Source organism: Lytechinus variegatus, chromosome 13, assembly GCF_018143015.1.
Source record: "Lytechinus variegatus isolate NC3 chromosome 13, Lvar_3.0, whole genome shotgun sequence".
Classification (NCBI taxonomy): domain Eukaryota; kingdom Metazoa; phylum Echinodermata; class Echinoidea; order Temnopleuroida; family Toxopneustidae; genus Lytechinus; species Lytechinus variegatus.
The window spans coordinates 19973843-20118021 of record NC_054752.1 but is presented as its reverse complement, the minus strand read 5'-3'; the positions used below and the strand labels follow the sequence as shown (position 1 = coordinate 20118021).

At 35.7% G+C, this 144179-nt stretch overlaps 4 protein-coding genes and 1 pseudogene across 4 annotated transcripts; 2 read left to right on the top strand and 3 right to left on the bottom strand.

Moving 5' to 3' along the window:
* Positions 1–13806: 13806 nt before the first annotated feature.
* On the bottom strand, positions 13807–49706 carry LOC121426352 (late secretory pathway protein AVL9 homolog). The gene is made up of 14 exons (XM_041622629.1): positions 49470–49706; positions 42203–42323; positions 40562–40647; positions 35991–36062; positions 29772–29861; positions 25114–25221; positions 24434–24542; positions 22584–23437; positions 21112–21246; positions 19418–19553; positions 18604–18684; positions 16273–16396; positions 15282–15335; positions 13807–14020 (listed from the first exon to the last, which is right to left on the bottom strand). The coding sequence occupies exons 1-14, from the start codon at positions 49581–49583 to the stop codon at positions 13825–13827; spliced, it is 2280 nt and encodes a 759-aa protein (XP_041478563.1). The 5' UTR covers positions 49584–49706; the 3' UTR covers positions 13807–13824.
* A 16430-nt stretch (positions 49707–66136) lies between these two features.
* On the top strand, positions 66137–74649 carry LOC121425953 (sodium-dependent noradrenaline transporter-like; the record flags this gene model as incomplete). The annotated part of the gene is made up of 4 exons (XM_041622081.1): positions 66137–66269; positions 68753–68884; positions 72689–72858; positions 74560–74649. Coding segments are annotated over exons 1-4 (525 nt in total), but the record flags the coding sequence as incomplete, so codon positions are not given.
* Position 74650: 1 nt separating this feature from the next.
* Positions 74651–109439, top strand: LOC121425952 (sodium- and chloride-dependent taurine transporter-like). Its single transcript, XM_041622080.1, has 11 exons — positions 74651–74723; positions 84863–85004; positions 90894–91046; positions 92497–92600; positions 94942–95072; positions 96829–96941; positions 97362–97499; positions 104101–104212; positions 106486–106586; positions 107382–107561; positions 109056–109439. Exons 2-11 carry the CDS (start codon positions 84957–84959, stop codon positions 109131–109133), a joined length of 1158 nt encoding a protein of 385 aa, XP_041478014.1. The 5' UTR covers positions 74651–74723; positions 84863–84956; the 3' UTR covers positions 109134–109439.
* A 10153-nt stretch (positions 109440–119592) lies between these two features.
* LOC121425915 lies at positions 119593–120787 on the bottom strand (annotated as a pseudogene).
* Positions 120788–122275: 1488 nt separating this feature from the next.
* LOC121426778 (beta-1,3-galactosyltransferase 5-like) lies at positions 122276–124277 on the bottom strand. The gene has a single exon (XM_041623176.1). The coding sequence runs from the start codon at positions 123566–123568 to the stop codon at positions 122528–122530; it is 1041 nt and encodes a 346-aa protein (XP_041479110.1). The 5' UTR covers positions 123569–124277; the 3' UTR covers positions 122276–122527.
* Positions 124278–144179: the final 19902 nt, after the last annotated feature.

Below are 144179 nucleotides of genomic sequence, written 5' to 3'. Positions count from 1 at the left end.
TTACTGCTCATTAAAGTATATGGACCATAAACTGCTTTAGTATTAAGGCTATATTTAAAGGCTTTCAAGTTGATTTGAACAAATTGAGGCAGTTGCCACATTTGGTGGAACACTGCCAATGATCTGTTTGTCTTTTTTAGTTCAAATAGTGGTGCAATTGCTGGTTTTTTGTTTTTGTTTGTTCTCCAATTCCTATATTGAACTTACCTTTTTCTGTTTCAAACAATCAATGGGAATCACCATTAACTTTTTTTTTTTAAAAGAACAGCCCACTTGAGTCACAACCTTTGTACCATTCTTATGAGTAGCACAATGAGCAACAAAGTTTGAGGGGGCAAGAAATTAGTGCATGGGGCAAAATTTCTAAAAGGCTGTGAGCAAGCAATCAAAAATGTTGACAAAATATACATGATCGATTTTAACATTATTATGGAGGAGGTGCTCGCCTGTGACTTCACAAAATCAAAGTGTTAAAAGTTCATAATCCTCGTTAGTTATTCTTTCATCAGATCTTCCCCTTTAAAGCAGATAGGAACTAGTGGCCATAGAGGCACCTCCTCAAGTCCTCAATGCCAGGTTCCCAACTTTTATTTAATGCAGCATTCCGAGGAGTGTAGTCTTGTAACATAGACCCACTGTTTTAACTACCCATAATGCCTTCATATCAATAGTTATGTACCACATAGCAAAACAAGGACTATATTCCTCGCCAAATATTTTAGTTTCACTTTTTATGCTATTTTAAGTCTTAGAAGGTATCTTTCAAGACTAGCCAATTATAACGCACAGTTGATGCAACAACAAATAGTATTGGTGAGTTTGCTCCACCTATAAACCTGGGGCCCATCTTACAAGGACTTGCGATTGATCTGATCAATTGCAACTATGGTAAGCCAGCAAAGTCAACGTATAAAATGCATGTTTGTTCCAAAAAAAAATCTAGATGCGAATGCATATATATTTATTGATTACTTGCCAAATTGGTGTGTTCTCTTTTGTTTACAACTTAGGACATTTTTTACAAATTTTTTGTAGAAAAAATTATGACACTGATGGATTTCCAGAGTTACGATTGATTTGATAAATCGTAACTCTTTGTAAGACAAGGCCCAGAATTGTGTGGGTTGCCTCACTGCATAATGCTCCTGGAACATGCGTGCCATTATAAAATGACGTGATGAAAATAGAATGGAATCGGTAATCTCCTTGATGAAGACACATTAGCGCGGTGTGACAATCATATTTTGTAATATTCTAAATGATGTGCGTGATGAGATTAGGCTGATGATAATTACTGTTATGCACCTGATGCCGGAGGCCTATTTTTATTCCTACATTAGTAGTACGTCTTTGGTTGTGCATAGGGAAGGAATTGAAAGTTCATTGCTCTCTTTCACAGTGTATTAAAGCCCCTTCCTTGTTATTTATTTGGTTATCTCTTCTATTAACATGCCAATATCCAATTGCCTCTCTCTCTCTCTCATATCTCTTTCCCTAAATTCCTTTCATTATCTTCTCTGATTATTTGCCTGTGCTTTTAAAACTGTAGCTGTTCTCCAGATCTTTGGATTATTTATGTATTCTTTCTCTTATCCCTCCAATCTATTCCTTTCTTTTCACCCCCCCCCCCCTCCCTCCTCCCCCATCTGATTTGTCCCCTCCCTCTTCCTCTTTTTCTCTTCTAAAGTTATCTTTGTTATCATACCTTTCATACCTTTTTTTTCTCTTTTTGTCTTAATGCAGTTCCTTGGCGACCCGAACCCGAACTCCTCCCTCTTTGAGACGGACGAGAGATTCAAACAGCTTGGCTTCGATATCGAGGACCTCGGATGCTGCAAATGTATACGTCACGCCATGTGGGGGACGAACATCTTTGTGGGGGCGATATTCACGGATGCCCCCAACAACTGCGATCTTGTCAAATCTATTCTGAAGCAGGGATCGAGTACCGACGTACCGCCAAAGACTAGTTAGCTAAAGTAGTTCTTAGTGTTTTAAAGGCCATGCACCTGACTTTGTTAATACTATTATCAGGGGAAAAAAGGTTTTATTTGTTTAAAGGACATTAACAGAAAAGTGTTTTTATTGAGTAGGGCATGGTACAGTGTGTATCAAAAGAATGGTAATCGGAACTCAGACGGCTAGTATGATCATTGAATGTTACAATTTACATTTACCAGAATGTGAAAAGAGCAGGCCTTCATCTTCTTTATTACCTTATTTATACAACTGACATGCAGAACTGAATGAATTAATTTGGAAGACAAGAGCTACATGTACAGATTCCATTTTTCCAAGTTTTAGGGAATCGCTGAAGAAAATGGAAATTGATCAGTCATTGAGGAACTTCAACCTTTTCAGCCTAGCATGATTCATTGGTGCATGTATATTATACAACAGGGCTATGCAGAGTGAAAACAAAAATCACTTAGCTGAGTGAGGCATTTAATCCCAGCCTAACTTAATACGAAAACTTGAAAAATAGCATTTGTGCTAGATGTCTTCAACGTCATTGAGTCATGAGTTGTGTAAGAGTTACAAATAGGGTAACCATAAAAAGATGAGTCGCTCTTTCATAATTTATTCTGGTATCAAATGAAATGTAATAGTCGATAATCTCTAAATATTAGCCTTCAAAAATTGGATTATTGGTACCTTTGTTATGTGCACTGTATATCAACATTCATTTGCGTACGTGTGGTATGCCTCCCTAGCTAGTATTTAATGCAATTTTACAGATTTTTATAATATGGCAAATTCTTGGGCAATTTGGGTATTAAATTCATGAATTTAGTTTATAAAATAATCGGTGATTATTTCATGAACTTGGCTATCATAAGTGTCTTACCCATACCTCATTATTTGCCCTTGGTTGTTTCACAATGACAATGTGACCTTGACCTGACAATGCTTTTCCAAAAGGAATTGGGCTTGAATTCACCTTCTTTTTTCTAAATTAGATTGATGATTTTTTTTTCTTCTAACAAACCCAAATTTAATGAATTACTAAGCTAATTGAAAGACCTTAACATTTTATTGTAATTTGAAACATAAAAAGTTGCTCAATTCAAGCATTGAACTAAATTCTGGCTGAGAAATTTTACAGGATACAAAGACTATGATTAAACAGGTGACATTTTTTTTTCACTCGTTATCAGAAAGGTTGTATAGATGTTTTCGTTGTTGCTCTCTCAGATCAATGCAATCCTCCCAAATATTGACAACTTTCTTCATTACTCCTGGCAGTATTATATGTTATTTCATACAATTTAGAGGAAATGGTGTGTACATTGAATTTACATATACATACAAAAGAAGCCAGAGTTATGAGTTGTATCTTTGAAATGAAAAATGTGACAGCCTTGGCAACGAAGGCTAAATGCTGCAAAGTTTTTTTTTAATTTGAAAGAATAAATCGTCAAAAGTGTCATCTATGTACCAAAAATTTCCCAGAACTCCTGGGGAAGATTTCCAAACATTGGCTTTTCTTGGTATTGCCTCTTTTTCTCAGAGATACGACAGAATTTCTGTTCTGATAGATGGGCCTACCTATTGGTGTGCTCAATCAGAACTAACGGTGATTTTGATTGGTTTGTCTGTGAAAATATGGGCGGGACTTAGAGAAATATGATAGAGAAAAGACCATCTTTAGAATACCGAGTTGTGACAATGATAGCAGTGTTGTATTTTGGAGAGAAATGGCAAAATTTCCGACAATAGAAATGACAGTTTTCCAGAATATCACCCCTGGGTTTACACACACGCTTGTCAACTTTATGAAGTTCATTTGTCCAAGGTAGAAAATAGTTTTTATTTTCAGGGGCTACTCATGATTTCGAATTGGGGAAATGGCAGAAATTTGGGGGCTACATGTATTTCTTTCATTTTAAGGGCTACTCTTTAGGGGTAACAAGCAATTATGCAGTCAAAGCAAATATTATTCTACCATATGGTACATGTAGTTAGAATATTGGGTTTTAGCTGTCGCTGTCATGAGGGCGAAATCACCCATTGCCCACATCGCTGCATTTGCCCAAAGAAATTGAAGAAAGTGGAGGCTGAGGGATTGCACATGTGATAACTAGTCCGGCATTGGTCAAAATGTTGCCTTCAATTATGTGGCAATCATACAGAACGACTGAGAATCTGACTTTTCAGCCAAGAAATGGATGCAAAGTTGTTTTGTAACTTTACAAATAGCTTCAATGAAACTTGTGTGATAATTTATCTGACAAGCCCTGTTTTATCCGACATTCACTATGGTGACAATGCTTCTTAGCCAATCAAAATCAAGGAAAGTCGTCGGATCTGGCAACTTGTCGGACGAAACTGTTGATGAAACGCGATCCCCCGGTAGATACAGTACGTTGTACACATGCTTTGCATAGATGTTTAAGTCATTAACCAATTTCATACAAGGTTAAGTAATTGGGGGAGAGATAAGTTGCAAAGCGCTTAAAGCATCTGGGGCCCTGTTTCATAAAAGGTTTACAACTGTTGTAACTTTGCCATTATGGCAACAGGGCTCAGCGGCCAATCAAAATCAAGGTTACCATGATGGTAGTTGCCATATTGGAAAAGTTACGACAGTTGGAACTCTTTGTGAAACGGGGCCCCAGCTCTTGCTTCTCCCTATTTTTGTATCATCAAATAATCTTGTTAGTGAGAGAGCTGAAAGTTCATACTCAAAGATAATGATATGGTTCAATCCAATTTACAGATGTGCCTATGATTGTTGCTTATCGCTGCTATATATCTTCAAATTTATTGAGCTATTAAGACAAATTACATTATAGTTTTGCCATAAGTGTTCTTCCAACACTAAATGGTTTCATAAAAGCATGAAACTCAAGACATGTTGAAGCTCAAATTGCTTTGAAAGATTGCATGTGTACAGTTTGTAGATGATTTTACGATGATCAATTTGACTTATCTGTAGGAAATACTGTAATGGTTCCATGACATTTGCTCTGGCGACAATTGCTCCAAGGAAAAATCTGCATTTCAAGCCAAACATAAAACCAAAACTAGGTTAACCCACATCCTAACCTTTTCAAATTACATTATTCATAAAGAATGGTTTTTCCCGTTATATTTCTTGGGCATGTATTATAATACTCTAGTCTTGCGCATGTATTCAGAATACCTTTTATTTTCTACTTGTCAACAAAAGCATTATATAGTGTAAACAGGTCCAAAACTGTGAAATCAACACCTTTTAAAACAAGTGTAAATTGGGTTTATAGGGTTTACAGACAATACACCTACATGCGCATGTCCTTATTTGTTCCCTACATGTAGCTTTCTTTTGTTTTATCAAAATGTTAATGGAAATTGATGACAACAATGTAAGGATCAGGTGGATGCTTCATAGAGCTGTTCTTGTTAAAGTTAAGAATGACTTTATGCACGACTGGTGATCCTTTCTTGTGCTAAACGATATATCCCTAATATGTAACTGACTTAGCACCAAAGAACATGTTCCAGTCGTGCGTAAAGTTGTAACTTTAAGAACAGCTTTATGAAACACCCACCAAGTTAACTCACCAACATCAGGAGAAAAAAAATGGGCAAGCATGCAGTGTAACACAGAAAATATTGTCTATTTCTATCATTTAAACAAGTTTGATGTCAGAGAAAACTTTACCTTTAGCATGGTTGTCAAACTTTTACAACATATCAAATCAAATTGAAACTTCAAATATATAGGAACTATATATTTGAAGTTTTAATTTGATTTGATATGCTTTTAAAATAATTTTTTGATTGAGATCAATAATATTTCATCATTTTATTAAAGAGGTTGGCAGGTATTCGGTTGTACATGTATATAAAGCTACAGTATTGATTTAAAGTGATGGGAGAAGAATATTTGAAGAAGCAGATCAAATAATTCCCATCGAAAGGTATTTATCATTACCTGTATGTCTTGAATTCCTTTACCTCATGTTTCAATAAAGGAAGATGCTGAAATAAATGTTATTTCCATTCTCATGAATTCAATTGTCTTTTTCTTTCTTGTGAGATCAGGGGCCCTGTCTTACAAAGAATTACGATTGATCCAATCAGTCATAACTCTATGGAAATCCATCAGTGTCATAATTTTTTCTACAGGAAATTTTGTAAATTTTCTCTGTAATCAAAGGAGAACACACCACTCAAGATTGTCAATGGATATACATGTACATTCATATGTAGAGTTTTTTTGAACAAACATGAATTTTATGTTGACTTTGCTGGCTTTCCATAGTTGTGATTGATCGGATCAATCGTAACTCTTTGTAATACGGGGCCCTGGACATACATGTACAAATCAGACTTCAGCCATATGACAACACCTTGAACCAGTTGAATAAAACTTTTGCCTCTAAAAAACTCTTGCAAACAAAATTATTCAATTGAAACTTGTACATTAAAAACTCTGGCCCAAAAAATTGCCATATTTTTTTTATGTGCAGAAGCAGAGACGACAGCCTTCAGGTTTTTCAGGTTTCAGGCTCTGAAAAATTCCAATTTCAGGGCCCCCATATTACAAAGAGTTGTGACTGATCTGATCAATCACAACTATGGAAGGCCAGCAATGCCCACATCTACATTGCATGTTTATTCAAATTTCTCTTTAAATATGATGTACATGTATATTCATACATTCATCGTTTTCTTGACAATTCAGCATGCTTTTCAAAGGACAATTTTCCTGTAAAAATAATTATGACACCGATGGATTTCCATAGAGTTACAATTGATTGGATCAATCGTAACTCTTTGTAAGATCGCATACCATCACATTCATACCAATTTGCTATTTGTTTGATTTTCTCTTTATATTCAAACTAACTTCTTCCTTTTTTTTTTGGGGGGGGGGGGGGGACTCATTTTAACGAATCAATACAACAGTCACAACTCTACATGGAAAGTAAAAGTCACCACGCTAAGTTTGTTGAAAACAATAACTATAACATAATTTATTGCACTTAATAAACTATAACTGAGAAGGAAGACAAACTAAATCACCTGTCTATAAAGTTGATGATACTTGTATATATATCATTTTTGGAAAGTAATTAAATCATCCTCAGCTAATCCACCTTTATCCACCAATGACAACATCGATTTATTCCATCAAGAATCAAGATATAAATCAATATTTTGAAGTTTCAAAATTGTGTTTGTAACTGATACAATAACAGATTAAGGAAACATGATTAAGCTCCTTGTCATATGCTGTAACTTGACAGGGTTGGGCAATAACATGCACTTTGTCAGGAAATCGGAAGTTGAAGTTTCCCACCATCCCAAAGAACACCACGACACCACGGCCTCCGTGACACAAAGATTTAATCGCTTATTCAAGTGCTGGGGCCCGTTTCTCAACACCGTCATAAGTCTAACTTCTTGACTAAATTGGAGATAGTGAGCTACTTGTCCGCTAACCGTTTCATGAAGCCCTCTTTACCAAGATCGGGTACAACAACCTCACTAAATATTTATGACACCTCGAACCTGTCCTTACTTCTTTCTTAATGACGTAGTGGCATCACGTGGGTAGACTATGATATGCAAAAGTGCTGAGAAATTTTAAATTTATAATCTTACGTAATCAATCATAGAGGTTGAAATCACATAAAAAAACAAGTGGGATAATGCATTCAATGTTAATTGTAATAAAAATAAACTATACTGTTGTTAAACGCCACAAAACCATTCATTTTGAAATAGTAAAATGATTTAATCGATAAAGGTTCTACCACGTCAGGCCATCCATAACTGAGCTCGTATTTGTTGTTTTCAGACCCCTATTAACAGTTGGATAAATTCTATCTCTAATTTATGCATATAATTTGTCAAATATTGTATGTTTCGGTATCAATAATTAAATAGGCTTCGTTAAACTATATTTTGATGATGTTTAGAATCATAAAAGACCGTATAATTATCATAATTTTACAAAGAAAACCATTATGGTTTACTTTCGTAAACTATTAAAATTGGATATCCCGGGGGTACCCATCTCAACGTCCACAAGTGATTTTTTAGTCATGAAATGAATTATTCATTATTTAATTTTCTCTGCAATTGAATGCTCCAGTCTTCATGGTCTAAGTGTGTATGATGCATAATTCACCTGTGCTATTATTTTAAAAAGATTTATTTCCTAATTTATCACAATATTTGCCATTTTGTCATAATTTTAAATTTTGAAAATTATGATATTTTGTGACTAAGGCTACGTCTCGTCTGCTCTTTTTACCGATAGTATCGATATCAAGGTTTTCTAGTTAGGAAGCATTTCGAGAAACAGGTTTAGTAAGATTGGAACTAACTCCGTGGTTTGTGGATAAAGATATGACTAACTTGTCCAGGTGTTGAGAAACGGGCCCCTGTTTGATTCCTAGTCAGTGTACAGGGCAAAATGTGCATGCAAGGATGATCTTGATAGGCCATTTCATTTTGCGATTAATCTCTAACCTTTGTGTTTACGGGCCCTGATGGATGTTTCACAGAACTGTTCAAAAGTTAAAAGCAACTTTGTGAATGACTGGCGACCTTTGTTCGAGGTAAATCAACACCAATTGGCCCAAATTCACAAAGGTGGTTTTGAAAACCCGCAGTTGAATCCATGGTTTATGCAGATTTCCTGTATAAATTACGCTTAATTTAGCGCGTATCGGGCACGTGTATAAAAAAATGTCCAATGCTGATTTGCACTTTTGTCAGTGCGCCAAAATGACGCCTGTTACCATGGATAGATATTCTATTTTATTCATGAGTCCACTGTTTCAAGAGTGGACTCATGAATAACAAGTGGAATGCCTCTGGCCGTCTCACCTGCACCACGCAGTTCAATATAGCAGCAGTGCTGACTTTGAATACTACTCTAACTCGCACAAGATGTTCAGTGATACATGGTTACTCTATTATGTCTACTTTTTATGAACTAGACCAATAAACTTACAGAGATATGATGGTTATTCAACAAAAAACCCCAACATGGCCAAAGTTCATTGACCTTACATGACCTGTGACCTTGATCATGTGACCTGAAACTCGCACAGGATGTTCAGTGATACTTGATTACTCTTATGTACAAGTTTCATGAATCAGATCCATAAACTTTCAAAGTTATGATGGTAATTCAACAGATACACCCAGTTCGGCCAAAGTTCATTGACCTTTGACCTTGGTCATGTGACCTGAAACGTGCACAGGATGTTCAGAGATACTTGATTACTATAATATCCAAGTTTAATGAACTAGACCAATAAACTTTCAAAGTTATGATGGTAATTCAACAGATACCCCCAATTCGGCCAAAGTTCATTGACCCTAAATTACCTTTGACCTTAATCATGAGACCTGAAACTTGCACAAAATGTTCAGTGATGCTTGATTACTATTATGTCCAAGTTTCATGAATCAGATCCATAAACTTTCAAAGTTATGATGGGAATTCAACAGATATCCACAATTCGGCCAAAGTTCATTGACCCTAAATGACCTTTGACCTTGGTCATGTGACGTGAAACTCGCGCAGGATGTTCAGTGATACTTGATTAACCTTATGTCCAAGTTTCATGAACTAGGTCCATATATTTTCTAAGTTATGATGACATTTCAAAAACTTAACCTCAGGTTAAGATTTTGATGTTGATCCCTCCAACATGGTCTAAGTTCATTGACCCTAAATGACCTTTGACCTTGGTCATGTGACATGAAACTCTAATAGGATGTTCAGTAATACTTGATTAACCTTATGGCCAAGTTTTATTAACTAGGTCCATATACTTTCTAAGTTATGACGTCATTTCAAAAACTTAACCTCAGGTTAAGATTTGATGTTGACGCCGCCGCCGCCGTCGGAAAAGCGGCGCCTATAGTCTCACTCTGCTTCGCAGGTGAGACAAAAACAGAGGACTCGTGAATAAATAGCAAGGATAACCATGGCAACAGGCGTCAATTTGGCGAACTGTGACAAAAGCACACATTAGCGTTGGACATTTTTTAAGATACTGTACGCGTTAAATCTGCATAAACCACGGACTCAACCGTGGGTTTTCAAAACCACCTTTGTGAATTCGGGCCATACGGATCAGGGACCCGCTTCATATAGAGTTGCAACTGTAAAGTAGCCATTATGGCAACTACATGTTAACCTTGATTTTGATTGGCTGCTGAGCCCTGTTGCCATGGTAGTTGCCACAATGGCAAAATTACAACAGTTGCAACTCTTAATGAAACAATTAAACAATAAAGCAATTTCTAATATTCCTGTTTCTGAGACATGGGTAAATTAATTGTGCTGGGGGAAAAATGGTGATGTTGCCAAACATGGTATTTGACACAACGGTGTTTGACAGAACTAAAATTCCAATTTTCAGTTAGCATATATATTCAGTTTTCATTCTCCAATGCTAAAATATTATAGATATTGAATATACATATCTCAGGTAAGCAGGGAGAAACTAAAAAACTTACAGGGTTATAGAAGTAATCAACTTGAAAAGAAAATATTAAAAAACAAATACATAAAACAGAGAAAAGCTACAATTGTGTGCCATGGATATCTATTACTTTGATCATTCTACATGTTGAAAGAACATGCATATGAAGTTGTTCATGTATGTATACAACAACATAGAAAATATGTTTACAAAAATATATGCATATGCAGTTGTATGAAAACATATCAACAGAAAATTGGGGAAAGGTTTTTTTTTGTTGTTTCCATACTTTTCCAAAAGAAATTACATGGTATAAAAGATGAAGTGTACTTGGTATATAGCAACATGGCTTTGAAACCGTTCAGAATCAGATACCATCACTTGCTTATCTATAAGGAAGATAAACTGGTAAGATGAAAACGTTTATTCCCTGAAGTTTCAATAAATAGTTTGTTGAGTGCAACAATTTATTTTAATACCAGGTTTCATATCATACATGTACAATCTAAATCAATAATAATGAGGCTCTTCATTCTTTTCTTGTTTATGGGTGCTTTGTTTGAAGTGGTAATGTGTGTAGACGTTATTCGGTGATAGGGTAAGTTCATCATGACAATAACTTTTGTTTCACTAAAAGCAGAACAAATTGGGAGAAAAAAATTTGGGTGATGGTCTGTTGAATATCCATGGAAGAATAAGTTTAATTTGATTTCATGGCCTCACATCAAACTTTGAATAACATAACTTTACTTCATGGATTTTCGACATTAAATGCAAAATGAGACTTGTTTTACAAAAAGTCTTGTAACGGATCATGTAGTGTACGCCTGCCATTAAAACAAACAGAATACACAAAAACTGGATTTGTTTACTATCTGAACTTAAATACCATAGGTCTGACAAATCAGTTTTGATATATACAATGTACATATCTAGTATTAATGTACATATTGTATACATAATTGGCAATATCCACAAATGAAAACATACATTGTACATGTATATTTTCCCTCCAAACTTAAGTGATAATAATGAAAATGAAATACACGTACCAAATATGAGCCATGATTCATACTACCCATCTATGAAATTATTGAGATACAAGAACCAAACATAGAAACAGAAACATTAACAATTATTTGACTTATCCAAATGTACCATTATAAAGAAACTATCACAGACACTGTATATGGATTTTAAGCATAAAAATTTACACTAAAAAAAAATTCAAACCCTCTTCTTTCTTTTTATGCAGCATAATTCTAAAGAACATAAGATATTTCAAATTTCTATGGTAAAACAAATAAAAAAAAATCATATGACTATTAGGATATATTTTTTGAAAATGAAAGACTAATTACTTAAATTTCTACTGCCATCACACTTCCAAATGCTGACAAAAAATATCAGTGACTTTTAATACAGAAATCAATTTGTCATTTACTATCAAACAGATAGTAGAATTACTGGTTCACTATACATACAAATCTTTACAAGAAATATCAAATTTAAAACATTTACACATATCATACATACATTGAAGTAACAGCTTATGGATTCAAAACAAATATACATTCATCTGTGTAAAAAATGGAGTACTATCTAGATTTTGAAGCAGCTATGATATTCAATTCTGTTTGTACAGTTTAATGCAATATGAGACGAAAATCCGAAATCACGAAATTCACAATATCTTCCACTTACAGAAAGTACCAGTAATATTTTTTGTCTACCATGAAAGAGGGGAAAATGATCTGAAGAGCCAAACAGACTGCTTCTCCACACATCAGGCATTTTCAAATTTGGTGTTAGTGATAGTTAATGCCTTATAGCACAATCATGCACCATATTATAGCCATTACTGCCAATAATTATCAATTGCAGACACGGCCGCAATGCCCTTTATGCAAAAATAGTCCATTTTTGGTAATGGAGGCAATGAGAGAAAAAACAAACTATTCCAGGGTCTGAAGCAAACTATGAAGTTGGCCACCATGCTTCAGATTATGATCTTTCGCTTCAATGTGATATGAATGGCACTCTCCAACAATTTTTCATGATTTTACACATTCCCGACAACAAATACTTTTCCAAAGCGGAAGCTCTAGGGAACACACACTGCTTAGGTGCAGATATAATAATAATGATAATAACAGCATATTTACCCAGGGTAGCCACTTCCGTTCTCCCAGCAGGCCCTGATATTATTATGACCTGGCTAAGCTAGGCTCCGGATTCAGGTGCACACAGCTTTTTGAGAAAATATTCCCTGCCGGTACCCATTTACCTCACCTGGGTTGAGTGCAGCAAAGTGTGGATAAATTACTTGCTGAAGGAAAACAAATTACGGCTAGGATTCAAACCCACGATCCTCTGTTTGAAGGTGAAAGTCAGAACCACTAGACCACGACATGCCCATATTATCACCGGGAAGATGGCATGACAAGGTTTACTTACCTGTATCGCTCCCCAATGAGATATGCAATCATGTAAATCAGTGCCCTCATTTTACTAAAATACCAAACATGCAAATAATTGTCTTAATGATTGTAATTCATATCACAAATAAGGGTTAATATTTTTTCTACATTTTAATGGATTGAAAATCATTGTAGGACTTGGAAGTTTTGATGAAGATTCAACCCATAGACCAGTACAGGACCAGAAGAGCCTCTGCTAAGATTCTTGCTTCACCACTAACCCTTTCACCTAAAAGTAAAATGCCGCTGCATATGACGTGGAATCAAGGCTACTTAAGTCTTGGTTCTTGCTCCCTTTCTGTTTCTACTTGAGGATCACCACAATCAGAAAAAAATATTCTCTTATTTTCATATCAAAAAGATATTTATGTTGTTGAAATGTGCTGTATGACACAGCATGGAGTTGCCCAGATACAAAATGAGCCAAGTGATTTATTTATCAAGTTAAGCCTTGGTTCTTGTTCCTTCTGGTACTACTTAGAATCCCCATCAACGAGAAATTATTCTTTATTTTTCAGGTCAAAATGGAGTTAAAATGTTGTCAAAATGTCCCATAAGACACAGCATGGAAATGCTTGGTGTGTTTCATGAAAGGACTTGTCAGAAGTTTTATCTGACAAGTGATTATATCCAACAATTTCCATGGTACGGTGCTTTCCAGCCATTGAAATCAGGAAAAGAGATCTGACAAATTCTCCGACAAATATGTTGATGAAAAGGTCCCCAGAATGAACCAAGTCATTCAATATTCAGCAATGAATCCAGTGACCGGGTAATAAAAATTGTGAAGCGCTTTGAGCAGTCGTAGATTGATATCACGCTACATGTACATTATATAAAAGCCAATTATTATTTATTTAATAATTGAAGAAGGGCATTGGCATTGAGATAGTGGTTGTTCTTCATTTCACCTCGGCATTCGTGTCGTCTTCCCCTTCCTCCTTCCATTCGCTGGCAAGCCCGTAAAGCCACGAAGACACGGCTGACTTGGCCGTGGTCAGCGCCTCTCCGACGACCTTCCCGGTCTGCATGACAGCCGTGCCTGTCCGGTTGAGGGCGCTGTTCAGTCTCTTCCCTCGGTCGGTCGTCTGCATCACGCTGGTGGATGTAGAGGAGCAAACAGAGAGATAGGGAGAGGAGAGGTTAAAAGAAGAAGATTTTATAGCAGGCACAGATCCAGGGGTGGGACAGCGATTATCCTGGGCTGACATGAAGTTTGCTCTATCTTGGCTTTATACATGTATCTCAGAGGGCATATTGTTAGAGTTAGGATTTTAATTAGAGTTTTGGGGTTTAGAATAATTCAAAGATAAGGATTAGGCTTCAATTGGTTTTGGAGGTTAGGTGTTGGGGAGGGGGATTAAAGTGCAGATTTTCCAACAGAGCAATCGTCGCTGCAGCAAATGTCATGAAAAAAGCCTTGTCCATCCCTACCTTTTCTTTCTTGTCAAAATGACTGAATTGGAAAATGCTCTCCTTGAGAAGAAAAGTGATATTCTTCTTCTTAATTTGGCTTATCAATTTTTTTTTTCTTTAAAAGTGCTCCCCCACCGTCCGGTCTTGTAAATCCAGGACCTGTCACTAGTTCATAGGGTAAGCCTCTATCAAGGCTTTGTGTAGCCTTCGCCAGAGTCTTTTGCCTTCCAATGTCATTTCAACAATAAAGCATTTAAAAAAAAATCATAATAATTATAATAATGTCGGTAATGTACCCAAGGCAGCCAATTCAGTTTTGAAAACTGTTCTCCCAGCTGGCCCTCTATTATTATAATAATAATTATAACTATATTTGCTTATATAGCACCTAATACTTACTTTGTCAGAAGTCTCTAAGCGCTCTACAGTATATGCAGCATAATTACCTTGGCTTTAGCAGTGCAGCTGTTACGCGAGCTGTGTTTCAAGGAATAAGTTCCTGCCAGGTACCCATTTACCTTACCTGGGTTGAGTGCAGCACATTATGGATCAATTTCTTGCTGAAGGAAATTAATACATAGTTGGTGTACATGTATTATTACCCTGGATTTAGCTCAGTTACCAGAGAGCTCCGACATTCAAGGAATTTCTTCCTACCGGGAACCCATTCACATCACCTGGGTTGAGTGCAACAAAATGTGGGTAAATTTCTTGCAGAAGGAAAGCATGCCATGGCTAGGAATTGAACCCACATCCCTTTAAATGAAAGACGATAGTCATAACTACTAGACCACAAAGCCCCCCCCCCCCCATGTGCAATCTCAGGTCAGGTGAAAGAGAGATAAAGTCCGAGCTAATTCTAAATAGATTGTGGTCTAGAATCTACATGTACCTAGTACCTTCCTTTCTAATTCTGAGTATAATGTTTGCTACGAATACTCACCTTGATAATCTAATCTTCATATCGCTGACACTGAGGTGACCATGGAAGGGATGCCTAAAACAAGCAAAAACATAAGAAAATTTAGGGGAAAGGAGAAAGAAGAATTATGGAGTAATGCAACACTCAAATAAAATATTAGTAACACACACAAAAAGAGTGTAAATGTCAATTGCAAAATCCACCTGGGGAAATTTGTCCCCTCTTTAAAAACAAAATACTGCAATAAACCAAAATTTTCAGGTGATTAAAAATTGCGTCACCCTCCAAAACAATTTCCAAACCAGCCAATGAGTAGAGAGAGACCACCTTCTAATTCCTACAGCTTTTGTACAGTGACCACGTGCTTCAAGTTGGAATTGCGTAAAATCAAATTTTTTTTTTAAGTACAGATAGTCGGCAGGTAATCCTTTCCTCAAAAAATGTCATGTCTGATATTATTTTCATCAGACACCTTTACCTCTCATATACTGTATTCTACATACTACCTAACACCATAAACTGGTGAAGGTTTAATGAGTGGGTTTTTTAAAATACGCAGAAAAATAGAGCAAACATTGGTGACGGTTTGATGAAAATCCATTAAAGAATATGAGTTATGAATTTCCGAAAGTTTTCAATATCTGACGTCATATGCAAGCAACTCCTTTATAAATTGTGTGATATAAATTTCATTTTCTCAAGAGTTGAGATTTTGTAGGGTGGATATGTCATCACACACATCACTCTTCACACATTTCTCTTTTTAGAGTAATATATAAGAAAAAATAAATTTACCCATCTTGTTCAATTAAAATGGGGGAACTGCTTGTCTGTGACGTCACAATATCAAAATATTGAGAGAAAAAAAAATAACTCTGCTGTTCCTCAGCAAATTTTCATCAAACCTTCAGCGATGTTTTTGTCTATTTTTCTGCGTTTATTAAACCGAATTATTGTCAGGATGAATTTTCCCTTTTATAGTGTATTTTTTAATAAGTAGAGAAGATCTTACCCAGTATGTATTTGATCGATGCCCGGATGAACCTTACTGTTCCACATTCGGAAGTTATGAGTTGTTTTCCAAGCTTGCACAAAACTCTCATTGAAGTCTACTATTTCGTTCACTGAATAGGTTCCTGAATAAACAATAAATAAGTTACATGCATATCAGAGAACTGAATCAAGTACACAATGAATGATATTTTTAAACTATTAGTTGATTAAAAAAAATCGAGAAAGTCAAACAATCATAATTGCACACATACACTATTTCTTCTATATTTTATGGCACGTATTCTGAAGTCAGGTTTAACTTAAACTCAGGTTTAAAGTTGTGGTTTAAGTATGGGATACCAAAAGTATCAAATACATGTATATTATTATTATGATGTATGTTTCTGATGTTTACTGTGCTCTTTCCTGATTCGTCGATGGTGGAGACAATCATCTATTTATATTTTCTAGACAATTATGAATGATTTGAGAGCCAAATGAGCTGAAGTATGATACCTCTACTGTTAGTGATTTACGTAACATTTGGCTATCCATACTTAACCCACAGCTTTAAACCTGAGTTTAACCCTAAAAAGACTGGGGGGGCTGATTCAGCCCCCCCTCGACATTTTTCGCAATAAATCCGCCGCGCAAAATTTTTGGACCGCGTCGCTCGCTGACTTTTTACTTTCAAGTCTCGCGCAACTTTTGAGACCAAAATTGTGACCCCCGGGTACGCGGTTCCGAAATTACGCAACATTTCGTAAGTGCATGCAGACCCAAAATTACTCAAAAACGTGAATTTGTGTACAAATCCAATGCAAATAGTGTACTTAGCCAAATTTCATAAATGTATCATTATTTTTCCTTTTACTGCTTAAAATCAATTAATCTTATCTTTTTTATGGTCAAAATAAAGTCCCCGACAATTTCCATTGAAAAAAACAATAAAAAACAAAAAGTCGAAAAACAAAGAAATACATAAGAAATTTAGAAAACAATAGAATACATAAGAAAATAAATGCGATTTTGAATTTTTTTTAAAATCAATTTGATCAGATGCTTATCTAGAGTACGTGAAACAAAAATTAGCATTTCTGGGGCATTATTTTATTAATTAGAGCAAACTTATGATTTTACGCATAAATTAGCATAATTAATGAGACATGAGATTTTTTGCAGAATTCGATGTTATAATTTTGTAGACAATGCCATGGGTAACACGTGTGCCAATTTTTGTCGCGATCGCGGGATCGACGGCCGAGATCATAAGGGGGGGCTGAATCAGCCCCCCCAGTCTTCTTAGGTGTCGAAATAGCCCAGTCTATTTAGGGTTAAGTTAAACAACAAAAAGGACATATTGGAGTTGGGTCAATGGATGAATTCACTGATTGATATTCATATATTTATTTCCTTTTAAATGTGGACAAATCACTGGCGTAAATTCAAGCGGTGAATCTATGGTTGTGGGGGGGAATTAACTATTGTTTCATCCCGCCCCCGCTTGAATGGTATGACATCATGTATTTACGCCCATGGAAAAATGTACACAGTAAAGATGAATAAAAAAAAAGAACAGTGAAAAGAGAACATACACTTCATTTGATGTTTAAGGGTTTGCTTGGTGGTATGAAAAATCAGGGAAGAGGCTTATGGTACACCATGTGTAAAATCCTGGAAAGAATGAGATAAGAAAATTAGATAGAAATGGAGATGAAATGGAAAGGCGAGAATGTGGAAATTTGAAGGTAGAGTATTCTTTTCGAACGAGAGTAGTCCTTGAAAGGACTGTAAACCAGAAGGGCCCGTATTCTGATAGCAGGTTTAACTTAAATTCAGGTTTAGAGTTGTGGTTTAAGTATGGATAGCCAATTCTTACATAAATCACCAACAGTAGAGATATCATACTTCAGCTTATTTGGCTCTCAAATCATTCATAATTGTCTAGAAAGTATAAATAGATGATTGTCTTCACCATCGATGAATCAGGAAAGAGCACAGTAAACATAAGAAACATACAACTTAATAAAAATTTTGATACTTTTGGCTTCCTATACTTAAACCACAACTTTAAACCCGAGTTTAAGTTAAACCTGCTATCAGAATACAGGTCAAGGAGTTTACAATCAGTTCGAAAAGAATCCTCTACCTTCAAATCTCCACTTTCTCGCCTTTCCATTTCACCTCCGTTTCTAACCACTTTTCTTATCTCAGTCCCTTCAGAACTTTACACATGGTGTACCAGAGTTGAATATGTTTCTTGTAAGATGATTAAATGCAATTTGCTCTTAAAAAGCGAATGTCAAATTTGTTACATTTCCATTGCTAGGTAAGGCAAAGACTTACTTACCAATACTTGTACATGTTGATACAAGAGAGAGTAGGTAGAGTTTGAACTGAGCTCTTATCCATTCATCACTTCCTTCCCATCCTAAAAATACAAGAGAAGAAAAAAAATGGATTGATGGAGACAAAAAATATAATATCAGTTTTAAGTTTTTGATTTGTGATGTTAGAAACAAGCAAAATACATAATTTTTTTTATGGTTCATGAAGACTGGTTTTTATTTTCTTTCGGGGGCAGATGTGACCTGATTTGTCTTTGATATATTGAAGGCAAAATGAAAACAATTTTCATAAAATTTTCATTTTTGAGAAAATTACATTTCACAATTTCACAAAAAGATATATAGGGGAGCTGCACTCATATGTTACAAATCAAAAATATAAAATTGTAATAATTTTCTCAATCTCTGATGGATTTTTCTCAAAACTTCAAAGATTTTCTACTATTTTTCTGCTATTTTTACAATAAGCTTTAAGTCAGGGTGAACTTTAAGGGCTACGAACTGAAGATTTCACAGATTTGTATAAATCCATAATAACAAAATCATAGACCCTACGACGATTTGGGATACGTATGAAAATCATACCAAGATCGTATTACCTGTGCCATCGAGATATACATCGCGGCAGTCAGTTACATTCTTGATCAAGAAGTCTGCAAACCTTATATCAGCTGTGCTTAAAGACACCTGCTTCTTCAGTTCATTGCCATAAAAAATCATTTACAAGTGGCTGCGAGTATTGTATATGGTTTGCAATACAGTCGCACCTAAAAATCATACAAGTGCTATATCTTTTATATGCCAAGATCGTATTACCTGTGCCATCTAGATATACATCGCGGCAGTCAGTTACATTCTTGATCAAGAAGTCTGCAAACCTCAGATCAGCTGTGCTTAGAGAGACCTGCTTCTTCAATTCATTGTCTAAGATAGTCACTTTACCTTCCTCAACCTGTAAAAGAATAGAAAAGAGAAATAGGATGAAAAATGACTTGGCAATTTGAGCGCCTTGAATGGCATTGCTAGAATACCCACAGGGAGCGAATATTATTCATTTACCTATCAATGCAGGAAAGGGTACTACCGATATGTAAAGTGTTTAGAGACTTTGTTCAGATGTGATAAACACTATACGGTATTAAAGTGGAATATTAGTCTTTATTGGATTTCCAGACTTTTTACACAAACAACATACAATTTGTATGACAATAAGTAAAATAATAATAATCAAACAGTGGTAATCATTTTGATGGAGCAGGACAATCATATAATTCTTTTGCTTTGGAACCCTTCCAATTTAAAGGTTTAGGTAAGTTAATCACCACTAAAGAAATTAATGCACCCTCAAAACACATGCAAAACCTGGGAATGTTTCACAAGATTTATGTGTGACTAAAACTTGCACTTCAAGCATTGATTGCATGCTGTATACAACGCATCACAGCACTGATTGCATCATGCTCAGAGGTGGAGCGCTACTGCTCATTCATCAATTAGATTGCCTGTTGAGTATCATACGTGTGTCAGCATTATGATTTTTTTGCTTTAAATCACACTTAATCTTTTTGAAACACCCCCTCCCAGGTAAGATGGTATAGCATGCTTGATTTTAGATTTGTATGATTGCAATTCTTTCTGTGACTGACCCCAACTCTTCTACCAACTCGTCCACTCATCAAATGGTGTACATGTACCTTCATTTAGTCTAATGCCATTTCGTCTAACAACCATTTGGTCCAATACCATTTGGTCCCATCATCACTTCGTCTAATCAGATCATCTGTGACCATTACGTCTCATATTCAGAGGAGTGTTGTATGAGAAAAGACTTGTCAGACGTTTTTATCGGACAGTGACCATTTGCTTCTCAGCCAATCAAGAATCAGGAAAGTTGCCAGATCTGACAACTTGTCAGACCAAAATATTGATGAAATGCTCCCATGTTGGTCTAATACCCATTTTATTTTCATTCATTTTGCCAAACTAAACCTTAGTCCAATAAGAGCAAATGGTATACAGACTATTGGTCTATTGGTCCAACTGGTTATTAGACAAAATGGTGAGTGGACAAAATGGCAATGAGACCATGTGGATAGTGGACGAACCGATGGTAAACCAAATGATAGTAGACGAGTAATAGTAACTGGACGAATTGGCATTAGACCCAGTGGCCCGTATTCTGAAGTCGGGTTTTAACTTAGACCATGGTCTAACTCTGTGCTAAAATTATGGGGAGCCAAAAGTGTCAACATTTTTATGAAGTTGTATGCTTCTTATGAATAGTGTGCTCTTTCCTGATTCATCGAAAGTGAAGATGATCCTGTATTTATACTTCCTACACTATTTTGAATGATTTGAGAGCCAAATGAGCTGAAATATGATATCTCTACTGTTAGTGATTATGTAACAATTGGCTCTCCATACTTAAACCACGACTTTAAACCTGAGTTTAAGTTAAACCCGACTTCAGAATAGGGGCCAGGGAAACCAACTGACCCAGTGAAACCAACCTCCACAATGACGTCCATGAGATGCTTGTGGTGTTTGAAGAGAGCGTTTGTTGCTCCGATGACGAATGACCTGACATTGACGTCCTGTAGCATGTCGTGCTGCTGGAGAGACATGTATGGATGGCACAAGGAACCCTGAAAAACATCATCAAACATGTCATGTAATCAACATGTACAGAGAGCAAGCATTTATACAATGCATCAAACATTTTCTGTATCAAATTCTTTAAAACTTTGAGCAGGGAGGGGGGGGTAGGTTTATTCTTTATTCTTTCAACCTTTTCACGAGTACTGAACATTACATATTTCAGCTTGAGATTGGTGTTTCATGTAGAAGAGAAGGAAGGTAGGTTCAAAGGAGGATGCAAACAATTTAGCAAATGGAGTGGAGGAGTAATGGTGATCACCGCAAGAGTGAAGTGAATCCAGTGTTTTCTGTTCAAAAGGGACATATGCAAAAAGTAAATCATTGAAGAACAGACTAATTGCCTTCACATAATTGTAACTGCAAATAACTTGTCAGAATAATTTTCCAAATGAATAGAGTCCTTGATACATAAATTCATTACCAAAGTGCAGAATGAAGAAAAGAAAAGAAAAGAAAAATACCCATCTGCATTTGCACTTCTCCATTCTGGAGGCCCGATCTCTTTAAATAAATTTGAGATACCCAGTGCAGAAAAAATACCTTTCAGTCCTTCACGTTTATAATTTCGTGGAGCTCAATAAATCGCTCTCCTTATTTTTTTGAGGAGCTCAATTGAGCTCCTCAGGATGGCTCTCCGTGAGGAACACAAATCAATTCATTACAATACATTTATGATCAATTTTAGATTTTTCTTAACATTGTATGCATGCAATAGCTGTGTTAGCTATAAATTAATCTGTGGTGAAACGAGGCCAGGGTCAATACGTTTACAAGATGTTGCACGCGCTCCTGCTTTTAAAAAAAAAATGGGAAAAAAAATTGCTAAAATTTCACATTTTACATCTTTGATTTCATTAAATGGCCTTCTTTTTTCCATAATTCCTTGAAATTACTTTGATTTAGTTGAATACCATCAGAATAATGAAGAATATTCAACTTTTCCCCGACTCTGATTTGAACTTAATTGGGTAAATATTGTAGTCCCACATGCAGACTTCCATGGTGTTGCCATGAAAATCTACATATGGGACTAGTTGGGACTGAAATATTTACTAAGTTTAAATTAAAATCAGAGTAGGGAAAGAGATGAATATTCTTCATTTTTCTGATAGTTTTCAACTAGATCAAAGTAATTTCAAGGAATTACGGAAAAAAGAAGCAAAATGTGAAATTTTAGCAGTTTTTTATAATTTTTTTTAGGAGTGTGATTTTTTGCTCTTCTAATTTTTTTTAGGAGAGCAGTAGGAGCGCCGGTGCGATCGAGTTCCTCAAAAATGAAGGTCTGACCTTTTTTTATCAATATGACACAATTTTCTTGTCTTACCTTTCCAAATATGGCAAGTGGAAAGCCAAAGCCATCCAGCTCCATAGGCTCTTGCTGTGGCATATTTGGAAGAACTACATAATCTTCAGCTCCGCTTAATCTCTCCATCTTCATCTCCCCTACACCCTCTTCAAATGCCTGTGATTGACCACTGCTGACCGTTGATGACCTTTGGCAGCTACCAATGCCACTGTCACCAGATTGAATACTAGCCGAGTGCTGGTGAAGCCGGTTCTGCGTCCGCAGTTCACCGTCTTCTTTGGTTTCGTCGGAGGCATTGCTCTCTTTCCTGGATTCCAAAGAGTCGCTGACTTTGTCCCTTTCCTCCGAGTTCAAATCTGACCTGCCCTCGCTGTTGCCTTTAGAGTTCTCAAAGAAGTCTCCATAGAGCTCCTGGTCAATCATATCTAGGAGCTCTTCTTCAGGTGAGACATCATCTTTAACCTTCTCCTTTGATTCATCACCACCCCTTGACCCCTGAGAAGGCGACCGACTGGCTTTCCTGCTTTCACTGTCCCGTCGAATCACAGGAATGTTTTCCTTATCAAATGAATTTGTCCTTGAGAGGTTGTCATTCATTTTTCCTTCAGACTTTGTTGTGCCTACACCTTCGTCCTCCATCGAGTTCGCGTTAGGGTCTCCCAGAGGTATCCTCAAGCACTTCTCACCGCTATCGCTGCTCTTTTCCGAACTGCTCTCTTGGCTCTTCTGGTGACTGTAATTGGGCACATGCGACATCTTCACATCCAGATACTCGTCCGTGTTGATACCATAATCTGTGAGCTCAATGGATGAGATGCGCGGGTTGTAGTGCTTGGGACAGGCTGACTTTTCGAGACCTCGTTCAATCATACCTTAGTAGTAAACAGAAATATGAGATGAGATAATGAGATGAACTTGAACCATTGCACATACATAACCCAAGAAGAGAAGCAATCTTTAGAAAGAGTAAAACAACAGGAACACTTCAAAACAAGTTTCATCAAAATCGGTTGTAAAATAAGCAAGTTACGGAAGTTTAAAAGTCTTGTACTTTCTATGGGGGTCCTCAAATTGGAAAACTTGCTTCAAAATGGCTGATTTTGTGGACAACTCTTCATTTGTTTTGTACACAAGTTTTCAGATTTTCCCCATTATCTTTGAAATTGCATATTGCCTCATTCTGAGCATAACATACATGTAGGTCACAGGAAAATATAATTCACACCACATATATCAAGGTCGGGAGGAAATGATGTGAAATGTAAAATAAAGGGGAAAATCTGAAAATTTCTTGGGTTTTGGGTTCTTTCAACCGAGCATTACAGAGCGCACCATCGATCCAAGCTACATAATAGAGAAATGGATGCAGAGGTTCCATCAATGATCACATCTTTCTGATGCTGACATTAAAGTTTGGTCCCGGATGTAAATAATCATATCTCAATGACACACATCAGTAAATTCTCAAATACGCAATATGTTCCATTTGAACAGAGACTTTTGGAGTTTATAAAATGCATCAATATTGTCAAAAGTTAAACTAGTATAAATGTATGCCTCAGCTGCAATGCCCATCTAAAGTAAGAAAGATATTGCAAAACAGAAATGTGACACAGTCTCAATCAATATTAATTGAAAAGAAGGAAATTGTTTAATTACATGAAGGAACAATTGACCTGGGCAGTGACTCACAATATATCTCCTGTCCTCATATGAAATATAATAATTTGCTGTACATTAAGAATGGTCCTTACGGAAAAAGTTTGTTTCATTTAATATAAAGCAAATAGGAAGTACAGCAATATTACACAACAACACAGGCAAAGGTTCAGAATATGAGTTAAATGAAATATCGAGGTGTGGTTTACCTGGGAACAATGAGACGATAGCAAGAAGTGCATTGCAGAGTTTATGAACGGGAGATGTGTAGAAGAGGATCCTTCTCTCAAGCATCATCAACTTGAACAATACCAAGATCTAAGGCAGGTGAAAGAGACAAGTTTGAACTGGATTTGATGCAACTACTGTACATTACATCAACCCCAACATTTTTTTTCCATGAGCAGTAATCACTTGTTAATTTAATAAAATTCCTATTAACATATCTCTTCCTGATTAGTTAAATAGTCATTTATTCCATTTTTTTGTATCACATGCATTTCATTAGGTTGTTTAATTTTGTTTATCTTTTCTTTTTTTTAGTAAAAAGTGTGATATGGGATATACTACTACTACTACTACTACCACTACTACATATATGTGTGTATATATGCTGGTTATCATTATTAGTGTCATCATCATCACAGTGTTAATAGGGAAGGCATATATATTATCAGATTTAAGCAGAAATTTACAGAATATGTCCAAAACTATTCTAGTGAAACTGGGTAGCATGAGTACTGCACTCAGACTCTTCCCGTTCTGAGCTATACATATATATTTACCCAAGCTCTGACGAATTAACCAATCACAGCTTGCCTACTGGGCACTCTTTCATGTGAATCAACCTCTTGTACCTTTAGCATAGGATGTGAATGTAGAGACTTACCTTGTGTTTGAAGGTTATGACCAAGTCCCTCAAGGACAGACCAAGAAACACTTGAGAATCGTCAGGTATCGTTCGCGGTATACAGTTGTTCAGATTCTCATAGAACTCCTGTTAAAGATAAAAACAACACATAAAATGAAGTGTAAATCAAGGGAAGTTTACAGTATGTACAGTGTATGTATTAAATGAGGGCTCGGCACGATTTCGCCTCCTAAAAAAAATCAAAAAGAGCCTTGGAAAATCCTTATTCATTGGAATGTTATAGCTTTAATATCCAATATTGCAGAATTACTCAGTAGGTTGTGAGAAATAGCCCTCAAATTGTCTTTTTAAAATTGATTGATCTGCAAATCCATCAATGTCATAATTTTTTCTTTAGGATATTTGCCCAATGTCCTTTGAAAACAGGGAAGCAAACTGAATGGTCAAGAAAAAAGTGAATATATGAATATACTTATATACATCGTTTCTAGAAAATATTTTGGACAAACATACATTTAGATGTTGACGTTGCTGGCTTTCCATAGTTTCGATCAATCGGATCGATCGTAACTCTTTGCACGATTGCCCCTGGTGTGAATGAAAGGCGAGTTCATTGCTGATTTTCAAATTTCAACAACTTGAATCATGATACAAAAATTGTTAATATACAAACACAGAACCAGAACACATACAAGATCAGCAGTGCACTGTACACAGTCACAAACTTAAAGGTGATCATATGTACACAGGGGCGGATTCAGGATTTTCCAAAGGGGGGGCACATTTTTCTGAGGAAAAGTTCGACAAGCAAAAAAAAAAGTTTTACAACCAAAAATTAAAATTTAGTCCCCCAAAAAACTTGGCAAGCAAAAAAAGGTCTTCTTTATCAAAGGGGGGGGGCACACTTCTGTTTCAATGGCATTTTTACAATTACAAATTTAATTTTGCTTCTTAAAGGGTGGGGGCACGGGCCGGCTGTGCCCCCCCCCCCCGCCGGATCCGCCAGTGCATGTACATGTAATTGATCATCTGTAAACTTACATAAGCGCAGCTGTGCAATTTTACCCATCAAAAGAAAGGTGTACCTTGAGCCACACTTTTTCCACATAATGTGTGTACGGTATTACAGCTTCTACTGCATGAACAACTAAAAACGTGTTTGCATTTCCTTTCATCCCCTCACAGCAGTTGTAGGGTACATATGCAATCCACTAGTAATCTACATACGGTGCACTCATCACAAGCCATGCTTTCTGAGTTGCTACCTCCTCTGTTTTGGTCATGTTCATGAAATGTATTCATGCTTTAATCATTGGAAATAAATGTACTTCATTCATTCATTCAAATGAATTGGAATAGCAACAAACGCATTTGGGGAATGTACCAAGCTACATGTACATGTACCTGTCCTGCATGTACATGTATAAGGCAGGCTTTAAGTTGATCTATGAAATCTGTACATGTATCTTGTCAAAACTACAATAATTCATTCGTAATTCATCATATCTTGTACAACTTATGATGATGATGACCATGTGACCATATCTATCTCCTGGCAAAGTCATGAGGACCTCTTGATACCATCTTATAATCAGTATCACTTTCAGTGTAAACAGCTTCCCAAGTTGTATAGGCCTGCTCTTGAACGTACTTCTCTCAATTACAGTCATAAAAGTATCGTAAAACACAGAGGCATCATGCTTCTGGAAGTGTCATTTTTCAACCAACAATCTTAAAGTCCAAATACTAAATAGCAAAGTTTCCAAGTAACGATGCTAGTTGAGACTTCTCTATGGATTGTCTAATATCAGTTTGACCTACATGTAATTGCTAGTATACCCAAACATCACTCAGTCTAGATAACTGTCATTTAGTATAATGCACAAACAGTCTAATTTCCACTTGTTCTACTTTATTATTTTGCACTTTAGGGTTCAATGAAAATATTTTGAAAGAGTGTTTATGGACATTATGAGATATAATATTGTCGCACGCATCACAAACCGTCCTCTCTGCGCAGATACAGTGCGCTATCGCGCCTCGCGATTTCCCCATGAACCATCCTCTCTGTTACGATGCCCACTGTGGCGTAAATAATTCACTTCAAGAAAATGTAAAGATAAGGGATGAAACTTTGGAACCTGAACTTTCGAACAAAGACACGGTGAATAATTTCCTCTCCTTGTAGGTGCAATTATTGCTGGTTTTAAAAACCCTTTTTCTTAATGCGTTCTCTGCAAAACTAACTTTCGCATCGAAGTGCGCAGAGAGGACGGTTCGTGGTGCGTGCAACAATATGTTTACCTTCTTCAAAATTCACATTTCCACAAAGAAAACATTTATTTCACTGCCAGGTGTGAGAAGCAACCAGGCTCAAGTATGTTTGAATGAGATCCTATCATGAGTTTCTTGTAAATATTCTTTCTTTCCTTTTCTCCTAACCCCCTGCTTTTTGGGGGAGGGGGTCTGTTTGTTTGTTTTTTTCCACCCCCTCCCCCCCCTCTTCTTGCATGAAAATCCAGAGATACATATAGGCCTACAAGTACACTGTATTGTAGCTTCCTCACTTCAATTTTGATACCGAATTCTTCCTGCTGAAAATATGTATATTCTTCTGACCTGACCTGACCTTTCTCTTCTTATTCCCCCCCCCCCCCCCTCAGTTCCCTTCATTCTCCTCTCTCTTCCCCCTCTTTCCCAACTAGCTCCCCTCTTCCTCAACAACCTCCTTTTTATTAATTTTTCTTGGTTAGCACATGTATATGTAGAGGTTTATTTCCAATTATTCATCCTATTAAACACATCTACATGTACTATCATTTTGTCTACCATTAGTTCGTCCACTGTCCACATGGTCTCATTGTCATTTCATCCACTTACATGTACCATTTTGTCTATAAATAACCGGTCATTTTATAGTCCATATACGCTTTTGGTCTAACTGGAGAAAATGTTAAATGGGCGAAATGAATGAAATGAAAATGGGTATTAAAGTGTCATAGACAAATCGGTGATTAGTGAAGTGATGATTGGGTCTAATTGCTATTAGAGGAAATGTTGGTTGGAATGGTATGAGACTAAATAAGGTACATATAAACCATGTCATGAGTGGATGAGTTCACTTGGCCATAGATGAATCGGCAGGTTACCCATGTAGATAGCATCCACTCTGTACAAATTGATTACTCTCCATTTTGGGTCAGATAAAAACAAACAACTACCAGAGAGTCCCAAGACATCTCCGTGCAACCTCTTCATAAAACGGGGCATGCTGCCAAGTCAGTCACATCACAATAAAAGCCACGTCTGGATTTGGCTCACCTATTCTTCTGGGAATATTCCCAAGACAATACCAGCGGATCGTGTTACATGAAAAGTTTTGTCCGATATTATCACTGACTAATTGCTCTGAGCCAATCAGATGCAAGGATTTCGGTAGCTTATAACAAAAGTCTGTGAAAATCGCTCACTGTTTCATGAAAAGCTTCCTAAGATTTACTAATGAAGAATAGGTGAGCAAGCAGAGAGGAAGTGCCTGAATTTGAAATCAACTGATCTTGAAATGCCGAGCGCATAAAAGCTGCTTGAGCTACAGCCAGGGTAACAATATCCAAGTCCTTTGGAAGCACATAGAGATGTTATTCATAATGTGTAATGCGCTATGCAAGAACTATATTATTATTATTATTTTAATACTGCATCATGAAAACAGACCAGTCCACAATACAGTCGATTCAGACCAACTCGAAATTCAAGAATACCAGGCAATCTCTGCTCGGGAAATTTACAGTCCGCTCTGCCCAGATCAAAAAAACTCCAGGGGCCCCGTCTTACAAAGAGATCGATCCGATCAATCGCAACTACGGAAAGCCAGCCACGTCAACATCTAAAATACAGGTTTGTTTGGAAAAAAATTTACAAACGTCCGTAATTCATATATATTCACCTTTTCCTTGACAATTCAGTATGCTTCTCTTTCTTTTCAAAGGACAATGAGCAAATTTCCTAGAGAAAAAATTGTGACACTGATGGATTTCCAGACTTGAGATTAACTGGATCAATTGTAACTCTTCGTGAGACAGGGCCCAGGTATATTTGGCAATGTAAAAGCAAACTACCTATATAATAGTCCTAGAAATAGTACCTGCTATTAGTAGGTACTTGTCAAAATCATGCAAAGGTTGGCAGGTATTTCTCTACATGTATGTCGCAGGTATTCTGATCAACAATGTGCTGATCCACAATGTGCTGCACTCAACTCAGGTGAGGTAAATGGGTACCGGTAGGAAATAATTCCTTAAAAATCTGTGTGCGCTATGAACGCCTAGCTTAGCCAGGTAATATAGGAGCGCCTTGAGCACCTACATGTAACAAGGTAGATATGAGCGCAATATAAATACCCTATATTATTATTATTATTATTCTTGAAGTCCTAATTTTCATCACACTAGTCGGAAAGGCTCACATGATGAAAAATGTTATTACTATGTGTATAAGAATATTGCATACGATTCAGTTTTCCAATGATTCAACATCCAAGACTTCCCTTCAACCACTGCTGTAATAAAATTCTCTAGATATAATTCCATAAGGGATATTTGTGTCTGGGCTATCAACCTTGGTGCTGTAATCTGTCTGGATTAATGATACCTGGAGATTTAATTCTCATTCCATACCTGAAGTATTTTTGTCTTGGAGAAATCCCGCTCACAGAAGTATGCATGAGTGATGAGCTCTAACTTGGCCTGGATCAATCCATATAACGGCTGAAATTTGAAGAAAACAAAGGGGGAAAAGGGGAAAAGCGGGTTTAATATAAAAATGGAATTTTGGTTGAAAAGTAATAAGCTGTTGTACAACCTGAAAATTAAGTAATATCAATCCTTCTCAAGATAAAGAATATTGAATTATTTTTTTTCTGTTGAATTAATGTGAACATACAATACTTCACTTCAGGTCTATTCAAATGTACATGTACCAGTGTTCAAACTTGTGAGATTTCTCTTGTAAATGTCATATCAACAAATAAAGTTGAAAAGTGGAACATAATGAAAGAAAAAAACAATATACATTGCTTGCAAACTGCAAATTTTGCTTTTGAAAGAATAATCATCAACAACAACAACAACAAAACTTTAATACAAAAATAAAATCGAGCACACATGCAGTACATGTATTGTATTTATACATGTTTAGGGCCAGCCTCCGACAAGGAAATTATGGAATACAACTTAGTATCAACATATTGTCAATATTGCCGATCACTTCAATTACAGTTTATTAAAGTTTTTTATGACTGATCTTATTTTCTCCTTGAATTTCATTTCTTTTTTCATTTTCCCCATGTATACCTGAGCATCTCATTCAATGATTTAGTGGGTTTTTCTTTGGGGCACTGCATTCATACATAGTTCTCAACTGCTACATGCATTCAAGAATTATACCCCTTTCATATACCCAATTATGCGGCTAATGCTGCATAATTTGGTTGTAAAATCGGAGGAGGACCAGAGTTATCCGCATTATTTTTGATGCTGCAATTATCCGCATAATAGCAGCATCGGGACCAGATTTTGACTTTATGAACGCATTTCGAAGGTAATGCGGATAATTGCCACGGTGCGGTCACAAGTTCACCCTTTTCCAACGCAACTGCATCGGAGGGGGTGTGTGCGGTTGCCATGACGATTATCCGCCTTTTTCAGGACGGGCGCTCGTAAAAATTGTGCGGATTATTTTCGGAGTTTGTGAACGCAATTTTTATTGAATTATCCGCATTACTCTTAGGCGGCTAATTGGGGGATGGGTTTATGAAAGGGGTATTAGATGAAACAATTGTGATATAGGAAAAACATTTCAACAAGGTCGAGGGGGAAGAGGAGGATCTTATATTTGGTACCCAGCCGTCACTTTAATTCGTCCTTCTGGAATCAAATATCTTGTCATATCTGCTTTCTTGGCAGACTCCTGGATATTAATTGGGTGTGTTTTTCCTAGATTAATCAGTCCCTTGGGTATTTGCCAATCCTTTATAGAAAGATCACCTTTCAAGATATAGCCTTCATTCATAGTACACTGTACATTCCATGTATGTAGGTATTAAAATCTACCTACAGTGTGCACAATATGCCAACCTCTTGCAGTATTCTAAGGGATGAAAAAAAAAATTTGGGTACAAAAATTGTATATTCCTTTCAATTCTCTGCAATAAACATTGTGTATAATACAGTTTGGGGAAGGAATCAGGCCCCCCCCAAAAAAAAAAAAAAATTAATTAATAAAGTTTTTTGGGGAAAAAATCGGGAGTAGTTTTCATAACATACTGCCTGTTACAAATCTGCAACATTTATAAGGTTTTAAAATTGAAATGAATATCGCCCCCCCCCCCTCCCCTAGCCCCCATGTATTTTTTCCCCCTGAAAGGAAATACATGTACATGTATAAAACCTATAAAACAGGTGGAATTTCTGTACACTGCAATATCAATATAAATTTTTCCATAAAAGAGAATTTGACAGATTTTCGCCAAATCTTCACTTTTTATATTTCCTTTGGATTTTTGCTTTATCGAAACAAATCTAACATCAGGAAGAACTTCCCCTTTAAATAGAACTCAGGAAATAAAAACAAAACAATTCAAGTGAAAATTATTCAGGCATTTAAAAAAAGGAATTGAAATATTAAAGTGTTTTCAAAAGCTGAGCCTGATTGGCACAAATAACAAAAGGACATTTTCAATAAACTTGGACAGTTTGAAGGCTTACAAATAAAAGCTAATGTCTGTGTAAAGGTACTTTATAGAATCCTTTGTATGCATTTCAAATCCTTTGTATGCATTTCAAATGATATGAAGGGTATGTACCACTGAATTTGCCAAATGATAGTGAATTATTGGTTTCCAGGGGCGGTATTCTGAAAACGTTCTTATCTTAATTTTGTTCTTATCTACGTCACTTTCTTAAATTGGTATTCTGAAAACGTTCTTATCTTTTTCTTATCTTTTGTTCTTATCTTTGTTCTTATCTTGCTTTCCATCCAATGCAGAGCGCGCAAATTTACCACTCGCGCATATAATACCAAAGCTCGCTAAAAGATAAGAACAGAATGAAGATAAGCGGTATTCTGAAAACATTCTTATCTTTTTTCTTTCTTATCTTTCACGATATTTAAGATATTTAAGATAGCTAGAAGGTTATCACATCTCACGATGTCCGCGTTTTTTTCTTGCTCAAAATCGATGGCCTCTAGTAGTAACAAATACCCACAAGTATTCCTCCCACCATTTCCTTCATTTGCCCTTTATTTTGCCCGTCTCTTTTTTCTATCCCTTCTTTCTTTTCCTTTTTTTTCCTTTCTATCTGTCTGTCTTTCTTCCTTTTTATCTGTCTGTCTTTCTTCCTTTCTCTCTGTCTGTCTTTCTTCTTTTCTTTCATTCTTCATTCATATCTTTTCTTTTGTTCTGTTTGAATCTTTTTAATTTCTTTTTTCTTTTGCTTTGTTTCATTTATACTTCACCTTTCTTCCTTTTTTATTTTCCCTTTTTGTTTTATCCCTTTCTTTTTCTTTACTGAGTATTTTGTCTACTTTTCCCCCGTTTCTCTTCCTTTTCTTTCTTTTTCCTTTTTCTTTCTTTCTTCCTTCACTTGTTTGTAATCTTTATTTTTCTTCCTTATTTTTCTTCCTTATTTTTCTTCCATTCTTTCATTTTTATACATGCTTTACCTTTTTTAATGAATCATTTTATTTTTCCCCTCTTTCTTCCTTCCCTTTAATAATTCTTACTTTTTCTTTCCTATCTTTTTTATTTCTGCTTTTTGACACTTGTGTCTTTTACTTTCTTTCTTTTTTTCTTCATTTTGCTCATTCTTTTTTTCGTTCGTTCTTAGTTTACTCTTTTTCTTTAATTTTTTTCTTCCATCTGTCTTTCTTCTATTAACTTTTTCTTTATTTTTTCCATTGATTTTTTTTTTTCGTTTTCTTTTCCCAACTTCATATTTTCCCTTTTTGTTTTCTTTTTCTTTCTTTCTTTCTTTCCTTCTTTCTTTTTTTTTTTTTCTTTCTTTCTTGGAATTTACCTTTCTTTCCTTTATCTTTTTGTAGTCTTCGTATTTTCTCTCATCTTTATTTCTTTGTTTAATTTTCTTCTTTTTTTTTCTCTTCCTTCACTTTTTACATTTTTATTCCCTTTTTTCTCTTTTTTTTCTTTCTAACTTTCTTTCATTCGTTTTTTCAGACTTTTTTTTCTCTTTCGGTTCCTTGTTACTTTATTTTATCTTATTAGTTTGACCTTTTTTCTATTTTTGTGTGCATTCATTTTAGTTAATTTCTTTCTTTTTTTCATTTTTGTTCCTTCACTTTATCATTGATGATTGTTCTATTTCTTTCTTTTTTAATTCTTAAGTTCTTTTTGCTTGCTTTCTTTCGTTTACTCTTTATTTTTTCATTAGGTATTTTCTGCTTTGTCCCTTTCATCTTTTTTTTCTGCCTCTTTCTGACCCTTTTCTGTCTTCTTACTGTCATACCTACTTACTTTCTTTCTTCATATTTTGTTCTTTATTCGTACCTGCTTTATTTACTTTTCTTTCTTTTTTTTTGCACGTGGACGTCTCGAAATAATAAAATCAGTCATTGCGTATAAAATGCCTATTTGGCGCAATGCGCCAGAAACATTGAACGCGCAGCGCCCATGATATTCTCTTCACATAAGAAACGCTCTTATTGGTTAAACTGCCAATATAAAGCACATTTTGATTGGTAAAATCTTAAAAATGGGCGTGTTGGAGATAAGAAGGGGGCAGTCCTTGCAGAGATAAGAACGCGTTAAGAAGATTTTCAGAATACCGATTTGCAATGATTTTAGAGTCTTCTTATCTCAGTAAGATAAGATAAAAGATAAGAACAAAGATAAGAACGTTTTCAGAATACCACCCCAGTTTCCAAACAATCAAATATTCAATGTCATTTAATAGACGGACAGGAGAGATACATGTACAGTACATGGATTTATTGACCTTGACATAATCTTTTGACAATTCTACATGTACATGTATCTACCGGTAGCGCAATTCTTGACACAACAGAACTTAATAAACACTACTCTGAACACACATTCATGGATCAACAGATTGATTGCTCCCATGTTTCACTCAAAAATTTCAATCTAAATTCAAATCTTCGCCAGAGACTCAAACAGCTATTTATGGATGGATATTGTGATGCAAAGGTAAATATGAGAGAGAGGATTGACTTAAAATTGTTTTGGCTTATTTTTACTTTGTATATTGCCTAATTTCATAGGGGCAATTTCTTCCAAGATAGGTGCATCTACTCTATTAATTCTATGCTACATTTTTCAAATGATTTGCTCATCTATAAACAAAACGCATCTTTTCCTTGGTCAAGTCCACCCAAGAAAAATATGATTTGAATTAGAGAAAAATCAAACTAGCATAATGCTAAAAATTTCATCGAATTCGGATGTAAAATAAGAAAGTTACATGTATGACATTTTACAGTTTCGCTTATTTTCCACAAAACAATTATATGCACAACTCAGTGACATGCAAATGAGACAGTCGATGATGACCCTCACTCACTACAATTGTTTTTGTTTAAATTATACAATATTTCATTTTTTACAGTAAGGGCGAACTTGACTGAACCATATAGTACTAGAATAATGCTAATTCCAGGTGTTTAGGGAAGAATTAATCTTTTTTTCTCTTGACAATGAGAAATTTAGAATATTTCACATTTCATCTCATAAAATACAAAAGCAATAGTGAGTGGATGATGTCATAGTCTCCTCAATTTCATACTGACCAGGATGTGCATACTGTTTTGTAAATTTAAGTGAAACTTTAAAAGGTTAAACTTTCTTTAATACTTTACATGTGATTTTGATGAAGTTTTCAGTGTTTTGCTCATTAGATTTTTCTCTTTATTCAAATAAACTTTTTGTTGGGGTGGACTTGTCCTTTAAATACATGGAACTATTAAAAAAGGAATCTAAAAAAATGATATTTTGTGGTGTAGCGAATCTTTCATTGAAGAGAATGTCAGTTTCATATTCGTATCTAAAGCCTAGATCTTAATTTCCTTGTTTTTATATCCCTTTATTGTCTTGGTTTCTATTATCATACTTCTTGCTCATAAACTAATAATCCTAATCAATATATGCAATTCTGATTCATGACTGTGCCATAAAAAAAACATGTCATGAGTTAAAATTGTACATGAAATCATCTACATAAAAACACATCCATCTGTGGCAAATTCATAACAATGTTAACATTGAAAGAAAGAAGTGCTGTTAACAGTTGGGTGCCTCATAAAGCTATTCGGAAGTTAAGAGCGACTTCAAGAAAGACGGGAGAACTTTCTTGCTAAATAATCACTGATGAGCATTAATGGTGAACATCATTTACTACAAGAAAGGATCATCAGTCATTCTTAATTAACGTTTTATACTCCATGATTCATTATTTTCAGAAAAATTATAAATTAATCATGATACTGTATTAAACACAAGGGAACCACGTTCAGGGACCTCTTGCATAAAAATAAGTTAGTAAACTTTGCCATCCAATAGTAAATACCATGGTTACATGCCTCAACAGCCAATCAAAATCAAGGATCAAGGATTTCATAGAAATTACAAATGGACGGCTATTACATGTAGGAAATGTTTGGACTTCTATGCAAGGGGTCCCTGGACTACTTTTTGAGCTAAACTGCTCAAATTTGCTACATTATAATGAAGCTTTATTTAACCCAGATGTACATGTACATGTCATTTTCCAGGGCCTTTAGGGGCATTTCAGGGGCAAATCTAGCCCAAGTCCCAATTTATTCATTTGTTCCCTGGTAAAACTAGAATTTCATTTAATGCTTACCAACTTGCTGAGGACACAGACACACTTCTGGACAGTTCCTCGAGTCATATCAGCCGTCTTCGAGAGAAGATCCTATTAACAGAGGAGAAAAACCCTGGATTTTTTTGATGGAGCATATTCAGCAGTCAAGCCATGGCTTTTATTGGTAGTCACATTAATATCACAGAGATTACAACATAAACAATTTCCAAGATAAAACCTAAAGGTAAAATACAGTAGTTGCAGCAAACAATCATTTCATGAGAAAGTCTTTTAAATCAAGGTTAATTGTCAAAATATTATAATACACCTACATGTAGATCTAGTACTGTAACTGTACATGTTTCTTTGTAAAACCATGGAATCTTAGCTAAAAATCAATAATTCTGATGATCACGAACAAATAAAAGGCAAACGTTGGACATTGTATAAATATTGCTTCGAAAAATACCCAACATTTGATGGAATTCTGTGCTTATTTTGCTCATTTCTCAGCAATTAGTCCGCACTTTCTTCCAGAGCTACATGTACATGTATTCGGCACATTATATTTATAATAATGTGTCAGCACTTTTTGCTCTATTAAAAGGGGAGCAAATTGACCAACACTTTTTGTGGTCACTCATGTCTCTGGTGAAAAAAAAACTATTGTAGTCCTCATTGCAATAATTATTTTGAGTCTAAAATGTGCTGATAAATCAACTGTAAAAAAATTGTGTCAAATTTGGCTAATCCCACATTTAATTAAACCACAGAACTATCCCAGTAAAGTTTAAATTGGAATTTACATAAATGTAGATGTGTAAAGTACATGTATGCCCCATGACTAAATTGCTAAATACTCATTTTTACTTCAAATGAATTGAGAGAATGCCATGCCTAGATTTTACTATAGAGATTTAAAGTGAAAAAAAAATGTTTCATAATTGCATAATTACCCCTTGTACATGTACAGTATACACTGTACTTTTATACTGCACATGAATGTGAACCCCCCCCCCCCCCCACACACACAAGCTACCAGTTTCACTGAAAAAATATGGACTGATGCTTTACATTACATAAACTTAAAGGGAGAAGGAGAAATGCGATCTACAGAGCAACCATAAATTGAAATTTTAGAGCTCTGCTCAAGGGCAATTATAAACTACTGTACATACAACATGTACATACATGTACAGTACAGGGAATTGTTAGTGAGATTTCCTTGTGTTTTACTGTAAGTCCATCTTAAAACTTATCTTGGTCTCCTAACACAAAGCTTTAAAGGGGAAGTTCACCCTGACAAAAACTTTATTGTAAAAATAGCAGAAAAAATAATAAAAAATATTGCCGAAGGTTTGAGAAAAATTCATCAAATAATTAAAAAGTTATTAGAATTTCAATTATTTGATTTGTGACGTCATATGCGAGCAGCATTCCTACATGTACATAGCGAATGGTAAAAAATCAATAAAATGTCATTTTCTCAGAAAATTGAAAATGGTTTTCACTGTACCTTTTGTATATCAATAGACAAATTATTTCACACCCGATCATGAATAGAAAACAAAATTAAGTCATCAGGAACCATGCAAAATTTGAAATTCATGCATTTTATATTACATAACACATGGGGCAGCTGCTCGTTTATGACGTCACAAATCCAAAACTTTGAACTCTAATAACTTTCTTACTCTTTAACGGATTTTCCTCAGACCTTCACCAATATTTATTATTATATCCCTTACTTAAGATTGTTGTATTGAGAGTGTACACAAGGAGAAAAACAATAGTTTTACTACGATAAACGTTTGCCGTGATATAGTTCATTTTCCTTGCTGACGTCACGCATAGTCCATTTTTTCCCTAGGGAAAAAGTGAACTATACGTTTTTTTGACCCCCCCCCTACCTCGCGATACGCGAGGTGTGCGGTGCGATGCATGCGAGCAGAGCGCTACTCAGCCAAACGGTACTCTCCACTGCATGCCACGGGAAACTTTCGGCGAGCTGCACTAACCAGGTGCGCTCGCTGAACAGACGATCCATTATTATTTTCTCAACTTCTCGACGATTGTTCTATATCAACTTATTAAAAATCGTTTCGCTGTAAATGGTATAAGTGGAAGGGATATAAAACAAATATACAATGACATATTCTCGGAACCGGCTAAAAGTATTCGCACTCAGGAACATCACATAGTACTATTCTCCCTCGGGCCGATGGCCCTCGGGAGAATAGTACTATGTGATGTTCCTTCGATGCGAATAGTTTTAGCCAGATCCTCGAGTGTCATTGCATATTTGTATACTATTTTTTTCTGCCATTTTTGCAACAAAGTTTTCTTCAGGGTGAACTTCCCCTTTAATAGCAATGATCGTAGAACATTTTTCTATGATTGATTCCATTGGCTACAAGGTGCAATCAATCGTAGGAATCAAGCATACAAGTCATCACTAACCTTTGTACTACGGGACCCTGGTCCTGCTACAGAGCTATAATTTATGGACATGGTAGGCTACTTATTTCAACTAATTAATAAGCTAAGGATGGCAAAGTAATATTGTGCTTCTAATTACACCAACAATGTTCAATAATGAACTTGAAATCCCCCCAATGTACATTTCATGTACATGCACGTTATGTCACATATTTCCATGAATTACACACTACAAGATTGATTTCTACAATGTATCACATGACAACCAATAATCTTTCACTTCCTCAATTTAGGTCTTTATTCTTCTGAGCAGTATCAAATGAAACTGATGATAGGCTAGACATGGATTAATTCTTGGGAGAAAACCATGTACATGTACAAGTGAACTATGGTGATTATAAAGTATAGCACATGAAGGTTCATTGTGTCTCAAATGACATGTCCCTCTCATACTACAAATAATTTTCCTGTACATGCGTGCACACAATGAAAACTGGCCCACTGACTGCGGGTTTAATTCAAACTCTGGTCGAGTGTCCTGGTTCGATTGCGACACAAATCTCTATCAGTAAAAGTTAATTCTACCACCTCATATCAACACTCTACAATTCATAACTAGAAGAATCAGGAGGTGGTTTAAAACCGCCTCGATCATAAGAATCCCCGGTAAATTACGAGAACTTTCTTTGGCTAAAAAATACCCATTAATTATTCATGCATTCACACCGCCCTGAAACATACCGTTTGGGATAAGTTCCTGAAGTTACGAGCATGCGCAGTTATGGTCTGATAAGCAAGCGAGGCGCGAGATTCAAAATCACTAGCTCAGAAGCCACCCAACTACGCACATGGGCTAAAAGTTCCCGTCAATTGCTTTCACATTGCCAAAATACCTGCGACCTTGGAAAAATCCCCGCGAACGTTCTCATAATTTCGCCAAGTACCTACTATTTAGCGGGTATTTTCTTTCTGGGAGATTACATACATGCGTAATTTGCTTTCACATTACCAAAATACCTGGAACTGACGAACTTCGAGGCAGTTTAAAACCACCGAGGGAGTATTATCAGTGGTGTCTTGCAGATGACTGACAACAATAGGTGTTTTTCAGACCACCTCCAAGTTTGTCAGTTCCAGGTATTTTTTTTATTTTTGTCCTGGTCTACCCCTAGTTTTGGCACTGGTGTGAAAGCAAATAATGTGTAATATCCCCAAAAGAACATACCCGCTAAGGCGCTAAATAGTAGGTACTTGTCAAAATTACGATAAGTTTCAAGAGTATTTTTCGAGGTAGTTTAGCAATGTGTTATAGCCCAGCATGTACGGGGCGGGTGCCATGGGTGGCTGCTGAGCTAGTGATTTTGAATCTCACACCTTGCCTGCTTAATATCAGACCGTACTCCTAATGCTTGTAACTTTAAGAGCTTTTTCCGAGGGTGAGTTTTGTAGCAGTGTGAACGTGGGAATAATTACCAAGTATTTTTTAGCCTGAAAAAGTTTTCATAGTTTAAAGGTCAAGTCCACCACAGAAAAATATTGATTTGAATAAATACAAAAAAAATCAAACTAGCAGAACGCTGAAAATTTCATCAAAATCAGATGTTGCAAAAGAGAGTTATGGCATTTTCATGTTTCCCTTATTTTTCACAAAACAGTGATATGCACAACTCAGTGACATCCAGATGATTCTGTTGATGATGTCCATCACTCACTATTTCTTTTGTTTTTTAGTGTGTGAATTATACAATATTTCATTTTTTACGGATTTGACAATAAGGACCAACTTTGACTTAACCATATAGTTAAACGATGCTGATTCCACATGTTCAGGGAGGAATTAATCGTTGTTTCACTTGACAATGAGGGGAAAATTAGAATATTTCATACAATAAAATACAAAAGAAATAGTGAGTGGATGACGTCATTAGTCTCCTAATTTGCATACCGAACAGGATGTGCATATAACTGTTTTGTGAAATTAAGCGAAACTTTAAAATGTCATAATTTTCTTATTTTACATCCGATTTCGATGACATTTTCAGCGTTAGGCTTGTTGTATTTTTCTCTTTTTATTCAAATTAACTTTTTGTTGGGGTGGACTTATCCTTTAACAGGGATTCTTGTGATCAAGGAGGTCTGAAACCACCTATAAAAAGAACCTAAAAGCCTACCTGAGCCTTGATTTGCCTGTAGCACGATACTCCATAGATCGTAGACTTACACTCCCCTCTGCCAGGCAGATGAAAAAATATGGTGTCTGAAAAAAAGTAATGAATAAAAGATAATAGAACATGATGCAAAAGATTTACAGATTAATAATCTTTAATAGCACGCAATGATATGATCTTGCTTTTTTACAAAGGAGCAATAGAAAGAGGTGTTTATTGTTGAACATGAGCAGTTGAATTTCAGAGTACTTTGTGGAGATTCAAAATTAATTGGTGTGTCAACAATTCAAGGTAGGGTTGGGAAACTATCAAACTACATGTACATGTAGGACAGCATGAGCAAATGACCATTCACTTTATTTTTTTGGTCAATACTAAAGGTTTTAATGAAAATGCCCTCCTACAGAAAGAACAAATGATCTACTGATAGATATGTGATAAAAGAGGGAAGTGAAATATAAAAGTAATGGGGAGAGTTGTTTACAAATGACATCACACATCTTTGTCCCATTGCCAATGTGAGGATCTCCATAGCATTAGTGATCACAATATTCAAATGCTCATAACTTTCTCAGTCCAATTTTTCTTAAACTTCCGACGTTGATCTGTTTCTTTGATTTTTCTGTTTTCACATAAGCTATCTTGTTCCAAAGGTTTCATTCTCCTTCAAATTAGAAGTAATATATCATGCAAATTCTCAATTAAACTCACAGTAATCTTTTATTCAGTTCGGATTTTAAATGCTGGATAATGGATAAAAGCTGTATAACAAGTCCACATTCTGAAAATGCTATCATCTATACAGTATACATATACATTGTACTACATAATTATGATGAATATTAAAGTATGTAATGCCTGTCTTATGCTTTAGAAAGGTTCAGTAATATATTTTACTCGAGCATCATCAAACAAAAGTGTAGAAGTCATTGAAAGCATTCCATATATTGAATGCATTTAATGATGTCTACACTTTTGCATAATATCCATGTATATTCCATATTCTCAGCCCATTCCATTCTTGAGAAGGTCTTAAACAAGACAGCATATATATATATGATTCTATCGGGTACCTGATCGAATTGAATTTCGATGTAAAATCGGTATTCCAATAAAACACATTTTTAGTGAATAATGCACATCCTTCACACCACAAATGCATTGGGGGAAATGCATTAAATACCCCTTGACCCGTATTCTGAAGTCGGGTTTAACTTAAACTCAGGTTTAAAGTTGTGGTCTAAGTATGGATAGCCAATTCTTACATAAATCACTAACAGGAGAGATATCATAATTCAGCTCATTTGGCTCACAAATCATTCATACATGTAATTGCAATAGGAAGTATATTAAAATAGAATAATTGTCTTCACCATCGATGAATCAGGAAAGAGCACAGAAAACATAAGAAACATCCAACTTCATAAAAATTTCAACACTTTTGGCTTCCGAAAATTTTAGCACAGGGTTAGACCATGGTCTAAGTTAAACCTGACTTCAGAATACGGGCCCTTGTCTTCATCCCGTTTCCCATGAAATGGAATAATGACATGCACCTATGGAGAATATAAAGTACATGTAACTATATCAGGTTTCAAAGTAATAAAAGAATGAGGGGAGGAATATGATTAAGGTCTATCTCACCTTCTTCAAAATTATGAGCTCCGTCCGGTAGGGCAAGGAAAGGGAGATGCTTCCATTCACTTGGTACCTCATGACTCTCTTCAGCACTGCCCTCTACTAGAGGAGGGTAGGAAAAATCAACCTGTGTCATAAACAGAAAGAAAATAAGCATCGTAATACATTTACATGTACCTCTGTTAACCTGGAGAACTTGGGGACTTTTGAGGGAGTACTGGGGGTCTTGAAAATTTCAACCAAATGGTTATGCATACCTCATTAGTTTTGAAATACTCCTGATATACAAAGGGATGGATTGAGCCGACATTTGATTTAAAAAAAAAAAAAACACTGATCGTTAAAAAGGTGAATGAGAAACACTAAATAGTAACACTATACAGTGCACCAAAAAAATTCACAAGTAGATTTCACAATTAAAAAATATATTCTTACAATAAATTTGACAGTTATGGATAAGAAATTCATGTATGGTAAGAGTGGAATCTCGCCTTTAATTTGAGAGCAGCAGCTTAGCAAACCATTCACACATGGCAAGTTACAAAAAATGAATATTGAGGCCTATCAGAAACAATTTAGGCAGAAACTCACAAGTGAATCTAAATCCACTCTCATTTCAGAGATCAGAGAAATAAACTTAACAAAGATAACAAAAAAAATGCTCATGAGACGATTGCCGAATAAGCGTGAACCAACTCTGTCCAATTTTTCTGCGCAACCAGGGGCCTGTTGCATAAAACTTTTTACCTGAGAAAACTCTGGTAAAAACTGAAAACTAAGGTTAGTCTGATTTCTGCCATTGACTTTAACACAGGGCAAAAACTCTGGTAAAACAACCCGAGTTTTCTCAGGTAAAAAGTTTAATGCAACGGGCCCCAGATACTGACAATACATATTTTTTTCTAATTTGTCTTGCTCATGATTGCCTGAAGTTTTTGTCTCATATTGGGTATCAAATATAGAGGAATAATTTTATGATGTACAAGTAAATAGATTGATTTTTTTTTGTATTTCAATGAGAAAGACATGGAATCCCTGCTTCATTTTTTTCTGGGATGCTCTATACAATGTACAGTATAGACTTTTATAAAAGTTATTATTTTGAGGTATTTGACCTCAAATATATGTATGTATATATTTATATTGCTTTCTTTTGTATATATTTATATATATGGGCAAGTCCAAGAAAAGGTCACCCTAGAAGGCAAAATTTCATCTTTAATTTAAGAAGTTATCTTTGGTGGGGTAAGAAAGCCTAAATGTTGAATTTTAAAATTTCATTAAGAAAAATTTGATAATATGCATATTTATGCTAATTTGGGGCACCTAATTTGCATAATTGGTAAAATGGGCGTTACGTATGGGACAATTATAAAAACTCATAGAAAATGAAAAGAAAACTTGTGAGATTTAGTCATAGGTGGGACATGGACCCCCTAACATCTTATTAATTTTTGGGGAAAAAAAGTGGTGTCATCTAATTAATTATGCAAATTAGGTCTTGTCCAACGATGGAATGTCCCATACGTAACATTTTGAGGACGTTTTTTTAAGTTATTTCTCATAATACAATACTTGTATTGTTGCATCTCTGGGAAGTTCTAATTTATAAAGTATGAAAATGTTATACCCAAAAAAGTTTCAAAAATAGAGTTCACCTTTTAATTAAAAGTTAATTAAAAAATTGTTACGTATGGGACAACATGTTACGTATGGGACATTTACACACAATGTCAATGGGGAGATTTGTGTACAAAGTGAATGGAGAAAAACAAATTTCAAGATTGCTCTAAAAAGTGATTATTTACCTTTTCTTTAGTTTTTAAAGACTGAATTGTTATGAATACTGATTAATGAAAGCAATTGAAACAAAAAATTTGTGAAAATGGAAAAATATGAAAAAAAATAAAAACAATAGAAATACATAAGAAATTCATGAAACCATGAAAAAACAAGAAAAAAAATGTTGAAATGGCTAATTTCCTCTTCAGTCATATCAAATGTGTCTCAATAGAACATTTTAAAAGACTGAAACTCTTTTGTTATCTCCATATTTTAAATTATTTCAATTTTTTGAATTATGGGGAAAATTGTGTACGTTCTCTATGGGGACAAAATGTCCCATACGTAACTGTCCCATACGTAACATGTCATTAATTTGTTTAATTAGAGTCTGTAATTAGAGGGATTTCGCTTATGACATGAAACTTGCCTTAGATATACTAGAGTATTGTGACTTTTATCACAGTAAGTTACAAGTTGTCAAATGAAATACTTTTAGAGAATTCTCAACTTGAAAAAAAAGTTTCGAAAATTGTCTTTTTTCTGCGTCCCATACGTAACGGCCCATCTTTTCCCTCTAAAAGGTCAAGATCAAGGTCAAATGTCACCATTTTTTGCATGATTATTCTTTTCCTAGATGTCTACCATCATGAGGGTATTCAATCTAATCAAAGTCATTTAACACTATTTTTCAGGTCATTAAAGCCTCTGAAATGTCCCATACGTAACGCGCGAATTCTTGGACTTGCCCATATATGTTTATACATGTATGTTGATATATGTTGTATATATTTAGATTCTTTATGGAAATTGATTTCATGTGAATTCTTGTTCACAAAAATGAAGAAATTTTGTAAAATGGAGGAAAATAAATGTTTATTTGCAATGAAAAGGAGAAGTTTGCAAGTAGAGCACACACATACAGTAAAAATAGGCTAAAGGTTTGAATATGGGGATGCATTACCAACTTGAAACCTTTCTGAGTCATGTAGAGCCTCTTTCTGGGAGAAAGACTTCCCTTCAATAGTAACAGCTGATTCATAGCAAGAACCAAAACTCCAAGACAGACCTGTCACTTTAACAAACTTGTGACACTTGCAACGTGTACAAACAACCAGTCCCTGCTTCGACTGTATGGGATTTAACTGTAGCTGAACCGCCGAACCATAAAGAAGTTCACTGCACTTGACACTTCCGAACCGGACCAAACTGAACCGAACACAAAAGCTTGGTTCGGTACATGTATTTTTAAAAATCCAGACCTGTGCATTAATTTTAGTTAAATAAAAATTAATTTTGGAAGGGACTTCATAACTTTAATTATAAAATAATCAATATTTTCATTAGTTAATGATTGTGCACCAGAATATTAAATCCACTATGAAAGCTTCAGCCTTGTATTTCATTCAAATCTTTCAATTATCAATTTCAGAATTTTTATAAACGTCAATATTTTTTTAAAGAGACATTTGAAGCAGGCATAATATTCCCCTCAGCAAAATAGCCAATGGTTGCTAAGTCACCGACGAAGGGGTTACAAGCTCTTGCATAGTAAAGAAATCGAAAGTGATTTTTCAAGGTGAGTCTGCATGATAGTTTTATCATTCGACTTTAAAAAGCAGTAGAAAACAGCATGAGAATGTTCTTGGGCAAAGGATTACACTTAAAAAAATTGTAATGAATACAAAAATAAAAATTTGAAAAAAAAAATTATTAAAAAAAAATCAGAATTCTGATTTTATTCTGGAAAATATCATGCCTATTGAAACTAAACTCAGTGTAGAAATTTGGTTGAAGTGTGTCCATAATCTATTGTAATTGTAATAGGTCATAATCATTTCACAATAAAAGAAAGAAAATAGACATCTATAAAAAGTAAAAATCCCTCCTCATAATTGACCAAAAAATGGTAAATCATATTTTTCATCTTCTGAAATGTCCATATGTGAAAAAAAAGAAATAAACAAGAAATCAAACTATGATGGTAGAAATCTAAAGACCAGAAAACACCAAAACGGCAAAGCAAAACAATACATCACCTTGGGGAAATGGTTGATCTACTGTACATGTACATGTAGAAAGTTGAAACAAGAGATTCATGTTTTTAGAAATTCTAAGTTATTCACTTTGACTTTACTACTAGCTGTTTAAAGTCAATTAGTCTTTTAAATACCAGTACATTAAACTGATTAAAAAGTGCTTCAGACGTATGAACAACTGCCTTATTACGTATGGGATATAAAATTATGTACAAAGAGAATGGGGAATATACATGTACATGTATACAAAATCTTTATGAAGGAACGAATGAACTGATTTTTTTCTGTCTACTCTTTTTTAATGTTTTTATCAAATTCATTCATAAAAAAAATGTTATGAAACTAATTTCTTATGTATTCTTTATTTTTTTGGGGGGGAATCATGCATTTCTTTGTTCTCCACCTTTTCATTTTTCACATTTTTCAACTGATTTATATAAGTGACATTATTACTAGCATAAATTGCATAAATTTAATGAATTTTGACAAGTAAAACCACAAATTTATTCATTTTGGCTTAAAACACATTTTGTATTGAAATACATGAAATCATGCCTTTTAGCATTTTTGGCCTGCCGCTTTTTTGAAAATTATGTGTAACTTCAGTTCCATGGTCTAGTTAAGTCAGGTTTTATTATCCAAATAAATCAAAACTTGACAAAAACGTTTCCTATCTTTGATAGTTACTTCTCAACACAAACATTTCAGATTATACATTTTTTGTTCAGTGGTGACATATCATGATGGAAAATGTGATATGAATCATAGATTTGACATTTATATATTTCTACATGTATGTATCGATGTTTGAAAATATAATAAACAATAGAATACATTAGCACAAATATTACTTTTTTCTTTCATGAAAATTCCACCTGGAATATGAATTAATCCCAACAGCATCCTAATCATATGAAAGAGATACTTCGCTCCTTCATTTGATACCAAATTCGTCATGGTAGTATTTATATTTCTGAAGAAACATGTATAGCAAATTTTACGATGTTTCGCAAGCAAACAAATGTTACTGAATTCCATGGGTGTATGTACATGTATACTTTTGGCCTCAACTGTATGTCATCAAGCTTTAAAATGATATTTTTTTCATTTATAGGTATATATATGATATAACACAGAAAAATCCAAATGCTTTTTGAATATTTTACAGAGGTTATACATATATCTGAATGACCCATACATAATTTGTGCAATATCTTGGACTTGCAAAAAAATAAATTTAATAAAAAATAGAGCCAAGTTATGTGATGAATAGAACTTTGCAGTTGAAACTGACAAGGTAAAAAATCAAGCATTTTTCCCCAAGAACAAGAGAAAATAAGCTAAACATTGCCAACCTTATTTCACCACACAGGGAGTCCTATTCAGAAAACAAGATTATATTATTGAATGAGTGCCGTTCAAGTGCAAAACCGATTTGCGTGCTGTCGCCAAGCGGAAGACAAAGAAATCAAGATGGCGACGTAAACACGGCCGTAAGCTCTTCCCATCTTTTCATAACAAATTTCTCATTTTTTTAATGAATTCTTCTTTAAAAATGAAATCAATATGGCAGAAATGTTGGAAATTAAGTTGAACCCCATGTATGATGGTGGGCCCCAAGTGTGCGCACCTAACAATTCGAGTTAAGATTTAAAATGAATTTCTTCTTACAATGTATTTCACAAAATCTTTTGGTTAATATGTTCCTTATATTAAGGGTAGAGTAACCCTCCCTTCATTCGACCGTCGCCGAGATTCGACATGGCAAATCTATTTTACAAACCTGCACACTCAAACACCAAAACTCACCCCAAACACATTTTTATATACATGTACAAAGACACTATCACTTACCTTCAGAAAGTCCTCATTTTAACTAAAAATTCATCTTTAAAAAGTCGAAATTTTCCCTCTAAAATGCCGGAATATGCGCCGTACATGTATATCCAGAGCACAAGCGGCTTACCTCAGATTTAAGAAGCGGGGTCGCCGAAAACTGCGCCAAAAATGAAGAAATATTTGGTTCTGTTCCGAGTTAAAAGCTTTCTTGCAAATTGAGTATCGTATCTTCAAATTTCCAATCAAAAAAGAAAATTTCGGCGGCACTGGAAAAAATTTTGATTTTCACAGAAATCAAGTTGACAACATGTGTGCGGCAGGCCTTTTTTTTTTACATGTACTCCGATCGCAATGCGGAAGCGAAAGACCGCGGCACTTCCGGGTTGCACATCGCAAGCGGTGCAACGCAATTCAGCGGCTCTTGCACGCATTGAGTTTTGAACACGAGATGCGCCATGTCGAACGAAGGCAGAGGGATGTCGAATCTCGGCAGTAAAACATGGTAATACATTTCAAGATTTTATGAATTATTGAGATTGAATCTAAAAATTAACATTGCAATTATTAAATATAGACAAATATATTTAACAAATATTGGGGCAAATATCATTTTGTGAAAAGAAATTTGAGAACAAAAAATATTGCAGAAAAGGCTTAACATGTCGAATCTTGGGCGTGTTACTCTAAGTGTACAAAATTTCTCATTAAAAAATGAAAGAAAATGTAGGATTTTCTTGAAAAAACCTTGGGCGGTCATTTTCAGATTGAAAAAATAAATGGTATCTCATGTCTGCGCACTCATTCACTTTGCACACGATTTGGAGATTTTGATGACAAAGGCTGCATTTTGAGGCCGTCACATGAAATGCCCTGAATTCATTATTGTCCCACCATTTTGAGTCAGATTTTTTTATACATACCTTTCTTTGCATGTGTAAAGTTCGTGCTCGTTGCGTATCTTCTTTTACTAGAATCGCGCAGATACGCGGATGCGCAGACTTAATTGGGAGACCGCGCAGACATGGGATTGGGGGAACAGACCATACATGTTTTTAGGGCTAGATCTTTTAAAGGGAAAGTAGAAATCTAGGGGGCGAAAGTTTCAGGTTTTGTACCCGTACATGGGTGAATATAGCTTGGGAAGTTCTCTGGAATCCCAGGCGTCAGTGGGGACGTACAGAGCTACCAAGTCTCACGCATTTTGCGTGAGACTCGCACATTTTGGACTCTTGTTCATCCCCTCAAATCTCTGTCTCACGCAACTATCACAGCCTGTTCCCATAGCATTGTACACAATGTCTATGATGATCTCACTCAGATTCACAGAAAATCTCACGCATAGCCTAGCTGGTCTTTGAACTTGGCATCTCTGTACGTATGGTAGAGTAGATGACTTTTACTCCTCAGACACCTCCAGATCCAGGCTACACAACACACGACTTCGACCATGGCAATGGCTACATGTATGCCTATGGCTATGGCTTGATTATTGTTGTGCGCGGCGGCATGAACCCTTGATGAGTGGCTAGGCCTGGGCTTTGGCTGCCAGGGCCCAGGCACCGGATCCGCGGCTGCACCGGCCGGGCCGAGCGAGCAGCGCAGTCGTACCCTACCTGGCATCCTCGCTTGTGATGAAAACCGACCACAACAACATGCAAAATTGACCCGCGATCATCTGATTCTCCAGAGTTGTTTTCTTCATTGTCTTTTAAGTCACTCTCTGCCATTTCTGATGGGGGATGACAAACTTTCAGAATCAGAGCCGTATATAATAAGGCTTTAAGGCACACAGCTGAACATCACTTCCATCGAACTCATGCTCCGTATCTTACATACAACATTCCTTTTCTATATACGATCGACGTACCGTACAGTTATAACCAGGGTGACCAGATTTCACAAAATGAAATACGGGACAATCGACAAAAAAAGATCAACAAAGAAGGCTACACAGTGTTACACCCAGTGGTGTACCGTGAGTCACGGCATTGGGGGGGCACCAGCAAAAATTTTGATTCACCTAGTGAGCGCGCGAAGCGCGCTCTTTTTGTAGGTATACTGACTTATAGAGACATTTTAAGGACAGTGTCATTAAACGAATATGTATGTTACTGATCACATAATGCGAGCGCGAAGCGCGAGCTGAAATTTTTGTATATATTGACCCCAAACGGACACTTTAAGGACTATATTGTAGGAATCTATAAGAGTATACATATCTCACCATAGTAATCTAATGCGAGTACCAAGCGCTTGCTGATTTTTTTAGAAATATATGCATCCAAACACATAAAGCACCTGTAGTCATTGTAATCATGATTAACATGCACTTCTCACTAATCAAATATTGCGAGCGCGAAGCGCGAGTTAAAAATTAGGAAATTCACACCTGAAGAGGGGCATTCTAAGGCTTGTTGTTGGAATTCACGTAGTCCATGCGTATTTAACTAACCAAATGATGCGAGCGCAAGCTGAAATTTTTTATATTCGGATCAGAAAAAGGGACATTTTAGGGACTGGTTTTAGGAATTCATGAAGAGCGGACATATCTCACTAATCCACTAATGCGAACGTACGTGCGGACGTGAAATGTTTGATATTAAGACCTTAAAATGATATGTCACTGCATAAAACAATAATAATTCGAAGTGCGAGGAAATATATTTGGTGTATATTGACTTGAAAACGGGAGGTTTTAGTACAACAGGATTATATATCTCGTTAAACAGACAATGCGAGCTTCAGACTCTTCAGGAACAATGAAGACATAGGCCCTGAGCAAATTATGTTTCATAAATTTATGATATTTTTTTATTTTTAAGTAATATAACATAATTATAATATAATATAACATAATTAACAATAATTTTCCTTCCCACTACGTTTCTCTCACTTTCTCCCTCTTTTTCTCTCCCCCCCGTTTTTTTTTGGGGGGGCCAGCCGATTGGGGGCACGTGCCCCCCGTAGTTACGCCACTGGTTACACCTGTGAATAATTATAAAGAATTGGAAGGGTGGGTGAACGAAAGAATGAAGGAGAGAAAGAAAAGACGAAGGAAAAGAGATGAATTGAGAAGAAAGAAAGAAAAAATTAAGGGGAAAATGAAGGAAAATTGAAAAAAAGAATAAAAGAAAGTTAGAATAAAAGAGCGAAAAATGTTACCGTCATTCTTTGAATTGAATACAGAGAGAAAGAAAAAGAAGGGAATGGAAGAAGAATACAATGTGTGAAAGACAACATAAAGGAGAGAAAGAAAAAAAAGTAAGAAAAATGAGGAGGAAAGAAAGAATGAAGGAAAGAAAAATGTTTCCTTCATTCTTTGAAAGAAAGAAGCAAACAGAGAAAGAAGGGAGGAGGGAAGGAAGGAATTAAGAGAGGGAGATAAAGAATAATGGAAAGAATTAGAAGGAAAACTCGAATGAAAGAAAGGAGGAAAGAGAGGGAGAAAGAATTTAAGTGAGGATCGAGGGAATGAAAACATAATGGAAGAAGAGAAAGAATTTAAAGAAAAAGGAGAGGAAGGGAGGGGGGAGAAAAAAAGTTTTAAGAAAGAAAGAATATAAAACGGGAAATTTGATAAAGAAGACGGGTAAGAAAAAGGGGGAAAGAAAGAAAAATGAACAGAGAGAGAAAGGATCAGGAAAGACAAATAGGAAATAAAGATAGATGGAACAAAAACGGGCAAGCAGGAAGGATAGAAGGATGAAGAAAGAAGGATAGAAAAGAAAGAAAGAGGAAAAAATTTCAAACTTCAAGCAAAAAAAAATCCAATCATCTAACAAAAATCATAATGATATTTGGTGTTTTTCAAATATAATTTTAGAATTAAAAATAATGTTTTAGAAATGAATAAAATTTCAAGGTGATTTTTTTTACTTAAAAATTAGATGAAACATCGCGGCATCATACACAACAAGACTCAAATCGAAAGCTGAAACAACTAGATCTAGTTATGAAAACTCAATAACTTAATTGTTCCTCCGAGATTACATCTCCAAATCAGTAATCTGAGAACCCATAATATAGTCATACAAATTTCCCGCCGATTTTGTGATTATTTTGGCATGTTTGGTGGAGAGAATCTGCTCAGATCCTACATGCCTAGCTAGTAGCCTGCCACACAATGGCAGGAGGCCAGTTAGTTTACGATGTATTGGGTTAGCAAGAAAATCACCGTAGAACTTGCAAATCGATTTTATTGTTGTCTCTGCTTCGTCATCTGTTGGTTATTTTGATGAAAATTCGTCACTTTTAAATACATTTTGTTCAATATTCTGAAATACGGACAAATATGCGTCCCGGAAGGGTTTGTCGGGACGCCGGGACAAAGAAGCAAAATACGGGACAATCCGGGAAATACGGGACGTCTGGTCACCCTGGGTATACCGTACCGACGTCCAATATAGAGATAGTGAAAGTAGCGCGTAAAAAAAGTAGAATACTGACTATAAACGGTGTACGAAAAGTTACAAACTGTAAATAAATACCGAATACTGTAAACGTAAACTACTGTATTCCAATGAATTGGGAAAGGCCATAGAGTAATAGGATGGGGGTGGGTTGCCCCCATTGGCGGCGGAAGCCAAAAATTTTAGGAGGGGACAACCAAAAATATTTTGACAAGCAAAAAAAAAAAGGTTCTCAACCCAAAAATTTTAGGGAGGGAACGTAGGAAAATAAATTGACAAGCAAAAAAAAAAAAAAAAAAAAGGTCATCAACAACAAATTTAGGGGGGGACCGTCCCCCTCCTCAAATTTAGGGGGGACACGTCCCCCCCCGCTTCCGCCGCCTATGGTTGCCCCGGGGACCTCGACACGTCTTCAAGGGGGTGGGATGTCCGGACACTTTATATTTTTGAAGCCTTCTATTTTGTCTTTGGATTACACTAAAAATATGAATTCAATAGTTGTAATCATCATCTATTTTGTTCTCTATAATATTTTGTTTTGTATAACAAAAATTGATGAAACTTCGCGCTTGTAAATTTTTCCAAATGATTTTCTAAAATTGATCGTCTGGACACACAACCTGTCCGCACACACAACAACTGGGTATCATACTCGTGATTTTTTTAAGGATGTTTTATTATATTCTCTCAAAAATCAACTCACAATCAGATATTATAAACAATTTGTACAAACTATTTGAAACATAATTATAAATTATACAATAAATCCATTACAATATAATTATACAATTATACATCAAACTTCAAAAATACTAGAAATTAATACTAATGCGTTTCAGCAATTACAAAATGAAATATTAACAAAATATATGACATGATCAGAGAGAAAAAAGATAAAAAATGTTGTTCCACCTCCCCCCCCCCCCCCCTCCCCTCCGTCCCCAGGTTAGGAGCATTCTCCCCTTTATGCCTATACTCTACATGGAAGGGACTGCAATTCTCCGTATTGTTTTTTTTCTGTGTTTTTATTTATTTTGTTTTGTGGCTTTGTCTCTCGTATGTATACCTTTGCCTCACTCTCCCTATTTATTCTTTTAATTAAGATTTTCCCATTTCCTTAAATGAAGAGACATCTTGCTCTACCTAGCGCCAGCCTTTAAATTTCCTTTTAATTTCATCCATGGTTATATGTGCACCCTTTCCCCTCCCTTTGAAGATTAAAAATTTAACAAAGATTAAAAAGTGATTGATTAAGCGTTCTTTTCCTTCGTCCTTTAATTCTACCCCTACAAGAATTTCCTCCCAGCTTAAATTACCCGTAGAAATAAAACCAAACATCTCCTTACAATTATCCCAAACCAGACAAGCATATTCACATTCCAAAAAAAGATGGCGATATGTTTCCTCCTCTTTTTTACAATAACAACAAAGGTTATTTTGTGAGATTTTAAAACGGAACAAGTGATGATTTTTGTAAGCAATGCCGTGTAACAGGGCCCGTGATACAGGGCCCGCTCGAGGAAAAAAAAGGATTGTAATCGATCATACCACGATATCTAGGGGCGGTATTCTGAACATTGTCTTTTCTCCATATTTTATCTTTTCTCAGAGATATGACAAAGTCTGTATTCTGGCGGATGTCATAACTTTTGTCACAAAAATTGTTATAAATTTTGTCTCTTCTCTTTAACACGCACCAAAAATATGCGTAATCCTTAATTTACACAAGCAAAAGTTATGACAGGGTAGCAGTCATAAATTTTGTCATATCTTTTAGTACAAAATATCACGATACCCTGCCGACTGAATGTCAAGCATATAATGATATTTTTTACTAGTAGATTAGATTGGGGAATTAGTTTTATTCATCATCCGAGACAATTTTCAAAATTATTTTTTCATGCTACGTATAGGTAGGCCCTACATATTTTTTTTTCTCTGCCGTTTCCTTCTTTTTCTACTTCTCTAAAATCCTTCACAGTTCCCTGTCTCTCTTTGATTCGCGTTTATTGTGCGATGCCAGCAACTGTATTGAGTATACGTCATACCTGTCACTTGGCCTTCATTCCTATTGGCTAGAAGAGCTCCCACAGGGACAGTGGCGTAAATACGGGGGGGGGCATGGGGGGCACGTGCCCCCCCCCCATCGGCTGGCAAAAAAGGGTGGAAAGAGGAAGAAAGTGAAAGAAACGTAGTGGAAGGAAGAAATTATTGCTAATTATGTTATAATGTATTATATTAAAATTATGTTATATAATACATAAAAAATAATAACTTTATGAAACGTAATTATTTTTCTCAGGGCCGATGTCTTCATTGTTCCTGGTGCTCGCATTGTCTGTTTAACAAGATATATAATCCTGTTGTACTAAAACTTCCCGTTTTCAAGTCAATATACACCAAATATATTTCCTCGCACTTCGAATTATTATTGTTTATGTAGTGACATATCATTTTAAGGTCTTAATATAAAACATTTCCCGCCCGTGCTTACGTTCGCATTAGTGGATAAGTGAATATGTCTGCGATCTTCATGATTTCCTAAAATCATTCCTTAAAATTTCCCTTTTTCTGATCTGAATATAAAAATTTTCAGCTTGCGCTCGCATCATTTGCTAAGTGAAATACACGTGGTCTACGTGAATTCCTGCAAACAAGCCTTAGAATGCCCAATTTCGGGTGTGAATTCCTAATTTTTCAGCTAGCGCTTCGCGCTCTCAATACTTGACTAGTGAGATGCTTATGATAATCATGACTACAATGGATTACAAAAAATATGTCTTTAGGTGTAATTCTAACAAAATCAGCATGCACTTGGCACTTGCAATAGATTACTATGGTGAGATATGTGTACTCTAAATGGATTGTTTTAAAATATAGTCCTTAAAATATCCATATTTGGGGTCAATTATACAAAAATTTCAGCTGGCGCTTCTTGCTCGCTTCACTTGGTTAGTGAAATACGTATGGTCTTCGTGAATTTCTACAAACAAGCCTTAAAATGTCCCTTTTCAGTTCTGAATTTCCAAAATTTTAAGATCGCGCTTCGCGCTCGCAATATTTGATTAGTGAGATACGCATGTTACTCATGATTACAATGACTACAATTGCTCTATGTGTTTGGATGCATAAAATTCTAACAAAATCAGCAAGCGGTTGGCACTCGCATTAGATTACTATGGTGAGATATGTGTACCCTTAATAGATTCCTAAAATATAGTCAAAATGTCTGTTTGGGGACCATATATACAAAGATTTCAGCTCGCGCTTCGCGCTCGCATTGTTTGTTTAGCGAGACACGTACAGGTACATATCATGATTACAAAAACTTGCTTATTATGTCCCTTTTTAGGTCTGAATATCAAAAATTTTGTGAAAGGTCACTGACATACATATCCGTTAAATGACACTGTCCTTAAAATGTCTCTATTGGGTGAGCATACCTAGCAACTGACAGCGCTTCGCGCGCTCACTAGGTGACTCAAAATTTTTGCTGGTGCCCCCCCCCCCCCCATGCCGTGACCCACGGTACGCCACTGCACAGAGAACTAACAATGATTTTGATTGGTTTGCTTCATTCCGAAAAGATGGGCGTGCACTTTACGAGATATGACAGGGAATAGACAATGTTCAGAATACCGATTTGTGACAATCATAGCGATGTCACATCTTGGAGAGAAATTACAAAATTTATGACAAGTTATGACAGTGTTCCAGAATACCACCCTAGGTTGCTAACTTCAGCTCAATACGTATACCACTGGGGCCTGTTGCATAAAATGGTCTTTCGTAGAACCATTAAGAACGAGATATCGCTCAACTGTTTCACAAAGCCGATTCGGGCGATAAGAATGGTCCTTGGAAAGACACCTCCAGACATGTCCTACGTAGGCATGATCTTCTTTGCACACCGCCCGCCATCGTCGGCATTGAGAGAAAATGCGTTTACGGCAAGCCACACTGACATATCACCTTTAAACATATTTTTTAGGGGGTTGATGATGCATTTTATCTGGGATGGCGCCAGTTATTTTGTAAATGGGGGCTAGTTGTCGTCAATTTCACGTCCACAAGATGACCAAAAACGAATGTCATTTTAACTTCTCCGGGGTAATGTAGGCCCAAATATTTTTTTTAAAATATGTTTTTCTTTTATTCTCCCTCCATCCTATCCCCACCCCTTTTCCATTAAAAAAATAAACTTGAACTATCGAAATGGGTGGCACTATCTCTCTGACCCCTCATGCTTTCTCATTATAGATAATTAAACATGAAAACAAACTTCTTTTAAAAGAAATTATGTAAGGGAAAAAACATGTTTATAACGTTAAGCAAAAAAAAAAAAAAAACATACAAAACTAAGATGTTAAACATGCTAAATCATTTATTTATTTTTTTAAATTTAATTTCATTGATGAGATTAATTTTAATCAATGAAAATTAATTCTTGGATTTGGGATAACTTGAGATGTGAAACAAAACAAAAATCTGCAGTATCAAAATAGCTAATGAAAATTAAATAGGCTTAGCTAACGAATCCATCACAATCGTTACAAATGAAGATAAGTTCGTCAAATAACATTTTATGGAAATCCATACGAGGAGGCGCATTTTAAATCGTACTTCAGTTTCTTAGCTCAACTTATGAATAATTCATGTACCATAGCGTTTCCATGTACGGAAAAATATTCGCCAGCGGGCGCTATATAGTGAGCTGAAGTTAGCAACCTAGATTTTTTTAAGGACGTTATATTGTATTCTCTCAAATCAATATACATATTCACATTCCATAAGCAAGTTGTACAAACTATTTGAAACATGATTATGAATTATACCATAAATCCATAACAAGTACAATTATACTGGAAATTAATACTATTGCGTTTCAGCAGTTACAAAATGAAATAATAACAAGATGTATGAAATGATAAGAGAGAAAAAAAGGAAGATAAAAGTGATGTTATCTACCTCCCAACCAGTCCCCCACCTCTCTCCCCAGGTTAGGAACACCCTCCCCTTTATTCCAATAGACCAGTTCGTAATTACTTCATGGGCAATTTTGGTCAAATGACCTTTCATTTCTTTCATCATGATAGGCAGATTTCAAAGCAAGATATTATGTAAGCTTGCCTTACATAGCAGGATGAAGAAATTGAATAGACCAGGAGAGCGTTTCATGAAAGGACTTGTCGGACGTTTTATCTGACAAGTCCTGTTTTTTTCCGACAGTTACTATAGTAACAATGCTTCTCAACCAATCAGAATCCAGGAAAGTTGTCAGATCTGACAACTTGTCGGACGAAAATATTGATGAAAAACCCCCCTGGTGACTAGAATAGCACACCAATGAACACTTAATGAAGGTATTTGTTGCATTCCTACTTTGAATGCATATCTTAGCATGTTGCACAATGTACTTGACAAACTGAAATACCAGTCGTTCGTGGAAGCATTGTTGTTTTTGTGGATGTAAATGAAAACGACAATTCAAAAGAATATATGAATAATCAAGACATCAAAGTTGGTGCTTATCTCATTAGATTTTAAAGCCATGTCACTTTAGTACAAATGACCTTCTTCTGATGATGCGTAGAATCTTTTGATCATGCGCAGAAAGGAACTACGAACTGGCCTACTCTACATGGAAGGGACTCCAATTCTCCTTTTTTTTCAGTGTTTTTGTTTATTTGGTTTTGTTTTGTGGTTTTGTCTCTCGTTGTATACCTATGCCTCACTCTTCCTATATATTCTTTTAATTAAGATTTTCCCATTTCCTTAAATGTAGAGACATCTTACCTCTACCTAGCGCCAGCCTTCTTTCTTCCCATTAAAATTCCTTTTAATTTCATCCATGGTTATGAGTGCACCCTTTTCCCTCGCTTTGAAGATTAAAAATTTAACAAAGATCAAAAAGTGATTGACTAAACGTTCCTTTCCTTCGTCCTTTAATTCTACACCTACAAGAAATTTCCTCCCAGCTTAAATTACCCGTAGAAATAAAACCAAACATCTCGATCCTTACAATTATCCCAAAGCAAACAAGCATATTCACATAATTTATGGAGATATATTTCCTCCTCTTTTTTTTACAATAGCAACAAAGGTTATTTTGTGAGATTTTAAAATGGAACAAGTGATGCTTTGTATAAGCAATGCCGTGCAACATTTTAAACTGAAACCCTCTTAATCTACTGTTCAGAGTACATTGTCTTGGTCTCATAAAAATGTGTACAATCTTTTCATAAGAAAAAATATATTTGTTTTTTAACCTTTGATTCGAAAACATCAGGTATTGCGAAGTTACATTTCACAAAATTTACATAAACGTTTTTAGATACTGACTGCTCTATAATTGACAAAATTCTTTTTCCAGATATAAATGATATTTCTTCCCCTAAGAGAAGCCTCTTTGCTATCTATTTTCAAATTTCGTTTCTAGCTGACTGGAATGGTTTTATAAATGGACTCTATCAAAACCATTTATGTTTAAACCCTGTCTTTGGAAATACGAAAATTACCTTAAGTTTCCATCATATATAATCCATAATATGTTTCAATCTGTAAATATATTTTTTCATATATTTTATTGATTGATTGATTGATTTATGGTTAAATATGCATTTCCCCTTCAATTCGTACAAATTTATTGTTAAAAAATATCTTATTTTCTCTAAATATTTCAGATTTTAATCGAAAATCCCTAATCTAATATCCATACTTCTAACAAATCTATATAAAATTGCGGCAATGCTATCTCCAACAATCCAAGCAAGTAATCACATGAAATTTCCTCCTAGATTCATGTTTTTTGGCATAATTGAAACATTGTTTCCATTTCATTGCATTATTTTCTTTTAGTCTTTTAATCCACATAACTCTCTGTGCCTTTATTAACCATTGAAAATTCATCATTGTCAAGCCGCCTTAATGGTAATCTAAATACATCGTACTTTTGTTAATCTTATTTCTGCCACCCCACAAAAAAATAAAAGCCAACTGATCAAGTTCAACGTAAACCCAACCTGGGATTGGTGTGAGAGATGCCACATATATGAATTTTGAAAAGATAAACTGCTTTGATAATTGTATTTTGCCCATCAAAGTTAAATCTCTTTGCTTCCATCAGTTTAACAACTTCTTTATTTTACTTAGTATTTCTTTATAATTCAATCTTTCTTTTACTTCTACATCTAAAGAAAAAAAAATACACCGAGAATCTTTACAAAATCCACCTTTTGGCCAAAAGATAAATCATATGATTTTCCTTGAGAGGAACCTAATAATAAAACCTTCGTCTTATCGCTATTAACTTTAAGTCCTGACACTTTTCTGAATTTTTCTAAAATTTGTATTACTTTTTTAACTGAATCTAGATCTCGGACAGAAATAGACATATCATCTGCATACATAACCTGTTATACTTCTTCCTTTCCAAAGGAAATTCCTTTAACATCATTATTATGTCTTATATTATGCGCTAATACTTCTATGCATAAAATGAAAAGATATGGTGAAAGCGGATCTCCCTGCCTTAACCCCTCTTTCAACATAAAAATAGCATGTAGAATCTCCTCCATTAAAAATACAACTTTGGTTATTTGGAAATAATATTTGTGATATTATAGTATTGTGGTATTCGATATTAGATATTGTGGATTGACCAATTATAATATTTTCCCGAGCGGGGCCTATATGACGATTTTTTGTTGTTGCTAATGTTGATTTGAATCAACTGAGAAAAATCAAGCAAGCATAATGCTGAAAATTTCATTGAAATTAGATACAAAATAAGAAAGTTATGACATTTTAAATCTTCGCTCATTTTTCACAGTTATAATAACATGCACAAGTCAGTGATATGCTAATGACTAATGAGAGTCGATGATGCTCCTCACACTCTTTTACTTTTACAGATTTGAAAATAATGACCAACTTGACTGAACCAAAAATGTTACACACTGTAAAAACTGTGGTGTTAAAACTGACACCAATTGGTGTTAATAGAGGACCACACCCTGAGGTGTTAAAATTACATCCTAGAGATTGAACATAAGACCAAAGAGTGTAAATGTAACAGCCATATATAGGTGTTGTAATAACACCTATAGGTGTAAAACTAACACCATCAATTTAACACCGGTGTAAAATAAGTGATGTGGTCTTCTATGTACACCGGTTAACACCACAGTTTTTGCTGTGCAACAATGGTAGTTCCACATGTTCAGGGAGGAATACAATTTTGTTTCACATGACAATGAGGAGAAACATTAAATATTTCATACTTTATGAAATACAAAAGAACCAGGGTGTGCATGATTGTTTTGTGGAATTTAGCGAAACTTTTAATGAATATGAGATCATTTCTACTACAGAATAATTATGTTCAAACTTGTACAGTAACTGTTTAGGTAATATAGCATCATATATATCATATACATGTATCATTCATTGCTCTCTCTGAAACCCAGATATTAAAAAGAAATCACCCTGCCGGAATAAAAATAAAAATTTCTTTCATTTAATGTTACAATCATAATCTTATTTCGTTTTGCTTATTTCTTTTATATGTATACCTGAACTGTTTATATAATTATGAATGTATACATTTAATGACAAAGAATAAATGAATTGAATTGAATTGAATTGAATCGAATATATTCCGGTTGAAAAGCAAATTTATGATACGAGGTGGGGAAGTTGGTTTTGATATTTAAAGGAAAATCGCATTGATATCATAAACTATAAATAAACATGACTGATCTTGGAATGTTTTTATCAAGATATGATGTCGTAATATTGGTCATTGGTATTTCGGTTACACTTCGTAATTCCGAAGCTTCGTAATTCCGAAACACGTAAATTGCCTATACCTCGATGTTCGTTAATCCGAAAACGAAAAAGGGTTCGTTAATCCGAACATTTGTGGCGTAATTCCGACGGTTTGATAATCCGAAAATGAAATAAGGTTCGTTGTTCCGAAGGTTCGTTAATCCGAAAACGGAATAAGGTTCGTTGTTCCGAAGGTTCGTTAATCCGAAAACGAAATAAGGTTCGTTAATCCGAAAAATGAAAACCGGGAAAGCAGAGGCAAGGGGAGGGGGCGGGGGACACTGTTGCCGTTCAATTATTATGAGGATGGGAAGGCAAGGGCGGCCGAACGAATTTTCGTTGGGGGGGTAAAGCCAAAAAATGAAACTCATACGTCAAAATGGGCACTTTGGTGATATTTTCACCTTAAGATTATCATCTGCTTGAAGTTATTGTGTGTTTGATAGTGATTAAGTAGAGAAAAACTTTTTTTGAAGTGGCTTCTTATTATGGCAAATTGTATATTTAGGCTTTATTTTTCGGGAGAGAGTATAATGAGCGAGCGGCTTGGTAAAACAAATTCAAAGGTGAAGTTGTAAAACGTTTTTTGGGGTCAATTATTCTTAAAATGGCATTATTGCGAGGTGTTGCGAGCGTGAATCACAAGCTATAAAACTTTAGGGTATTTCAATAAAAAATGAAAATAAGTTTTTAAAAATCCAAGCAGATTTCTGCTGTCATTAAAAAGATGTGCATCTAACTAAAGAATTAACACGAGCGCAAAACACGAGCTTAAACATACTGACCAGAAAATTAACCTGTTAAAGAAAGAATTTAGTGACCTCTTTAGGATGCATATTTCACCAATCGAATGAGAGTGCGAAGCGCAAGCTGAAAATTTGCAATATTCCAGCCTGAAAACTTAACTTGTATACTTTAAAAAGAGTATTTCATTTCGAAAAAAAAACATGAAAAACGGCATATTTATTTTTGAAAAAGGAACTTTCCCAATTTGGAAAATATTAATTTCCCTGTTTTTTATTTCCTTTTTAGGGTGCAAGTGCCCCCTGCCTCCCTCCCGGCGGATCCAACTTTCGTCAAATAGGGGGGGGGGCAATTTTTTTTTCAGCCATATTTTTCTCGGTCGGCAGCTTAAAGTTGATTTTTGTTTTCTTTGAAAGGGTAGTCCTAACAGTCAATAATTAGCTTTATACTTATAAAATAAAGTAAATATGTAATGACATGATAAACCCTTTTTAAATAATGCGAGCGCGAACTATATATTTGTTTTAATATGATGGGCAATATGTTTGTGATCTTCAAAACGAGATGCCTATGTAACTAAATTTAGATAATAACTGCGAGCAAGAAATTTTAAATATATAAGCTCTGATCTAATCTAAAGGGGACATTTTAAGAACTTTTTGCAGTTAACCATGAAGACGATGCGTGTTTCAACCAATGGCGGCGGAACGTATTTTCCTTTGTGGGGGGGGGGGGGCAAAGCAAAAAAGGGGCCAATAGGGGCAATTTGGTGCAAACGGATATTTTCACCATGAGATTATCATCTGTGTAAAGAGGTTGTGTGTTTTATAGTAATTAAATTGAGCAAAATTTTTTTAGTGATCACTAAAGTTATATATTTACGTTTCATTTCTGCGAGCGTAGCGAGCAAGCGGTTTGGGGGAAAAAATCAAATCTGAAGATGTAAAATTCGCCTTTTTGGTCAATTACTGTTAAAAGGGCAACCTTGTGAGATGTTGCGAGCGAATCACGTGCTCAAACTTTTGGAAATTTCATGTAGGCCTAGAATGATAATAATGATAATATTGATATAGATATTATTTACCCAGGGAAGCCACTTCAGTTCTGAAAACTGTTCTCCCAGCTATATTATCATTATTATTTTTACAAGAATGCTTAGAATGTCCAGTTTTCAGGTTGGAAAATCTGAAAAATTTGGCTCACTTTTTTCGCTCGCATCAAGTATTGTTTATTGAGGAACTCATTCTATTCCTGGTTACCAAAAAAAGTATAAAATTTCCAGTTTTCAGGTTGGAATATCACAAATTTTAAGCTTGCGGTTCGCGCTCTCATTATTTAGTTCGTGAGATATATATTCTATTCATGAGTCACTAAAAAAAGATTACTTAAGTCCTTAAAAGATTACTTTCTGAAGCCTGTTGCATAAAACTTTTTACCTGAGAAAACTCTGGTAAAAACTAAAAACTAAGGTTAGTCTGATTTCCGCCATTGAATTTAGCACAGGGCAAAAACTCCTGTAAAAGCAACCTGAGTTTTCTCAGGTAAAAAGTTTCATGCAACGGGCCCCAGGTCAGAATATAAACAAATTACAGCTCGCCCTCGCATTAATTCTTTAGAAAGATACACATCTTTCTCACGATTACAAAAAAATGCTCCGAATGCTCACTTCACGTCTTGTTGCATGAAATGTCTACTAGTTTGAGCTTGCGATTCGCACTTTCAACATCTCACAAGGATCATTATTAGTATCATTTTATACAGATATTGACTGATGGGATGTGTAATATAAACATTCTTTGGACCGCCGGATTTGTATTTTCCCAAGGGGTTATATTTTCCCGAAGCGCGCAGCGCTGAGGGAAAATATGATCACGAGGGAAAATATTAATCCTTTAGGTGGTCCAAAGATTTTTTTTACGCATCCCATCAGTCAATATGTGTTATATTAGATAACCTCTAATGATGAAGATAAAGTTAGGCCTAACGATGCGTGCAGCATGTTTATGATATTCACAGTGATTGATTGATCTTGATCTATTGATATCTAAGTAACGTTAGTCTAACGCAGTGAATGACCCTTTTCTAATCAAATCAACTTTGTTTAGGCCTAGCCCTAGATCTAAATCTAAGTTCGAGTCCAGTCCAGGTCCAGGACCCAAGGCAGGCCGATAATGCATTAGTCTACAAATGTAGACCCACATCTGCAGTGTGTGTACCTTAGCTGATTCAACGAGTCTGCATAGCAGACTTGGTCTACAGAGGCTGCAGAAGTGGCTCGCCCCAGGCTGGTTTGCTTCGCAAACCAGTAGCAGATCCCACCTCATGAGCCATTCAGAGTCTGCATAGCAGACTAATAATGCATGGTAACATCTAATTCACAAGAGGGCGCCATACACGTAGACAAATATATTCATGGACCGGTTGGTCAATATATTCATCGGAGGTGGACCGGCTGGGAAAATACATTGATTTCGATCATATCACGTGACGCGCTATGGACCAATCGCGCTTGGCTATCTGTCCTCGCTATTTAATATATATTTTTATTTCCAGCAGAAGCTGTTATTAAAAATGACATCCCCTCCAATACAAATCCTATTATCTGGAGGTTACTCGCACGCGACCAACACACTTGACCCCCTGCATCTTTAAACCATTTCCTTAGGCAGCAATTGCTCAGATAAAATCGAAATTAGCCTATGCTTGATCAGGGCGCCTATATTCTTAATGAAATACATGCTTTTGGCCACAACACACACGTGTATCATCGATCGTTATTACTATCATTGCATAATATCGTGTAATCTTGTAATGACAACATCGTTGTATTTTGTTACCAAAATGAATTATTTTCATTTTCGGAATTACGAACCTCATTTCGTTTTCGGATTAACGAACCTTATTTCGTTTTCGGATTGACGAACCTTCGGAATTACGAACCTTATTTTGTTTTCGGATTGACGAACCTTCGGAATTACGAATGTATGCGGGTATTTCAAGAAGGTTTGAACAGTTGTAAAATATCGCGTGATAATAAGGGCCTCTATCAAAGATCTTTGTGTGATGTAATTTACTTTGAGTAACAACAACCTAATGATTCAAAAGTCCATTTATCCAACCCATAAAAAGGTGTCGTATAACCATCGAATACTGTATTTCTATATGAAATGGTGATTATGATACTCATTTTAGATACTGGAAATTTGGAAATTTCCCCCTTTCCCATTATATTTGTTTTATCTCAAACAGGGGCTTTTATTACAGTGCACACAACAATATATATGCCATATATATTTATATATACATGTATTCAACATGTTCAATATGACCTCAGCAGTCACCAGGCGCCCTCATTATGTGTGCCAGTCCGGGGACTTTCGGTATTGAAACCTACCGATGTATATCGCCACAGTAGAGGAATTTAACACATCAGATAAGTTTGTGTAAAGTCATTCTATCATTTATTGAAACCAAGGCTGAACATGTAGCCGGCTATAAAATTACATATTGGCGTGTTCCATTTTTCCATTTCTCCTCACAGATCGATAAATCATAGATCCTGAATTAACCAAACATGCATAGTGGCAAGAACCTTAACTAAACCGGGGGTATTCTACCTTCGATTTTAATATATGTTGACGCTTGGCATTTGTTAGCATTTGATTTTGATGTGGTGTGAGGGGTTTCGGGTTAAACTAGGCCTAAACTAATGCAATAACTGGTATCACCCACTGTCTTGTTTTGATCTAATATCAACCTGTTTTATTATTATTTTTCAGTCTTTTAAAGTGTGTTTTTATAATTTAATTCAATTCATTTATTTTCTCTTTCAATCTTTTTACATTTACAATGAGAGTTTAAATATACATATTTACAAAATATAACATTTAAATCATTTCTATAATACAATAATACTATGTAATCGAAAGAGACCAACTAAAAGCAGAGATTGTGGGGGTAATTAATGTTACTTTTACCAGTTTCAAATGAGCATTGATTATTGTAAACTAATAAAACACATAAAAAATGTAATGCTATGAAAAATAGTTATTGCTTTATCAGATAATTTTTTTAAAATATCTCTAAATATTTAATTATTTAATAACATGGGGTGGTCAAAGGATTATACCACTCTACCCTCATATGTCAAATCTGCGCATGCTCCTATATATATATATCTATTCAATTTGTGACGTGTGCTGCGTGCGATAATCTATGCTTTCCCAATGAGATACTAGTAAATACTTTCAATCTATTCCGTGGAAACTTCATGTAGGATTAGAACCCATTTCACGAAGATGTCGGCTCCGGTAGCGATGGATCGAGAAAAATGGAGCTGGAAATTGGATTTTCTAGCAACAAACATCGGTTTTGTAGCGTGTTTCGAGAATATGTGGCGCTTCCCTTATCTCTGCTACTATTACGGAGGCGGTAAGGTCATACCTTGTTAATTAAACTCAGTTCAACCACAAAGGCCTACGAACACCAGTAACATCGAAACAAGTTGGATGAAATTTTATTGAGGTGGAGGGGATGGGGTCGGATGAATGCGTGAGCAAGAATAACAAGGACAGAGTGTATGTTATTTTTTTGCGACAATAAGATAAGAACGAGCAAGAAGTTTGGGGGTGCAACATGGAGTATGATATTAAAATCCGAAAAAAATTGCAAGAGAGCAAAATGAGCGAGCGAAATTTGTGATTGTTTTAGATCAAAATCTTGTATTCATAAAATATTATATTTAAGTTCCATTCACGTTTTTCTGTTTTTTTTTTTTTTGGTTATGAAGCTTTTTTTTTTTTTTGGGGGGGGGTCTTGTGCCCCATCTATCACCAGTGATTTACGTGTATAACGGAATAATATACCCTTCAATGCATTTTTTAAGTATGAAAATGTAAATTATATATCTTTAAAAATATACAAAAATAATATATGTTTCTTTATCTAAATCAATGCATTGATTTGATTAATCCGGTTTTCAATGTCAGTGTTTGACTAAAAGATATATTTAAAATAAAGATTAATCTCGGTTTATTCATTTGACCCGTATTCTGAAGTCGGGTTTAAGTTAGACCATGCATGGTCTAACTCTGTGCTAAGATTATGGAGAGCCAAACGTTTCAAAATTTTGTTTACAGTGATTGCCTCTCATGTTGCCCGTGTTTACTGTGACCATTACTCATTATTTTATTGTGAAGACAACTGTCATACCTATCCTTCCCAGGCAGTTAAAATGTTTTAGTAGTCAAATGAGCTGATACATGGAACCTCTACTGTTAGAGATTTATACAACCGGCTTGCCATAGTCAAACCACAACTTAAAACCATAGTTTAAAGGACAAATCCAGCCCAACAAAAAGGTGACTTGAATAAAAAGATAAAAATCTAACAAGCAAAACACTGAAAATCGGATGTAAAATAAGAAAGTTATGACATTTTAAATTTTTGCTTAAAAAAGTCACAAAACAGGATGTGCATTCACATCCTGTTGGGTATGCAAATGAGGAAACTGTCATTCACTCGCCATTACTTTTGTATTCTATTACATGAAATATGAAATATTCTAATTTTCTCCTCGTCAAGTGAAACAATGATTGATTCCTCCATGAACATGTGGAATTAGCATTGCTTAATACAATGTGATTCAGTCAAGTTGGTCCCTATTGTCAAATCTGGGCAAAATTAAATATTGTATAATTCATACAACAAAAAACAAAAGAAATAGTGAGTGAGGGACATCACCGACAGTTTCCTTTGCATGTCACTGAGTTGTGCATATCACTGTTTTGTGAAAAATAAGTGAAACTTTAAAATGTCATTAATCCTTATTTTTTACATCCGATTTTGATGACAATTTCACTGTTTTGCTAGCCGCTTCATTTTTCTCTATTAGATCAACATTTTTTGGGGGGTGGACTGGACCTTTAATTTAAACCCGACTTCAGAATACTGGCCAATGTGTGTAGGCTTACGTTTACCATGTTTACTGAATTCGTTATCATTCAACTCTTCAACCTGAATTCGTTTACGTATGCATTGCTGAGAGAAAGAATGTATATTTTACGCTTTTTATAAATAAATTATGTAATTAAAAAAATTCAACAGGAGCTCAGTTGCAAAAGGGGTTAGGTCGATTTTCATCATTTTTTTGTCTCAATGTATGGACTTTTAATAGCTCTACATGTATAGGATGATACCAAAGAAAATTTGAATTTCCCTTTATAAAATGAACAAAAATGGCAAAGAAAAATCCTTTTTAAAAAGGGGTTAGGTAGACTAAGAATTTTTTTGGGAAAAGAATATTTTAAAAACTTGAAGACATGTAGATTTTTTTTACACCCAATTTTCTCTTCACATGGTAGGGTGCCATGCAAATTTAGTTTCGCTTAAGAATATTGCAATATGGGAGAATAAAAAATGATTTTCTTGGAGTGGACCTAACCCCTTTTGCTACCAAACTCTTCTGAAGAGCTCATTTGTCAAAAGGGGTTAGATCCAATTTTCATAAATTTTATTGTTTTCTGTCTCAAACCTATTGGTTTTTAGTTGCTCTGATGATACCAAAGACCAAAGAAATTTGAAATTCAAAAGTGAATAAAAGTGGCAAAGAAAATCACTCTTTTATTCAAAAGAGAGTGAATTCATTTCAGTTTGCTTGCAAAAGGTGTAGGTCTTCAAAGATAATTTTTGAAAAATATAAATAAAAAAAATTATGTTCACATGATGTACATCATGACAATTTAGTTCCAAAATATTGCAATAAGAGAGAATGGAAAGCATGATTTTTCTCGGAATGGTCCAAGGTAGACCCCACCCTTTTGCGACCAAACTATTCATAAATAATTACATTTTTTAAATGAATTTTTTTTGAATATCTATTAAATTGAAATTTTATCCATCCCTCTTGAATCTAGCCTTGTTCCTCATCCCGTATGTCTTGTGTGTGTTCTTCATCGCGATGCCTCTTCTGTTCTTGGAGATGGCTCTTGGCCAGTACACCTCTTCGGGATCCCTCAAAGCTTGGAGGATTAGTCCACTTTTTAGGGGTAATGTTTTCATTCACTTTCAATGCTATCTATGCTTTGAAAAATATTTGGTAAAAGTGTTTCGTAAGGGTAATTATGCATCCGACCATTTCTTTGGGATATTTTTTTTTTCATTTGTAGAATAAAACTCTGTTGTTTTGTGAGAGATTTTGACACAATATACTCCTTTTTCTTTCCTTTCCCTTTTTCCTTTTATTCTATCATTTTTCTTATTTTCCCTTGGTCATAAAACTTCTCCCAGTTCTTTTAACGGGAACTAGGGGGTTATGATGCCCAATATCTAATAGTATTATGGCGAAGCTAAAATAATAACAAGACATTTCAAGCTATTTTCATCTTCTGAAAGTAATGTTTTATTGAAATGCATGTATGATATTTGAACGCATAGTGCTCGGCACTGTCGAAAGAAAGTTTCTTCATTCTCATTTCCTTCTCTGTGAATTTGAATAGTAAACATTGTTTCCAAGACGGAACTTCATCGTCAAGGCCTTTATAGGGCAAAGCTGGTCTCCTTAACCCAAACAATATTGACACCACAAATATTGCGGAGAGGGAAAATGATAATGTGGGCGGCGCACTATTTGCTCAAGGGATCCTACGAAATCATGTTTATGATTTTAGCAAATAATGTTTCGCAATATTCTTTGGAAAAGAATGGAAAGCGAAAACTTGTGTAATGCCCATAGTATGATTGTTCAGATCTAGTCCATGGTAATAGGAAATATTACTTAAGTTTGACAAAAGTCTATTCATCTACGGTCTACCTCTCTTTTGAATAGAGAAAGACAGAGACTATCCATTCTGAATTTGGATAGACTTTGATTTTCAAGTGGTGAGAAAAAAGGGAGGAGAGTAAGACAAAAATAAGAGCTGGGCAATTTAAGTATAACGTCATAATTATATCAGCCCCCCCCCCCCCGTCAAAATGTTCTGGCGACACTGTTACATGAAAGTCGAATTGCACCCATTATAAGTTTTGCGTTTATTCAAACAACTTTCGTTTTATTTTATTTTTTACTTGGAATTAAACGTAAGTTCCTGGCGCGACATTGTAACCTATAGTCTATAACATTTTAAAGATAAATGCCAGTTGTGCAGGGGCTGATCCAGGATTTTCCGGGGCGTTAGAAAGAATTAACAAGCCTCCAAAAAGATCCTCTGGCCCAATTAATGGCGATTTATGTCAGGAAAAAAATGACCAAAAAAGGGCCCTCACTGCACGAGAAATTCCCATATACCAATATTTTTAATGACTCCCAAGGAAGAAGGGGGGGGGGGGGGCACGGACCGGATATGCCCCTATACGTGAACCCGCCACTGCAGTTCTAACATTCAAAATGTATTCGTACACAAGACAATCGAATGGCAACCCTTGTGTCTGTACGTAATATGAATAGAAAATGTGCGTCAATTGATTCTGGAAGTAATGCTGGAAAAATAGCAAAAACAAGCATGGCATTTCAGCGAAACGTCTGGTGCTTTTACAAACGATTAACCACTATACATGTCCCAGGACCAAAATCCAGTTGAAACCAATTAGAGCAAAACCAATTGAAACCAGTTGGCCAACTGGTTTCAATAGGGAAATTGGAACAACTGGTTCCAATTGAAAACCAGTTGCCAACTGGTTCCAGTTAAAACCAATTGGGCAACTGGAACCAGTTGGCTATTGGTTACAATTGGTTTTCAATCGGTTCCAGTTGTTCTAATTTCCCTATTAAAACCAGTTGAATCCAATTGGAGGCAACTGGTTTCAATTGGTTCCAGTTGAAACCAATTGGAGGCAACTGGTTTTCAACTGGAACCAGTTGAAACCAATTGGTTTCCAACTTCCAGTTGGAATGAACTTAATTAGTTACAAATTAATTAGCATTTGCACTAACTATTGCTCATGCCAACACAGAAGCAGTGTTATTTGTCTATTAATACCAATGTAAAGGGCATTGATAAAATACAGATTTTCATATGTATATATTCATATTGGAGTTCTTCAAATATATGCATTTTTGTTTGATGTATTTGGTAAAAGTTAGTGGTGTACTTATTATCTTTGAATCTGTTTTAATAAAAATCTATAACATTTATAAACATGGTTTTCACTGCTAAGTATTGGAAACACTTATCTGAAAAAAGTGTGGAACTTCAAATTGAAAAAAAAAATAAATAGATACATTGTAAATTATGATCAATCTCATAAAACATTAATCTGTGCACACTGGCAGAAAATATGCAATTTACTGGTTTCAATTGGATCCAGTTGGGTAACTGGAAAATTTCCAATTGGAAACCAATTGGAAATCATTTCCAGTTACCCAACTGGATCCAGTTAGGATTTCCAGTTACCCAACTGGTTCCAGTTTTATTTCCAGTTACCCAACTGGTTCCAATTAGAATTCAGTTACCCATCTTTCCAGTTAGAATTCATCTCCAGTTAACCAATTGGTTCCATTTAGGATTTCCAGTTACCCAACTGGTTCCATTTTTAGAAATCATATCCAGTTGGAAGTCATTCCAGTTACCCAACTGGTTCCAGTTAGGATTTCCAGTTGCCCAACTGGTTCCAGTTAGGATCCAGTTACCCAACTGGTTCAAGTTAGAAATCATTTCCAGTTGGAAGTCATTTCCAGTTACCCAACTGGTTCCAGTTAGGATTTCCAGTTGCCCAACTGGTTCCAGTTAGGATTTCCATTACCCAACTGGTTCCAGTTAGAAATCATTTCGAGTTGGAAGTCATATCCATTTACCCAACTGGTTCCAGTTAGGATTTCCAGTTGCCCAACTGGTTCCAGTTAGGATTTCCAATTTCCAAACTGGTTTCAACACTGGTTTCAACACTCGCGCTACGCGCACACATGGGACATCAAAATCTAGTATTCAAGTCAATAGAGTTTTCATTGTTCGTTTTAAGCGAGATATACACATCCTGCAATTTTCATGAATAAAACTCACTTGATAAAGAGTTGCAGCTGCACTCGAAAGCTCGTGAACTTGTAAGCTAGTGAACACTTTTTGCGAGAGTGATCACGAATTTCCTTGTTGACCATAGTAGATTGCGTGACAAATGAATACCCTCTAGCGATGGTTTCAATTGGTTTCAACTGGAAATTGTTAAATTCAGTTAAAACCAATTGAAACCAGTTGAAATCAATTGAAACCAATTGAAACCAGTTGATAATCCAACTGGTTTCGATTGGATTTTGGTCTGGGTGCTTATCTGTGCCGGTTATGTTCAGTGTGATGGCTTTCTTTTTTCTTTGATTTCATGATTTCACATGTGAGTTCAGTACCATGCAGATTTGTCTACAATGTATTATGCACTTAACCATGTTTACTTCAGTGTTGACAGATTTGCCATGATTTTCACTTCTATTTCCTCCTCCTTATCCTGTGTGAATGTGTCCTTTGTATGATGAATTTCGTTTTTCCATTTTTTTCGTTGAATTTCGCTGAAGTTTATTGTAAAAATACCAGATAATTCATGGTGAAGGTTTGATGATCAAGATGACCATATATATTTTTTTCTGTCAGGAGCGGTAGTGAAATGATCGATCTGTTGATATGCTGTCAGTTTAATAAAATATTTTAAAGTTTTGGAGAAAATGACATTTTAACTATTTTTCTTTTAGTTCACGCTACATGGAAAGCTGCTCGCACATGACGTCACAAATAAAAAATAACTTCTATAAGTTTTTAATCCTTAATGGACCTTCCTCAAACCTTCACCAATATCTTTGTTTTTTCTGCTATTATTTTTGCAATAACTTCCCCTTTAAGCCCGTCTATTTGATGTTGATCTCTCTCTAGGTATTGGCATAGCTTCTACCGTGGTACTGTTTTGGCGTGGCATCATGTGCAACGTCATCTTGGCTTGGACTCTGTATTACCTCTACAGCTCCTGTATTGGTTTTGGGAGTGATTTTCCTTGGACGAGATGCGATCAGTCATGGAACACAGCCAATTGTCTTGAATCTGGAGTAAGTTTGGATGCCATGAGCCTGATTACAACAGGAAGGCAAAAGATATTCATATTCGACCCAATCCATTCGAATTTTTTTCAGTTTGATATTGCTGATTGACAAGTGTATGAATATGATTCAAAATCTTTCACTGATTCTAGAAATGGTAACTACTGAACTTCTTTTGCCCAAATTGGGAAGATATCAATGACTTTAGAACTACTTTTTTGACTGGCGGAAGAATTAGGGCTATTTCACTGTTTCAGATGATGAATTTGATATTTTGATCCCATCATAGTTATCTTCATAAATGGCGATTAATTGTATTTCTAAAATGAGCTGGCTACGATACCCTTCTCTGGTTAGGAATGGAATTTCAGATATATATCCTATCCATTGGTAGTAAACATTCGACCCTCTAACTTCACGTTTATTTTTTATTATTTTTTTTAAGAGCCATTTTAACACATGAAGTCTGTGGGAGAATGTTTTTCGCGGGTGACACCTTGGGAATCTCAATCGCGTCCCCTGTAGCTCAATCAGGGACATTTTGGAGTCTGAGTTCCAGTCGTTTCTAATAGATCTCTTATGTTAAAGTGACACTTTAAAAATCATGAAAAAAATAATGAAATTCTTAAAAAGGTCCCTCGACTGGCTCATTTACAAATAAATCGGCATTTATGAAGACATTTCCTGATGGATCAAATTCATCACCTGAAACAGTTAATTAACCCTAATCCTACCGCCAGTCAAAATTAATATAGTTCCAAAGTTGGTGATATTTCTTCCCAATTTTGGAAAGGAAGCTCAGTACCCTCCGTAGAATCAGTGTTAGATAGACATTCATATTCATACACTTTGTAAATCAGCTAATATATAAATAAAAGCAATTGAGAATGGTTTGTTTAACAAAGAAGAGGATCGAGGGTATTTGAATTCCAGTTCATCGTGGCTTAGCCGTGAACCAGAATAGCCTGGTGGTTGAGTCGCTGCCCGGAAAGCAGTAGATGGCAGGTTCGAATCCCAATGGTTCCAATTTTTTCTGACTTATGATTTATGATTTTCATACAGATCGAGCATACTGATCTTATGATTTTCATTACAGATCGAGCATACTGATCTTAAACAAATAGGAGTAATGCCGAAAATTTGTTAAACAAATTATAATTTCCTCCTATAAAGTCTCTTAATTTACTAATTGAGAATGGGTTGACTCGAATCTTTGCCTTCCGGATGGTTAAAAGGCCCGTGTGACTTGGAAGAAAGGTGTAGAGGTGCACCTCTTCTATTTTACTATTTTCAGCTTAGTAGCATTTAATTACTCTGTTATTAGTAATATTAATACCATGATTATTATAGTTAATTTTGTTATTGTTATGATATCATCTTTCTCCCCTTCCTTCTTCTTCTTCTTCCTATCATTAACAATATAATTATCATTATTTTTATTATTATTATAACTATTATTATCGTTACTCTTATTATCATTATTACTCTTATTATCATTATCATCATTTGTTATTATCAGGGGCCGTGGAAAGGTTTTGAAAGTGGGGGGGGGGGGGGGGGGCTGACCATGCAAAAAATCATAATCACAAGGTAATTTTTTTACGTTTTTTTACACGATTTTAGAAAATGTGCGGGGGCTGATCATGCTGCCATCAGTGTGAATACAATAATTTTTATTATAACATCTGTCTAATCTCAAATGTACTCTAGTACGAATGGGGATGCGTCAACGGAACGTACATTCCTGTCAACAGATACGATAGACCACCGGACTACTATTACTTCGACTTCGACAGTGAAATAGATTATCGATCATATTCAAGCGAATGCGGGGATCCCCCTTTCACGTCATTTCCAGAAGGAGAATTCTGGGGGTAAGATTCAATCATGTGATACTTGAACTTAAATTGAACTTAAAGGTCAAGTCCACCTCAGAAAAATGTTGACTTGAATCAATAGAGAATAATCAGACAAGCACAATGCTGAAAGTTTCATCAAAATCGGATGGAAAATAAGAAAGTTATGACATTTCAAAGTTTCGCTTGTTTTAAAAAAAAATAGTTATATGAACGAGCCAGTTACATCCAAATGAGAGAGTCGATGATGTCACTCACTCACTATTTCTTTTGTTTTTTATTGTTTGAAATATGAAATATTTTGATTTTCTTGTCATTGTCATGTGAAATGAAGTTTCATTCCTCCCTGAACACATGGAATTCCATTATTTTAACATTTTGTGCTTCAGGCAAGGAGGTCCTAATCATCAAATTTGTAAAAATTGAAATATTGTATAATTCAAACAATAAAAAACAAAAGAAATAGTGAGTGAGTGACATCATCGACTCTCTCATTTGGATGTAACTGGCTCGTTCATATAACTGTTTTGTGAAATGAAGCGAAACTTTAAAATGTCATTGCTTTCTTATTTTACATCCGATTTTGATGAAATTTTCATTGTTATGCTTGTTGAATTTTTCTCTTTTTATTCAAATCAAGTTTTTGTTGGGGTGGACATGTCCTTTAAATAAATTGTATAACGTGTAAACATGCAGTTTTCTCGGTGGATTCTTGCGAAGACTTGCATATGGGCAACAGCACTGAATTTTATTTTTTTTGCGAGCCCTGACCCATTTAAACCATTTTCACTCCCTTCTTCTTTTCTGTCATTATCATTTATTTATTTTTTTATTTACATTGTACGATTTGTATGTTTTCATGTAAGAACAATTAATAGTGATAACAACAACAACTCAACCAAAAAATTATAGTGATAATAATAATAATGACAATAATAGTGATAATAATTATAGTAATAGTAGTGATAATAATAATAATAACAATGATAATAATAGTGATAATAATAGGTGATAATAATAGTAATAATAATAGTAGTGATAAAATAATAACAATAATAATAATAGTGATAATAATAATAATAATAAATAATAATGATAATAATGATAATAATAATAGTAATATTAATAATAACGATAATGATTAAATAAGTAATATTAATTCAATTATGATGTTATTGGTGGTGCTCACCTCCCCCCTTCTAATTCCAGTGGCGCCACACCTAATGGTGTTGACATCCCTGTTCAAAGAACATTATTGATTGGCTCCTGGTCGTTGTTTGAACAAAACACGAATGCCACGGTGATCGCCATTGGTTATTCCCTTGATTTAGCGGCTGATTGGAAAGTTTTATGCAATAACGGGCGGACCCCCGGATTTATTAAGATTGATATCACGGTGATTTTAAGTCGCCTTCTGTGTTAATTTTATGGGATGAAAAACATTTCAAAAGTGCATTTGAATCGTAATGTTTCCCACATTTACTTGGCTCTATTTTCATGATCCACAAAACTGTTTCAGTAATTATTCCAATTCAATTATGGATGCTTTGAGTGTCAAATTAGCTGTGTAAAAAATATATCTTTAACCAGTGGTGTAGCTAGGATTTTTTTACCTGGGGGGGGGGACCGGGGGTCCTTGCTTTTTCCGGGGGGTGGGGGGGGGGCACCGGCCATTTTTTCCGGTGTGTGTGTAATGTGTCACAAGGGCGGATCCGACTTTCGCCAATAGGGGACGGGGCCCAAAATTATCTTCACCTATATTTTCCCCTATCAGTCACTACTTAGTTTTATTCTCATAAAACAATATAAACATGAAATAATCTCATAAGCCTTATAAAAAGTGCGAGCGCGAAGCGCGAGCGATTTTTTTTTTTTACTTTCATGTATTTTGTCCTGAAAATTAAATATTCTGGGCAATGTTATGTGTGATCTTCAACAAGATTCGTAGTAACTAGATCGGTAATGCGAACGCTAAGCACGAGCAGAATTTTGTATTAACTGATCAAGCATTGTCGAAAAGGGACCTGTTAAGGACTGCTTACAGTTACCCACGAAACGGTATATATTTCAATAATGCGAGCGCGAAACGCGAGCAATTTTTTTTGACATTCCGACCTAAAAAATGGTCATTCTAAGCACTTTTTGTATTAATAAATAGTATAGGTATTTAACTAAACGCTTGATGCGAGCGCGAAGCGCGAGAGGAAGAAAATTGAGATTTTGGACCTGAAAGCAGGACACTCTGGCATCGTCATTAATGCAATCGTGAAGCGTGAGCAAACAATTATTGATATTCTGATGTGAAACTGGATGATTTAAGTACATTTTGAATAAAGAACATGCAGGATATCGCGCATGTTTTCTATTTAGACCTAGAATTTGGGTATTCTAAATACACTTGTTTAGTAGAACATTATGGAATACACGTAGACAATATGAACTTAGCCAATCAAACAATGTGACCACGCAGCGTGAGCTTAAAATGCTGATATGTAGACCATAAAACGGACATGTTACAGAGCACTTCAATTTGTAAATGAAAAAAAATAATGAAATCTCGATGTCCGAGCTCAAATAAGTTTTTGTATATTGACTTCAAAACTTGCTCCATAACAGCCTAATGAGCAAGATATGAATTTCATCGAACAGGCAATTCTGGCGCGAAGCGCAAGCAAAAAATATGTAGTAACATGAAAGATTTTTTTTTGCAAGTCTTCCCCTCACATTATTTCATTCACTCGTCTTCCTCCTCTTATTTTTTTTTCTTCCGTCTTTCTTCTTCTTTTTCCTTTCTTCTTTCTCCTTTTTTTTTGCTCTGCCAATTTTTTTCTTGGGGGGCACCTGGGGGGGGGGGGGGTGTTGCACCCACAAATGTAATAACGCCCACAAATGTAATAACGCCCACAAATGTAATAACACTTTACCCACAAATGTAATAACGCCACAAATGTAATAACACTTTACCCACAAATGTAATAATTTCACCCACAAATGTAATAATGCACTTTACCCACAAATGTAATAATTTTTGATCGCCCACAAATGTAATAAATTTGAAGGGTTGTTAGCAAATTCGTTCTGAACTAAAATCGTATAGTAATGCGTTCATATAGAACAAAAGTGCAAAGTTTTTTCCTGACCCGGTTAGTTAACAAATTATAATATAAATCCAAAGTCTCTATTTCAGACCGGTTGTTTCAAAAATTATAATATAAATCCAAAGTCTTTATTCCAGACCCGGTTGTTTCAAAAATAATAATATAAGTACAAAGTCTTTATTCCAGACCCGGTTGTTTAAAAAATAATAATATACGTACAAAGTCTTTATTCCAGACCCGGTTGTTTAAGAAATAATCATATGAACCTAAAGTCTTTATTCCATAGCCGATTGTTTAAAAAACGATAATGTAAGTCCAAAGGATTTTCTCCAGACCCGGTTGTTTAAAAAATTATAATATAAATCCAAAGTCTTTTTCCAGACCCTGTTGTTTCAAAAATTATAATATAAATCCAAAGTCTTTATTCCAGACCCGGTTGTTTAAAAAATAATAATATAAGTACAAAGTCTTTATTCCAGACCCGGTTGTTTAAGAAATAATCATATGAGCCTAAAGTCTTTATTCCAGACCCGATTGTTTCAAAAATGAAAATATAAGTCCAAAGTCGTTTCTCCAGACCCGGTTGTTTAAAAAATCATAATATAAATCCAAAGTCTTTTTCCAGACCCTGTTGTTTCAAAAATTATAATATAAATCCAAAGTCTTTATTCCAGACCCTGTTGTTTCAAAAATTATAATATAAATCCAAAGTCTTTATTCCAGACCCGGTTGTTTAAAAATAATAATATAAGTCCAAAGTCTTTATTCCAGATCGATTGTTTAAAAGATAATAATATAAGTCCAAAGTCTTTTCTCCAGACCCGGTTGTTTCAAAAATTATAATATAAATCCAAAGTCTTTTTCCAGACCCGGTTGTTTCAAAAATTATAATACAAATCCAAAGTCTTTATTCCAGACCCGGTTGTTTAAAAAATTATAATATAAGTACAAAGTCTTTATTCCAGACCGGTTGTTTAAAAAATAATCATATGAGCCTAAAGTCTTTTTTCCAGACCCGTTATTTCAAAAATTATAATATAAGTCCAAACTAAGATACCATAATGATATTCCAGTGGAAAAAAAGAAAATCGAGCTTAGCCTTTGCTCCAAACCCTGTTATTCAAAAATTGTAAATAACAATACAACAACAACAAAAACCGTATAAGAACCCATAATCTTATTAATGCTGGATAACATGGACATATAGCGTAGTCTTTCAGCCAGACCCAGTCATTTGTTTCTCAAAATAAGGCTAAGAGTAAAAATATAAATAACTCCAAATCTAATACCAAGCAATTCTTGAACCTAAGAACATGTTTTTTAAAAGAGGTTTAGAATGTTGTCTTTATCCCAGACCTAATTATTACAAAACTTACGAGAAAAAAAATCTAACATAAGACCATATCATATTCTCTTGGAATAACATGAGTTGTAAAACGTACTCTTTCCTCCAGACCAGGTTATCTAAGGAATGAATTAAAAAAGAAAATCAAATCTAAAACCAGTTTTCAAAAGTTACACCCAGTAAAAAATGTCTGTACCCCAAATCCAGATTCTTTTGTATAATAATACTAAGACCCCTACAAAACATTGTAATTATGCATTTGCAAAGAAAACGTCCATTTTCCAGACTTGGTTATTATTTAAAAATAAAATTGTTTAAAACAAATACCCAATAATCTAACTACTGTGGAATAACATGGAGATCGATTGTAGACTTTCCTCCAGACACAATTATTTCAAGAATAAAAAAACAATAAAACCCAACCCCCAACAACGAATCTAAGAACCAACAATCCTCCAAATTAAGACCAAGTACAAAAGCACATGTTTAGAGCGTTGTCTCTATTCCAGACCCAGTCATTTAGAAATTAATTCAAACAATATATAAAAACATAAGACTTTGTCATATTCTTATTCCTGTTGAATAACATTATTATTATGCTTAGACCTTCGTCTAGACCCAGCTATTTATAAGATAACACAAGTATTGAAAAAAAATCAAAGCTAAGACCAATCTTTAAAATTAAACCCATTTAAAATGCTTGGGTTTAGAGAGTTGTCTTTACCCCACATCCAGTTCTCTTAAAATACAAATTAAGCAAAAGATTAATCTAAAAACTTAGACACCAGCATCTCCCAAATTATAAAACCCTGTAATAAGGCATACCGTAAGTTGGTATACAACTTGTTTTTGTTTGATGGAAGTGAAATAAATAAAATTGAATTGAATTGAATTGAATACCACAAAAACGTCAAATTAATAAAAGGTGTAAATATTCAGATATGAATGGTACGCGCCTTAAAAACCCAAAATAACAACAACAACAACGTTATTCTACATCAATGATATTGTGGCGTCTTGGTTAATATTGTTTGTCTGTTTTTATCGTTTTATCATATCTTATCACTTCTTGATCACATAAATCCCCCCTCTCTCTCTCTCTTTACTTAACGGGTCAATATAACCCAAGAAAATATATCTTAGGCCACTGAGATTATTGGAATTGTAACTAATAAAAAGAAATGCTGAATATATTACAAATGGTGTTTGGTACACTGAAAATTTAAAATACCGAAGAATTTGTTAAAACTTTATCCCCTCTTGCTAGAATGATTTTCTTTTATATAATATCTCATAGATCGTCGATCAACAACCTTATCGTTTACGGGAAGTAATCCCCATATTGTGTGCTGATATCTTATTCCTCAGTTTTTTGTTTTATATGTATTTAAAGGTTTTGTGTTTTTTTTCATAAAAAAGGAATGAATATACAAGAAATAATAATAACAAACAAGTGGAATGCCTCTGACCGTCTCACCTGCATCACGCGATTCAAAATAGCAGCAGTGCTGACTTTGAAAACTACTATAACTCGCACAAGATGTTAAGTGATATTTGGTTACTCTTATTTCCACGTTTTATGAACTAGACCAATACACTTACAGAGATAGGATGGTAATTCAACAAATACCCCAATGTGGCCAAAATTCATTGACCTCACATGACCTTTGACCTTGATCATGTGACCTGAAACTTGCACAGGATATTCAGTGATACTTTATTACTCTTATGTCCAAGTTTCAAAAGTCAGATCAATAAACTTACAAAGTTATGATGGTAATTCAACAGATACCCCCATTATGGCCAAAGTTCATTGACCTTTGACCTTGGTCATGTGACCTAAAATGCACACAGGATGTTCAGTGATACTTGATTACTCTTATGTCCAAGTTTTATGAACTAGACCAACATACTTTCAAAGTTATGATGGTAATTCACCAAAAAAAAAAACAATTCGGCCAAAGTTCATTGACCCTAAATGACCTTTGACCTTGACCATGTGACCTGAAACTTGCCCAGTATGTTTAGTGATACTTGATTACTATTATGTCCAAGTTTCATGAATCAGATCCAAAACCTTTTTAAGTTGTGATTGTAATTCATCAGATACCCCCAAATCGGCCAAAGTTCATTGACCCTAAATGACCTTTGACCTTGGTCATGTGACGTAAAACTCATGCAGGATGTTTGGTGATACTTGATTAACCTTATGTCCAAGTTTAATGAACTAGGTCTATATATTTTCTAAGTTATGATGATATTTCAAAATCTTAACCTCAGGTTATGATTTTGATGTTGATTCCCCCAACATGGTCTAAGTTCATTGACCCTAAATGACCTTTGACTTTAATCATGTGACATGAAACTCTGATAGGATGTTAAGTAATACTTGATTAACCTTATGGCTAAGTTTCATGAACTAGGTTTTTATACTTTCTAAGTTATGATGTCATTTCAAAAACTTAACCTTAGGTTAAGATTTGATGTTGACGCCGCCGCCGCCGTCGCCGTCGGAAAAGCAGCGCCTATAGTCTCACTCTGCTATGCAGGTGAGACAAAAAGAAGTAATAAATATAATACTAAATAAAATTGTTACCCTACTTCTCATACAGTGGGTGGCAAAAATAGTCAATCATGACTTATTGCCAAATAAAAACATGGAATGGAATGGTTATCCCCTCTTGTTAGAATGTTTTTCTTTTATATAATATATCATAGATCGTCAATCAACAACTTCATCGTTTTCGGGAAGTAATCCCCCTATTGTTTACTGATATCTTATTTCTCAGTTTTTTTTTCATATATATTTTAATGTTTTGTTATTTAGGTTTTTTTCATAGAAAAAAGGAAGGAATATACAAGAAATTGTTTTTTTAAAGGACAAGTCCACCCCAACAAAAACTTGATTTGAATAAAAAGAGAAAAATTCAACAAGCATAACACTGAAAATTTCATCAAAATCGGATGTAAAATAAGTTATGGCATTTTAATGTTTCGCTTCATTTCACAAAACAGTTATATGCACATCTCGGTCGGTATGCAAATGAGGAACTGATGGCATCACTCACTCACTATTTCTTTTGTATTTTCTTAAATGAAATATGAAATATTTTTATTTTCTCGTCATTGTCATGTGAAATGAAGTTTCATTCCTCCCTGCAACACGTGGAAATTTATTATTTTAACATTTTGTGCTTTAGGCAAGGAGGTCCTAATCGTCAAATTCGTAAAAATTGAAATAATGTATAATTCAAACAATGAAAACCAAAAGAAATAGTGAGTGAGTGACATCATCGACTCTCTCATTTGGATGTAGCTGGCTCGTTCATATAACTATTTTGTTAAAAATAACAAAACTTTGAAATGTCATAACTTTCTTATTTTACATCCGATTTTGATAACATTTTCAGCATTGTGCTTGTCTGATTTTTCTCTATTGATTCAAATCAACATTTTTCTGAAAAGGACTTGACCTTTAATGATTGCAGGGTCTTTGTTTTGTTGTTGTTGTTGTGTTTTTAATGACTTTTATAACTGGGTCTGACAGAAAGACTACGCTACATTTCCATGTTATTCAACATAGATAGGATCGTGGGTCTTTGTTTTTTTCTAATTATTACAATTTTTGAAATAAATGGGTCTGGAAAAAGACTTTGGACTTATATTATAATTTTTTAATTAACCGGGTCTGGAAAAAAGATTTCGCATTTTTGTGCTATATAAACACATTACTATAAAGTTTCAGCTTTTAGTTACCGGGTCTGGAGCAAAGACTATGCTTGATTTTCAATTTACCATTAGCACTGGAATATCATTAATGTATCTCATTTGGGACTAAAATTATAATTTTTGAAATAACCGGGTCTGGAAAAAAGACTTTGGATTTATATCATGATTTTTTAAACACCTGGGTCTGGAAAAAAAGATTTTGGATTCATATCATGATTTTTGAAACACCAGGGTCTGGAAAAAGACTTTGGACTTGCATTATTATTGTTTAAACAACCGGGTCTGGAATAAAGACTTTGGACTTATATTATCATTTTTGAAACAATCGGGTCTGGAATAAAGACTTTTGGCTCATATGATTATTTTTTAAACAACCGGGTCTGGAATAAAGACTTTGGACTTATATTATTATTTTTTAAACAACCGGGTCTGGAATAAAGACTTTTGATTTATATTATAATTTTTGAAACAACAGGGTCTGGAAAAAGACTTTGGATTTATATTATAATTTTTGAAACAACCGGGTCTGGAGAAAAGACTTTGGACTTATATTATCATTTTTGAAACAATCGGGTCTGGAATAAAGACTTTTGGATCATATGATTATTTTTTAAACAACCGGGTCTGGAATAAAGACTTTGGACTTATATTATTATTTTCTAAACAACCGGGTCTGGAATAAAGACTTTTGATTTATGTTATAATTTTTGAAACAACAGGGTCTGGAAAAAGACTTTGGATTTATATTATAATTTTTGAAACAACCGGGTCTGGAATAAAGACTTTGGGCTCATATTATTATTTTTGAAACAACCGGGTCTGGAATAAAGACTTTGGGCTCATATTATTATTTTCGAAACAACCGGGTCTGGAATAAAGACTTTGGATTTATATTATAATTTTTGAAACAACCGGGTCTGGAATAAAGACTTTGGGCTCATATTATTATTTTTTAAACAACCGGGTCTGGAATAAAGACTTTGGGCTCATATTATTATTTTCGAAACAACCGGGTCTGGAATAAAGACTTTGGATTTATATTATAATTTGTTAATTAACCGGGTCAGGAAATGAGACTTTGCACTTTTGTGCTTAATGAACGCATTACTATACGATTTAAGCTTAGAACGGATTTGCCAAAAAATCCCTTCAAACTTATTACATTTGTGGGTAAAGTCATTATTACATTTGTGGGCGATCAAAAATTATTACATTTGTGGGTAAAGTGCATTATTACATTTGTGGGTGAAATTATTACATTTGTGGGTAAAGTGTTATTACATTTGTGGGCGTTATTACATTTGTGGGTAAAGTGTTATTACATTTGTGGGCGTTATTACTTTTGTGGGCGATTATTACATTTGTGGTTGTAACAGGGGGGCACACCAAATCTCGGGGGGGGGGGGGCACGTGCCCCCCCCCCCCCCCCCCGCCGGTAGCTACGCCACTGTCTTTAACTGTTAGACGAGTATTAAAATTGGCTATTCATAGTTAAACTACAACTTTAGACCAGAGTTTAATTCAAACCCGAGTTCAGAATGCAATCCACTGGTTTTGAAGATTGACATTTCCTTTTTTTTCATTTCTCAAACGAATACCCCTGTAGGTGTTAAAGGAATGCTGGTTAAGGCCTGGTCACACCGCCCGAGCGTCGTTGGAGCGGTCGTGGAGTGGTAGGGAAAGAGGGTCGAAAGGCGCTTTCAAAATTGGGGAAAAAATCGAAAACATAAAAAAAAAACAATCAAAATCGAAAATGGTGAACGGTAGCGAGCGGTGTTCATTTTTTTTCTCTCCGCTCCACGACCGCTCTAACAACGCTCGGGCGCTGTGACCATGCCTTTACAGTTAAATATTCACCTTTGTCAGGGACGGATCCAGATTTTTCAAGGGGGGGATTTTCTCCAAGTAGGAAATGCCCCTTCCCCGCATGGATTCGCCACTGACCTTTGTCATGATTATATTAATTCTCAAATATTAATTCTCAGAAACAACGTGTTGGGGCAACCGGAATACTATGACGGAACGTTTAACATTGGAGGTGTCACTGGACACCTTGCCATACCGCTTCTCCTAGCGTGGATGCTGATTTACCTTTGCCTATCGATACCCGTAGGATGGACCGCCAAGGTAACGCACATCAGTTCTCCTCATCATATTTTCAGTCAAACTTTGATTATTATTGTCATGATTTTCTGGGCATGGTGGGTCATCGGTGGTACACTTAAAGAAATCAGTCAAGCACCCTTATCTTAAAGTTTGACGCATTGGCTTCATACAGTGAGAACAGAACAAATCCGAAAGTTAATACACTGTCAATCGACAACTGGGCGTTGTGGCGTGCGCCTGTAATCCAAGCTGTGGGGGAAGTTACAAATTGATGCACAGGTTCGAGGTTCGAGCCTTGATCACGTCTTTCGGATGGTAACGTTAAATGTCGGTCAGACGTAAATAATCAAACCTGATTCATACACGTCTGACGAAACTCAAACACACACACACGTTCCCCACGTCTTCATTAGGAATTATTGATCGGGGGAGTGTTTCATATCAATATTTTCATCCGACAAGTTGTCAGATCTGACATCTTTCCATGATTTTGATTGGTTGAAAGGCACTGTTCCTATAACTGTCGGAGAAAATGGTACTTGTCGGATAAAACGTCCGACAAGTCTTTTCATGAAACGCCCCCCTGATCAGGTTCATCATGGAGGTATCGCCCGCCATAAAGCAACGATATACGTGAGTATTACGAAGTGCTAGCTGACTTTAGAAATGTTGTAGTTTGCATTTAAAGAAAACGACACTAAATTCGATTTGGGTTAGAGTGGTTCTTTGTAGATCTTAGGCATTTACGTCACCAGGTCGCCATCTTAGAGGATGAATGACGCCATTGCCTGTTTGATCATCGATGTACATGCTGTCACAGCCATGGGGAGGGTTGGATGACCTGTTGGTCCAGTGGCTACTTCTTAAATACAGAATTCAGACAAAGTAACAATGGAGACAATATTTTTAGGATTTTTTTTTAAAAATTTCAATCTTCAAGTTCACGTGTTCCTTGGAACAACAATTAAGTTAATTTAAAACATAAAATATGGAAGAGTATTCAATTTAAACAATCATCAAATTCAACGGAGATCATACCTTGCAATACAATCCAATAATGCAACCATTAACTGTTCCTGATCAATTCGTTATATAAAATAATGATCGATATATCTAAATAAATAACCAAACGGTTTACTGTGTTAATGCTTAAAGTCCAAAAAAATCTTTTATTTCTATATTTTCATTTCTTTAAAATATGGAACCTGATCTGAAGAAATACTTGGGAATATTGGAATCAACTCGTTGATCATCTAACATGGCCGAAGTCCTTGATGTTCGCCTAATTGACTGACTCAACTTGACTAGTCTAGACTTTACATCATACTGTAGTTTACATCGGGTGCACCCTTTGGGTGCACCCCTGTGGTTGAGAAGCGCCTTCACGCAATGGACATCATAACGTCGTCCTTAAAACAGTCGACACCACGTCAAAGCCATATACAGATAATTAAATACCAAGGCATAAAACTACCTATCCCTAACAAGACATAACCTATCTCATATCCACAAGAACAATCAAGAATATTCAGTCTCATGCTATTTCCATAAAACAACTTCTGATTTCTGGTTACATTATGACATGCAATAGTTCATACTAAGCAACATCCATTTTGGAAAAGAACAATTAATATCTATGACAATTAAGGATAACAATCGAACTTACAAGAATATATTCTTTAAAATGTTTGCAATAATATACCTCAGCTTCAAGTCAAATGACCCTTTCGATCTAAATAATATCTTTAATCCACTTAATGGAAAGCATATGCAATACTACAAATTTAAATCAATCATTAATGATTTGAATGATTGCAATGTAGCCAATTCTTTCTTCATAAATATCTCTCAACAATTTGCCTAATAGAACTGTTACAAGGAAGTGACAATTTATTTCACTTACAGTTTAACTGATGACAAGAAAGCTTGGAAGACCGGAGCAGCCCATGTCCAGTACAGACAAAATGTGGTGCAAAATAGCCAGAAATATATACGAAACTGCCACGCCTTGTTTCTAGATGTACATCCTAAACATGCTGTCGTCGCCCTACCCTATCGGCCTAGCTGATGCTACCAAAACCTAGCAGGCGAGCTGCTGCGGCTGCTCTTAGAGAGAACTCGGAGGTCTTGCCTCTCCGATTCCTATAAGCTTCAAGAGACAGTAATGAATTCTAACTCTGGTTCCTCCCATTTAAGAATTCCAATCTGAACCCAGCTACTTAAATATTGCATTCACCTGCTTATAAACAAAACCTTGCAAGAAAATTATATGAACCATCTTTGCATTGAATAGGATCAGAATTTAAAACTTGCAAGAGAGCCCATTCGAAGCTGCCTAATTAACAGCGAGTTAAAGACAGTATGAAACGCACAAATGTAAATGTGACAATAGCCTACTGCATTGCATAACTCTGGACAAAAGGAAAATATTCATGACGAAGACAAAATATTTGGGTCACTGGCATAGATAGACTTGACTTGTGACACATGCTTTGGTGATCTGCAGCTGGCGTATCTCTGAAACCCTATTTTAGTCCAGTCATTTTAAATTTTCACTTGGAACAAATTGCAACAGAATTTATTCCAATGCAGAACGTTTCTTTAAGGTCCAAAGAAGACCATACTAAAAGTCCCAGAAAATCCGAATAGGGGAAAGTGTTCTAATTTGCATAAACATAATGGTTAATTTTGGTCATATTCGCTCATTAAGTTTACGTAGCAGACGACGCCAGTGTATGCTATGTACTCAATCCCGATTACAAATCATATCAATTCCGGCCTCGATATGCTATAAACATTGACTTCCTCAAACTATCGCTGTATCATAAATATCAGTAAGCAAAGATTTATACCACAAGAACATTGTTACTATTAACATTAAATACATGAATTCAATTCTGTTTGGACTGTATTAATTGTTTAACATAAAAGGGTCTAGGCACGGAAACTATCATATGCTAGTCACGTGACATTGTACACCAAAATAATGACATTTTCTGCTTGCTCGATCTCAAAGTTCAAGAGAAAAATAAGATGTATAGCTATTAGACCTGCCACATCCTATTATACTACTATTTAACTGTATACCAAAGTAGTTCTTTTTTCCGTATTTTGCCAATTTATGGGGAAAATCTGTCAATTTGGAGCCCCTGAAGAGGGAAGGGGTCGATCGCGCCGTATTTTGCCAATTTATGGGAAAATCTGTCAATTTGGAGTCCCTGAAGAGGGAGGGTCGATGCGCTGATAGACTAAACCTACTCATCTTTAAGTTTCAAATAATAAAAGTGACTTAACCATATAGCAGAAATGCCTTTTGCCCGAATGGGGGGGGGTCAAAAACTGCAATTTTGAGACTTCGGGAACCCCTAAGGGAGGTATAGGCTTTGCTGAGCCAGCACTTCTTTATTGTAGTTGATGGAGGAAAATCTACTTTTTTTTATCTCCAAGTGGTTACGAAACAATGAAAGAAGTTTGCTATAGAGCAGAAACAACGTTTTGCCTTAATAGGGGCTCCAAATTGGCAGATTTTCCCCATAAATTATAAATAAAATAAGGAGGGGAAAATAGGCAAAAAGGGTGGGGAGACTTAGGGAACCCCTGAGGGGGTAGGCTTTGCTGAGCCAGAACTTTTTTAATCTCTAAGTGGTTACGAAACAATGAAAGTGGTTTGCTATATATATATATATATATATATATATATTATATATATATATATATATATATATATATATATATATATAATATATATATATATATATATATATATAAAAAACATTCTTGCATCAATGAGGGGTCCGAATTGATAGCAAAATATGGAAAAGGGATGGTTGACTTCGGCAAACCCCTGAGAGGTAGGGTTTGCTGTGCCAGCACTTCTTTGTATGTAGCTGATGGAGGAAAATCTAATTTTGTTATCTCCAAGTGGTTCCAAAGAATAAAAGTGGTCTACTGCAAAGGGGGAAACGCCTTTTACCTCATTGGGGCTCCAAAATTTTACAAGAAATGGGTAAAATACGCTTTTGCCTCAATGAGGGCTCCGGATTTATAGATTTTTCCATAAATTGGCAAAATATGGAAAAGGGGTGATTGACTTTAGCGAACCCCGCAGGGGATAGACTTTGCTGTGCCAGCACTTCTTTAAATTTAGCTGATAGAAGAAAATCTATTTTTCCATCCCCAAGTGCTTACAAAACAATTAAATCGGTTTACTGCAAAGGGGAAACGCCTATTGCCTCAATGGAGCTAAAATTTGTGCGAATTTTCCAAGAAATGAGCAAAATACAAAAAGGGGTTGGTGACTTCAGAAGACCCCTGAAAGGGTAGGCTTTGATGTGCCATCACTTCTTTATATGTAACTCAAAGAGAAAAGCCTGCTCTTTTGCCTCCAAGTGATTTCTAGACAATAAAAGTTTTTTTCTTTGTAGCCTCTAACTTTTTCTAAGAAATTTCATTAACATAAAAGTTACTTTCAAATGAAGAAAAAGCCCTTTGCCCACATATCAATTTAAGTAATATACACCTTTGTATCGCTAGACGTCATTGTATTTACGCGTGTTAGTCACACCAACAAAGGCGAGGCAAGACCGATTTAGTTTATTGTACTATCTTCAAAGGCATCCAAGCGATCGCGTTGTAGTCGATATAAAAGAGTGACTAGACACGGAGGTTGGTTTTTGGTGTCACTTTATCGCATAATACATTCGGATGTATTTGCCCTTAATCTAAGCAAGTTAAGACATTAATACTGTTATGAAGCATATCAATTTTTTCGTTGATATATCCCCTTTCTTGTCGAATGCTGATATTTTACATTAGTTGTTGATGCTAATGATAAAACAGAAAGATTTCAACGCACATGCAAATTTTTGACCGAAAACACGGAAATTTTGGCATAATTTCTCACATTTTTCGAAAAATATGAACCGGACAGTCCCGGAAACGATTGCAATCGATTTATGATATCTTAATCATAGTGAATTGCGTATTCATTTCAAGATTTTTCCATTATCTGTACAAAAATATTAAGGATAAGGCATATCAATTAATTTTGGCAGCCATCTTGGATTTATGCAAATTAGATGCCTTTCCCCTATTCGGAAAGTTTGGGACTTTTAGTATGTTGTACTAGGGACCTTACAGAAATGCATTGTGATAAAAAAAAATCTGTTGCAATTTGTTCCAAGTTTGGTCAAAATTTGGGCTAAAATGACTGGGCTATTTACCCGCAGTCCTTCATCCTCTAAGGGAGGGAGCTGTGACATTATGACGTCATATATGCAGAAGGTCTATAGGGAGCCGGGGGGGGGGGGCACTTACATTGACGAGTGGATACCATGCGCGACCAAAAAAACACGTAAAAAGGATGTCTTTTTCACGATAGGGCACGTTACGTACGTAACGTGATAAGGGTGTCAAATACACGAAAATAATTTTTTAAAAAAGGTATCTATTTCGCTAGGAAAATTACGTGTTTAGGGTCGAATTTGCGGGAATGATAAAACAAAATTAAAATGTTTTATGAAGGATGTCCTTTTTGCCCCATCACTTTGTGTTTAGAGTCCGATTTGCGCGAGGTGTAGAAGGTGGGGTCCGATACTAAACCGACGACCGAAGGACCCGTAACAATAAAACATTCCTGTACTTGTTTAGGAGTTCATTTCAGGGAATATTTGCCAAGAGTGTCGTTTTGTTTCCAATACTTGTTAAGGGTAGGGTTTCACACGCCAATACTTGTTAAGGGGTGCATTTTCAGAATATGGAAATTACGTGTTTAGGGTGCTTTTCGAGACCCCCTGGTCGCGCATGGTATCCACTCGTGAATGGAAGTGCCCCCCCCCCCCGAGATAGGGAGTAGACAATAATTTCGATGACTAAAGCCGTTTTTGTTCTCTTTGTGTAATAACCTTGCAGGTGTTTTATGTCACCGTTCCCGTAATTCACCTACTTCTTATTGTCTTTATGATACGCGGAGTAACTTTACCAGGTGCGACTGAGGGTGTAGGCCTATTGTTTTATGTCTTTGAGGAAAAAACAAGAATAAGAACAATCCTCGCAAACCCACGGGTAAGTCTAAGGCTTTGATAAGTGAACATACATAGAGGGTTTCAACACTTTGCAAAGTAGAGATGACGCCCTCTTCGTTCGTTGATATATATACACCAAGATTTTATATACATGTATATATATATATATCTATTATATATATATATATATATATATATGAAAGTTTACCCGACATATCACCTTTGCTGATAGGAGCCCAATATGGAAATGCTATCGCCATCGTTTATAGTCCTCATCAGGGTGGATCCAGGGTGGGGTGGAAATGTGCGGGCGCACACTGTAAAATTCCAACAACAACGAGAGAGAGAGAGAGTGGGGGGGGGGGGTAAATTATCCCAAATCCACAATGTCTTCTTTTGGTAGCGATGACCTTTTCGTTTTTGCTCGTCAAATATTTAGGACAAAATGCTCCCCCTTAGAGAATCCTAGATCCGTGCCTGCTCATTTATTAATATTAGTGACAATTTAATTGCATTAGAAATCTCACCTCAGTGGGTTGAAGGAAAAAAATAATATTCATGCCAAATGTATTCTAGTGTTTGGTATTATATTTCAAACATTGTTTCATACAAATATATCAATTCAAATCAATGATTCATATTACATTTTCTATCATGATACGTCACCACTGAGAAATTGTAATCTGAAATGTTTGTGTTAAGAGGTAACTAGCACAAATATGAAAATTTTTGTCAAGTTTTTATTTTAATTTGTATAAAATATTAAGATACCTGGGGAGAAAATGACACCTAAATATTTTTTTCAGCTCGTAATGACAAAGCGATGTGATGAAGGGGCATACTCATAATACTCATTGTTTGATATCAAATTCGTCGTGATAATGATAGCACAAATATTTCATAAGATACAGTATTTTATAATGTTTGGCAAGTGTCGAACTTGCGTAAATTTATTTGTATACTGCTAAATACTACTACTACTACTATACTGCAAAAACTTAACACTTAACTTATTTAACACCAGCCCGGAATCTGTATATGTCCACACCAGAGAAGTATTGAAACAACTCTGGTTTGGAATCGATCCGATGCTGTTTTAATACTAATTGGTGTTGTATAAACACCTATTTGGTGTATAGACCAAAACGAAACTTGTGTTGTTTAATACTTCTCTGGTGTGTACATATGTAGATTCTGGGCTGGTGTTAAATCAAACACCGGAGTTTTTGCAATGTACAACTACTACTACCACTACAAATACTACTATTACTACCACTACTACTTCTACTGCTGTTATTACTACTGCTACTTATACTACGACTTCTACTTCTACTGAGCCCTTGACTACTGCAGCTACTACTACTACTACGACTACTACTATACTATTATTTATATTATATACTATACTACGTTGTCTCCTAAGCTTCTATCACGATTCTCGATGACCAAAAAGGCCTTGATTATCTTTTTTTTTTCAAACTGAATTAAAGGTGTGGCTAGCTGCTGCAAGAGAGGTTTTCTGCTCCTTCTCGATTGGTCTTGGTGCTTTTACAGCCCTTGGAAGTTACAATAAGTTCGACTACAATTTCTACAGGTTAGTCGCAAGCAATGGTCATTCCACAAACTCTGCACTACTGAACTATATTCTTTGATTCTACATGTATGTGCGCCGTTTGGAAATGTAATTTTTTAAAGATTAACCTTTAACCTTAATTTTGAAAGAATACAGTGCATCAATGAAAAGTTTGAATAGGCGTACACTTTGAAAATGTCCTGGGAATTGAACATGGGGATAATTTTGTAATATGTATTCTTGGGTTAGGTTTTCATCTTTCAAATGAAAATAGAGAAACTGAAGCGGTGTAATAATAGGAGCACTTTTTAAAAGCACTATACAAATCCAGTTATTACTATCATTATTATCATCATCATCATCATCATCATCATTGAATTCAATTCTGGAAGGTTTTATTCTGAATCTAATGTTCAACATATCATTCTTCGCAGCCGATCTGGCTATGTTTGAAGTCCTGTAAGGAGAGTGAAAGCTTTGGAACAAGATAGCTTGTGTGAAAACAAAACAAAAAATCAAAGAAACAGATCAACGAAAGTTTGAGAAAAATCAGTCAAAAATGAGAAAGTTATGAGCATTTGAATATTGCGATCACTAATGCTATGGAGATCCTCAAAATTGGCAATATGACAAAGATGTGCGATGTGTCTTGTGAACAACTCTTCCCATTAATTGCCTCTTTTATCACATCTATCAGAAGATCATGTGTTCTTTCTTTACAGGAGGGCATATGTAATACAGATTTCTAAAGAATACATCATGGATGAAGAGTTTGTATCACTATAAGAAAAAACGAAAAGAGACATTTTGAGGGTATTTTATAGTCCATCAAAAGGAAAGTTGTTCATTTGACATCACACATCTTTGTCGCACTGTCAATAAGGAAATCTCCTTAGAATAAGTGGTTGCAGTATTCAAATGCTCATAACTTTCGCATTATTTGTCCGATTTTTCTCAAAGTTTCTTTGTTCTTATTCTTTGATTTTTCTGTCTCGGCACAAGCCTACTTGTTCCAAGGTTTTGTTCCCTTTAACATTTAAAGACATCAACAATGAGGGTACTATTTATCAATCAACGAACGTAGAGGGCAGCAGACATCAATAATACTGCAACGTGTTGCTGCCCTCTACGTTCGTTGGTATCAACCCACACTGGGAGCAACTTGTATGATTGAAGCCCTTTCAATTTTAAATGAAACCTGGCAGAAAATCTGACTTTTACCGCTTTAATAAATTTCCGTCCTATTTTATGAAACCAGTTTGTTGGACTTCTACAATATGGAATACCATCGATTTTCCAGGGAATGCATGTAATCAAAGGGGCATTCCTTAAAATATGTATGTCTGACCCCCTATAATTATGTGGGACCTTCATATTTTTTTCTTTTTGTCTCTGATTTCCTCTTCTTTTGTTATGCTCTCAAATGACCATGCCTTGGTCAATTTATGAAGTGAAAGACCTCAGAAAAATGAAGGTCGCACTGCAAACAGGTTGATTATTTTTATGGAATTGCCCAAAGGCATAAAACGAATCAGGGATGTGCAAAGTCGTTTGGTTTATTATCGGGCAGCTCCAGTGTCTGTTAAAGGGGAAGTTCATCCAAACGAAAAGTCGGTTAACAAAAGGCAGAAAAAATAATTTTAAAAATGCTGGTGAAGGTTTTCGGAAAATTCATCAAAGATTAAACAATTTATTAAATCCCCAGCCCCTCATTTTGACGTCATATACGGGCAGCCCACTAATATGTTAATGGTTCTTGATTTTGTTTTTCTTCCTTTCTTTCTTTCCTCCTTTCTCTCTTCCTTTCTTCCTTTTTTCTTTCTCCCTTTCTTCCTTCCTTCATTTCTTTCTTTCTTTTTTCATGAGCGGGTGTGAAGTGATACGTCTATTGAAATACTCAAAGTACAATAAAAGCCATTTTCAATTTTCTGTGAAAATGACAGTTCATTGGTTTTCCACCACATGATAATGGAAAAGTTGCTCGCATATGACGTCACAAATCAACAGATTAAAAATTTAATATTTTTTATCATTTGATGGATTTTCCTAAAACTTTCACCAACATTTATTTTCTGCTATTTTTACAATAAACATTTTTGTCAGGGTCAACTTCCTATTCAAGTGATTATCTCACGCTTGTAAGATTGCATCTAACTTTTTGTAATATTTTTTTAACCCCGTCACTTCAATAACTTTTGTTCACACGTTTAAACACCTTGTTAAATCGTTTTAAACAAGCCCGTCACTTTATTGTTTAAACTTTAAAAAAAACGGGCTTAAAATTTATACAGCGTTTTGACAGTGTACAGAAGTATATGAATCCCAGTGTCATCACAAATTTTCATTGTTATTTTTTCTTTAGGGATAGCATGATCGTTACGTTTCTCAATGTGATGACGAGTATTTATTGCGGTGTCATCGTATTTTCATTCATTGGCTTCGCATCCAACGCAAGCTATTTACCACTAACTGTTAATTCACTAGCCGTGCCAGGTGTGTATAATGTGGGAAATTAAAGTCTGTCATATCAAGGGAGTTTTTGCAACCGCTACGCAGACACTATCTGGGCGGTAGAGAGTCTACTGTCAAAATCCAATCATGACAAATAAGTCTTTGTCGAAAATTGGTGAATCGAAACAGCAGTGTCTTCCGTACGTAACACTGGACAAACGACATTGAGATTTCAAGTACGGTGTTGACCTTTTGGTGTTGGTGTTAGGTCAATTTTTACACGATTATAACACCAAACATAAAATGAAGATGCTCCTGAAAAGTAAGTCACTAGTTGTTGAGGTGTTAATAATGTGAACTGGATCAGTTTCGCAAACTCTGATATAAGTTATAGAGCCGAGCCAGGGAAAGCAATCCAAATTTCAACACTAATACCAACACCGAGGCCAAAACCGGACTTGAAAATCACCCATTATATAGTCAACTTTTCGTTGGCTCACGTGTTTTTGACTAAGATAGATTTACTATGTTGTAGAATCTGTCAATGTTGCAATTGCAAAAACTCCCTATTCCGTTTGTGTTTCTGTTTGTGGTAACTCCCGTAGGAACTCGGCAGGACAGCATTTTCTGCTGGTAAACGCCAAGCTGGTATATAACCAATTACCTTGGAAACATTTTACGTCTAGGTTAATCAGTCATAGTGGCTGACGTAATAGACGACAAATATCACTCTTGGGCCTTTTTATCAAAGTGGAGACAATGGCAGAGTTGGGATTCGAACTCGCAACCTTGCGATCATTAGTCCAATGCTCTAACCACTGGACCACACGACCTATCATGCGTTTATCATTGTTCCAGTTGATTACTCGATTATATGAATATGTACACAGCAAAAACTGTGGTGCTAACCGGAGTACATATAGGACCACACCAGTTTATTTTACACTGGTGTTATATAAACATTGAGTGTTTGTTTAACACCTATAGGTATTATTACAACACCTTTAGTTGTTACATTTACACTCTTTGGTGTTATATTTAATCTCTAGTGTGTGATTTTAACACCACAGTTTTTACAGTGTATGACCTAAAACAATTATGATGTGGAGGATATTCGGGAAAAAATGCGTTTTACAGGAAAATCCTACTTCTTCCTATAAAAATATTTGTTCGGGTGCCTGATGAAAATTATTATTATAGGCCATTTTTTTAAAAATTTCATTATTTATTATGTATTTATCTGTTTATTATAATTTTTTGGGGGGGGGGGGGGGGTCGGGGTAAATGTAAAACAAGTGCCAAATCATATCCATTCACAAGGTTCCTAAGCCAAGTGCTTAAAAGCCACTTCGAGAGGAAAATAAAAGAAATCGCCAACTGGAGAGAGGGTGACAGAATTTTACGAAACAATGTCAAATTTGTATTCTAACGATTAAAAAAAAGTGCAATAGCCATTTATCATACATGTATGATCGAGTATGTATGACGAGTGGGTAGGGGCAACTGTATCGTTATCAACTACACATCTACCCCGGATCTACCCATTACAAAATATAATTTATGGTAGCCTTTGTCGACATGGTATAAGGTGAGTTATCTCGTGATGTCGACATGTAAACTTCGTGTTGTTATAAGTCGATTTTTTTTTACATTAGCCCCGTATTACAAAGAGATACGATATCCAATCAATCTCAACTGTATGGAAATCCATCCATATCATAGTTGCGATTGATCGGATCAATCGCAACTCTTTGTGAGACAGGGCCCAGATATGTGTACATTTTTTTTTTTTTTTCAGGTACTTATCTATTTTATCAGGTCTTTCCACGTGCGTTTCCTCTAATGCCTGGATCAAGAGCGTGGGCATTTCTATTCTTTTTGGTGGTTCTTCTGATCTGGTTTAACTCTCAGGTAATCGGTGACGATCTACCAAGATTATACACGAAAAGGCGATTTCATTACTGGGTAGTAAATGTACTTGATGGAGAACGAATATGTTTTCATTAGAAGCATTCGGAACTTACGTTGGACTTTTTCTATGCCCTTAGATATGTTACTATACAGGTCTTTATCCAGTGGTTGATTATAGCCTTAAAAAACACTCAAACTTCACCCAAGTTTTTTTTTAGTTAGGCTATTCAAAAATGATAAATCTTGACAATTCAAATCTTCTGCGTTGTTGAATTTAAGTTGGGTTCTTTTAGTTATTTTCTATGTGTGTGTGTGGGGGGGGGGTTGGTTCCATACGCCATGCTTACGCCACTGTGTGGGCATCTAAATCCCAGATTGTCAACGAAAACATATCTCTAACCGTTACGTTCTGTACTATAGTTTGTTACAGTGAAATCGTTCATTGCGTCTGTCGTGGATGTGCTCCCTTCGTGGCTCCAAGGCGGATATTACCCCCACATCGTCGTGTTTGGACTCTGTGTATTACAATTTCTAATCGGTATTCTCATGATTACCGAGGTAAGCCATTCTCATCTCTTCTTCACTGAATCGCCATAAAAAGAATAAATGATTAGGACTACTTCATTCAGTTATCATATATCAAACATACTTGCTTCAAAAATTTGGTTTTCATGAAATAGGGAAAAATAATTGCATCCATCTTCATCTGGTGTGTGTGTCGAGCGATTCCATGATGTTTGCTCCGGCGACAATTGCTCCGATTGAAAATCTGCACATCAAGCCAAACATAAAACCTAACCTTCAAAACTTAACAAACCTTAATCCTTATCTTTTCATTATTCTGAACCAAAAACTCTATTACAATCCTAATTCTGACTCTATGCGGTCTGATGTATATATATATATCTAGACAGGAAAAATTGTCGCAGGAGTAAATGTCGTGTCACCGTGGTGGTTGTTGAGCGTTTATTAATGCTACTGAAAGATACACACCTAGGCTAACATTCTGAAGTCAGGTTTAACTTAGACCGAAGTCTAACTCTGCTGAAATTATGGGGAGCCAAAATTTAAACAATCTCTTTAGATTGCAATTTCTTATTATTACTTTATTAATTCCTTTTGCTTTCATAAGGAAAATACTTCATTTTATCATTGCCAGACAAATATGAACAATTTGAGTGTCAAATGAGTTAATAAATTTGATGTATACTGTAAGGGATTCGTGCCCCAATTGGCTCTCCATACTTAACTACAACTTTAAATAAGGGTTTAATTTAAACCTGTCTTCAGAATAAGGGCCTAGTCTAGCTATGACTTCATAGCAACATTTACTTCCTAATTTTACGATTACGGTAATAATGTGATTACGTTAACTTCCATGCAAAGCTTGCTGTTGATTGGCTGGTTAGCCTGTTACCATGTTAGAAACCATAAAGGAAGGTTATGGTACCAATAGTAAGTTCTTAGTAAAAATGAACCGTAGAAGAAAAAAAAATGATTCATTTAACATTTTGAATGACCGTCATATCTTCATTGTAACAAGTAAAACTATCATATTGAAAATGATAACTGTACACAACGCCCTAACTTCGAAAGGTTTGAGGGGGGATGCACCTGTTACACCATTGTCGATGTATACGACTCGTGTCGTTTACAGGTGGACGTAAATTTTGGTAGGCACTTAATACTTCAGTTTGAAAGGACACTCGTAAAATGACGTCACTCTCGCCGATGAATATTCATTAGATTGTGGTCGTGTGTGTTCCATACAAACATGCACACAGAAGTGCATACATGCAGAGAGTTTATGAGAGGAACATTGGCTCCAGAGAGAAGTTGTCAATAACGTGTGTGTACTATTCCATGCTGTCCGCATGGGAGAGAGTGCATGGCAATTCGGTTAAACGAAGTTTCCGATATAAAGAGATAATTACTCTATGTACAGTAGACGTATACTGTAATAGAGGCAAATGTCAGATCAGGGGAGGCTGGAGTACAATCAGGTTTTCTTTTTGTAAGGGAAGAATAGTGTATAATTATAGCCAATTGATCTAAGTAAGGGAAGTGAACAATGATGTTTTTTAAAAAGAATGGAATATACCTGCATGGTGAAGCCAATTTGAAAGGAGGTGAGGCAAGTTTCAATGGAGGTTATTAAAAAAATAAACTGTACAACACATTATAGTGAAGCCAGTTTAAAAGGAGGTGAGGCAGGTTTCAATGGAGGTTTTTTATAAAGAATAAACGGTACCACACATTATGGTGACGCCAGTTTAAATGGAGGTGAGAAAAGTTTCAATGGAGGTTTTTTCAAAAGAAACTGTACCACACATATCATGGTGAAGCCAGTTTAAAAGGAGGCGATCAGTTTCAATGGAGGTTTTTATAACTGTACTCTGAATTATGGTGAAGCCAATTTAAAAGCAGGTGAGGCAAGTTTCAATGGAGGTTTTTTAAAAAGAATAAACTGTACCACACATTATGGTGAAGCCAAGAGGTGCTGAGGCAAGTTTCAATGGATTTAAAAAAAAAGAAAATTAGTGTCATACATATTATGGTGAAGCCAAGTTGAGAGGTGTGGCAAGTTGTTTGTTGCATTAATCGGCATTGAGGCTGATCAATAACTATTTGATGCAAGACTAAATGACCTTTGTGTTTTATTCAGTATTGTTAAAATGTCTCATATCATTCTGAACATAATTTGCCACAATTTTTGCTGCCCACATAACAATTTTTGCTGCCCACATAACAGTCATTGTAGATGTTTGTGCATAAACCTGATTAGAATGCATGCCATTAGCACACAGTACTTGCCAACTTTTAGTATCTTATCATCTTTTATCATGATCCTAGGCCTGCCAGTACTGAAAAATAAACGTATTTTAAACTGTATTATAGTGTATATTTTTATTTACTCAAACTGCAGTTAATACTTGCTGTTAACTATTGTAATTATCACTTGTTCTTTTTAACAGCAAGAGTATGTTGCTATATGTGTCCAGACACCCCAATACCAACAGTAAATACATTGATTTAAAGATTCTCATTGATCTTGAACAATCACATCCTAAGCTGTAAAATGATTTATCTTGATAATATTGATCAATAATATCCCTCGCTAGTACTTGATTGAATGCAGAAGAAGTTTGGTGAGAGCTTCAAATAAGAGAACAAGATATGGGGTTCACTTAAGCATGCGATGTGTAATATGTAGTTCAACTACTTAGCAGTGAGCAAAACACGGATATCGAAGTCTTGTATTTTGTCTTCAACTTTTACAACCTCACATTTTGACAGTATGAAGAAAAAAAATACTTTTTTGGATAACCCAATGTTCTAATATACGTTTGGAAAACCGAATTACTATTTTGGTTATTTTCTACGAACCTTCACTGGCAACTTATTGTTGATATTTGGGGGTGCTGGCCAAATTTCGTTATGTTGAGAAAAATATCAAAGAGCATATGAAAAAAAAAAATTTATGTAAAAAAGCTTGCCGAGCTGCTAGTATTTTCGTCTCTTGTACTATTTCATGTTACTCTGATAGATTTCATGTTGTTACACAAAATGGGGTTTAGTATTCAGAACAACCTTAACTTTGCCTCAACCACAACAGTACTTGCCAAACTGGATAAATCAACATTATCAAGCTGTGTAGAAGAACTTCATGATCATATAGATACCATTAAGTGCATACATATGTAATGTCTTTCAAGCTGTATGACATAGATTTTCTTTTCCATCCAATATCAGCTTCTATATTTTTTAAGCTTAGTATTTATTGTCATGTTGGCAAATTGTGAAATAGTTCATGTTGAAATATGTTGTATGACCTGTCATGCAGTTTTAATGTTATTTTTTAAGAAAATATTCTGTCATCATTTTCAGTACATATACAAGGTTTAAAAACTGTATCTTATAAAAGTTTATTCAATGTATGCCTTTACCAAAGTTGGCCATAAGCACAGTGGGTACGAACTATCACTGAAGACAACAGAGCAATCGCTCAAAATATATGTATAGCCTTATAAATGTGCAAGTCAATAAAATCTACTATGACTACTAGTTTTTCTTTGTGCAACACAGTCATATTTCATTTGGATGAATTAAAAATTGAGTGGTGTGTTGGGGTAATGCTATGGTAACTGCAGTTCTGTTGTACTCTGACGGTTGGTGTTGTAATGATGTGATTGCCAGTGTGTGGACGTCATGTTGTAAGAGAAAGTTAAAGTGAGTGTTTGCTTTGAAATGGACTCAACCCATGAAAGTTCAACTTTGTGCTGCAGAAACTGGTGTGGTAGTGGGATAATAATGATGATGAGGAACAGGGTACCCCAGTATTCAATGCTATTCTTAAAGCCACAATTTTAAGTATATTTTACTCAGTATTTTGCTAGAGTAAAATACTTATCCATCGTTGGTATTCAATTGCATTTTTTTGGCTAAGTATTTTGCCTAAATGTAAGTCGGCCATCTACTAGACTTAAGTCTGCATATCCAAAAATGAAACGCACAGAAATTCATTCATACATTTGGCACTATTTGGATAAAAATTTATAACATCACAATGGGTATTAGTATTTACCTCATTTTGGATAAGGTAAATTCTGAGATCTGATCTGCATGCAAGTTTAAGCATTTTGTTAAGCCAGCCAAATTGCTAAGTAAAATACTAATAAAATCAAAACTTAGAAATTAAAAGGCGGCCAAGGTATTATTTTTTCTCCAGAGGACATGTACAGATTTCTTGTTGACAAAGGATGACATGATTATTTTGCATAACCTGGCTTATAAAAAAATATATTATGTATATTCCATTTCAGTGATAATTGGATTTTGGGAAGGGGATTTTTACGTATTGGGGGAATGGAAAAGTTTGCTTCTACATAAAATCCATTCCATTCCTCACCTCTCAAGTTGGCTTTACCATCATTTGAAGTACAGTTTATTCTTTTTAAAAATCTCCATTGAAATTTGCCTCACCTCCATTTAAACTGGCGTCACCATGGGTGGTACCCTTTATTCTTTTAGAAAACCTACATTGAAACCTGCCTGACCTCCATTTAAATTGGCTTCACCATAATTTAGAGTACAGTTATAAAACCTCCATTGAAACTTGCCTCACCTCCTTTTAAACTGGCTTCACCATAATGTGTGGTACAGTTTATTCTTTTTAAAAAACCTCCATTGAAACTTGTCTCACCTCCATTTAAACTGGCGTCACCATAATGTGTGGTACCGTTTATTCTTTTTAAAAACCTCCATTGAACCTGCCTCACCTCCTTTCAAACTGGCGTCACCATAATGTGTGGTACCCTTTATTCTTTTTAAAAAACCTACATTGAAACCTGCCTGACCTCCATTTAAATTGGCTTCACCATAATTTAGAGTACAGTTAATGAAAAACTCCATTGAAACTTGCCTCACCTCCTTTTTGAACTGGCTTCACCATAATGTGTGGTACAGTTTATTCTTTTTAAAAAACCTCCATTGAAACTTGCCTCACCTGCTTTTAAATTGGCTTCACCATAATTCAGAGTACAGTTATAAAAACCTCCATTGAAACTTGCCTCGCCTCCTTTTAAACTGGCTTCACCATGATATGTGTGGTACAGTTTCTTTTGAAAAAACCTCCATTGAAACTTGTCTCACCTCCATTTAAACTGGCGTCACCATAATGTGTGGTACCGTTTATTTAAAAACCTCCATTGAAACCTGCCTCACCTCCTTTTAAATTGGCTTCACCATCATTTTGTAGTAGTTATAAAAAACTCCATTGGAACTTGCCTCACCTGCTTTTAAATTGGCTTCACCATAATTCAGAGTACAGTTATAAAAACCTCCATTGAAACTTGCCTCGCCTCCTTTTAAACTGGCTTCACCATGATATGTGTGGTACAGTTTATTCTTTTGAAAAAAACCTCCATTGAAACTTGTCTCACCTCCATTTAAACTGGCGTCACCATAATGTGTGGTACCGTTTATTCTTTTTAAAAAACCTCCATTGCAACCTGCCTCACCTCCTTTTAAATTGGCTTCACCATCATTTGTAGTAGTTATAAAAAACTCCATTGGAACTTGCCTCACCTCGATCCTTTTAAATTGGCTTCACCATCATTTGTAGTACAGTTATAAAAACCTCCATTAAAACTTGCCTCACCTCCTTTAAAATTGGTTTCACCATAATACCAGTACAGTTTTTTTCTTTTTAAAAACCTCCATTGAAACTTGCCTCACCTCCTTTTAAATTGGCTACACCATAATTTGTTCTTTTTTAAAAACCTCCACTGAAACCTGCCTCGCCTCCTTTTAAACTGGCTTCACCATAATGTGTGGTACCCTTTATTCTTTTTAAAAAACCTACATTGAAACCTGCCTGACCTCCATTTAAATTGGCTTCACCATAATTTAGAGTACAGTTAATTATAAAAACCTCCATTGAAACTTGCCTCACCTCTTTTTAAACTGGCTTCACCATAATGTGTGGTACAGTTTATTCTTTATAAAAAAAACCTCCATTGAAACCTGCCTCACCTCCTTTTAAACTGGCTTCACTATAATGTGTTGTACAGTTTTTTTTTTTAAATAACCTCCATTGAAACTTGCCTCACCTCTTTCAAATTGGCTTCACCATGCAGGTATATTCCATTCTTTTTAAAAAACATTATTGTTCACTTCCCTTACTTAGATCAATTGGCTATAATTATACACTATTCTTCCCTTACAAAAAGAAAACCTGATTGTACTCCAGCCTCCCCTGATCTGACATTTGCCTCTATACAGTATACGTCTACTGTACATAGAGTAATTATCTCTTTATATCGGAAACTTCGTTTAACCGAATTGCCATGCACTCTCTCCCACGCGGACAGCATGGAATAGTACACACAGTTACTTATTGACAACTTCTCTCTGGAGCCAATGTTCCTCTCATATAAACTCTCTGCATGCATGCACTTCTGTGTGCATGTTTGTATGAAACACACACGACCACAATCTAATGAATATTCATCGGCGAGAGTGACGGTCATTTTACGAGTGTCCTTTCAAACTGAAGTATTAAGTGCCTACCGTAAATTTTCATATTTTCTGTGTGAAAAAGGAGGCCATTTTCTATGATGATCATTATACTTATATTTTATGTATGTTTGTTTTTCAGGGTGGGGCAAATATAGTACTGGACTACCTAGATCTTAGGTACTATCAAGTGTATTCATTGCCCCTCGTGTGGATCTGCTTTCATGAGAGTGTCGCTATCGGATGGTTTTATGGTAATACAGTAGTTTTTTATTTGGTATACTTTTAAATTAGTGTAAATGATGATAATGATTATGAAGGCGCTCGTGTAGATAGCCCAGCGAAAACACAAAAAACTGCACATAATACATGTAAACAAATTCTACAATAATATTTTTGATCTTAAATAACAAAATGTACAAACATATTACGTATAGAATACTAGTTTTCATAACTCACCAAAATTTCCGGCTACATCCTGGCCTGGAACTGCTTGTTGCTCCGTTCACTGACAGTTTAAGGGACGATTAAGCCCTGTCAGCTTACTACTCATAGGAACTTTATCAAATGACACTCATAGGAAGCCATTCAGATCAGTGAGTGATACAAAGCGCTGCTATCATTACCCCGGCTTTAGCTCGAGCTACCACCACCGGCGCTCAGTACATGCAAGGAATTACTCCTGTCTGGTACCCATTCACCTCACCTTGGTCGAGTGCAGCACAGTGTGGATAAATTTCTTGCTGAAGGAAAACACGCCATGGCTTCGATTCGAACCCTCGACCTTCTGTTTCAAAGGCAAGAGTCAGAACCACTAGACCACCACGCACCCATCTATCATTACATTCCAATCTATATTGCATCTAACACGGATTATTGGTGGATCGATGGCAATTAAATCCCTGGGTCTCTGTTATCCCTCTCCAGCTAAACCGTTTCACATGTGTTCATCTGCATAACAGCTAAAGTCCGTCTAAAATCCATCTGCATTTTTTTTCTTTTGCTTTGGTTCCTCCTACACAAATTGGCAAGACATCTCGCATACAATGCGAAAGACATACGGTATGCCCCGTGGGCATTATGTTCGCCTCCCCCCCCCCGAAATGGGGATAAGTTTTCAAATCATTCTTACATTGTTAGGACATTATACCGAGGTGGTGATGATTATCAGATTCTATTTATTTTCAAAACCTGAATCTATTATAGACCAATATTTTGATAAAAAATCTTGTTTTAATGGAAAATTTAAAAATTCATTTTGGGGCGCAGGTTCCCTGCACAGAGTGCAATAATATAAGAATCTATGAAGAGGCGCGCTGATTGACTGTTCCTTCCATATTACAAATGCGCTCTCGAGATCTACGACGACGCTCCTGATGCTCTTGTGGTTGTAAGAAAAATCGTCCCAAATCGGACTGGTGTCGCTGTTACCACGATAGGAACACCTAAAATTTTGCACACGAACCGCAAATCTAAGGTCACCGTTGAGGTCGTGAAAAGTCAAAATTCTATCATGTCATAAGCAATTCAAATTCACGACCCTTTATGTTTAAAAGGCGAGCGACGGAACCAGCACCCCATAGCAATAAGTTTAAAAAGATGCAGTTTTGACTCTTGCCTTTAAATCAGAAGGTCGTTGGTTTGAAGTTCGAACCCTGCGTTGATTTCCTCCAGGAAGAAATATAATACCCGACCCAAGTGAGGTATTATACAGATATTGACTGATGGGGTGTGTAATATAAATATTCTTTGGACCGCCGGATTTGTATTTTCCCGAGGGGTTATATTTTCCGAAGCGCGCAGCGCTGAGGGAAAATATGATCACGAGGGAAAATATTAATCCTTTAGGTGGTCCAAAGAATTTTTTTTTACACATCCCATCAGTCAATATCTGTTATATTAGATAGCCTCTAATGATGAAGATAAAGTTAGGCCTAACGATGCGTGCAGCATGTTTATGATATTCACAGTGATTGATTGAACTGGTATAGATCTAATGTCAGATCTTGATCTATAGATATCTAAGTAATGTTAGTCTAAACACAGTGAATGACCCTTTTCTAATCAAGTCAACTTTGTTTAGGCCTAACCCTAGATCTAACTCTAAGTTCGAGCCCAGTCCAGGTCCTGGACCCAAGGCAGGTCGATAATGCATGGTAACATCTAATCCACAAGAGGGCGCCATACACGTAGAAAAATATATTCATGGACCGGTTGGTCAATATATTCATCGAAGGTGGACCGGCTGGGAAAAAACATTGATTTTGATCATATCACGTGACGCGCTACGGACCAATCGCTCTTGACTATCTATCTTGGCTATCTAATATATTTATTTATTAAAACGATTACCTCGTAACAGCTAGATCTGCGGTCCAGAGAAGCTGCATTTATAGAGCCTTTATTGAGGCCTCTTATAAAGTAGTTAGTCAATGATAATAGCTATATTATAAGCAAATATAATTATGACTCATATCACCAAATATATTATCATTATGATGACCCTCTGTTCATTCTGATTTTACAGGATTTAGACGGTTCTCATCGCACATTACAGAGATGTTAAAATGGCAGCAGATCCCATGGTACTTGATTGGCTGGATTGTCACGTGTCCTATTCTTTCTATGGTAAGCCAAATGCCAGAGAAAGAAGTCGTGAAGTCAAACTGATTATCAGGACCCTGTATCACAAGGCTCAATAACTAATCGTATACATTAGATTTTTTACGACTGATTGCATTTATAGTAATATTAACTAGACTTAATCAGCTGTAATATCAATCGCTAAGTTGCGTATGTTATCATATTATAGCGTAAAAGATAGACATATTCTGTTTTAAGTGGGGTATCATTCATGCCCTCTCTTTAGCTGTCACATGTTATTTTTCTTCCTTTTTTCTTCTCTCTTATTATTGCTGAAATAGAATATGATTGGAAATTGACAATTATGGCGGTCGATATGTGATACAGCGCTAAAACACTCTTTTTTTACGTGCTTTATTGTTTACTCCTGTCATTGGATCCTTTCATGCCCGCATACTATATACATAATATATGCCGTTCTCCATCCCCTGGGGAGCATTCAAAAAAGAGTTCAAAGACTCATTTTTTTTGCCTGCTATACAGACTTTCACATCATACCGGGTACCCATCAGTGGCGGATCTAGCTGTTTGCTATAAGAGGGAGGTTTGACAAGTTTGACCCAATAACGATGAGCTGCGACGTGATGCATCTTGTCCCCCCCCCCCACCCCCTCTCTCTCCCCGTAGATCCGCTACTGTTCTGCTTGCGCGACTCTCGTAAACAGAGAAGAGATGTTGGAGTTCAACCCTAAATTACTTTTTTTTTCATTCATTTTTAGGGAACTCGAAGTAAGTGTGTAGGCCTAACGATGTGATTTTGTTTCATTGCTCCTCCTATAGCTTGTGTGGATTCTCGACATTTATCTTCTAGTGTTCGACGAGGTTCATAGTGACTACTGGAACAGTCAGCTTCGCATGATCGGCTATATAATTGCAGCATCTTCCATGATATGGATTCATGTTGTGATGATATACACAATTGTCTACCAATTGGTCAAAGGGGATGGGCCTATTCTCACGGTAAGATGGAATGTTTAGTCTTAGAGACTAAAATAGACGAAGAGTAGACTAGGTCTATCAAACAGCTTCACCTTCTCTCAGATAGGTTGTCTATATGCTTTGTCCCCTACAGCCGAGTCTAACTGCCATTCAACCCACTTAGCATTTTTCTCTCATTTTCTGTTAGGCTATACATGGCACTGGGAAGCGGGGTTGCTGGGAGTTGCTTCAGCGCTTCCCAAAAAAAATCCGTGGGGGTGCTGCGTGTATTATTCTCTATACAGTGCGTATAAACATGATCAAATGGAACAGTTTTGAAAGTCGACTATGAAAAATCGGTTTCAAATCATGATATCTATATTTTTGATGTTAATAGATGCTCCGAAATCTTATCTCTGAAACGCAATTTAAAAACTATTTTTATTCATGCTTGAGCGAACACGGGACGTCTCTGTCGGAGGTTCAAAAAGAAGCTTGCACCATGAAGGCAGAATATGAGTAATATGATCAGACTTCTTGCTAATCAGCAGACTTCCTCTTAATCTTTTCATTATCTGTGGCATGATTTTCGAATTATGCTGTCAAATTTTATTTACAAATTTATTTATTTATTCATTTAAACTTCTTTTACCTTTGAATTTTTCTTCATAAGTATAAGAAAAGACGACTTTTTGTCAACCCAAGCAAGAAGATTTGCATTATTAATTGGGAAAATTGTAATTATTAAAATCCTTTTATTATTTGAAACAAATTATGTTATGGAACCTTTAAAAGACATGAATCAATTTTCCAGGGGTTATTGATTCATTGACCAAGTTTAATTGTATGCTTGACAGGACAAACAGGGAGTGATTCATGTCTTTCAGTGGCAATGGTGTATTGAGTCAATTTTGAAGGAGCTAGATATGGCAGATGGGTAAAGTGTATTAACAAGTTGTGAGTGAGCGAAGCGAGCACGCAAATATTTCCACTTTTATATTACAAAACAAATTTTGTGATAGATTTTGACATAATATTCAGAAAATGATATATTTTTTACTTGTTATCTTTCCTTTTATTTGCTTTCCACTTTTTCTTGGTCATGATTTTTTTTTTACTATTGAGGGGGGAGCGTAGCTTCCCCGAGCCCCCGCCCATCTGTGTGGCACTGTTCAAAAGACATCATAACCTTTGTAGCACACAATGAAAGGATTTTAAAAAAAATACACCCTCTCACATACTTCGGTTGAAAAAAAAAGTTTTTGCTTGAAGAAGGAATGTCGAAAGCTAAAAGAGAACATATTAAAAATAACCAACAGATAAATGAAAAAGTTGAGAGGAAGTTTGCTGTTTAGCAAGAAGTCCGATCATCATAATCATTTCATGCTCTACCACTGAGCCACCATGCCAATTTCCAATATTCTTTTGAATGATTTTAATCACCTCTTTATCTTCACTGCTAACATTTTGTAATGTTGCTTTGTTCGACGTCACTCGAGATTTGACGAGAAAATGTTTTTTTTTTCTCCACCCCAGAGGCTGAAATTGGCCTTCCGCCCCGCTGTTACACCAAACCACGACAGAGAGGGACTAGTTGGAATGGAAATGACATAACGTCATAAAAGACACGAAGGAGGTGGGGGCGATCAGAGGGTGGGCAACGACCCAAGATGGCTCGATTTTAGAATAAAGACCAATGCCCCCTCTTTTCCTCTTATAGCTTTTCTCTTTATTATAGTCCCCCATTCATTGTTTTCCTGTTCCCCGTTCTCCCGTAAATTATGATGATGATGGTGATCGTAATAGTAATAATCTATAATAGTTATAAAAGATCAAAGAAGGCCGTCGCCCGCTGCTCCTTGTGACTTCGCCCCAGCATTGATGTCTGCCTGTGAGCGAAACCTTATTATAGCTACATAACTTCACGATTTCTCCTGAGGACGACAAGAACACACTTGTCGAAACGTCGAGATTGGTGGTCCTTTTCAGGACCAACACTTGCTCAAGAGAGATACATGGTGTACCGTGAAACCTACTACACGTACTATTCTTCGCCATGGAAACCTTCAGAAGTTATATTCACGAGCAAAGACGTTGAAAACTGAAATGAATCAAATTCAGGAATGAAAATTCAATGGCCCTCGACTTTGTCAAGTAGGAAAGGGGGATAAGGAAGGGGTAGGGGAAATGAAAGAAAGCGAGACCTAGGAGAATAAAAAAGATGAAAGGTATGGTCCATGTTACACTTTGATTTATCTCATTCTTAAAGTACTTTTGTAATCTGAGCCACTGAAATTTGGCATACCCCAAGTGTGTGTGTGTTTTGGGGGGTGGTATCATTGTGTGGTAGGGAGTATGGGGTGCGTGGGTTAGTGAAAGATTATATATATGCAATCTTCCTCTTAAAGGCTTGTAGAGTTTCATGAAAAAAGTAGTTTATTTGATTTGACATAATTTTGATATTAACATGATATTGAGGTAATTTCTTTTTTCACAAAAAAATGTTTCACATTGTTATAGAAGAAAAAATTGGCAGTTTGATTTCATTTGTAATCATTTTTAAAATATTTGTAATCTCATTGATATTGATATATTTATTTGTTTGATTGTTTATTGATTCTATACATGCAAAGAATCTTTATTCATATGAATTGTGATTGTCAATTTATTGTTTTGAAAGAGGAAGAAAATAAAATATTATTCAAAAAAAATAACGTTTAAATTTTCATCAAAATCGGATGTAAAGTAAGAAAATTAAAACATTTTAAAGTTTCACTTATTTTTCACAAACAGTGATATGCACAACTCAGTGACATGCAAATAAGACAGTCAATGATGTCCGTCACTCACTATTTCTTTTGTTTTTATTGTATGAATTATACAATATTTAATTTTGTACAGATTTGAAAATAGGGACCAACTTGACTGAATCATGCAGGTTTAGTTCCACCTGTTCATGGAGGAATCAATTGTGGTTCTCTTGACAATGAGGAGAAGATTGAAATATTTCATATTCATGTAATAGAATACAACAGAAACAGTGAGAGGATGACGCCATCGGTCTCATTTGCATACCGACCAGGATGTGCGTATATATAACTGTTTTGTGAAATTAAGCAAAATTCTAAAATGTCATAAGTGTCTTATTTTACATCTGATTTTGATGAAGTTTTCAGTCACCTTTTTGTTGGGGTGGACTTGTAGATTAGAATTGTGGAGATATAACATTTTAGAACATTCATTTTTTTGTACCAAATTATTGGCTACATTTTACTTATTCAGACATAGGTAACAAAAATTGTAAATCATCTTTTAAACAATACCTACCCCCCCCCCCCCCCCATTTTATCATTTCTCTTGTTCTTCTTTCTAGCTCCCTCGTCTTTCTGTAATTGTTCTCCTTCTTCTTCGTCCTCTTTACTTATCTGTCCTCCCCCTTTCTGTTCAATCCCTTACCCCTATCCTCCATCATGTCTACCCCTCTCTCTCCCTCTGTTTATTTTCTTCTCCCTTTTCAGTATCCCCTCTCCTCCCTATTTAACAATCGCGCCTCCTCAATCTGTTTAAGTCTCTGTACGGTGGGGATAGTTCTTGATTCTCCCAAATACCCAATCAAACTATAAATAATTAGGCCTATGTCTCTAATCCCCCCCCCCTCTGCATTTCATTTATTATCTAATATAAAAAGATGCCTTTTAATAGAAGATGTGAGGTGTGATAAGTAGTTTAATGTTTTTATGTATAATGATAACAATGAATATTTATACCCAGATGTTGTCATTTATAAGGCTGTATTTATATGAGTATGTCAACAGGTTGCTGCATGTTGATTCCTGTATATATTTACTTCTTGTGTTTTTCTATGAATACATGTAAACAAGATGAATTTCTGTCCAGAATTGAATAATATTGAACGAATATATATTTTATAGAAAATATAAGAATAAATGATTACACAATGCATTGATCGCCAATTACGATTAATAAATTCAAATAATTATCAAAAGATTGTCATATTTTTTTTGCTTATTCTTCCTCCTTGGTCTTTGTTCATATCTCATGTATCGTTGACAGTTAACACGTAGGACTAATTGATTCCCCCCCCCCCCAAATGTAATACAATTAACTGTGCGGTTTATACTTCTCGTCTTTCTTACAATGACTTTTGTATTTATCAAATTGTCCAATAATCCAATTGTCTGATCGTGGGTGTCGATCGGGGAGGGGGGGGGGGTATATCCCTCAATATTTCATGTCGAGGGTTGCCTGTGTTATCATCCCTCCAATAATTTAAAGTCGAACACAATAATGATGATTATTATGGTAATAATGATTGAATGATAATGATGATAATAGTAATAATGATAATAAAAAAACTAATCATAATGAAATAATGATAATGAGAATAATAGATAATAATAGTAATCCTGATTATCATGATGATGGTGGTTATCATATCACGCATAATTACCAACGGTATTATTTCTCGTAATTTGATCAAGTTTATTCTTACTAAATTAAACCAATCCTTTCGAAAACTGTTACAATATTGATGGAAAGAAAATAAGAATAAAAATAAAGAATATTTCAGGATAAAATAGAGAAGCATGTTCACTTTTCATGTTGTTATACAAATTATTTCTTTTTTTAATTTACCCCTCCCGCGACCAAGCGGTTAGGGTGTTCCCTGTTTATTTTACCACCCTTTTGAATACCACTTAATTTGTGTCGTTTTTTTTATTAGGGTTCATGATATAAAGTAAGTGGAGAACAAACAAAAGAAATGAGAATCGAAATTCAAAAGAGTGCATTTAAGAGGCATATAATGATGAAAATAGTTAAGAGCCCTCAGAGTGGCTCATTTTAGGTCAATTAGAAACATAACATTATACTTAAAACTTTAATCTTAAAGGTCAAGTCCACCTCAGAAAAACGTTGACTTGAATCCATAAAGAAATATCAGACAAGCATAATGCTGAAAATTTCATCAAAATCGGATGTAAAATAAGAAAGTTATGACATTTCAACGTTTCGCTTATTTCTTAACCATGTTAAAAAAATGGTTATATGAACGAGCCAGTTACATCCAAATGAGAAAGTCGATGATGTAACTCACTCACAATTTCCTTTGTTTTTTATTGTTTGAATTATACAATATTTCAATTTTTACGAATTTGACGATTAGGACCTCCTTGCCTGAATCACAAAATGTTAAAATGATGGAATTCCACCTGTTTAATGAAACTTCATTTCACATGACAATGACGAGAAAAAAAAATATTTCATATTTCATAGAATAAAGTACAAAAAACAGATATAGTATGTTGAGTGAGCGATGTCATCAGTTCCTCATTTGCGTACCGACAGAGATGTGCATATTATATTTCTTTTGTGAAATGATGCGAAACTTTAAAATGCCGTAACTTTCTTATTTTACATCCGATTTTGATGAAGTTTTCAGTGTTATGTTTGTTGAATTTTTCTCTTTTTATTCAAATCAAGTTTTTGTTGGGGTGGACTTGTCCTTTAAGGACTTTCCCCACTGACATTATGACGTGGGGCTTGGAGCCATGTACCCAATCCCCCCCAAAAAATGTCGCTACCGAGAAAGGAGAAAAGAAAAAGGTTGAATATGATAAATGTTTCAAACTATGTCAAAATCTGTTACAAAGTTTGATCCTTTTTCATTTGAAAGGTAATATTTTGCTTTGCTCGCTCGCAGGTTTTCTTTTCTAAAAATATATTTTGCCACTACGCCATGCCTGCCTCTTTAAAATTTTAGACTAGTAAAGCAACTGACCCCCCCCCCCCCTTTGAAACAATATTTGTGTGAATCACCCCCCCCCCCCCTCCCGCTCTGTGAACACCGATCGACAACAATGTGTCCGATAATACAATAATCAAATTATCTAATAATTAAATCCAGTCCAATAGTCACATTGTTATGGGTGCTATGAATAACATAATAAACATGTATTAAAAATAAATAAACGTTATTATTGTTATCAAAGACGTTTGCCAAATTCTTTCATTGTTAATTAGTTTCCCTCTCATAATACGAACCTCCTTGTGGATGATTCAACGGTTATGGTTTCGAAGAATAATAGATATTGAAAAATGATGTTGTTGCATGTAATCCATCGCATTATCGAACGGGCTATTTGCCAGATGACGACATCGTTAATTATTGTCGAAATGTTTAAGGAGATACGATTGTTATTTAATGTTATGTCATTTTGACAATGATGTATAGATCTGTCGGCCGCATTTAACACCGTAGACCTCATCTTACTTATTAACACTCTGACTAGTTTAGGTGTTCAGGGCAAGGCCCTAACATGACTGAAATCTTATTTCTCATTACATTCACAGCCAGTCCTCATACAGGATGTTACCTCTTCATCTAGGCCACTGGTCTGCGGCGTCCTCCAGGGCTCTGTTGGAGGGCCCACTTTTTTCCCATTTATTTGACAGGGCTTCGAGATATTTTTAAACGTCACTCTGTTCGCTATCATTTAAATGCAGATGATATTCAGATTTTTGTATCATTTTTACCCAATCAAACTAGTGCCACACAAGCCCTGTGTAATCCTTAAAGATGCACAATCAACATTGACACTTGGTTGAAGTCAAACTCGCTACGTTTGAACCATAGTAAATGTGAGTTTTTAGTTTTTGGCTCAAAGTTTCAACTTAACAAATTCAACATTGATTCCATTTCTATCTCGGTCAATGGCATCCCCTTGTCAAAGTCATGGTTCTCACATATCCATGTCCAACCAGATTACAAGCATTTGCAGATCAGTTCGTTACCAATTGCGCAATATTGGCTTCATAAGAAAATAGATCGCTCAGCAACAGAAAAACTGAACTGAACTGCATTTATTACCAAGTAATGTCAAAATACACATTATGATACAGGGTAAAGTGTCATATAAACTTCATTAGTAAAAGGACTTCACAGAAATAGCTAGAACTGCTAGTAGGACGTAAAGCCCCTATCCTACAATATACAGAATCATAATTGATAGCATGAAATAACGTTTAAATAGCAAGTTTATAAATTATCACGCTCTACGGCAAATAACATATCTAGTGTATAAAACAAATGAATAGGTCTAGCACAATAGGGTAAAAGCAAGAATTGCATACAAATGAATGATAAACATACAATATTCACAAATGATTGAGGAACTCATGAATATTCTTGTAAGAAAATGTTTTTAAGTGCTCTGCGGAAGGAATTTACAGATTTAAGAGGAACTCATGAATATTCTTGTAAGAAAATGTTCTTAAGTGATCTGTGGAAGGAATTTACAGATTTAAGAGGAACTCATGAATATTCTTGTAAGAAAATGTTCTTAAGTGCTCTAAGGAAGTATTTACAGATTTAAACCGTTTTACTTCATCAGGAAGGCTATTTCACATTTGTGAACCCATAATTGAGGTTGAAGTTTTGCCATGTTCTGTCCTCACCCTTGGCCTTCTTCACGATTCGATTTTGGTAAGAGCCTCCTTTACAACTTACCAGATTCTGAACTTGTGGGAAATTGCAAAGGTTGCAATTGTAGCTGCGCTATTATAATTCTATCTTGCAAGCACAGCCACATCACGTCTATTGAAAACTCTTCACTGCATGGTTGCCCCTGAAGGAACGTATAGTCTTAGGCGCGATAGCTCAGTCGGTAGAGCATGGTTTCGGATGTCGGTGACCCGGGTTCGATTCCCAAATGGTGCGCTAGTGCCCTTTGGTAGGGCATTTGCCCAAGAGAGATACATGGTGTACCGTGAAACCTACTACACTATTCTTCTTCGCCATGGAAACCTTCAGAAGTTGTAGCATTTATCCTCATTACCAGGTCCCGCGGAGAGGGCCTTAAGTCGTTGGTCCCCTGGTTGCTTGCTCACAGGCATTCGTGCTTTCTTAGCAGTCAGGTAAAATAACCTCGGTATAACATAACATTCTTTTGATTTTTCATGTAGTGAATGGAACTTCCCTCGTTGCAATAGGCCTTTCATGCATAATTACCAACCCTCAAGAAACTAACGATACTCATAATATAATCTCTTACGAATTCCAGTAGCTAAGAAATCATGCGGGGAACGGGCCTTTGCTCATGCAGGGCCTAGCCTGTGGAATTCTCTCACACAGAGTGTCAATTCCAAGATTTCAGTGACAGCCTTCAAGGGCAACTTGAAAACATACCTGTATAAAAGTGTTTTTTGATAGACATTGACTTATTGCTCAGACACGTATTATATGCAAATGGTTTTTGTTGTTCTGCTCTGAAACGCCTTTAGCATCTAATCAAAATGGTAAGTGCGCTATACAAATCTCATGCATCATTATTATATAGTAATATATTCGCGCCAAATGTATCATGTTGTCATGATATTTACAAAAATCGTTTCATAGAATTATATAAATGTCAAATCAGGGATTTATACTATATTTTCTATCATGATATGTCACCACTGAAAAAAAAGTGTAATCTGAAATGTTTATTTTAAGTATATAGCACAAATATGAAATTTTTTTTTCAAGGTTTTATTTCTAAAAAAATTGTGTAATATATGAAGATTTTTCGGGAGAAAATTACACCCCAATTACACCTAAATATTTTTCAGCTCCAGATGATAAAACATTGAGATGAACAATGAAGGGGCGTGAAATACCCATTTGTTTGATATCAAATTCGTCATGATAGCACAAATATTTTATAAGATACAGTCAATTGTATGATATTTCGCACGTGTCATCTTTTCTTTGAATTTCCTGGGTGTATATAAACTTCTGGCCTCAACTGTACATGTATTAAATATATATGTGTTCTGCGTCATGTGTATGTAATTATATATATATATATATATATATATATATGTTGTGATGACAAGCTTACTTTTACCAAGCGCTCTTGAGGTGGTAAATATGAAACATAATGAGATGAGGCCAACTCAAAAGATGACGCAGGACACCATTATTTGCTTAAGCTTTCGTCTTTTATTTAAGACTTCATCAGAAGCGTCTGAAAAATATGAGGAGATACAACAACCAAGTTTGTCTTGCACATCAATGAATTATCATCAAGTTGAATATATTCCATAATTTCATTAGACAGATGAATGAACAAATATATTAATTAATGAATAACAAATGATTAATTCGATTAATTAGATTAAAATAATAATAATAAAAATGAAGAAGACATACTTGTATTTACAGACTACTAGTATTGTGGTAGTCAAGCAGGACCGTATCCTATCTCGTTTTTAAAGAAAGTGGCCAAAATTGCAAAATGAAAACACTAATTGCGCTTTCACCACCTAGCATGAAATCTCTTTGAAAAATTGAAGGATGAATTGCTCTGCATGCAATTACGTTCAAGAACATTAAACCATAGTCTCGCAATAGCATGTCAAAGTTACCCCCCTTATCCGTAGCTTACTTATTAGAATATCCTGCTTTTTGGAGCCCCAAACATGACAAAGTGGTGTTTTGCTACAGAATTTTTTTTTGTCTTGAAATCACTTAGAAGGCCAAAAAGTAGGCTGTTCTCTATCCGTTACATATAAAGAAGTGATGGCAGGGCAAATCCTACCCCTCAGGGGTTTGCCGAAGTCACCCACCCCTTTTCCATATTTTGCCTTTTTATGGAAAAATCTACCAATTCGGAGCCCTCATTGACGCAAAAATGTTTTTATGATATAGCAAACCACTTTCATTGTTTCGTAACCACTTGAAGATAAACAAAAATTAGATTTTCCTCTATCAGCTACATATAAAGAAGTGCTGGCTCAGCAAAGCCTACCCCTTCGGGGGTTCCCGAAATCTCCCCACCCTTTTTGCCGATATTCCCTCCTTATTAATTTATAATTCATGGGGGACATCTGCCAATTTGGAGCCCCTATTGAGGCCAAACGTTGTTTCTGCTATATAGCAAACATCTTGCATTGTTTCGTAACCACATGGAGATTAAGACCCAAAAAAAAAGATTTTCCTCTATCAGCTACTAATAAAGTGCTGGCTCAGCAAAGTCTACCCCTTAGGGGTTCCCAAAGTCACCCTACTCCCCATTTGCCTATTTTCCCTCTTTATAAAAACAATCGCAGTTTTTGACCCCCCCCCCCCCCATTCAGGCAAAAGGAATTACTACTATGTGGTAAAGTTATTTGTATTATTTGAAACCACTTAAAGATGAATAGGTTTCGTCTATCAGCGGATCGACCCCTTACCTCTTCAGGGGCTCCAAATTGACAGATTTTCCCATAAATTGGCAAAATTGGAAAATTGATGAGTGACTTTGGTAGTTGAATAGTAGTATAATAGAATGTGGCAGGTCTAATAGCTACATTTCATTTTTTCTCTTAAACTCTCAGATCGAGCAGGCAGAACATTTCATTATTTTGGTGTACAACGTCACGTGACTAGTATATGATAGTTTCCGTGCCTAGACCCTTTCATGTTAAAGGTATTGTTTAACTTTGTGAGCAGCCGATTTAAAAAATTCTCAAACCAAGATCAAACATGTGTACAAGTGCATGTATTAGAACTAATAAACCCTGAAAACAGCCATTATTGAGAATGAAAAGCTAAAACTTCAAGGCAAATCCTGATTTTGTAAATAGGTGTCTTATAGACGCCTAAATAGTACACATAAGTGTTTGGGCCAATTAAGAGGGTGTTTCCAGTCACTATATTTCAATTTTTGTAGCACTAAATAATTATTTTCGAATGCAATTTTTTCTGGGCTTCATTTTTGTAACATATCACAGACACAGGTTACTAGTGTGACCTTCTAGCTCAGATTTTTTAAAAGTCAAACCAATGTTAACCAATCACTTTAAGCAATAAATACAGTCCAAACAGAATCGAATTCATGCTTTTGATGTTAATAGTAACAATGTTCTTGTAGTATAAATCTTTGCTTACTGATATTCATGATTTAGCTATAGTTTGATGCCAATGTTTATATAGTATCGAGTCCGGAATTGATATAACGTGCAATCGGGTCTGAGTACATAGTATAAACTAGCGTCGTCTGCTACGTGAACTAAATAAGAGAATATGACCAAAACTAACCGTTATGTTTATGCAAATTAGAACACTTTCCCCTATTCGGATTTTCCGGACTTTTAGTATGGTCTTCTCTGGACCTCAACTAAATGTTCTGCATTGGAATAAATTCTGTTGCAGTTTGTTCCAAGTGAAAACCCCCCATGCCAATAACAAATGAGTCAGACATTGTGGTGGTGTCATGCATTGATGACCCATTACATAACTTTAACCCCATCACATTGTTTTCAAATTTGAAACAAAAATACTTTTTTAGAGGGAAACATACAAATTTGAGCCAAAAAAAGTATTTTTTTTAAATGTGAAATAGATGGGGTAAGTTGAGCTCTGGTAATTCTTATGGTAATGTAATAGCAAACATTAAAAAAACATTGATATACAGGCAGAAAGGACCAAATTCACATGAAAGTTCTTTTACTTTTAGAGGATGTTAGTATTTATAGAGAATTAGCAAGTGTAAAGACTTTAAATAAAGATTTGACGTGCTGGTTCTTCCCGCATACATTTTGTACATTATTACCCCAAATTACCCCAGAAGTTGGCACAACTTACCCCACAGATGGGGCAAGTTGAGCCATTTGACAGTGTTTTTTTTCAAAGGTGACAATGACATTTCCCCGCCTTCCCCTACTTAGTTGAAGGACAATAATCACAAAACACTAAACCAACACCTTCTTTTAGTGTCAATTTTGTATCAATTCATTTCTGTCATCTCTGTTTATACATCAAATGTCCTTGGTTTATTTCTGTTTAATGAAAAAAGCGTAGAACTAAATACATATAAAGTCGTTTCGTTTAAATAATTTTCCGAAAATTAAGGACATTTGACATATCATCTACACATAGAATAGAAGCGAACCATAAATAGATCCCTGTGAACATCTATGTAAGGACAGAAAGTTTTTTGTTTTTTTACTCTCCAATTATTCCCCTCCTTCCTTTTATCCTTTTTTAAATTCAATTTTTCCTTCATTTTTCCCTCTCCCTTTTCCCCTTCCCTTCCCCCCTTTTAAAGGATGAATAGGTTGTGGGCATTGGTCCTCTACATGTATACGGCATCTGTGGTTCTAAATACGGCCCGTGTTCCACACCCAGATCATTTCACTTACGTTCAAGCTTGATATAAAAATACGAATTCGCTTCTTCGACACGACGTTTCAGATCGTCTTCGCTGAATTGGAAGAGCTGAAAGTCTTCAATGTTTCTAAGAGGAACTCCGACCTTCTTCAGGCACATCCCAAGGAAGACGTCTTCCCACTTGAAGGTAGGCGTGGTTAAGGCAGCTTTGTAGACTTTCTGGACCACATCCGTAGACAAGATATAGACCGGCCCATCCAAATATGGCGGATAAGTTGGAAAAGGATATTCCTCCTTCGAAATGTAGAATTTTTGTGTTCTATTCCGCGACGAAGTTGCCCCGATCCATTTTTTTCCAGCAGCATAGTTGGTGTAAGAAGAATTTCCCAGCACTTTGTCGAGAAAATGCCGCTGGTTCATCATGGTGTCATCATCAATCTTCACAGCAAATTGAGCATGCTTGCAGAAATTGTTAACCCATTTTAGACCCATAGTTGTCTTTAACGTCAGGTTAAGGTAGCTATCAAGAAAGTTCTCCTGGACAATATCCCTATGGCGAATGGCTTCGTAATCAATATAACTTTGTAGAGTATCATTTGACGTGGACCCTAGTAGGAACACAGTGCGCATCACTCTCGGCTCACCCGAAGACTCCCAGTGGCTTGAATTACCGTAAGTCTCACGAATCGCTTGCCGTGTCTTAAAATGATCTGCTGTTGTAGGAGAATAGAAAAGCACATGGACCTTCATTTTAGATCCATCTCTTTCATAGCAGGTGTAAGATGGGTTTTTGATATATCTGTAGTCGTGTCCAGTTGTCGCGTTCTTGAAATTACCGGTTTCACTTCCGTTGTGTATTCTCCTTGAAGCTGGTAACTGATTATTCCTTCCAACCGAAGAAATGTTTGAAATAATTACTCCTTTTTGTACATTTATTCCTACGATCTCGCAAAACAATGTGGAAAGAAGAACAGAATGAAGTTGAACTACAATTAAAATGCTTAAGAAAACAAAAGTATAGAAGAGGATCCGCTTGCATCTTCGAGACATAATAAATCACCCGTTGCTTTCTTAAAAGAGTTCTGGAGAAATATCGAAGACGATTCGCAAAATACCAGAAACGTGTTAACTTTAGATGGGATATTTCCTTAAATGCCTTCCCTTTAAATGAATACTTATTTTGTCTGATTTGTATTACGAAATTGCAACAACTGACTGAATAGCTCACTATACACCAGCTAATAAGTGAGAAATAACACACATTTTAGGGTTTCTCATTTCAACGCTCTGTATTGTGGCCAACTTGAATGTGATGGCGCTCTTCTATCAGGTCCACTGCTCTTCCCGTGCCGCAAAAAGAGACAGAAATTTTAACTTGGTTAGTACAGGGATGTGTAAGGAAGAGGTGAGATCAAGCTGCTTTTCGTGGATTCCGTGCTCGACACCGACGATAAAGTATGCGCTAATCTACATCAGTTAACCAGCTGGTTGTATTAATAATAATAATAATATAGGGTATTTATATTGCGCACATATCCACCTTGTTAGGTGCTCAAAGCGCACCTATATTACATTAAAGAATGCGTAACACCATCTCCTTCTGCATCAGAAAATCGAATCTCGGAAAACGTTCGCTGTTCATTTTTATATAATTTTCTCATCAAACTGTTAATGTTTAAAGCAATTTCATGATGGAAATTTGCGCATGAGCAGATCAAGGTCATTGACCGTACACCGGAAAATTGTTTCCTAAAACACACACCCTCATGTGTGTTATTTTATAGATATGCTTGATAACAATAAGCTTGATATACCATAATTATAATAATACCAAAGGGTTCAGTCATGTTTGGTATTTGACAACGGGTCAAATGATAACCAATTACTTTAATTACTTTTTTTGCATTTTTTTTAAATGCAAAACAGATCGTTTTAGAAAAAGTGCAATACCATATTTCATTGATTCACTAAATTCTAAATACATTTTTATTTTCATACCCTTGAAATCAACTCAAATTTTTGCCATTGTTTTAGTTTCCATTTCAATCCAATTGATATTTGAATTTGTAATTGTCTAATATTCATCACTTTTTGATATTGTAATTCTTTTTCCGTTCTATTTTAGTATATTTAATGAATTTTTTATGTACATTTGCTCTTTTAAATCTATTCATTATCTATGTACATTTTAAATTGTGTTTGCTTTTATCCATGACTTGTGAACGTTTTATTGTAAACATGCTTATTTCAGCCGTCTGGCTGTGTAACATGTATTGTTTTTTACGACATAAACCATAATTGAATTGAATTGAATTGAATTAAGGCCGGCAATATAAAGAAAAATACAACAAATTTAATGAACGTAACCTACAAGTCGCGTCACCTGGACTATGTAGTGGTACATTTATAAGAGTTGAATATCGCAAAAAAATGTTATACCAGGCAAGTAGACATAACACCTAATATACTAAAAATCAACCTTATAATTACGAAATGGCTTATTAATTCATAAAAATCGATTTGGCAGCATTCTCTTTAAATAACAATGATTCATTCACAAAATACGACCAAGTCACCTTCATGAAAAGACGAAGACCCTTGTTACTTCTGAAAAATTGCTTTCTCGAGTCTGTCCCGCCCTAGACCCATTGTAACATTGAAAGAGATATGTCTACTGTACTCCACCCTAAAATAATAAGCTGAATTCCGCAAGAATGGACTTCAACAGGCTGGCATTCGAAAACTTATCGAAATGGCTTGAAGAAATAATGAGGTTTGATATTTCCTAGTTTTGAATTATAGGATTTCGTATTCTTTAGCAGAGATATGCAGTCTCTGTCTGCAATTTAATCAGTGACTAATTGCCTATACGACCTTGGTTCCAAACCCATATCATTTCGGTAACATTCAAGCCTGATATAAAAGCATAGGAGTTCACTTCTTGCACACGACGTTTCATACTCCCTCCGGTAAATTGCATTAATCGAAAATTCTTAATGTCCCGAAGTGGAACTCCAACTTCCTTGAGGCACATCCCTAGGTAGACATCCTCCCACTTGAAGATGGGCATGGTTAAGGCAACATTGAAGGCCCTTTGGACCACATCCGTAGATAATATATAGACCGGTCCATCCAAATATGGCGGATAATGAGGAAAAGGATATTCCTCCTTCGATAGGTAGAATTTGTTTTTTCTGTCCCGTTTTACCACTGCCCCAACCCACGTTTTCCCGGCTGCATAGTTGGTCAATGGTGGCTTGGTCAACATTTTGTTAAAGAAACGACGTTGGTTCATCATGGTGTCATCGTCAATTTTAATGGCATATTGAGCATGTCGGCAGAAATTGGTAACCCATTTCAAACCCATCGTTGTCTTTAATGTCAGGTTAAGGTAGCTGTCATGAAAGTTCTCCTGGACAATGTCCCCATGGCGAATGGCTTCGTAATCAATATAACTTTGTAGAGTATCGTTTGACGTAGACCCTAAAAGGAAGACAGTGCGCATCGTTCCCTGTTCACCCAAAGACTCCCAGTGGCTTGAATTACCATACGTTTCTCGAATCGCTTGACGTCTCTTAAAATGATATGTTGCTGTAGGAGAAAAGAAAAGCACATGGACCTTCATTTTCGATCCATCTCTTTCGTAGCAGGTGTAAGATGGGTTGTGGATATACTTGTATTCGTGTGCATTCGTATCGTTCTTGAAATGACCAGCTTTGCTTCGATGGAGTTTACTTAAGGATTGCACATGCCTCGCTACAGTAGACATGGTAGACATGTTCAGAATTCTCTGTTCCATCCGGACTATCTTGCTAAAAAGCGCGGGAGAGCCAACTTGATAAATTACGTAGAAAATGCCCAAGAAAACGAGACAAATTATGGTTCGTGCACGAGACATGTTTAATCATTTATCTTGGTATCGTGAGAGCTATTTTTCCAGATGAAAGTTATACCAGTTTCCATAGAATTATGATCCAAAACGAGGCGACTAGCAGCTGATGCAGTACTGAAAATAATAACATTGGCTTTTTCAGTTTTTTCGTCGTGTTGACGGGACTTATTTTTCGCCGGAAAACAAGAGCAAAATGTGTTTCCAAAAGGTGATCAAAAACGAGTTTAACTGATTATAAATATATATACTCTTTAAAAACCGATTCTGTTCAAAAGGAAATACAGTAATGATAATTCTTTCTTAGTGGTGACGGGATTCTATTTTCTGGCATATCAGAGCCAAATGTGTTTCCAAAATAGGATCCAAAACGAGTTTAATTTAGTATTACGGAATACTATAGTATTACGGAAATATCATCAGCTAATGTAGTATTGCGAATATAGCAACGTCCGTTCTTTCAGTCCTTTCTTAGTGATGACAATTTTTTACACCAGATCAGAGCCAAATGAGTATTCAAAATATGATCCAGAAGCGAATTTACACCCTTCAAATAAGCCGATCGATGTTAAAAAACGGCAAAAAGAACTTCAGTTCTGTTGGTTCTGTCGGGATTTTCCGATGCAATCATAAGCTGGCGTTGATCGAACCGATACCAGTTAATTAAAAGGGATGCATAAACACGATAAAGCGACCATCCTCACTCGCCGAATATGCACTATTGTTTGCTTAGGGACGATGAATAAAAGCACACGTTTTTTTTTTTTTTTTTGTCATATACGCTCGTCAAGTCTTGGTAGACAACGCGCTCGTGGACGCACGTAACAGCATCAATTTCCATAAGAGAAGGAAGATGGATAGGCTGGACTCTGGATATTATGTTAGGCCTTCCAACTCACGAAATCATGAGTTTTGATTAATATTATGCGAGAGAATGTATTGTTAATTTCATTGAAAATGTATGGCTTGAGTGATGCTGTCCTTGTCTTCAAATATAGAGTTGAATGCCAAAGTACATGCCTATGAGAATATAGAGGGGCATTAACTCGACCGTGATAAAAACCAAAAAAATCTAGCTCTATCAATACGTGCTCTATCGTAATAATTATAATTGAAATTCACAATTCAAAGTTATCCTACATAATGATTTCACTGATAAGCCAATATATTCTTTTTTGCAACTTAAAATTTTAAAAAGTCATGAAAGGATCTTTTGCGCAAGAATTCCTAACTTCCTATCACTGCATGTATTCGTTAAAAATAAATGTCATTTTTTAATTTTCAGGAATGTTTCAAGCTGTCATCACAGTATAACACAGCTACATTGTTAAATCATCGGATAGAAATATGCTAATGGAACATTAGCCAACAACTGTACTGATTTTCGAATATCATTGTATAGAATTGTAAGCATTTGTTTTTTATAGATATCAATGTATTTACTTCAAAGGTATGTGCTGTGAGATTTTTAGTCTAGGTGATTGGTGACAAAAAAAATCAGAAAATGGAATTGCCACAAAGATAGAGTAGGCCCCTAAGTTATTTCATACATTTCTAACAGGGGTGCCAGCGTGAGTTTCCCAAACGGCTATTATGTAAAATATTTACTTTAGTAACTGAGGTTTATTGGGCTTGAGGAGCATTTTCACAAGCAATTCACAAACAAATATGTCAAATAAATTTTAACCAAAAGCTTATTTCTTTGTATCAAAACAGTTCTGATCCATTTATTCATAGCAATGGTTGCTAAGGGACTCTTTTCGAAAGCAAAAACTATTGTTTATCAAAGTTCAGGGGTCCGTTGCATAAAACTTTTTACCTGAGAAAACTCAGGTTGTTTTTACCAGAGTTTTTGCCATGTGTTAAAGTCAATGGCAGAAATCAGACTAACCTTAGTTTTCAGTTTTTACCAGAGTTTTCTCAGGTAAAAAGTTTTATGCAACAGGCCCCTGATCATTACAATTTACTCAGAAGAGCTCAAAATTTAGTTTTGGCCGATAGATTCCGTATGTGATGAATGTTTCCATAGTTACATCCAATGAACATCAAAGCTCAGTAACCAATACTTATAGGGTGTTTATGATTATAATTTCTATGAGCCACCACATCTTTTGTATTTAAGCACTAATACATCAATCCGCACATTAACCCAGGAACATGACTTATACCCGCGCATGATAAGTACCAGTTGCTAAGTAACATGTTTTCTGCAAGCGATTGTTATAGGCCGTATGGTAACATTAACAAATGTGTTTATAGTCAGGTAAAAATATGTGCTCAGAAAAAGTGCTTTAGGCATTTTGTGTTAATGCTGATTTATCGATTGTTTTAAGGTAATTCAGGGGTGCTGAATCCAAAAATGATGTTTGCCAAACTTGATTCTGACGTTATCATCCTCAAATCGGCAAAAAAAACAAAATGGCGGCCTTTTGAATGCAGTTTTCCATATCAAACGGTTTGTATGGGTGATTATATTTCAGAAATTGGGGTCTATGCCTTATTATTGATACCCTGGCCTTGGTTGCAAAAAAATGCGTCCAACTGATTCTTCAGCCATCTTTAATTCTAAAATGGCTGCCATGATTCACAATTGCTGATTGATGAATAATGTTTGATAACTTGGGGGCAAAGCTGGCATAATCACATAGTGATATCCTTAACGTGTCCGCCATTTTTCCTCGCCTGCATAGCAGAAGCAAAACATGGACGTCGCCTTTCCGACGGCGGCGATGACCATGGCGGCAGCGAAGTCAACATCAACTCTTAACCGAGGTTAAGTTTTTGAAATTTCATAACTTTTTAGGGTATAGATGTCTATTTCATAAAACTTGGGGTTAAACAAAGTCTATTGAGACAGGTTATAGTTACAAAAGGTCATCCAGGTTACCTGGAAATCCAACATATATCGTCCATAACCGCAGTCGTCGTAACATCAACTCAAAAAAATTAAAGTAAATCATCAAAATAAAAATCGTCAAAAAGTTTTCGAGGCAAATAAAAAAATTAGGAAATGTTTACAAGATAGTCAGTGAGTGTGTCAGAGATTTTCCAAAATGCCGTCTACAATGGACGTTGTAACTTTGAAATGGTTTAAATTCATGTAATATCTACCTGGTAGAAATAACTTTGGGGTCTGCCGAAAAAAAATAAAACATATAACAAATCATGGTTCCAAGGGGGAAAATTGCATTGGAAAAATTTCAAGGTTTACCAGTGGTTGCAGTTTGACAAAAAAAATCATGATGGCTTAAAAATGGTTGTTATTAGTTAAAAATTTGGCTACAAAGTGCATACATTATCTACCTAGAGACATATTTGTGTCTTATGATTTCAAGGGTCAAATAATATAGGTGAAGACGAATTACAGGGATAAGCTGCTGTCCATTACGTAAAAAAAATGAAGAACGCTAAAAAAAATGCATTACAATTGGCCACCATTGAAACAAAAATGGCAATACTTCATATCCCACCTAGTGCCACTATTTCTGTGTCTAAGCTATGTTTTTAAGGCTCATAAATATATGTTTTACAAGAGTTACTGACAGATTAAGGTGCAACAATAAGTAAACATCCGAAAAACGAAATGAGGTACACTTTCACCTAAAAAGTACCATAATTCACTGATTAGTATTTCAAGACACAACATTTTAGTGCTTAGGACTATCCTATGGTTGTGGGAAAGCATTAATTGGCGGCAGCGAAGTCAACATCAACTCTTAACCGAGGTTAAGTTTTTGAAATTTCATAACTTTTAGGGTATAGATGTCTATTTCATAAAACTTGGGGTTAAACAAAGTCTATTGAGACAGGTTATAGTTACAAAAGGTCATCCAGGTTACCTGGAAATCCAACATATAGCGTCCATAACCGCAGTCGTCGTAACATCAACTCAAAAAAATTAAAGTAAATCATCAAAATAAAAATCGTCAAAAAGTTTTCGAGGCAAATAAAAAAATTAGGAAATGTTTACAAGATAGTCAGTGAGTGTGTCAGAGATTTTCCAAAATGCCGTCTACAATGGACGTTGTAACTTTGAAATGGTTTAAATTCATGTAATATCTACCTGGTAGAAATAACTTTGGGGTCTGCCGAAAAAAAAAAACATATAACAAATCATGGTTCCAAGGGGGAAAATTACATTGGAAAATTTTCAAGGTTTACCAGTGGTTGCAGTTTGACAAAAAAAATCATGATGGCTTAAAAATGGTTATTAGTTAAAAAAATTTGCTACAAAGTGCATACATTATCTACTTAGAGACATATTTGTGTCTTATGATTTCAAGGGTCAAATAATATAGGTGAAGACGAATTACAGGGATAAGCTGCTGTCCATTACGTAAAAAAATGAAGAACGCTAAAAAAAATGCATTACAATTGGCCACCATTGAAACAAAAATGACAATACTTCATATCCCACCTAGTACCACAATTTCTGTGTCTTAGCTATGTTTTTAAGGCTCATAAATATATGTTTTACAAGAGTTACTGACAGATTAAGGTGCAACAATAAGTAAACATCCGAAAAACGAAATGAGGTACACTTTCACCTAAAAAGTACCATAATTCACTGATTAGTATTTCAAGACACAACATTTTAGTGCTTAGGACTATCCTATGGTTGTGGGAAAGCATTAATTTTTACGCAAATTTAGAAGTCGTCTTGGACTTTTTACGACGAAAAGGAAAACTGACCATCCTTTATATTTGTCTCGATTAATTATTTTATCCTTCAAACCACAATAGTGTAGATGTTGTTCACCTAACTATGCCTATGTTTGAGTAATGAAAATCTTTTTAGAATCGTTTTTCAAAGCCATCTTTGAATAATAGGCAAAATGCACAGCTTCATACCATTGTAACTAATCCAAAAGTATCATTTAACCCTTGAAACCATAGTGTTCACACCAAAATCATGTTTCCCAGATGGATTCTAAATGGATTATGCCAATTTTACAGTATCAACAGCCATTTTAGACTCCTTTATTGGACGCCATCTTTTTTCAGACATACAAAACCATTGATTGCCCTTGTAACTTATCCTAATGTATTACTTGAGCTTTTAAACCAAGGGTTGACAAGACAATCATATACCCCAGGCGAATTTTAAACAGACTTATGTCAGTTTATAGGCAATAATAGCCATTTTAGTAATAATACTAATAATCCACTTTTATACAGTGCGTATCAAAAAAAAGTTTGCACTTAGAAAAAATCCTGTAAAATTATATATTTGTAAAATCCTGAGAATTTTTCCACATTTTAACTTTGGTACAGATCCATTTAAGCAAATGACAATATAACTGTCAAAAAATATTTCCGCTTGAGTGAGCACCACTTATTTTTTAAAAGTTAGTGAAAAATGATTTGCGCAGAACTTTGAAATAGTTATGCGAATAAAAGTAGACCTTAATCATGAAGAACATGTAGAATTTAGCTAGTAAAATTGATTTGAAGATACCTTTTACCTTTTTAACTTGTTTCCTTGCCCAAAACACTTCAAAGAGTGCATTGCGCCCCACCCCACTCTCTCACACACCGAGGCCATCGTGACGATATTTGCTTTACACTGAGCTGTGATTTACATGAAATGGCTTAGGCTTGATTTTCATTTTGTTAATCATTCTCAAGCTTGGGAAAAGTGTAGAGAAACAAGTATTAAATGAAAAATGAAATGTAAACCCACTTTCAATGATAAAAACTTAGTGGGAAAAATGCTGGAGATGTCTGATATAAACTTTTGTTCAGATTCAGTTATGTCCTCAGATCCAGCTGACACAAAAAGGGTAAAGGTTGTGCTTACTAAGTGTTGAAATTTCAATTTGGGTGGCAAAATTGTTACAAAATGCTTGAATGTATCCGTTTTATTTCAATTGACTAAAAGTGCAAGGGAAATGTATGAGAAATGTTTCGCAGAGTAAGTTTGATTTCGCCCTTTCCCCTTGACACAGCGTGCAAACAAGCATTTCTGCGCAAACAGATTTCTGCGAGCTTTACAAAAATGGACATTGCTCACTCAAGTGTAACATTCTGTCAAAACTTTTACTTTCATTGGATAGATGAGACCCAAACCCAAGATTATATGTGAAAAAATTACCCACATGTTGCATATATTTTAATTCCCAGGGCTTTTTCAAAGTGTAAACTTTTTTTGATACGCACTGTATAGCGTTTAATCCATCAGAACGACGTGTCTATTAAAGCGCTTTACAGATATATTATTACCCCGGACATCGGATTCAATCAGCCATTCCCACACACAATATATGCACATCCTCCACTCCCTGGGGAGTATTCCAGTCAGTCGCTTGTGAGGCGCACACAGTACTGCACAAGCTACAATGACTTTCACATCCTACCGGGTACCCATTTAGCACCTGAGTCGAGAGTGGCAAAGTGTGGATTAACGCCTTGCCAAAGGACCCCAGACCGCAGTGGGATTCGAACACACGACCCTCTGTTTACACAGCGAGAGTCAGAACCACTACACCACGGCTCCTCCATTTTAGACTCTAATTTTTTGAAGCCATTTTGGATTTTTTGAAATTCTGGAACCACTCACTGCCCTTGTAACTTGTCCCAATGTAATACTTGACCCTTTAAACCATGGGTTTTACTAAAAAATCACATTCTCCAGGCGGTTTTTAAACAAACTATATCGGTTTGTAATTAACGACAGTCCTTTTATACTCCATTTTGCAAACCATCTAGGATTTTTTTACATGGAGGACCACTGATTGTCTTTGTTACCTGTCCCAACCTATTTCTTGACCCATTAAGCCATGGGTTAGATACCAACATTGTATCCCCAAGGCAGATAATAAACAAACTATGTCAGTTTTTCGGTAAGAACGACCATTTTAGACTCCATTTTTGGAAGCCATTATGGATTTTTTGACATTCTGGAACCACTCTCTGCCCTTGTAACATGTCCCAATAGTTGACCCTTTAAATCATGGGTTATACTAAAAAATTTGTGTAGATAACAATAGTTATTTTAGACTCCAATTGTGAAAGCCATCTTGGATTTTTGGACATAGTAGACCGTTGTTGACTGTTCTTGTTACTTGTCATGCTTGTCCCAGTTTACTACTTGACCCTTGGAATCACCAATGAACAAAACCCAATTAAAAGACACTAAAATATGTAATAGATGAATTGTGATTTTTTAGGCCATGGCAGCCATTTTTACGCAATATTTGATTTTCAGGTACCCTGGAGTGCTTATGTTCACTCTTTCCTTTTATTCCCTACACCATTGAATACATGTATGCACCGGAAAATATGTTTAGGGTAGATAGAGAGTCGGTTACGTTAATTTTCAGTGAATGGCGGCCATCTTAGACGTCATCTTGAAAATAACCACTTTCCCGGATGCAGATTTTGGTAGATTTTTAGTATGTTTTTCCTGAAATCAAATAGTACCAAAAACAGTTTACAATCATTTTTGTTACAAATTTTGGGGGTTCAAAATAGAACAAAAATAATGTAGAATGGCGGCCATATTGTTTTTGCCAATTTGAGGATTTTAACATCAAAATCAAGGTTGGCAAACAGCATATTTGGACTCAGCGCCCTCAAATTATGCTAAAACACTTCTCAATCTAGCATTAACACGATTTGCCGAAGGCAGTCTACTTTTCTCAAATCTGGACCTGACTATTAAGAGGTTGTTATATAAAGTAGAATTGTAAGAGCAATTACATTAATTTATTTAGTTATTTCCTCTTTAAGGATATTCATAGCATATAATGATTAAGAATATTCCAGAATGTCTCAGTAAAGCTTTGTTAGGCACGCCTGCACCTAATCTAGTGAGAGTAATTCTTTGTTATTTCTGGAATGTGTAAGGATACATAAGAGAAGAATGCTGCACAATAGACTCCGAGTGGCAGTGAAAAGGACAATAGGGTCAGCTATGTTGTTTACATTGTTAATTTCACTGAGGTCATTCTTGAAGTGGACTATTCTAGAAAGAAGGATAATGTTCCTTTTTAACACAATAATATATAGAAGCTTGGAGAATATATATTCTACGGTATTTACTATACCTTTTATGACTTTTATATATATATATATGTGTGTGTGTGTGTGTGTGTGTGTGTGAAGCGATACATGTACAACAGCTTTGGCAACTCTTTTATTTTAAATATTATGTATCAAATTCACTCAAACGTAGTATATTTACTACATGTAAGTGTAAAAAGAAATGCATATTCTGAAATTGGATTTAATTCAAGTCATGATCTGTTTTCGTGCTAATATCATGGCAAGCAAGCTATATAGTGCGTGTGTATGTGTATAAAGCTTTACATGTACAACAGCTTTTGGCAACTCTTTTTTATTTAAATATTGTAAAGAAATGGATGAAGAGAACAATGGTAGGCGTAGCTTTAATCAAGGTTCCCCAGAGCTATCTACCCCTTTGGAAAAATTGGTGATGCCGAAAAAATGTCTCTGCCGGGAATCGAACCCGGGCCCCCAGCTTTGAACGCCGGTGCCTTAACCACTAGACCACAGAGACGGGTTAGTGGCTAGGCGACCCTGATCCAATTGACCGTCAGACAGTCAGATTTTGACACCATACCAATTATAATTTCCTTTGTCGGGTGAAGTTGGGTTTTGAACAATGACAAGCCGCTATACCTCAGCTGGATCAAAGCTATTTGCTTTGATACAAAGCTAGTGCTTTGATACAGTACACGTATGGGAGAAAGTATACAAATGTCTGTGAAGCTAAACATGTAAAACAGCTTTGGCAACTCTTTTATTTTAAATAAACCTAACCCTTGTTTTCTGCTCATGATCTGTCTTTATCAAAATTGTAATTTAATTCACCAATAGAAACTACCTCAATATTGTCTGGCATTTTTCAAAAGCATTGTCAAATTTGTAGAAAATGTTTTTTCTAGCATTTGGCGGTCGATATAAACAAATGTACAAAATATGTGAAGAAAATTTTGGTCGGACTTCAGGGCAAATCATTTTACTCTCAGCATTGATTTTCAGGCTCAACATTAATTTCAAAATCCTCTCAACATTTAATTTTCAAGTCAAATCTTTTACTCTAGCTAAGCATTTGATTAAGACCCCTCTAACGTGCGATTGATGATGTACTATCATGTAAGAGATTATAAATTACGTCGGGCCTCCCAACTGATATATAGTTGGTAGCGGCATTATGCTATTTCATCAAAAATTTATCTGAACCTTATTTTTGTCTTCAATATTAGCCTTTTAATGTATCTCTAAAATAAAAAAAAACTTAATAACTAAAAAAAAATAGAGCCAAAACCAAAATTCGTAATTTAAAAATGCAGCTTTTACTCCAGTGTTCCGTCCTTTTTTTTTGCTTGTCAATTTTTCCGCGGACCAAATGATTACAATTTTTGGTGACCCCCCCTTTTTTTTGGGGGGGGGTCAAATTTTCATCGGGAAATCTGCCTCCGCCCCCCCCCCCCTTGAAATCCGGTTACAGCCCGATAGACCGCGGGTCCGATAGTCCGCGGTGTGTGTAAAATTATGATCAGCACAATATAGTGAAATCCATGTCATCAAGAGGTCAAAAGGACAATGATACGAGTCCATGGGGTTCTATAACGATGACCCACAGGACAATCGCCCCCTGACATCTACTTCAAGGAAAATATTATCCCCATATTTTTATCGGCGGGGACTGTTCCCCCCCCCCCCCGGAAATTTACCCTCTAGACGCCATACGGAGCCTCTAAAATGCCATCGACTTGACGACATGGCGAGATACTTTATCTTGCCATGTCGACTAAATAGCTTATTATGTCCGCATGGCGAGATCCATACGTTATCCTGCCAAGTAAGCCCACTTAAAAAAAGTTATATGTCAAGATGGCGAGATATTTTATCTTGCCAAGTCGACTTAAATAATTATGTTACATGTCAACATGGCGATATATCGGGATTCTTACCGGGAATTGTACACTTCATATCTCGCCATGTGGACATATCGACTTGACAAGATAGAACATATGATGTCAAAATAATAACCTTATTAATTACTTAGGCGGCGGAAGCAGGGGGGATCTTTCCCCCTAAATTTGAGGCGGGGGGACGGTCCCCCTAAATTTTTAGTTGATAACCTTTTTTTTCCTTGTCAATTTGTTTTTTTTCCTTGTCAAAAAATTTTGGTGGTCCCTCCTTAAATTTTGGTTGATTTGCTCGTCACATTTTTACCTGTGTCCATCCAAAAATTTCAGGTGGATCCCCCTTAATGTTTTGCCTTCCGCCGCCAATGATTAATTAAGACATGGTAAGATAAAATACCACGCCATGTCGTCACGTTGGTGGCATTTTCACAGCTCCGTACTAGGGGTAATTATCTGGGGTAATTGTCTGGAGAGTGAATTTCCGGGGGGGGGGGTAACAGTCCCCGGCGGTAAATAATATTTTCCTTGAAGTAGTTGTCAGGAGGTGATTGCCCTTATTGGGTTGTTACAGAACCCAGGCGAGGATCCAGGATTTCGTAGGGAGGGAGAGGGGGGGGTCAAATTTGACCTGATGTTTGGCGGTTATGTGTACTTTTCGAAAAATTGCACCCACTCCCTCCCGGCCAGGCTAACTTAAATTATCTTATAATCACATTTAAAAAAAAATAAAGACCACTTTTTAATGTGTTCTTGAAAAAAATTCATGAATACATAAATACCAAAAGGTAGGGGGACACAGGGGCGGTTCCCTCTTTCGCCAATGGGGGGGAGGGGGTGGGCGGAAATTTGTTTTAGCCATATTTTCCCCGATCGGCAGCTCGAAGATAATTTTTGTTTGTTTCTTTGACGGGTTAGTCCTCATTAGTCACTTTTTGGTTTTATTCTAATAAATCAATATATAATATAATAATCCTCATTTTTATGATGCGAGCGCGAAGCGCGAGCTGAACATTTTTGAACTTTTTTAAAGAAAGAATGGAAAATTTCAATCAGTTTTTGTAATCGTGAACAGGATAGCGATGTAATTTAACGATTGATGCGAGCGCGAAGCGCGAGCAGAAAAAAATCGAGATTTAGACCTAAAATTTGGCCACTCTGTTCATGTTTTGTAAATCATCAAAAGGATGGGGTCTTCCCACATTAATAATGCGAGCACAAAGCGCGAGCAGAAAATTTTTGATATTGTGAACTGAAACTGGATAATGATTTCAATTAGAGAACAAGTTGGGTATCTGAATAAACATGCGCGAGCGTGTTTCATATTTAGACCTAGAATCTAGGCATTCTAAATACAACTTTAATCGTAAAAACTATGAAACTCTGATTGTCCGATCTGAAAAAAAGAGTCGATTTCAGCTTTATATTTCAAGCACATTGTAGAAAAATTGTAAGCTGGATATGGATCGCACTTACAAAAGAGCTGATATTATTATTACTTTGAGTTTTGACATAGGACCAGGACATCCTTATGACATGCCATCATATGAAAATGATGACTATCTTCCTATTCCTCTTGCTAAGCGCGATATGATACAAAAGGGACAATTTAATTATTAAATTGATATCATGGCATAAAAACTGGACATTTCACTTTTGTGATTATGAATAGGATGCCTCAGTTAATATATTTTAACCATTAATGCGAGCGCAAATCGCGAGCTATAATTTTTGATAAACTGTCATGAAAGGGATATTTTAAGTAGTTTGTTGTATAAACAATATTGAAACATTTATATAACTCGCCAATCAAAATGCGAGCGTGCAGCGCGCTAGCTGATGCGTCTTAACAATCAGACCAGAAAAGGAATATTTTGAAAATTTTATGGAATACACGAAAATAGGTACCTGATAAATCAAAATTTGCGAGCGCGAAGCGCAAGCAGCAAATGTTAACATTCAAACCATAAAACTGACATTTTTACAGAGCACTATTTAAAAACCAATTTGTAAATTACACAAAATAATGAAAGTTCGATTTCCGAGGTGAAATATGTGTTGTATATTGACTTCCAAACTTGATATTCGAACTCCATATTGAACAAAATATGTAAATCACCTAACAGACAATGCGAGCGCGAAGCGCGAGAGAAAGTTTTATATAGTGGCACGAAAGATTCTTTTTATTTTCCAAATCTTCCCCTCATCTTATTTTATGCACTCGTCGTCCTTCTCTTTGTTTTCTCCTCTCTTTTTCCTCCTTTTTTTCCTTCTTTTCTTTTTTTTTTGCTCCGCCAAGGGGGGGGGAGCTCGGCCCCCTGGATCCGCCTAATGGGACAAGGGGCGGGAAAATATGACAAGCCAAAAAAACCAAGGTTATCATCGCCAAAGTAAGGTCATCTCGTCCCAAAATACATGTTTTATTTTGATTTAGAATGATGTATTTCTATGATCATAAAAGACCAAAATAGTAGGGGGACATTTGATATTGTGTCCCCCTACTATTTTGAGTAGGTGGGACACGCCCCCCCCCCCCCTGGGATTTCCGCCCATGATGTAATATCAATGGGAGCGCGAAGCACGAGCGATTTGGGGGGTTTAAATTTGGTTTAACTTCTCACCAGAGTAGGCCCTAGTAGAATATTGTGAACGGGAGCTGTAGTGTTGTTTTAGTATACCCTTCAATATTATTAATGATAACCTCTTGGGAATATGCAATCTCGACTAATTATCCTCATCATTGGCGTATTGATTTAGCATGGGTGCAGGGGGGGGGGGGCGAGGGCACCAAGATAAAAAAAATAAATGAAATGGGGGGGTAGACGTTAAAGAAAATCTGAGATTTTATTCTTGAAAAACAAATTGAGGTATCTCACAAGGCCTAAATAAATAATGAGAACGCGAAGCGCGATCTGATTTTTTTTTTTTAGAATTTTCCTGTATTTTATCCTGAAAGCCCAAATCAGGGGCGGACCCAGCTTCCGCCAATAGGGGAGGGGCCATTTTTTCACCCATATTTTCCCCGATATCGGCCGCTCAAAGTTGATTTGTCCAAGTGCCGTAATGAGCCAACAATTTCCAGGGGGCTCGGTTCGGCGTATCGCATAAGATTAATAAGAAGTTGGCAGTGAGCGAAGCGTGCAAGCAAATATGTTGACACTTTTATTACAAAAATACAAGGTTGTGATAGATTTTGACATAATGTTTGGAAAATAATAGTATATTTCATCCTAATCCCATTCCTTTTCTCTCTATTTTTTCTTAGTCTTGATTCTCTCTTTTTGTGGGGGGGGGGGCAAACGCCCATGTCCTAACAGTCATTTCCTAGACTTACTTTATAAGCAACATAAATGTGTTTTAATCTCATAAGCCGTATGCAAGCTAAAAATGAAATTTCTTGTATATTGTCCTGAAAATTTAACATACTGGGCAATGTTTGTGAACCTGAACAGGACGCGTATGTAACTAGATAATTCCCACGAGCGCGAAGCGCGAGCAGAAATGTTAAATATTCGTTATGGCCTGGTCGAAAAGGGACCTGTTAAGGATATTTTGCAGTTAGCCATAAAGACGATACATATTTCAACGATTAAACCGAACATTTTTGATATTCCAACCTAAAAAGATGAGATTACAACCCCCCAATGGGACATTCGATTCATGTTTGTCAATCATGAAAAAGGATGGGTAATTTTTGGTATCTTTCTACAATGATAATGCGAGCGCGAAGCGCGAGAAGAAATTCTTTGATATTCTGATCTGAAACTGGATAATTTTAGCCCCTTTTTCTTTTCGTTTTTCCCATCTTCCTTTTATTTTCAATATTATTCTCTTCCTATTTTTTCTTCTTCTTTTCCCTTTTCCTCTTTTTTTCTCTTTCCCCTTTACTTCTCCCTTTTTCTTTTTCTTTCCTTCCCCTTTTTTCTCTTTTAATCTTTTTTTCTTCTTTCCCCCTTCCACTCTCTCTCTTTTTTCTTATCTTTCTTCCCATCTTCCTCTCTACTTAAACGATCTTCTCTTCCTTCCTCTTTTTTTTCTTCTTTTTTTTCCCTCCTTTTCCTTTCTCCTTTCTTTTCTTCTCTTCCTTTTCCCTTTTTTTTCTCTTCTTTCCCCCTGTTCTCCCTTTTTCTTTGTCTTTTCTTTCCCCCTCTTACTCTCTTTTCTATTATCTTCTTTTCCCATCTTCCTCTCTCTTTTTATTCTCTCCTTTTCCCTTCTCCCCCCTCTTTTTGAGCTGGGGTGGGGGTGGGGCAGTTCCCCCTCGGCCCCCATGGATCCGCACCTGATAGAATCCCATGGTCTCGTATCATTTGACCTTTGGACCTCTCGATGACATTTGATATATCTGATCATAATTTTACACGCACTGCGGACTATCGGACCCGCGGTCTAACGGACCCGCGGTCTATCGGACCCGCGGACTATCGGACCCGCGGTCTATCGGGATGTCCCCTGAAATCCTGGATCCGCCCCTGAACTTGATAATTATCATTGTGATGGCATGGATAGTTCAGATTCGTTCTTGCTACGTGATCTAATGAAAGGAAAAGTACACACGATATAGCCTACCGTGTTATATACAAATTAGGCTATACCGTTACATTCGAACAAATAGGCATGGTACCTGGCTTTATTCGCGGGGAAAATACCAATTTCCCCTTCTAGACAAGACCAATATGGGGAGAATTTGAGTTCAAGAAGCATTTTGGGGTAAAAGTTGGGAACCGGTCAATTTCATCTAATTTGAATGTGCTGAATCTGATAAGACCGGTTCCCAAGCCAATTTTTCATGTTTTGACCACCTAATTTGCATAAACAAAATGGCTGCCAAATTGACTATTTATAATCTTATTTCTACAATATTCTTTTATAATATTTGCTTTCACCATATGGATACTGCAAAATCCTGCATACATAACTCTGTACTATTCAGGAAAATTTGTTATTTCTGTTTGGTGCTAATTAATTATGCAAATTTATGCATATTTTGCAAAAATGTGCTATAATTTGATAATTACACCTCAAAAAATTATCATTCTGGGTACAAATATAATTTGTATCATTATGATAATTGTTTGGCCCCTAAATATAATATTTAAGTCAATTTTTATATGTATTTTATCATACTTTGATTTTTGTTATGTTCTTGTATTTTTTGCCATTTTCTTTGTATATGTTTGATATGAGATCTTGAAAAAAAAATAGTATCAATGGCAGACATATATCAAGCTTCAATCATTGAATCATTTGATAAACTTCTTTTGCCACAACTGTTAATTGTACTCTGGAACAAATACACACACATGCTCCAATACCTGTATATAGAAAGTAATATACTTGCAAGGTATATTATACATGCCCAATATAAAACACATTGATGCTGATCCTATAATCATGACAATTACCAAATTCAATGAACACGTCAGAAAAGAAGGGTTTAGAAGTTAGAAAACCTGTCTGTAATCATGATGGAATTAGATTTCTTGAAATATCTTTTATAATTAGATAACAGACCCAATAATCAATGATCTTTATTTATTTTTTTCAGTGTAGTTTATCAATCGGATTTAAGTATCAGTACATTGTTAACATCCTTGTAGCAAAATTGTATATTTGATTCGTCTCCATCAGAACGGCAATCATTACAGTTAACAAAAGAGGCAAAGGGTCTGTATTACCGGATCACTTACTCGTTTTCTATCATTACTGATATATTTATTTCCTCTGAGTCAATCATCAAAGTAATTACTGAAAACCACAGCTTCTATCCAATCCTTGCCATTGAAGATTCTTTGCCAAACGATACTGAATACAGAAGAGGAAATGATAAAAAATAGGGGGCTAAACACAGCTTAGCTCAATGGTAAAACATGGGCAAAACAAGGTTTCCAGCTGCCCAGTCACTGCCCAATGCAGAACAAATTTCACACTGCGTACTATGGTTGAAAAGTGCTAGGGATGCCTGATGAAGGTAAACCAGCATGGAGACAGTTTGCAGAAGTCCAGTCTAGAGGTTATCTGGTCATGGATGATATTTTCCGCACCACCTCATGTAAGACAGTGTCTGATCTCAGCAATTCTGTGAAGCTGGTAATATGCAGATTGGCAGACATGTGATGTGAGTTTCTTCATGCTCATTGTTCTATCAAAGACAACGCCAAGATATCTACCCTTGCATACTGGAGATATATAGCTTCCTCACCTATTAAGACTGGAGTTGTAGTCATAATAATTACGCATATGGAGATGACAGAACAAGTTACTTCGCTTTTAATCGTTAAGCTCCAAGAAGTTGACCTTCATCCAACATCGAATCCTTAGTGGCAGCACCAACAACAGCAGCAGCTACACGAACCTCTGTATCTTTAAATTTTGGATCAAAAGTGAGGTATACAGCTGGATGTCAACAGCATAGAAGTGCACACCAAGACCAAGTTGCCACATTATAGAGCCAAGAGGAGTGATGTACAGTTTGAAGAACAAGGGACCAAGGACAGACTCCCAAGGAACTCCATAGCAAAGGATAGTAACAGGAGACTGCTTGTCAGTGATGAATACAGCTTGTCCTCCTGTTGGCAAGGTAAAGGGAAAGCCATTGGAGTGCAGAATCATCAATTCCAAAACAGACTGCCAGTCTCCCAAGAAAAATGACATGTTCAGTGGTACCAAAACCGGTTGACAAGTCAAACATAACTTAGGCATCTGCTTTCTTCATAGAGATCTCCTGGCTCTACAAAGAAATTATTGACCTAGACTTTGATGGTGATATCTCACACTCGCATGCAGCCTATCAGAGCTGGGTCAGCTATTGGATGCTGTTGGGTTTAATACCGATCAAAAGAAGTGGATTAATAATAACCTACAGGAACACCAAACATGTCAGGAACCCACCATCCTCTGACAGATATCTTCGTTATCAATTAGAAATAATCTATCTTATGATGATATGAATATGTGAGAATATTAGAATTTCGATAAATGGCCAAGGGGATATTACACAATTCACTGCGGTATTGAAAGGTGCACTCCGAGCATTTTAACACCTGAAACAAGATCTGGTCAGAGAGCAGATTCTCTCTCAAGACAAAAGTTTAGGTTTTCTCTATGGATCTGTGACATAAGAATCAGACATATCTCAAGAACACAAACACGATGACTTCGATACCAACTGCCTCCGCATAATACTTGTGCTAAATTGATTTGATTTCAACAATTTTATAATATGAGGCTGCATGCCCGATCAATCAAGCCATCCAATGGAACACCAGCTCTAAGTTGGTATTATATTCTAAGGGCCGTATAATTATTCATAATGATGCAAATACTATTTGTACCAAAAATATAAACATTTGAGCTGAAATTATCAAATTAAAGCATAATGATCCAAAATATGCATAAATCTGCATAATTAATTAGCCTGAAACAAAAATAACAATTTTTTCCGAAAGGCCATGTATGCAGGATTTTGCAGTATTTATGTCTGTGAAAGCGAATATAAGTAAAGAACATTGTCAAAATAATATTATGAATTATCAATTTTGCAGCCATTTTGTTTATGCAAATTAAATGGTCAAAACATGAGAAATTAGCTTGGGAACCGATCCTATCAGATTCAGCATATTTGAATTGTGTGAAATAGACCGATTCCCAACTTTTACCCCAAATTGCTTCTTAAAGTTTTTACAGGCCTCTTTTTCCAGAGCATTCGTAATAAAAATGACGATTTAATGCTTGAATCAATGTTGTCTTGGTGGAAATTTATGTGCAATTAAGATAGCCTAGCATGATATCGGGATATTATGCGATATACAGTTACGGTTGAATGATCCCGGACCCATTGCATAAAAGTAACAACTAACTTTGCCATCCAACTGCCCAAGGGAATCTTGTATAGAACCCTTGATTTTATTGGTTGCTGATCAACGTTACCATGGTAGTTGCAATAGGATGGTTAATAGTGGTAAATACCACAATAAAAACTTGTATATGCAAAGGGGCCCAGAAATGCACTTGCTTGATGTGCGGATAAAATACACCACAATCCCCTCCCATTAACACAATTCTACTACTACTACGTAGTACTACTACCAGAAGTAATATACAAGTGTTATGCTATACCGTTACGATTGAACTAAGTGTGAGCTTCATCAAGCAGGGAACCCCCCCTTGTTTTCCTTCTTATTACCTGAAACAGGAAATAACATCATACAAAGTCGTGATGATGTCATATCCGTATTTAGATATTACGTCATTGAGGAAAGCAAATTACCCTGCTCTACATGGCCTACCGGTGGTCTGTCTAAATACTACTGACGCAGTTCGTCGCAGCTCATCTTCATTGCGTCAAATTAACTTGTCAAATCTGCAACTGACAAAACTTCATCATAATATTCCTCATTTTTTGTACATTGCACATTTTTTTTTTTGTTGAATGCGGGTTTCGGCTCAGTGATATGCTATATAGATTTAACCGTATATACACGACTGCATGCTTACTCAATGACAATATGGTGGCAACTATCAATAATAATTATGAACACTAACAATTGATTCTTAAATCAACATTTAAACTGTTGGAGGCTGACAACCGTTTCTAAATGTTGCATTTACCGGCATTTACCACTTTAGATGGTTCGACAAGAAACTTTAGGTTATTGGATTCAGCTTTATGCAAGATTGGTAAAGGGTGTCACTCTACCAATGTTAACAATTATTTTAAGAGTGTATATATTTGCTCAGCTTAATGTAAACCCTCGTAAGTAATTTTAGAAATTCACCCCAAATGTGTTTGCAACTGTTTTAGTTCGTCACTATTTGCAGTGGCGTAATGAACCCAACTTTTTGTGGGGGGGGGGCAATACAAGTCATTGCGTATCCTATAACAATTCTTTTGGGGGATGTTATAATTGGGGTGATTAATTTAATCCCTGTCTTTATTAGCATTGAAATGTACTAGTATATACAAAGACAAAAAGGCAATATTTTGCAATTTACAGAACCAACGTGAAGGAAAAACTCTAGCAAAAAAATGATCATATACATATATAAATTATATATACATATATATATATATATATATATATATATATATATATATATATATATATATATATATATATATATATATATATATATATATATATAAACCTGGTGATGAAGCCAAGTATCAGCTTGGCATAGAAAGTCAATTAATTCTTTCAATTATATATATATATACATTGCTTTCATCCCTCATAGAAATGAGTTTCCTAATTCGCATATCCTTGACATTCACATGAGCTGAGTTGCCTTATATCATACCAATTCTACTCCCAATTATCTGTCTCGGGTCCAACATGTATTTATCATTCAGATGTAATTATTATGATATGACCTCCAAGCACAGAAACCGAACCAAACTGACTCGCTTTTGTGATATCGATGGCGTACATATATATGGGGGCTAATTGGGGCTTTCTCACGACCACGAAAAAAAGAGAAACAAAAGGACAGAAAATGAAAGAGAGAATGGTGAAATATGATATTATTTTCTGAATATCAAGTCAAACTCTTTCACAAAATTGGATTTTTAAATACAATTTTATAAAATAAATATGTCGACAATTTTGCTCGCTCGCTCCTTTCATAAACTTGACGCGATGCGCCATCTCGAGCCCCCTCAAAATTGTTTCCTCACTACGCCTGCACTGTTTGATATGAAACTATAAAGTTATCAGCCGTATTTAATTTAAGCACCTGTTATGAAACCATCATTTTTGTTTACAAAAAGGGGAGAGCACATTTGTTGGTGTTCTACAGCTTCTGCTTGCCATGCTTAAGTTCAACCTAAGCTAGACCACGGTTTTATGGAGTGTCGGTAATTGTCACCTCATCTTTCACCAATTCTAATAATTGTTAGCCTACCACAAAAATTTGTCAAAAAACATAAAGCGAGACATATAATGGTAAGATTATTATTAGTAGTATTATTATTTTAATCGGCACTTAATAAAAACACGACAGCATGTACAATGCAAGGTTAAGAAATAGTACAAAATATACAAATATTTTTAGACCCTTTCTCACCCAAACTTAATAGCCATGGCCCACAGGCCTTCCCTCCCACATCTGATTGGGTGAACAAAGATCATTACATATAAGAGTTCCAAAATTGAATAACATGATATTGTAAAACAGGTAGGTTGCACAAATAAGGAACCAGCATATGTTTAACATAACCATAGAATAACCAGGAATACCAGCAAATATTTGATTAAAATAATATTAATTATTGAGCCAGAATTATACGGAACAGTTGAAATAAATAACTTCACAACGCATGAGCTTAAAGATATAACAAAATCAGAATATTGGACACCGTTTAGAAAAAAAAATGAAGCTTGAAAATGTGTTGAAAATCTTTAGACACATTTGATTCATATTTTAATCTAACTGGAACTTTAGGATAGCTCTCTTGAGGACACCCAGAACATATGTTTAATGTTTCCTGAGACTATTTCATCTCTGCATTCAGAGGGCATGGCTTCCCATACTTTCTATTATAGGATATCTGTGAATAGTTGTCTGATGGCGCTGATGAATCTTTTAGGTGTACCATCTACGTCAGAACGCCTTACACGTATTACAATATTATCCCTTGTGACTTCGCAAATGATCAAGCCATACAACAATTTAACAAAAAAGGACACTTTTTAAGAAGATCCTAGAGTGCCATTTCAATAATC

What these genes read in the sequence shown, in the direction of transcription:
- LOC121426352 (XM_041622629.1), bottom strand. Translation starts at nt 49,583, where the DNA reads ATGGCAGAGAGTGACTTAAAAGACAATGAAGAAAACAACTCTGGAGAA. An exon ending in ATCACAAGCGAGGATGCCAG is followed by an intron (nt 42,324 to 49,469) that starts GTAGGGTACGAC and finishes TTTATGACACAG; the next exon opens with GTTGATTTTTCCTACCCTCC. An exon ending in TCATGGACGTCATTGTGGAG is followed by an intron (nt 19,554 to 21,111) that starts GTTGGTTTCACT and finishes ATTCTTTTACAG; the next exon opens with GTTGAGGAAGGTAAAGTGAC.
- LOC121425952 (XM_041622080.1), top strand. Translation starts at nt 84,957, where the DNA reads ATGCTGATTTACCTTTGCCTATCGATACCCGTAGGATGGACCGCCAAG. An exon ending in CCGTAGGATGGACCGCCAAG is followed by an intron (nt 85,005 to 90,893) that starts GTAACGCACATC and finishes ATAACCTTGCAG; the next exon opens with GTGTTTTATGTCACCGTTCC. An exon ending in GTATTCTCATGATTACCGAG is followed by an intron (nt 97,500 to 104,100) that starts GTAAGCCATTCT and finishes TTTGTTTTTCAG; the next exon opens with GGTGGGGCAAATATAGTACT.
- LOC121426778 (XM_041623176.1), bottom strand. Translation starts at nt 123,568, where the DNA reads ATGTCTCGTGCACGAACCATAATTTGTCTCGTTTTCTTGGGCATTTTC.